Source organism: Amphiura filiformis, chromosome 5, assembly GCF_039555335.1.
Source record: "Amphiura filiformis chromosome 5, Afil_fr2py, whole genome shotgun sequence".
NCBI classification, from domain to species: Eukaryota; Metazoa; Echinodermata; class Ophiuroidea; order Amphilepidida; family Amphiuridae; genus Amphiura; species Amphiura filiformis.
Window position 1 is genome coordinate 77076504 of NC_092632.1, and position 103915 is coordinate 77180418.

Below are 103915 nucleotides of genomic sequence, written 5' to 3' on the forward strand. Positions count from 1 at the left end.
CCCCAAAATTACCTCACCCCTACCCTCCAACCACACCCTTACATTATTACCCCATCCCAACCTACTACTTCTGCCACACCCTACCCCACCCCTATCCATACCCCAACTCCTTGCCTGTTCCTACCTGACTCACCCATACCCTTACCCCACCAATCCCCAACCTCACCTTATCCCTACCCTCCCACCACACCCCTACATTACCCTAGCCCTACCTACTACATGTACCTCTACCACACCCTAGCAGCCTACCCATACCACAACCTTCCCCATGACACCCTACCCAACCCCACCCCCTAACCTCACCCTACCCCACCCCATTGTGATTGTTTTATGCAATGCAATTCATGAGACTTGGTGTGCCTCAATCATCAATGTTGGTACACATTTGATCGATGATTTACTTCAAGAACCACAAAATCTTCTGATATGTATACTCATGGTTGAGCTGTATTTATTACCATTCTGTTATTTTCACAAAATATGTATATGACATGTTTGCATAAGACCAAGAAGAAATGTATTTTTGAAATCCAAGAACTATCATGATCGAATTGGCTTCTATAGGAATGAACTCCAAGCCAACACTTGATGACAGCTTATAATCTGAGACCGAATTAAAAAGGCTAGTTTGCGTATGACGTCTTGTCAACCAAACAGAAAATGTTGTACTGTGCAGGTCAGCAACCAATTACGTGTGCACATTGTGCCTTTGCTCTGATGTCAGATACAAACTAGTCTTGAACCCAATGCCTACCTTGGATATTAGCTGACATCATAATAGTTACATGTATCAAACTTGAATTAAAGTTGCAAAAAAAATATAGATCTGATTATAAAGCTACATTTTGAAAAAAAATATAGGGTAGACCTCTCCTCTAACTACTATACATTGGAAGAACTTTAAGAAAATGGCATGTATTAATTCAGAACTTCTTTATTCAAAAAAAAGAAAAGATTGTTTGCTTATCTGGCTGGCAATCCCAAACGTCCGAGGGCTACATAAGGACGTTTTCCCTTCAGCAAGAGCCCAAGAAGGTGCATTCAAGAAGGTGTGTCACAAATGTCTGACAGATTTGGACTTTTTACACATTTTTTACATTTTTCATCAAAATTCTTGAATTCTGTTTAAAAAATAGCACTCAATAGCTCAAAACAATAATTTTCTGTGTTTCAAAATTCATAAAGTTCATGTTCGCCACTGTCCGATATACCAACATAATGCGACTGCAGCATCACACATCTATTATCTAACATTGTTATTTTGGTTTTTTGCTTCTCGATTTATTTTTATTCTGATCTCTGTATGTCTTGTCCACCTACTTCTGCTGTAAATATATTGAATTATATTTGCTTATATATTTGCTGTAAATATATTGAATTATATTTGCTTGCAGACAACCTCCGGGAGACAGCCCTAGTCAAGTTGGTTGTCATGCTTTAAAAAAGTAACAGAGAAATTTGCTGATCCCAATTTTTATCACATAAAACTGCTCTCAACAACTGCAAGTTTATTATAGGCTCCGTTAGTGATCTTTCTAGGTAAAGATTAAGAAATTGTCATTTTTGAGAGCAGTTATGTGATCAAAATTGGGATCAGCAATTTTCTGTTACTTCTCTAAACCATGACAAATATTAACTTCAGCAGGGCCAATTGCAAGACCACTAGTACTGATAGACACTGATGACTGTTTAGTGATGGGTGCACACCAGTAAATAGTCCCCACTGACTTTCTGTACAGACAGTTCCCGGAAAACATAATTTTCTTGACTCCAGAGCAACTCAAAACTTACACTTTCTGCAAGGAAGGTCAGATAAAGACACCCAGTGTATAAAACAAAATACGGAGTGCAGCATTTTTTCACACAATATTGCAGACTAGATCACCCTATAGCCCATACAGCTTACGCCACCTCATAAATAGCTTGGTGTTTCTGAAATGTAACACATTTTGAACGCTTAGCCAAATCCTGCTCATTTTTCATGGCCTAAATGAGGATTAAATATGAATCAGGGCCTAATAGCTGGGGTTTAAGCCTTTTCTAATGTTACATTAAGTTACATGGCACTTTTCCTCGTTTGAAACACTGAGATCTTTCCTTCCCGGTATAGGAGATTCCTATTTACTGGTGTGCACTCTGATGGGTGGCAATACAGTGGTGCAAGTGAGCAGGGTGGCAATGACCCACCACTGTCCCTTCTATAAATTGCAAATGGCTTTGGGTATAATGCAAAATAAAGAAGGATTTTTATTTGGAGAGTTTAAACCTGAATAATCCATCAGGTGAACACAATTTAGGAAAAACAACCAGAGATCTGATTTGTAAGTTGCACACCAGTAAATAGTCCCCACTGACTTTCTGTACAGACAGTTCCCGGAAAACATAATTTTCTTGACTCCAGAGCAACTCAAAACTTACACTTTCTGCAAGGAAGGTCAGATAAAGACACCCAGTGTATGAAACAAAATACGGAGTGCAGCATTTTTTCACACAATATTGCAGACTAGATCACCCTATAGCCCATACAGCTTACGTCACCTCGCAAATAGCTTGGTGTTTCTGAAATGTAACACATTTTGAACGCTTAGCCAAATCCTGCTCATTTTTCATGGCCTAAATGAGGATTAAATATGAATCAGGGCCTAATAGCTTGGGTTTAAGCCTTTTCTAATGTTACATTAAGTAATTTAAGTTACATGGCACTTTTCCTCGTTTGAAACACTGAGATCTTTCCTTCCCGGTATAGGAGATTCCTATTTACTGGTGTGCACTCTGATGGGTGGCAATACAGTGGTGCAAGTGAGCAGGGTGGCAATGACCCACCACTGTCCCTTCTATAAATTGCAAATGGCTTTGGGTATAATGCAAAATAAAGAAGGATTTTTATTTGGAGAGTTTAAACCTGAATAATCCATCAGGTGAACACAATTTAGGAAAAACAACCAGAGATCTGATTTGTAAGTTGCACACCAGTAAATAGTCCCCACTGACTTTCTGTACAGACAGTTCCCGGAAAACATAATTTTCTTGACTCCAGAGCAACTCAAAACTTACACTTTCTGCAAGGAAGGTCAGATAAAGACACCCAGTGTATGAAACAAAATACGGAGTGCAGCATTTTTTCACACAATATTGCAGACTAGATCACCCTATAGCCCATACAGCTTACGTCACCTCGCAAATAGCTTGGTGTTTCTGAAATGTAACACATTTTGAACGCTTAGCCAAATCCTGCTCATTTTTCATGGCCTAAATGAGGATTAAATATGAATCAGGGCCTAATAGCTTGGGTTTAAGCCTTTTCTAATGTTACATTAAGTAATTTAAGTTACATGGCACTTTTCCTCGTTTGAAACACTGAGATCTTTCCTTCCCGGTATAGGAGATTCCTATTTACTGGTGTGCACTCTGATGGGTGGCAATACAGTGGTGCAAGTGAGCAGGGTGGCAATGACCCACCACTGTCCCTTCTATAAATTGCAAATGGCTTTGGGTATAATGCAAAATAAAGAAGGATTTTTATTTGGAGAGTTTAAACCTGAATAATCCATCAGGTGAACACAATTTAGGAAAAACAACCAGAGATCTGATTTGTAAGTCTACGGTTTGACCCCTATCCTCAGGAAAAGAGATGACATTAATTTAATACTGTGGTGCTAACAACATGAGAAAGCCATAGCATGGGCAAGATAGATGAAGATCAATAAATCTTACTTACATCTTAATTAATCAAAAAACTTAAATAGCAACATGCAAAAGTACATTATTAACTAAACCTATTATTCTGAAGTATCACCTACGATAATTCTGAACCGGTTTCTCAGTACTTATAGATTTCAAGCTATTCTGTAGCTTAGCTATTTCAGTATCCAGATTTGCAAGACCTAACTGAAATTGAGCTTCGTACTGAGATGTCACAGATGACTGTGTCGAGGTACAGTCAATACCACTCATGGAGCCATCCAAAACTGAGCCCTGGAATATTGCATCTTGAGGAGATGTTTTTGATAGGAATACATTATTATCAAATCTATCATTAAAGTTGTGTTGCCTAATTTGAGGAACATGATTATGGAATTGAGTTCTTCCTTCATCAAACTGTACTGGTGCATTGTGCGCATGTTGAAGGGTATACACATTTGCTTCTTTTGGCTTGTTAAAATCACCATTGGAATGATCTGACTCTGGTACATCCTCATCCGAGCTCAATGGTCTTGAACGTTCCAAGAACTTTCTCATCGAGAAATCTTTATCAGCAGCTTCTGAATGCAGAAAGTGCAGTGGATAAGATCTTTTGTGGCTTTCTGTAACATCATCCATATCAAATGATTGTTTTCCATTCGTAACCCATTGTTCAGAATGATGCGACATTGTTTGTCCACCACCATCACCATGACGAACATTTCTAGGATAACCACCTGTCATTTCTGTACTAAACCTTGTACGGTTTGGTGAAACGTGCTCTGCAAATGTTACTCTTTTGGAAAAACTTTGAGGTGGGTAATCCTTATCAGAGGTTTCGGGTATTGTTTCAAATTTTGTGGTTCTGGCTAGTGTTTGTGTGTGTTGATTTGGTAAGTCAACAAAATGTCTGGTTGGCGGGAAGAAAACATTCTGAATCTTTGCTGGAGAGTGTTGAGGTGATGCTTTGGGTGTTTCATCATCATCTTCATCAGATTCCGAAATGCGGTCATTCTCATTCATGAAAACGTTCGATTTAGAATATAGATACCTGTATAAAAGAGAAAAAAGAATGGACTTAAATAAGATGATTGTTCAAGAATTTTGATAACTACTTGATATATACTGTAGAGATTCATCAGGTTTGTTATTGTTCAAATATTACAGATTGTTTTTACAAAACCAAAATATTTGTGGTGGAATGATGGTAAAAACTCACCAACTGACGTTTCATCCGTCTTGTTCAGTCGGATTTCTTCAGAGTTGTGACGCTCTCAAGATCTGGCAACACTAGTTCGCACAGTAGCAGAGCGTCACAACTCTGAAGAAATCCGACTGAACAAGACGGATGAAACGTCGGTTGGTGAGTTTTTACCATCATTCAACCACAAATATTTTGGTTTTGTAAAAACAATCTGTAATACTTGATATATAAATATAATTATTAACTTAACAAAAGCAAGATATGTGTCACATAATGTTGTGTTATTTTTCAAATTTGGACACATATCACAAGAGTAAACCCCAAATTCAGGGGAGGGGGGTCAAATCAACCAATTTTGTGCTGCAAAAAGTTACAATTTCTTAATTTTGGGCTTTTAAGGCTGAAAAGGCATCAAAAGTAAAAGGGTGGGGGAAAACTGGGGAGGCCATGAAAATATTTGCCCCCCCCCTTGGAGCTCTCCTGCTAACAGTGGTATGTGAAAATAAGATCAGGGAAAGAAAATTTATGACCCCTTTACTGGCTATTCAAGGGTAAAATTTTTGAGAATTTTAAAGGACATGTCCACAATATGATCTGATAGACCCTTTTGCATCACATAGCAATTTTTATATGATCTGATATAAACTCCCAACTTACTTGGAGTCGGCATCTTGATTAAGTCGTGTCATCTCAGCATCTCTCTGCTGTAAATTCAGACGCAATATTCTGTTCTCATTTTCAGTTGCATCCACCCTGAGCTGGAAGTCTGTCAGTCGTGACTTCATCTCATCAAGTCGGTTGTTGAGGGCGCTCTTCTCTTCCATCCACTCTTGACGACTCTCAAGCTGATGGGCATCCTTCAGTGTACAAAAGAAGTAAACAGAAAATTAAATTAAATAAGAAAACAATTGGATCCTGCAAAACAGACCTCAAAATACTTTTCTTACTTGCCACCAATTTGCACACCACTTTAATTTGGATTGTAAATGGCAATGTGATATGACTGAGGTCTGATGCAAACACTTTATCATTTCCTACTATAAATGCATTTTTCTATTTTAAAATGTTTTTCCAATTCCTTCTTGTTATTTTCTTTCATTTTATATGAAATCTGGATAAAACTAGAATCAAATCCAATATAATATAATTTCGACCTACACCATTTGCGTTAACCATGTCCCCGATCCACTTTTTCACATCATTCCAAAATTTGATATTATCTATTCCAATTCTAGTAACACCATGTTAATTTCCCTGGACCTTTGGATGCATTGAAATAGGTATTCGCATTATACTTCGAAATATCAATATGAAAGGGCTGTGGACCTTGGTTCAAGTTTTCATACCACTCCAGTGACCATTGGCCTAATCATACCAAGGACAATATCCATGAGCTGTCACTGAAGTTGGAACATATAATAACCACAAAGACAAATACAGAATATTGTTGCGTTCTTCGGAATGGCAATGTTAACTTGAAATAATTCAGCTGGACAGGTATTTTTACTTGTATCAATCAGTCAGTTATTTTATTAGCAAGGTATAGAAGTTACTCTCTTTAAGCACAAATCAAGAATCAATCTTACTTTACAAATCTCAGTCTTATTATAGTAATATGTAAATGACCTGTTCAGTCCTAACATGAGCAACTACAATTTATAGCTCAGGGTACTTAAGGGTATGTAAATAACTTGCTCAGGAGAGATTAGAGGGGCAGCGCCAGGGTATTTTGATAGGGGGGGCGATGCAATTGCAAAATGTTGAAGAATATTCATACGGCGCGACAGCGCCGCCCCTCGCCCTTGCGCGAGCAGGGGGTGTCTCAGGGGGGATGTGCCCTGCTCAGAATTTGGAAAAATTTTCAAAATGGAAGTACAAATGAAGCCATTTGATGCACCATTTTCACCCTTATTTATTTATTTGCCAACCGCATATTTTTATGGGTTTCATTAACGGGCCCGACTTGCGGACCGCAGGTTTTAGGCATGGACCTACTCAATTAGGCCTATACGTTCAATTTTGGAGTCTTACTTTTTTCCCATGCTTTCCCAGTCCAATTTCACCTTTGTTGAGTTACTAAGTCGGGGCTCTGAGTTACTAAGTCGGACCCCGAGATAGTTTTTTTTATTTTCTTTCATGTCACTTCGGGGGCTCCGTAGATATCAGACTGAAAGTAAACTTTATAATGATTAAATTGCTGGCATGACACAGACTTGCCTATGTTGCAGCGCCAGGACAGTGACAGCCAGGATTTTTCCAAAGAAGTTGGGAGAAAAGGCAGGAGAGGCCAGGTGACTTTCATGGGGAAAATGTGCGGAAAATCGCCCAAAATACAAAAACCAACAACTTTAAAACCGAGTCGGTCAGCATTCCACAGGGGCAAGATGTCCGAAGGGGTGGGGCTTCCCTTCGCCTAACCATGGCAATGGCTCCTTTTCTTCTTCTTTCCCTCCTCTCTTTCTCTCCCTTCCCTTTTCTCTCTCCTCCCTCTTCTCTTTTTCCTCCCTTTTACCTCCTTTTTTGCAAATAATAGGGGGGGGGGGCGCCCCCCTTGTGGCGCCGCCGCTGTGTGGTCATAATATAAGTCTTTAAGTAAAACAATGGTAGGGGTCATACGCAAGATCACAACAATATTATGAACCTGAATAACATACATATTATAATATAAACCTGAAAACTGATTAACGGAACAGAACACTTAAAATCATAAACTTCCTTTTCAAGGAAGTTGAATAGAAGATTCACAAATATGCCATGTTTATTAAAAAAGAATACAGATGTGGTAACTTTGAGGTTATCTGATTCTGGGAATTTGTTCAAACCCACCTTTTTTGAGGAGAGCAGATTCTGTGAAAAATATACAACTACCTCAAATATTCACTGACAGGCTTTGCTAGGTTAACCAATAAAAGAATCTGGGTAAAATGACATTTTGAATACATGTTGAACTTGACGATTGCAGATTATATGAACCAGGGAGTGAATTGTTGGACTCGTGAAACAGTTTACCATTGGTATGTTATCTAACAGTCCTGGTGAACTTATTCAAGGGACTTATCGTTTTTAAATATCTAATTGTTTTTGATGTAGTGATTATAAATGTGCAATATATGTATTTTATAATGTTTTTCTGGCGAATAAAATGAAATGAAATGAAATGAAATGAAACCAAAGTTTTGCTTTCATTAAAAAAAAAAAGAATACAAATTCTCCTCTATTACTCTCTCTTCTTTCAGAGTATTATTATCATTATAAAAATATTTCTTTGTCAGTTGTCAGTTTAGAACATTTGATATGGCAGTGTATAGGAAGGTCCTGGGGAATGATTTTTCACACAGCAGCCTCAACAGGAAGTGGAAAACTGAGAAACAAAACCCAAATGTGAGAAGCCTTTATAACCATAAACTTCCTTTTCAAGGAAGTTGAACAGAAGATTCGCAAATATGCCATGTTTATTTCAAAAGAAAATGGATGTGGTTACTTTGAGGTCATCAGATTCTGGGAAAAATTTACAGCATCATCATGGGAATATCTGAAAAATATACATCTTCCTAAAATTCTGAAAAATATACATCTTCCTTGCCCCTAACCCTAAAATACCGGGTGCAGGGTAAACCAGAATTGTACCTGTAACACAGGGTGCGCAGGGTAAACAAGAATTGTACCCATTGCAAACATACAATACTCTTATTATAAATTGATAGTAACCATATGGCTATATCATATGGATTCAACCTCATGCTGTTAAATGATGAAATGGGCTATTACAGTTGAAATCTATAAACCTCAGGTAATGGCAGGCCTTGTCTTTTGAGGCGAGTGAGAGTGATCACTCGCCTAAAATGAAGTTGAGGAGAGCTTTTTATCACTCGCCTACATTTGGTGTAATAATAATACAAGTGATTAAAATCACTCGCCTACAGCTCACCTGACAAGTTTTGAGGAGAGTGATTTGTCACTCGCCAGCAATTTTCAAAAGACAAGGCCTGTAATGGTAACCCCTGTGTAGGAGATTAAGGTCACATCTTCCATAAAGGGTGTATAGATAGCAACTGGAACAGCCAAATTCATTGGCCAAGTAGAATACATATTACACACATTAATGAATAAGTGGTAACAGCTGTTATAACCCAACTCTATTTATTATGCGTTTCAGTTATTAAACACTATAATTGTAATTATGTCAGTATCAACATGTGCTGTCATAGTTAAATATGCTGGTAATGACGGATATAATTAAGGGCTGGGGTATGAACGTTTGGACAGTATTTATTGTGGGACATTAGAGCACATCAGAAATATCGAATTGCATTCTGAATACGAAGAATGTCATTCTGATATCAAATAATTTTGATTTTTGAAATTAGCAATTTAATACACATTTTATGGCAAATCATTAAAATTGATATTTTTGATATTTAACAGTACTTGAAGTAAACTTTATAAATCTGATGATTTATACTTAAAGTGTATGTAGGTGGGATGAAAAGCCGACGATCAATTGAAAATTTTGACCTTTCAGTATTGAAGATATGGATTTTTTTTCCCAAAACACCAACAAAATTAGGTCTTTTGGGAAAAAATCCATATCTTCAATATGAAAGGTCAAAATTTTCAATTGACCGCCGCTTTTCCTCCCTGCTACATACACTTTAAGAATATATCATTAGATTTATATAATTTACCGAGGACTGTTATATATCAAAAATTTGAAAAATATCAAATTTTTATAATTTGTCATAAAATTTGTATTATATTGTGATTTTCAAAAATGTAAATTATTTGATATCAGAAAGACATGCTTCGTATTCAGAATGCAATTCGATAGGTCTGAGGTGCTCTCATGTCCCACAAAAAATACTGTCGAAACGCAATAAACGCTCATTTTAGATCCCTTAATAGAGACATATTAATAGTAACCCATTTGTAATGACAATATTGACTTTAATTGAGCTGATCACGTAAGGCCACCATGAATTATAAATAGTTTGTCTCAAAGCTGCCACATGTGTATCTAAAAACGCTGCTGGATTGTGCATTAGTCTTTTTTTTTCATTCTTTTATTATTTTTAATATCATCAAAATAAAAGCATCCTGGCACCCATCATCTTAAAATTTGAAATAAATCAAAGAAAAAGCAAAAGCTGCATTATTTGTGTATTAAAATCATACCTGCCACTAATAAGACAGATTTTAATGTAAATTGAATGACTTGTTTGGAAAAAACATAATGAAGTGAAAAAATAAAGTGAAAAAAAATTCCACATAAGGTTTTCAAACTGGTGAGCTTTGAGACAAACTTTTAAATCATGATGGCCTAACAGTCAGTGACATAATGGCACAATTTGCCAATATTACATTATTAAGACTATTTTATTGAAGTGCTTATTTTGATAGAAATTTATTTCAGGTAGGTTGTTGAGGGTGGTGAGGCCCAGGTGGTGAGGTAAATGTGGTGGCAGTAGTCAGGTGGGGAGTGGTGGTGGTGGGGGTGGGGGAGTAATTTATTGTTAATTTTCTAATCATCCATCATAGCAAAACTCACCTGCAACCGGTTTTGGTTTTACTGCAAAAAGAACAAAAAAAAAACCCTAAATTCCAGCAAAAGTGGAATCTCTGATAAAATAAAAAGCACCTTATCCAGTCTCACCTTTTGCTGTAAGAGATTCATCATATCCTTATGTTTCTGTTTCATGTTATCTATGGTAGTTTTATACTCAGCACTGCTTTCAGCCAATCTGTTCACTTTGCTTTCTTCACCTCTCAGGTCTCTCTGCAGCTTGGCATTTAAAGACTGCAAAGTCAGAACTGTTGAACAAAAAATGATACAAGATTAAAAAATGACACAGAAAACATGGAAATACCTGTGTCAGATTTCAAGGGGAACAAAATACACACAGCTTTAGGTTCTCCTTTATATGAAAATGGTTTGTTTTGCACCTTTTTGGAATTAAAGGAGATACTCACATAATTATATCAATAGTATATTGCATAATCATGTTATTTTTAAGCTGTGGCAATATTTTTTTATGTCAAAGGTAAGAACTAGACACTAACTAATGCTGACGGGTTAGTGCCAAGATAGCTACTAACCTCCCACTTAAAGCTCTGCAAAGTTTAGAAGGATATGATTTGTTCCGGTTTTGACAACTCTGGATAACCCAAGAAATCCTCTATTGAAGCTTATTTCCATTCGGGTCCATTTGAACACCGGGATAGGTTGGGAACTGAACAGTCAGGGGTTAACACCCTACTCTTTTTCAAAACTGGCTGCGAGATACATGTATAAGTATGGCTCTCTGTACACAGGACCAACGGATTAACGTCCAATCCAAAGGACAGAGTACTTTCATGATTCACTTACCCAATTCTAAATGAACCATGGAGAGAGCGGAAGTCTGAATTTAATCTACAGAGGTTGCCAATTAATTTCAGACATATTTTTTTCCCTCCAAGTCAATATCCCAGCAAATCTCCACTGCCGGGAATTGAACCCCGGACCTCATGCACTAAAAGCAAGTACAGTAACCATTATTCCAAATTCCATCCGAATTATTAATTTGTGCAGATATTTATACTTGACTTGGGAGGCGAGTTAGCGCAGCGGTAATTCCTCGCTTTGCACCACTGAGGTCCCGGGTTCAAGCCCGGCGCGCCCAAGGACTCATGTGCACTTGGTTTATCCCGATTCCATGCTCGTTCTCGCAGGTTTTCTCCGGGATCTCCGGTTTCCTCCTGCTTTCAAAAAATCGGTGATTAGTTGTTTGGCTATCAAAAACTTCCTTCACCCAATGGAATTTGGGGAGCTGCATAGATAATTGGTGGATGTTACAATCTAAGTGTGGATAGGTTTGCGCCAAATTCGGCTGCAACTAGCCTAGTTGATGCGATCTGATTGTGATTGATCCACCATGGCAGCGAAATTACAGCGCTTTGATCCCTCTAAGATCCGGAAAAGGCGCTATATAAAACAACGAAATTTATTTATTTATTTATTTATTGACATCTCTTATCAAATTTAGCCAAAAAAGACATTGGTGAATAAGTCATTTGTTGACAAAAAACCTACTGTATATAGAAAGTATGATTTCCTGGTACTTCATGTGGATAATACATCCCCCTTACCCCAAAGCAAAGCAGAATAATTATTTTCTCTGTTCCTACCTTCTACATCCACTGGTGGTTCCATATTTTCCTTATCTTCTCCCTTTTCCCATCTTCTTATTTGCTGATTGGCAATGCGTAATCTCCGTCTCAGCTGACTGTTTTCACTTCGCAGTGGTTGTAATGCAAGCCCTATTTCTGTTTGTAAGTCTGGTGGTAGATACTGCAATGTATGTAAACATTCTTCTATTTCTGTGAGCAACCGTTGAACATCTTTGTCTTCTCCTGAAAAAATATATACATGGTACAAAAATCATTTTTACTGAACAATCAATTCAAGTGATCAAATAGGCCTATGTGATGGCTACATGCTACGACTGCAAGTATGATTGATGGCCTTTACCTTTGGTATACAATACATATTATCTTTAAGGAGGCACACAGGATCACTAATTATCCATTATTATTCACCTCATAACTCGAAAACTATTTATGTAAAGTATATAAAAGTATACATTTTTTGAACGGAAATGAGCTCATCAATCCATTTAAAATGTCAGTTTTGGGTCAAAAAGTACAATTTTCGAGAAAATCCCAAAAACAGCTTTTTTGACCAACAATTTTGGTCCGCCATAAAAAAATTATTTGAAAATCAAAAACTGTAAAACATGAACTTTATTAATTTAGACAAATAAATCTAGAAAGTGTTTTTTTATTTTTACGAAATTTTGCTTAGTTTTTAAAATATAGGCAAAAAATCAGTAAAAACGTATGACCCGTGTTCAAAATTTTGAATCGTGGGTGATAAAAAAAGTTCTAGGCCCTAATTTAAAAAAATGAAAAAACACTATCTAGATATTGGCCATATCTAAACGTTTGACTTAAAAACTTACCTCAGTGATGCTTCATTTAGACGCTATGGCGGACCAAAAATGGTTAAAAGTGGTCAAAAGTGAACTTGCCGAAAATCGCGATTTAGAAAAATACAGCGGATTTTAGGTCCATTTTGAAGATTATTCCATAAATATATAATCCGTGACTTGTGACGTTTGGTCAAGTTAGAAAATGAGAAGGGCGTCCAACTGCAGCAGATTGGCATTTTTTGGTGATTTAGAAGGTAAAATATACAATTTTACTAAATTATCCGTGCACATTCGGCAGATATTTATCCACATGGTGTAATCATTTTATTTACTGCAGTCTTGTTTCCATGGTGCAGCAGAGCTTTCGGCAAGGCGCACAAGGCGTCAGCGTCAGCGTTTGAGGAGCGACAGGGGCGCGGACAGACAGACAGGTTCTGCGAATAAGTTGCACAGTGCATGGTAGTGTTGCATGAACGAAACCATGATTATTTAAGCACAATTTTGTCCTGTTCCGTACAAAAAAGATCATGCTCTGTATTAAAATTTGCGGACATCAGAACATTAAAAGTAGCATAGAATAACTGACAAGCAATTATTTTAGCAGATAATCAGGAAGTTTTATGAAATGAAGAATAAATTGAGACATATTATAATATTGTGATTTCTGTTTTGTCCTAATTTTCTTAATTTATGTTTAAAAATGCAATGTTTTTAATTTATCGTTTTTGGTTATTATTATTATTTTTTTTTTGGTGTTGACAAAATTGCATTTTATGTTCATTGTCCTTTTCTGAACCGCAAACATGATGTTGTTTACTACTCGGTGCTTTTTCTTTTAGTTAGTGCTTGAGAGGCACCACAACGGCCCGTCCGCGCCATTTTAACGAGATTTTAACGCCCGTTATAGCTAGGCCTACACCACAGGAATCCCAAGTAAAATTTGAAAAGATTCTGATGTGTCGCATTACTCAATATTCCGTTTTTGTTATTGTAATTGTTTGTAGTTATCATATTTAATTTTTAACTTTTACGGAATATCAAACACGTACAAAGGTCATAGGCCTATTATAGGCCTAAAGCTACAATAAAGTTGTAAAATATTTTGTACCGCATAAAAAGTGAATAAAATACAACAACAAAAATATTTAAAAAAGTGTGTCTGTTGTTGTTTTCAATCAAATAAACGTGTAAAAATTGGGGTAAAAGTTGTAATATGTCTTGAATAAACTTCTTGTAAAACAGACAAAAAGTAGGCCTATATAATATGTTAAACGGGCAAAACATGGAGAGGTCAAAAAAAAAAAAAAAACACGGAAATTGACATAGCCTAACAAAACCGAATTTCAAAAGTAGAAAACGGAACACTTGTGGCTTTGAATTAGATTGTGGTTCATGCAGTAGGCCTACCGTATAGGCATCATGCTGTAAAGAGCGTTTTAAAACACTGCATGAAAACATTCACGAAAAAATTTATGCTTTAAAGCAGTTTACCTTTTAAAGTATGCAGAAAACATTATAAACATGAAAGTTGAAAACCAGGCAAACATTGCAAATAAAAAGGCATTCGGCCAAAACAAAAAAAAAAAGTGTTGTAAAACCAAAAGCTTTTATCGCAATCATAATCAATCAGGAGAGAGAACGTTTGAAAATGAATCTTAAATCCGTGTTTTAATAACACTTTGAAACATTATTCAGGGCCTTAGGTATCTAATAGGCCTACCGGTAGTAACTGCTTGCCTATTTTTATGGTCTTCAAAATTAAGACGAGACTGAACGACCGAGAGGCCCCAACCAAGGCTGGGACTGCATAATTATAAGCTAATATAATAGGCCTATATTCTTGTCCAACTACACCAACTTGGTAAATCAAATAATAACAATGAAATGAATGAATGAATGAATGAATGAAATAAAACAAATTTTTAAACATAAAACAATAAGTACGGGCTAAGTCTAGCCTACTAGCAAAATATTTAGGGCCTCGTTTTCTATCGTATCTACCAGATTGCGTCATCATTACAGGGCTTCTTACGGGTAACTACTTCTTACAGATAAATTTCATCTTTTCAAGTTCAGAATGAAACTTTAAAAACAAAATAAAAACAAACAAAAAATTCACTAAATTATGTTCATATAAAAAACCTATAATTTATACCACTATATCAGCACTTTTGTTGGCGAAATTTATCGAGTAGGCCTACTGATTCTAGGATGGGGACGGTGGTGGTCTGTCGGCCCGCAGTTTCGCAATGCAATGGTGCAAGCTTTACCTACCTTGGAAGAGATCAATACAGACATGCCAACTTTGAAATCCAGATTTCCGTACTCAGAAGAACAAAAATCCGTATTTTGCACCCTAAAACCGTATTTTTTAAATATGTACCTTTTGCATACCTGCCAACTCCAGAAACTCCAAAAGTAGAACACATAATTGAGAGGGAGCACTTGTGCGACCGAGCACATAACGTCCCGGGTCCAGGGGCCCACTTTACAAATTTGCAATCAAATTTGGCAATACCAAAGAACCATTCCATCAAAGTAATAAATCAATACAGAAAGATGCTTCCTTTACGAGTTATCACTCATTGAAAGGGCTACTTTGCTATACATTACATGGAAAGCGGTCATCTTAAAGTCGTCATATTTCCTTTTAATTACATAACTGATCAAGCTGAATTCCGGATATATGATGCACAGTTAAAAATTAATTTTTAAAAGATTTGGTGACCTCAGTCGACCTTTGACCTTGTATGTGACCTTTGACCTTACAAAATTGGATAAAGTATGTAGACCAAACAAATTGGGTTTTGTTACTTCTAATGTTGTTAGAAGGGTAACTGGACATTTCATCCCCTCGCATTTTCATCCCCTGGACATTTCATCCCTGGACATTTCATCCCCTCATGTTAAAACGCTATTGTAGCGTTATTTGAGCGTGACAGTAAAAAGATTGCATATGAATATAATAATTGTTTAGGATCTTTAGAAGGAAATAATATAAGGAAATTAATCTTTATTTATAATTAGTCTTATTTATCCAATGTATGCACCATGTTGTGTATGAGCTAGCACCAGCTGATCACACGTATAAAAATCGATCGATGTTGAATGGCAATAGTGCAATGAATTTACCTATTGAACAGTGCGTGTAGGCCCCCTACACGGATGATTCTAATTCAGTATTACGCCTAGTAATATTAAAAGTATTATTATTTTGTTATTTTACCGGGTAGGCCTATCGTCATCATTATATTATTATTAATATTTTTATTATTATTATTTATATTATTATACTTTGTTTTTTGTTGTTGTTGATATTAGCCTGGACTATTTAACTTAGCTAAAGTGTATTTCTTCTCTTTCTTCCTGTTATTTATGTATTTATTGTGTATTGTTTATGTATCTATAGGCTGTTTATTTATTTATAATTATTATAATTTGTATTTATTATTTATTTTGTTTGTTTATTTATTTATTATTATTTACTTAGTTGTTCATCTAACAAAATTAGTAGGCCTACATTTTTATGGGAACCATGTATCTGTTAATGTTATGTCATGTGGATAGTATGTTATATTATTAATAAGATAGTGATAAAAGATAATAGCATCAAATATGTCTGCATATATAGCCCAAGAAGGTTCATGGCAATATTTTTGTATTGTCCACTTGATGAGGTGATTAGATTTAGTCCAATGTCATGTTATACAATAGGAACAATAGCCGTCAGCCGAATGGTTACAGGAAGTTGAACTCTTTCATTCAGTGGAATCTATACATATATATTGCCAGTTTTAATTGCCCAACTTGGGCGACTTTTGACTTTCGTCTCGCGACAAACAAAGTGCTCCCGCGATTTCGCGACATTTTGGCTACTTTGAAAATCTCACCCGCGATTTTTGAAAAGCCGACTTCATAATTGTTAAATTGGATATTCTGTCATAGTCAATGGTCCTTCAAAACAAAACCTCCAAACAACTAATTCAAATAAAAAGAACACATTCTGTGGTCAGTGTGCATCCAAGTATGACAATGGGAAACAAATTAAAGTCGATACAGCGCAGGGGAGATAACTGATATAAGGGCTTAATCCCCATGATTATCCTTAGAATATTCCCATATCAATTCTCACAAATGGCTTAAGGCGACAAAAGTGCTATAGCGGGGGCCAAGTTTCTCTTTTCATGTAGGTTCACTTGGGTTTATTAAAAATAACATAACAACATGTCGTTCCATGGCTCTGGGGAGTGGGGCAGTGGCTGAAAATAGGTTAGTCTACATTACCAGTTGTTATTTATTTTTTTTTTTTTTTGAAAATCAACTAAGTTACAAAAATGCATGATGTAGGCCTACGAAAGACATTGTTTTGGGGTTAATTAAAAATATCACTAACTACATGACATTATACATTGGCACGGAGGGGTGGGCACGGAGGCGATGAAAATAGCTTTTAAAGACTACATTACCAGTCGTTATTCACGGACCCGGGAGGGTGTTCTGGGTTGATTGATTGAAAGTTGACTGAACTTAAAACTCATGGTTATAAAAAAATTGTATAGAAAGGAATGGTAGGCCTATGCTATTTTTGATTTTGATCAGCAAGAAAGTATACAAAGTGCTCCCGCGATTTCACGACATTTTGGCTGCTTTAAAAATCTCACCCGCGAAATCCATTAAATATTGGACAATTTTTGAAAAGCCGACTTCAAAATTGTTAAATTGGATATTCTGTCATAGTCAATGGTCCTTCAAAACAAAACAACTAATTCAAATAAAAAGAACACATTCTGTGGTCAGTGTGCATCCAAGTATGACAATGGGGAACAAATTAAAGTCGATACACGCGCATGGAGATAACTGATATAAGGGCTTAATCCCCATGATTATCCTTAGAATATTCCCATCAATTCTCTCAAGTGGCTTAAGACGACAAAAGTGCCAAGCGGGGGCATCTACTATTTCCATGGCTCTGGGGAGTGGAACAGTGGCTGAAAATGCAGAGGAGAGCGTGGCCTAGCGGTTAAGGCATAGGACTGTGAACCCAAGGGTCAAGGGTTGAATCCCAGGTCCGGCTCTTTGTGTCCTTGAGCAAGACACTTCACTCTACTTGCTTAGTGCTTCGGAGGGCACTTTAAGCTGTCGGTCCCGTGTACATGCATATTTTCTCACATTGATGTAGTGTGCACGTTAAAGAACGTCACAGGCTATTCGAAAAGAGCAGGGGATCATCCCGGTCATGTTGACTGTACTTCAAAATACACTCATCTACTCCAGGTTCCAGAGTAAAAATAAGTACAGCTTGTCTGTACGCAGTGCGACAATACTCATACATATGAGGGAGGCACTTATAAGGAAGAAGAAGAAATAGGTTAGTCTACATTACCAGTCGTTATAAATTTAAATTTAAATTTAAATTTTTAATTTTACAAAAATGTAGAAACAAGAAAACAAGAAAAAATTTGGATCTTTGGAGGTGGTGAAGGGGATCTTTGGAGGAAAGCAAGAAAAATAAATGGGCAAAAACAGGAGAAAAAGAAAAAATATAATGCAGATATTTATTATCAGTTGAACTGATGGAATTCCAGTATTTTGCGTATAGTGCTCCTTAATTAGTCTTTACCGTTTATTATTAATTTAATTCTCCTACAAACAACTGTATAAGTTCTAACTATCCTTGTACTTTACTACTTTTAGAACCTTTTAATCGCACCTTATCAGTGGTTATATTACAGATTCCCGAATGATTATATAGTTATGTAGATTCCATTGATTTTATAATACACCAGTCAATGATTGAAAGAATTCAACTTCTGTAACCATTCGGCTATTGTTCCTATTGTATAACATGACATTGCGCTAATCACCTCATCAAGTGGACAATACAAAAATATTGCCATGATCCTTCCATATGCAAACATATTTATCAATATACAATAAACAGATAAATAGTATTAAAAATGTACTAATTTTGTTAGATGAACAACTTTAAGTAAATAATAATAAAATAACTAACTAACTAACTAACTAACTAAATAAATAAATAAATAAATAAATAAATTAATTAATTAATAAACAAACAATACATAATAAATACATAAATAACAGGAAAAAAGAGAATACACTTAACATAACAATAATAACTGAGCTATCAACAAAAAAACCCACAGTAAATAATAATAATATGCCTAATAATATTAACAATAATAGTAATAATATAATGATAACAATAGGCCTACTCACAGTAATAACAAAAGATATGCGCGTATGCACTGTTCAATTTAGGTAAATTCATTGAATGTATAAATTATTATTAACTATTAGTCTATTATAGGCCCTGCTGCCATTCAACATTGATCGATTATTATACGTGTGATCAGCTGGTGATAGCTCATACAGAACACGGTGCATACATTGGATAAATAAGATTATTAATTTCCTTATATTAGTTCCTTCTAAGTTCAAGATTCTAAACAATTATTATATTCATATGCATTCTTGAGTCACTGTCATGACTGTCATGCTCAAAGAATCGTTTTAACACGAGGGGATGAAATGTCTAGGGGATGAAATGTCCAGGGGATGAAGTGTCCAGGGGATGAAGTGGGGATGAAGTGTCCAGTATTCGTTAGAAGCATGCTTTGTTAAAACTTTCAAGTTCAGAAAATCATTGATCATCATCATCTGAATCTGAATAAACAAAGTGGGAAAGCATCTTGTAGGCCTATACATGTACATATTTCTTTAATGTGCATGCATGGTGCGTAAAGTCGGAAGTAAAAGGAGGTCCGAAACCTTCTTGTAGGTTTATTCTTTTGCACCAATAGAGCTAAATAGTTAACTAAATACCTTCAAAAAATCTGCAAGTGGGAAGAAAATTATTTCAGAAAGCATCTTGTAGGCCTATTAAATATTTCTTTAATGTGCATGCATGGTGCGAAAGTCGGAAGTAAAAGGAGGTCGGAAACCTTCTTTTATGCTTATTCTTTTGCACCAAAAGAGCTAAATAGTTAACTAAATACCTTTAGAAGACCTAGCATTAGGTGGATAATAAAAAACATTAATGTGCATGAAAAATCTGCAAGTCGGAAGAAAATTATTTCGGAAAGCATCTTGTTGGCCTATTAAATAATAATTTTTTAATGTGCATGCATCACGAAAGTCGAGAGAAAAAGCGATGTAGGCAACCACTTTAACAGACCAAGAAAGTGGTCAAATGATACCAGTAATTCAGTCGGTAGTCTAATCTTGCAGCTGTTTATCTTTTTAAGACACAACATTTTATTATTTTGGTCAAAATTCTGGAATACCGTATTTTTTTTGGGGTGACCGTACTACCGTATTTATCACGTTTTACCGTACAAAATACGGTGAAACCGTACTAGTTGGCATGTCTGAAAATACGGTAGTTATCGCGATTGGCGACTCCAGCGCCTCAATCAGCAATCACCTCGCCCATCCAGTTTATCATGTGTGCGTGTCTTTGCTAGCTGTATGCGCCGCATGATACAGCGTTTCGAGAACGCGATATATTGCGGGAAAACAATGATTTATTTGCTTTTTGCATTTTGGCGAATTTTTAATGAAAACGGTCTTTAAAATAGCTTTTCTTATGGTTCAAATTTTAAGATTTCTTTAAAATCTATTAATGACAAGATAAAATACGGTTTGAAGATGACATTAATGATGAAAACTCAATTTTGGCCATGTAACACTTCAGTGATCCTGTGTGCATCCTTAAAGGGTGAAAGTAACAGCTTTTCCACTCAGTTATTGGAAAAAAAAGTGAGTCCTGGTTCACCTGAATTTAGCTGGAACTATGACTCACTACAGGCTTATCAGGACTCACATTTTTGTATGTTTTTAGGAATATTTGAAATATTGATAAACACTATCCAGAAACACCAGCGCTGGAATTCAAGATGGCGGTCGTACTGGAGATTGGACAATTACAAGTAAACAAGGCAAAATACTGGCAAATTATGACCCCTGAAGGTAAATAACAAGCAAAAATATTAGGTACAGGAAATGAGTTGGCACTGCATTTTGTTGAAAAAACATTGGAAATAGGCAAAAATTTCAAGTGAAAATGAATTTGATTTTTTGAGTAACCATTTAGTATTTTCTGTGTATCTTTTGTGCAGCATAATGGGTATAAAAAGTGTGTTGCCTGGTCCTATTTTTTTGTCACTCACAAGGGACGTTAGACGAGTCACATCCTCTAACTTTCACCTTTGTTTATCTTTGTCATAACCAAAATAAAAGGACCGAATTAATGTCTTGGAAAGAGCTAAGCATGTAAATTGCACTCTGGCAAACTCACCAATATCACAGATAGCTGCTCTCAACTCTCCTATCAAGAACTTGAGTATACGCATCTGCTCCCAAGATGCAGTCTTCTTCCCTGTAACTGTAATCCTAGGCTGTGGATGAGGGGTATCCTGCAATGCATTCTCTATGGTATCTCTGATGGCGATTGCATTGCTGTTAGCATCAGCATCAACGGATGATCTGACTTCGGAACTTGATGGAGAAGACATGACACTTGTTTGCACACCTTTGTCTGCAGGAGGGGAGTAAGTTTGTGTACCTATGCACATGGTCTCAATCGGATCTGCTTTAATCCTATTTGAACTCATTTTAGTTTGTCTCTCATGATGTTCTGCAACAGGTGTGGTCCTTTTGCGTTGAAGGGATTGTAATGTCTGAGAGGGTATCACCTTTTTAACTCCAACTGATTGATTAGTCACTTGTTTGAACTTAGAATCATCAAAAGGTATTTGTAAGTTGGTAGCATGGTCACTTTGCATATTCTGTGAAGTTGTTTCATGTGACACAGGCAAAGTCACAGCAGTTTGCATTTCATTTAGCTGTTTTAAGATCATCTCTCCACTTTGACTGGTTCCTATATTTTGAGCTGGTAACGGATGGTATTCTGCAATGAATGACGTGTTTCTTGATTCTGGTGGCTCCAACTGACCATGATAACTGTGTTGATTCACTGTACACCTAGGAGGAGGAAGCATTGTTTGACCAGTATCTCCTGGAATTAATTTGTTTTGTGATTCAGGGGTGACACCCAAGTGAGTCTGATGTTGATTAGGTAGCACATGATGTTGCCATGCTTGAGACTGAACTGTGCCATGATTACCTTCAGGTATGAATGTTTCAGTTGTAAGCACCTGATTCTTTATATTCCTATCCTTCAAGTGATCTGTTAAATTCTGTAAAAGTTGCCTAGGTTCACCGTGTCCCATCTTTTCATACTCAAATGCTGATGGCTGCATTCTATCTCCTGACTGAAAATCCACTGACGTAACTCTCACAGGAACGTGTTCAGAGTGATCGGACAGGTTTTCGTTCGCTTCGGCTTGTGAACGCAGCATCTGGATCTGAGCTGCGAGAGCTTCCAATGATGGGTCGCGGTATATGGATGAATTTGGTAATCGATTTGTTTGTTTGTTACCATCATTAGCAAGACATCTTGACTGATTGGGACTTCCCATATCTGGTGTTGATGACACAAGACGGTTGTTAAACTGAGTGGCTTGAGGTATTCTTACTTCAACAGTAGGTTTCACATCTTGTACTGAAGTTCTTGGTATACTTGAGCCTTTAGCTGCTGGTTTCTTGGTACAGTTGCCAACTGTAATATAAGATATTAGCAAGCCATTTTAGTACAGTACTAGTATAGAATGTGATGCTATATGTGACACGATCTGGTCCACCATTGGGGACAAAGGAGGCATTTTTTGAAAATTGAGTTACTGTAATTATGCATTATATCTAGCTATCAATAGGCTATCATTTACTGAAAACACCAAAGGTCTAGCATACTTGGTTCTAAAGTTTTTTGATGTTTATTTTCTGATGTATTTAGCTGTTTTTGTACTCCATATTTTTTCCTTTATCTCAGTTTCAAATTTGCCGCCTTTGGCTCCCATGGACCAGATCGTGTCATGTATAACAAATTGTTAACTGACTTTGATCTGCAAGGCTAAACCGAGTGACAATGCTGACCACTTTGGCATACTGTTGTGGTTTGAAACACTGTTTGAACTCAAATTCATTTAGATCTTGACAGTTTCCATTTCAAAATGGGAATGATAGGTTTGCCATGTATTCAGCATTTTCTACAATACTACAATAAATTTTCTTCACATGCTTCTACTTGTGCAAAATAATGGACAATTACCAAATTTCTATTCTATTTATAACACATCTGCTTACGAAACTGGCACTTGCAGTATATTAGTGGAAGAAGGGCCCAACTCCAGTTCAGTATTAAGACCTGTATCGTTGCCATGGAAACATCATATTTAATTTTGAATGTATGTAATATTGTATATTCATGTATTAAAGGTCTACTGAAGATGAAAACATTCTGCCTATAAAACTTTTCCAAATATTAAGTTTTTCCTTAATATCTCAAAAACAGTTTTGATGGAGTTGGGCCCTTCTTCCACTCAGGTATTCAATTCCATGGTGTTAAACCTAAATACAGACTCACCAGGTTTTTGTGCAACATTTTGACCTTGTTTCTTTTTCTTCATGGAAGTAGCTCTGGGGGTTGGCTTTCCCTTTAACGGTTGTCTGGATTGAACTGCTTGTTTCTTTGTTGCGTGTTTCTTGCTTGGAACATCTGAAAGGAATCCAAACAATGACACACACTTTGTTATATACTTTCATTATATAAGATTCTTTTCACAACTTCACAAGGTTCTCCTATTCATCTTTGCATAGCTGTCAATTTGTTCATAATTTTCCTCCTTTGTAATGTGACGCTAATGCCCAAATCGTCAGTAAGTGATTTCAAAGACTGTGAATTTACCACGTTTTTTGTGGTGACACTTCTACTGCATAATTGAACAATTTAATTGGTAATATATTGAGCAGAAGTTTCTACCATGTCCTAGTATCAAATCGCACCAAGTTTACTTCAAGGCAAATTTGACGCTACATCCCTAGCCATTACTAAAGGCTGTTACAGATTTTAAAATCACTACAGGCGTTTGATTTAAGGCTCTCACCTATGGGTAATTATGTAAATGGGTACCCGATTGAATATTCGGGCGGGTGCCCGAAAAAACACACACACAAAAAAACACATTTTTTTTTTACAAAAATTGAACAAGTTATAGACCCTAAAATTACTTGTTATTCAAGGTTGGAAACCTGAGAAATTCTGCTACTAAAGAAGAATTTCAAAGGTCGATAGTGTTGTACATTACTTTTGCTTCTATTGAAGAGGCATGGACACATTGAATTTGTATGCATTGCTAGCTGTTCAATAGAAGCAAAAGTAATTAAATGTACAACTTTATCCAGCTTTGAAAAAAAAATTAGCAATTTAGTGCTCAGCATTTCTCCAGTTTCCAACCTTGAATAACAAGTAATTTAGGGTCCACATGTATAACTTCTTCTTTTAAGGGGGTACTACACCCCTGCCCAATTTTGTACCTATTTTTTAATTTTTCTCAAAAATTAGAGCGCATTGGTGACAAGTAAGATATGTATATTATAGGGGCAAGGACTACAACTACTGCACTGGAAATTTAATTTCAGCACAGACAACAGTTGTGGAGTTACAGTCAAAAATGAGGGAAAACCAATATTTGATCAATAAATCAATTTAACTACTTGCCTTGAGTTGCTGAATTTTCAGTGCAGTAATTGTAGTCCTTGCCCCTATAATATACTTACCTTACTTGTCACCAATTCACTATCATTTTTGAGAAAAATGCAAAAATAGGCACAGAATTGGCCAGGGGTGTAGTACCCCTTTAATGTTGTACATTTTAATTACTTTTGCTTCTATTGAACAGCCTGGGACACATTGAATCAATGTACTCGGGAATTGATAAGAGCCTTAGTTTGATCAGCTCTCATATTCTCTTACCCAAAGCATCTTCATCCAGAATGTTTGCCAAAAGAGCAGCACACCTGTCCAAACCATGATTTAAACTACTCACACCAGCCGAGTCTGAATCACTTGAATACAAGGAGAATCCTGGACTTATAGATGGAGGACTGGTAGACTTCTTGCTGGATCTATTAGACAAGAATAAAACACCACTTTTGTGTGTAAGGTTTCACACCTGAATTGACAGCATTATATTATAGACAGGCCTGTAACCAGAATTTATTTGGGGGCTGTTTTTTCTTCAAAATTTTGACCTTTTTGACCAAAAAGCATAAAAACCCTATTTTTTCACTCGCTTGGCTGGCAAATGGGACTTTTTGGTCAAAAAGGGGACTTTTTTGGCATTTGGGGATTGGGGGCGGGTAGTTACGGCCCTTACGGGCCTGATTATGGAATGCTCAAGTTGATGCATTTACATGGCAAGTGGAAGTGGTTTAGGGTCCATTTTATTCCTGATCACAACTGGGTGATATAAAACACACATAATTATATGCCAACCTCAAATGGTAACACATGATCAGTCATGTACAAAGGAGTTGCAAAATTCATTTGACATTTGCATTTTTATTCAATTTGGTTACCTTGAAATGTAGGTACCTGTACCCTAAATAATTGCAAATTTCTTGAACTGAGATTTGAAAATATTAGTGCTTTAAATTTACAAAACAATTTATCTTGCTGTAATTTATCCGATTGTACATAAAATTATTGGCTGATTGACAACTGCAAGTGAGAAACCTATCCTATTTCTTCTTTCAAAACACAAATTATGACCAGTTATGATACCCATGCAAAGTCATGCATACCTTTCTGGTATGAATGGGTTTCTGAACATCAGAGGTGTAAGTGAGGTAACGATCCACTCCCTGAAAAACATGCAAGCCAATGGCGAGCACCTCGCCAAATTTCCGGAAGTGCAAGGGGGCTTGTCCAGGGATTACGCTGCAGGGTATCACGGAGTCACCCCCCTCAAAAAAAATTATCATCATCCAATCCCGGAAATGTAAAAAAAAAAAAATTTAAATAAAATTTAAAAAAAAATTTTTTTTTACATTTCGAATTTTTTGGCCACATTTCTGAAATTCAGGGATTTCGGAAGACTTACACCTCTGGAACATGTACAAATGCATTTTTTGGTGCATGTACTTCTGCATGTATATGTACCATCCATTAGGTTACTAAAATTTCTGCATTTAGTTACTTGAATTGGAGGGGGAGGCTAGGGGTACTGAATAGAAAGGAGGGTACAAGGATGTGCAGCCGATTTGTTGCCTGGGATTTGTTGGTATAACTTTGGGTCTCTTTTGACAGCAAACTGATTTAGAAATAGGGTGTTTAAAAAAAAATTCTCAAACAATTCTGGAAAAAGTGGGGAATCTTTTTTTTTTCCAAAATAGCAAAATTTGTGATTTGGGCAAATTTACCATAATTTGGAACATAACGGGAAATATGGGTATTTTGGGGTCTCTTAAGCCGTCAAGTTTGGTATATTTTGGGTATAAATCACGATATTCCAGCTGCACATCCCTATATCCAAACTTGGCTGCTTCAGATTTATTTTCATTTTTTAAATACAAAAAACAAAAAAAACAAAAAACGCTTATATCTTACCTTTTCTTGGCAACTGCTTTGCTGGATTTACTTGTTGACTTTGTCAAAGAATTTAAGGCACGTGGCTAAAAAAAAGATTGTTTTTAAATTAAAATTCAAAATTGTAATCTTCACTTCAACATATTACTAATTGCAAGAAATGCATGCATCCTTAAAAAAAAAAAAGATAATATATTATATACCGTATTCATTCCAATAAGCGCCCATGCCCCAATAAGCGCCCACCCAGGGTATTTTAAATTTGCTAAAGGGTACCATTCATGTTGAAGTTACAGATAGATGTCGATACAGTGAAATAGCTGCAGGACTACAAGTCCTGTGTAAACTTGCAAAACATTTTCTGCATCAGAAAAGCTGTTAGAACGTCTCAGTACCCTTTTATAACATACGTAAATTTGTCTCTAATAAACGCCTCTTGTGAAAAAATTAGGTAAACAAGGTAAAAAATAAGCGCCCACCCAAAATGACTTTGTTAAGCGCCCTGGGCGCTTATTGGAATGAATACGGTACATGTAGTAGTCTGGGCCTAGATGAATTGGTATGAAATCAGAAAATCGTTTAAAGAAAATTAAACATTATAATCTCTCATGATCTCATCCACAAGTTTGACTTGGCAAAAGTTGTATCCAATGCAATGTCCCATGATCAAGTCTTGTTTTACAAAAATGTGTCATAAAGTAACATGATTAACATATCTTCCTATAAAAACAGACTGTTTAGTTTTTATGTTATTAGGGGCAGGGGCAGCGCTAGAACTAAACACTCCAGTGTCCGCAGGGACCCCCGAACTTGCAGAAAATTAAAAAGTAGGGGGTCCGGAGTAGAGTTTGGTGAGTCCGAGTTGCACAAATGCAGCATAAATAGTATGTCTGCAATAGCGCTAGATTGAAAAACTGGGGTCTGCAGGGACCCCTGAACTTGCAGAAAATTTAAAAACAGGGGGTCCCAACTCTATTTTGGTGGGTCCGGGACCCCAAAAAGCAACCTAGCGCTACCCCTGATTAGGGGTCATGAAACTAATTCATGCGCTTGTGGAATAAGGTCCAATAATGTATTTGGCCAATTCCATGCCAAAAGTGCCTTTGTAACGTCCGTAACAAAATTTTGGAACATTATTGCTCAAAACAGGAGCATTTATTTCAAACTTGCTAATCATGCCTCCATAGATTGATGTCAGACCTACTTCAAGATAGTAAAGAAAAAAATCTAAGGAAGCACCTTGACAGGTTTTTTTCATCATGAAAAACGTTACGGACGTTACATTTGAGATAAAATGTAACGTCCGTAACACTAAATCAACAGTGTAGGACGATACAGGAGTATTAATATCAAACTTGCTTTTCATGTTTACATAGAATGGAGTCAGGGCTTGCTCAATATAGTTAACAGAAAAAAATAAAACACAGAACTGAATGGAGATTTAAGGATATGTACCATCTGTCAAAAAGGCAGGCACTTTCGCGTAACGTCCGTAACGCTCGTTTCTAATTTCTGTAGCTAATTAACTAAGAAAGCCAAAACAAAATTGCTTCATTATAATGAACATTAGAGTGTGCACTAGTAGCATACTAAGAAATAAATTGTTATCCTAACAGCAAACATGTGTGCTATTCACTTAAAAGTGGCAAGTTGCACGTATCTGTAACGTCCGTAACGGTGGAATTGGCCATTTGCCTTTCCCCCCCTTGATTTACATGCAGAGAATATGACATGTTCCACTGATGAAAGTTTAAGGCCATGCGTTTTGAACTGAACACCCAAAAAGGGTGGTGGTGTCACACTTTTCACCATGATCGTTTTGTTTTTTGAGGATATCTTTGAAAGTAAAGAAGCTATGGCAATAAATTTGGTACCAAATGAAAGCTAATATATTAATGATGAACTATGGAAAGTTACATGAAGGTATCTTGAACAGAAGCAGAATGGAATTCAATCCAATGACCAATGTCAGGGGTGGTGGAGGCAGCGGCTCATGAGGCAGCGGCTCACTATGTACAAACTCAATGGGAAATTTCATTTTTGGTGCCTCGCAGTGCAAAAATGTTAAAATTTTCTTTAAAACTAGTGTATATCAATAAATTTGGTATCAAAAGAAAGCTGACATTGTTATCTGAACTTTTATTCTGTAAAATAGTTGAAATAATAAACTGCCTTGAGCTAATGATAGGGGCATGTGCTTTGAACTCGACATCTAAAATGGGCGAGTGGCATCACATTTGTCACTGTGGTCATTAGTTTTTTTAATGTATCATTGGAATAAAAATAGATTTAATAGTAAATTGGGTATCAAATGACAGCTAAAACACCAATTATTAATTATGGAAAGGTGTCAATAAGATATCTTGAACATCTATAGAATGGGACTCAATCCAATTGGCCAAGGAAGGGGTGGTGGAGGTAGTGGGGCACTCTGCACAAAACTGTAAGCAAAGTTTTCATTTTGGGAGCCTCATAGTCGGTGCGCAAATATGTTGCTATTTTCCTTTAAAATGAGTGTTCATCAATAAATTTGGTATCAAACGAAAGCTGACATTAATATCTACACTTTTATTTTGTACAAAGTTAAAATAGTTGGCTGCTTTAGGGTATATGATAGGCCAATGTTCTCCAAGACAATAAGAAAAATTAATTATATTTCTGTCAATTTTTGAAGGGTTGTATTATTTTTTAAAGTGATAACCCCATACATTTATATATTGCAGGAAAGCCCTTACTCTGATCTATCAGAAAATGATATAAAATAAGATGCAGGGGTAACACAGAAATGTTAGTGACATTATACCGCTGGACCACTGTCAGTTGATGTTTTGTCTCATTCACATAAATGTAGCATTAAAACCTTACATCTGACAGTATTTCTGAGTGTCTTGTTGGATTCCTTGTTCAATTTCCTTTCAGAAAATGTATACTTTTATCATGCTGGGGGGTGTGGTTTGAAAAATATGGGCATTTGAAGGTGAAAGAGTGTCGCAAATTTCAAAAATCAGTGTGTGACGAAAAGTCGGCGAGGTTAAAACGCATGGCCTTAAACAAAATTGGAATAAAATAAAATGTATAATTTTTGGATTGTTCTTGACACATGTGTGTGATACATGTTTGTAAGTACACTGTATTGCATATTATGCATAATATATACATTTTGTACCGTACCTTGGAAGTAGTCTTGCTTCCCTGGTTGCTGCGGTTGACAGACATGGTGTTCTTCTCGAGCAACCGACTAGTTTACTAGACTTGGCATTAAAACAAATCTCTCACTCTTATTAAAGTCGGGAAGCTACTGGTATGAAAAATGAACAAGATTTTAATATATAAACAATGACATATTATGCCAAGATGTGTTTATGTGAAAACATCACTGAGCAACAGGTAAACAAATGTTAAACACTTTGGCTAAGGCCTAAAAAATTGTTTGATTGGCGTAACATCAAAAACAAATTGGGGCAGGTAGGTAGGGATTTTTTAGGGTCGATCGAGTTATGCCTATCAAACAATTATTGTTTTTTATGAACACATATTTGCTAGTCACTTAGTCAGCCAAATTGGCCCAAACCGGGGCCCAAACACAATACGGTACATATTTTACAAAGAAAATTAAAACAAGAGCTATATAGAAAGTCATGCGAGACATGACACACAAGCCGACCTGTTAATGGGTCAAGTTTGAGCAATTTAGAAATTTGACCTTTGACCCCTATACTTTGACCTTTGGGGTCATAAATATTTTAACATGTTTAGAATGTCGTAAGAATAATTCCTGTTGAATTTGAGCTCGATTGGACCAATTTCGAAATTTGACCTTTGACCCCTATAACTTGACCCTTGGGTCACGGATGGGGTCAACTGCTCTTGCATTGTGCTTAGGATGTCATAAGAAATATTCCTGGTGAATTTCAGCTTAATCGGAACTTATACATGGATTTTGATTTTTTTAAATTTTTGATTGACCTTTTGACCCCCGTAATGACCTTTGACTTCAATGGAAAAAAAAACTTACATACACCGACAAAATGCATTGTTCCAATTTTAATTAAAAAATTCTACTATGTTTAGTTGTTGAGATAAAAATTCTTAAAGTTATTTAGCTAAAAACAGGAAGTGACCCCTTAATGACCTATGACCCCCAAAATAAAAATACCATGCATACATCAGGTAGCACTGATTCATGTATGATGGTTATATTACTCTGGTCTGTTTACATTAAGAGATAAATTTTTTTGAACATTTTTGATAATTTTAGTTTTTGACCGGAAGTAACCCCTTAATGACCTCTGACCCCAAAACTGTAGGCATCCTAAAGACCCTGGCTAGTAGCAATGCATGTGTGCTAATGGCGACTCTCTGCTATGTAATTTGTAAAGACAGTGATTTTTTGAATATTTTTTAGACTTTGACCGGAAATGACCCCTTAATGACCTTTGACCCCTTATCTGAGCACACCCTATAGACACCGACTAAAGTTGAGTCACGTGATATAACCATGTTCTCATCGCATGAAATTTGTGGAAGGAGTAGCATTTTTGTGAAATCACATTTTGACCATTATAGCTAGGTCAAAGGTCACAGCAAGGTCAAAGTCAAATGGAAGGTTTGGCCTAGTCCAGTGGTCATTTGGCTCAAGTATGGTTGAAATCTGTCGAAGCATAAGAGAGCTAGGGTGAAACGTGGCAAGTCACGCAAAATGTCACGAGGTTGCCAGAAGATGAAGAAGAATTGGAAGAAGACAGTACAAGCCGACGTTTGTCGCCGGCTTGTAAGAACAGATTTTTCCAAGGAAACCTACATATATGTTGTCTACTACGCTTCACTTGACCCAAATGTGATTTATTTTTGTGATGACATAATCGCACCCCAGGAATCGCACATGGAATTTTAGAGGGATTTTGATAGCAGTTCCACATAGAAAAGCTGCTCTATCATGCGACTATGCTGTTTTGTTTTTGAATTGATGCATTAAAAGTTGGCTGACTATTTTGGATGAAAGTCAACCTTTGACAGGATCATGGATGTAACTTTGCTCCGGAAAGTGCTATGACAAAATGGTTTTCAGTTTTGGCTTTCTTTACTCAAGGGCTTTAATTTGATATATAAAATGATGTGGTTTGATGGCAAATTTGAATTCACCTTTCATACCCCGGTGTCGTCACTTAACATTCAAAGGCGTAACGCATGATCGTTCCCTAAGTCAAAAATACCCCCCTATTTTGCGGTTTCAAGAACATTTTCGTCATTTTTACCCCTATTGTACACACTAAAACGGGTACAAATTAGCCTTTAAAAATACCCCTATTTTTTGCATTTCAAGTACACTTTTACAAAAGTACCGGTACCCCTTTTTTAACATTTCAAGAACACACAAAAAAAACACTTGTTCTGATTCATTGTCTTTTCTGAGGAGAACTCTGTTGTCCTTTTAATATATAAATGAGGAAAATAACAGAAAAATATATACAAATACATCCAATAGGATGCATCATGTGATTTCAACATTATCATGATTCACAAAAATATACCCTATTTTTTAATTTCGAAAGTACACCGTGGTCAAAAACAACCCTATTTTTTAAACATCGCGAACATAAAATGTTCGCGAACATAGTTTAAAAATAACCCCTTTTTTCGCGAAATTGGGAACGATCATGCGTACACATAGTCAATGTTAAGTGACGACACCGGTTTCATACCTACTTGTTCTGCATTTGTAGGAAGTGCCATAGGGTGTCTCCAGTGTAAACTGTTTTCATCAATATATAGGTATCCCAGGCAAACCTTAGTTAACACATTTGCTAGTCAGCGAAATTCGCCGAGACCGGGGCCCAAACACAATGCATATTTACATAGAAATTTGAATTTTTTTCGAGAATAGGCTGGTGAAGGAAACCTACATAAATATGTTTTCTATACTTCACTTGACCCAAATATATGATTTTTATGGTGATAATCAAGTCGCACATGGAATTTTAGAGGATTTTGATAGCAGTTCCATTAAAAAAGCTGCTATCGCCATGAGACTAAGATCTAGAAACACCCCTAAAAGCCGTTTTGGGGAATTTTGCTAGCAGAATCTTTTTGATGAAAGTCAATCTTTGACAAGATGTAACTTTGTTACGGAAAGTGCTATTACAAAAATGTTTTCAGTTTTGGCTTTCTTTACTCAAGGGCTTTAATTTGATACGTAAAATGATGCAGTTTGATGGCAAATTTGAATTCACCTAGCATACCTACAATATATCATATCGCAAAATTTAATAAATAATTATTATAAAATATTGGAATTATTAGAAATGCTGAGGTACGGTAGTACTATAACTATGACTATTCTACAGTGGCGTGCGCAAAGGGGGGGCAGGGGGGTACAGGCCCCCACTTTTGTAAGTCATTTGGAGGAATTCAGGGGAAGGTGCAAAAACGTCAAAATTTGCCCCTTCAAAATAGGATTCCTTGCCTTGGCCTTTTAAAACGCTAAAACCCCTGGACCCCACCCGTGAGGGGCTTCGAGGCAAGCTGCTCGCAGTGCGGGCTACACCCGCACCTTACACTCCTAATCAGACTCCATTCGGGGGAAGTGAACAACCTAGCCCCGCCACTTTCAATGTGCTGTGCTGTGCACGCCACTGCCATGACTGCTATTGATATTCTAATGAATCATGATGCTTTTTGTATTTTTTAGTCTCGGCTTTTATGTAACTCTTTAAGGAATCTTGTATTTTAGAAATTGGTTCCTGAGCTGAGCAATTGTAAACAATTTTGTACATGTCATGCATGTAGACATAATCTCCCGCATAATCTCTGGAACCATGGCAATGTGAATCAGTGTGCATAAAATTTTAAGCTTACCTGATGATCAATATATTTCTACTCTGCGTGTTCCCTCCAGCCACCAGCACCACTACCAAAGACTATGCCACTAGGCATGAAGGAGGGCAAACCTTAGCAGTTTCAGTTTGCAACATCAAAGACCCACATTTAAAGTATTTTAAGCTTGCAAAAACATTCCGAAACGTAGCGTTCATGCATTTTCAGTATTTTGAAGTTGGTGCAAAGTAATATCTATAAGGCTGACATTTTATTATTTGTTGCACATCGTTCAGTGTAAATAAAATGTCAGCCTTGTGTTTTTTACTGCAATACCATGGCATAGAGCTGTCATTCATCGAGTTTGAAAGTAATTCTGCCTCCGCCAGGAGGTAGTTTGATTTGAAATTGACACCTAAAATGCCGCACATTGCGCGGCATGTAGGCCGATTGTACAAATTTATATTCTGACAAGTACTCTAATTTCCGCCCAATATCGAGAGCCCAATATATATCCCCCACCTCTCTGCGCCATACATAAATTCGCCTATCGCCATTTCCGAATGCCGGTTCAAAAAGGTAATCATGCTTCCTCGGCATGTGTAATAAATTAGCATTAAAATTAATCTTATTCTATAGGGATTCTAGAAACACCTAGCACGTGGCGCCAATGGTGCGGGTCTATCAAGTTCAGGCCGCAATCATCGTGCATGCGTGTCTACATCATAATAATAGTAGGGATAACCATCAAAATTTCATGTTGACCCTATTGCTACAAAAGATTGTTTTCTGAGTAGCACTAATCAACAGAAGTATTTTGGTGGTTAAATGGTCAAAATCGGTCAAAAACTTTTCGAATTATGAATTATCAAAGTTTCCCATTCTGACCGGTCATTGGAACGAAATAAAATGACAAGGTCCAAAAATAGCAGTTGGGAGCAAAATTGGCATAAGCATATATTTACCTTTATATATTTCTTTATTTTAACATATTTGCAAACATGAAACTAGCATATTGTGAAAGTATCAAAGGGGTTTCTTATGAAATGGCACTTAACTAGTCACTGGCATAACTTATTTTTTCAAACCAAGGCATTGAAATCATGCATTTAGAGGACATTTGCCAAAAATCATCCAAGATAGCCGATATGGCACAAAATCAAAATTGCACTAAGTAGGTGAACTTTTTTTTCACAACCAAGAATTTCAATGTTATTGGGTTTAATATGACCAATTAGTAGGTGTATGTAAACAAAATCTTAAGTTTTGAAGGTCATTGACTCATTCACAACAATAGAGATTATCCTCATCATGCTCATGTGTATTCCTGTAGTATTCCTCATTCAAACCAAAGTAGCACTCAATACATTCAGTATGAGTATCTTTGTTCAAACCAATTCAATGCTTGACCTCGGAGTTACCTGCATGACTATCGCGGGCTATTTTGAAACAGTTATGGTTGCACATTCAGGTACTTCTTTTGAAAGTCCTAAACAAGGTATAGCCAGCAGCAAGTTGTAGATGTTATAGGCCTAAATATAAGAAAACGTTTAGGGTTAAGATCAGGTGAACAATACATCGAATGAGCACGAAACTTCACATTTATGTTCAGAAAGGTGTCTTCTTAACATGATTTGAAAGGAATATAAAAATTCCAAAGGAAAGCTGGTGATTTAATTTGTAACTCGAGATCTACTTGTTCAATTTTTAAACCTTTTTACAGAGGGTATGATAGAGGTATTACTGGCAACTCTGCCAAATTACAGCTCAGTAGGCCACGTTTTTCACCTGATCTTACTGATTTGAATATTTTGTGCCATTCTTGAGCAGTGCTAAACTCAGCCACTGGCAATTAAGCGCACTGTGGCGATGGACCAATTTTGACTCGCACTTACAGAAAAACAAAATAAGTTATGTTGCTGTAATTTGCAAGATAGTTACAAAATATAATTGGCAGTAACTTCCCCAAATTTTACAGAAAAATATTGAAAAATAAAAGAATGAGATCAATTTAGAAATGTATGTGCAAGCAGTGCACAGTTGAGCTCCATGCATGTCTATGGGAGTGTTCTAATCAAGTTGATGGTTCATTGGTCATCCCTAATAATAGGTTGAAATGATGGGGTTGAAAAGACCGGCTAGCTATTTGATTTCTCTGCATACGAGATGTACAGGCTGAGTCAAAAAGAAGTAAACTCATGTTTGAGGGGCTGTAACTCGAGATCTGCAGAGAATCTGCTAAAAATAAAAATACCACTGAAAAGAACAAATTCTACACGTCTAAATAGATAAAAGAATTGTTGCAATTGCTTACAGCAACCTAAAGTTATACTCATTTGAATACAACCACCCATTTTTGTAGCTGCACACGGCTGATTGATTTATTGTTGAAAAGACAACTTTTGCTTTTAATTAATATTCAACAAAGTCCATGACGGTACTATAGTTTGTAGGGATACCAATTCAAGTCTTTACGAACGATCCGGCAGAAGCTTGATTGGGGAATGTTGGGTAAAGGATTGAGCTGATCTTTGGTCTTGCTGTAACGCATGTCTAACTCTAGCAATGTTCACTTGTGATCTAGCAGTTCGTGGTATGCCTGAAGCTTCCGGCTATCTGTTCCTTAGTGTCCCATGCACAATGAGCTTGTTCACATTCTTATATATACTGTTCCCTTACAATAAAACCCGATTAGCTGTAGGAAATTGGGGACGAAAAAGACGCTGAACTTCAGTGGGACTCTTAGTTTCATGATACATCGTCGACAGACACGTGCACTCCCGTGCGGTAAATTGTGATGCCATGTTGTCATTTGGTCCGTTTTATTATAATGTTGTGCAATGAGGTCAAATTCGTTATTGAGAAGAGCCCTTTAACATGTAGATATTATTGATCGAAACCACACCTGGGCCACAGAACTTTATTTGCATATGAATATCGCGCCTTACCAATCAATATAATAGGTAGGCCCCCTACTTGGGAAGTGAAACCATGTGCAGCTACAAAAATGGGTGGTTGTATTCAAATGAGTATAACTTGAGTTTGCTGTGAGCAATTGCAACAATTCTTTCTTTTATTTAGACGTGTAGACTTTGCTCTTTCCATTGGTATTTTCATTTTTAGCAAATTCTTTACAGATATTGAGTCACAGCCCCTCAAATATGAGTTTACTTCTTTTTGACTCAACCTGTATGTGCTGTAGTGCCGTGTTCAACGTACACACGGCATGTCATGATCATGATGATGTTTGCAATGTATGGTATGATACGCCTAGCCGCGCCTATGGCCGGCTTCATTGCTGTAATAAAGTATTGCAATTTTATTGCGTTGATATAATTCGGAATAATTCGTTTTAAAGTATTTGCTTCCCCAATTCCCATGCGTGGTTGGTCATGTTGGTGGTATGTAGGCCTATGTCAGTTTTTTACATTCTACTGAGTACTGTTGCAATATTTTTGCATGCATATACCCATGACCGTTTCAAGACTATGACTGAGAAATTTGCTTTTTGTTTATAAAATAAAATGCAAGAATTATTTTTCCCCACACAATACTTCTTACAAACAAGGTGTTGATATTGGCCCTTTCGATGCAAAACAAAGCACAAATGAAGGAAAGAAAACAAAACAATAATGTTTTTGATTTTTATTCAATTACACATATACAAAAAAAAGTAATGGCCTATGAAAAGACTCCCCCTAAATATAATAATATTAATATTATTTTAGTCCTGAATACAAAATATAATAAACAAGCATAAAAGAATCTGATACAAAAATGTGTTACTCTGAAACGTTACAATCGTAATTTTCAGTCAAAAAATCCACAAGAAATGACTCTTGATACAACTTAGGCCTATATTTAAAAAACAGAAACGGCTGTCTGCATCTGGAACTCTTCATATCTGAAAGTTTGAAGGTCTTATTTCATACATCAGAATTATCTGCAAGATTGCAAGATGGCTTTAGGTGACCGTGGCCCTATTGGCTAATGCACAAATTTTGATTTTCTTTCTATTTAAATAATACTATAGTATGTTAAAACTTATGCCCTGTAGATTACATTCGGTTCTTGAGATATGGCCTGTCAAAATGGCGCGAAACCAAAACAAAAAATTGGCAACAACTTTCTTTTTATTTTCTATATTTTTGACAAGTCCAGTTGCCAGATGATTTTCTAATTCATGCATTAATTATGCAAAGTAAAGATTTCAGATAATCAGATACAATTAAAAGAGCTATGGTACTGAGGCATGGTAGGACATGGGTAGAACACACACTATACTACAAAATTACGGTTGCGTTTTGGCAAATTTCAATTTGCATAATTAATTAGGGCCACTTATTAGAAAAAGTTGATTAGGGCCCTAATTAATTATGCAAATGGAAATTTGCCAAAGGCATCCATTTTATTTTGTAGCCGATCTGAACATTTTACTTTGTATAATTCTTGCATATATAATTAGAAAATAAGGCCTACCTGACAACATTGCATAACAAAAATAAAAGAAAGTTGTTGCCAACTTCTTGGTTACGTGCCATTTTGACAGGCCATATTTTGGTAACCGAATATCCGATTAAAATAAACATTTTCAGTTTTGTAATCAGGAGAGAATGGGCTCACATATTTCAATCAGACAAAAATCTATATCCAATAGCGTTACCTTAAAGCTAGCATTATAAGTGTCTCCTTAACTAATAACAAAAGCTGCCCACTGGTATCTTGGAGGCACTGTCTTTTTTAAAGACATTTCTTGTTTTTATTGATTTGGTGTTTGGCCAAGTAAAATAAATAACATGTATATCATCCCCACCCTCATCGATTTTTGGAGATTTCGCAATATTTTGGTTTTTCTGCCGAAAGCAGTATGTATTCGAATTGGAACATGAAACACGACTATTGGGCGAAATAATGGCCGGATTGCCATGACAAATCATTCTGTCAAGTACATTTGGGCTACGTTTTCCATGTTGCCACGAAGTTCTTACAGTACAAAATGCTCAATGAGTCTGCATTTCGGGCTAATGAATTATGCATTAGAAAAAAAAATGACAGGGACGGTCATAAATTCTTTATACGGGGTTGTAGTAAAATGTTTGCCTTGAAGAGTGATTATAAAAATGTTTGACTTGATTCTGGACTTTGAAAAGAATATAAAGCTTTGAATGTGTAAAGTTTTTAGTGTTTTAAAGAAGTTAATGTGAAATAAGGTATCTGTGAAGGATTTTAGGGATATTTAAAGGGCCTGCACCCCGCGTCTTACAAAAATGTCGAATTTTTTGTGAACGGTAGCTAAATAGTTCAGCCTGAGACGAATGTTTAGGGGAGATCGGGGCAAAGTGGAACACGGGGCAAAGCGGAATCATCAGTCGGCTGCGGAGCAGGTGACTACAAGCTCCTATCTTTGGCTGCATCCTTTTTGTACTTTGTGTACTTAACCCTCTATCTTTTTAACCAAATATCCCACAGAGTCGTGCGATATGTCAAACTTTTCCTCTGGTCATAAAGAACAAAAAAGTCAGTGGTCACATCTCTGTAGGATCATTGGTTGATGAGATATAGTCACTTTTTTCTACTTTGTGCATTTAACCCTCTATCTTGTTAACCAAATATACCACAGAGTCGTGCGATATGTCATACTTTTCCTCTGGTCATAAGGAACAAAAAAGTCAGTGGTCGCATATCTGTAGGATCATTGGTTAACGAGATATAGTCACTTTTTCTACTTTGTGCATTTAACCCTCTATCTTTTTAACCAAATATACCACAGAGTCGTGCCATATGTCAAACTTTTCCTCTGGTCATAAGGAACAAAAAAGTCAGTGGTCGCATTTCTGTAGGATCATTGGTTTATGAGATATAGTCACTTTTTCTACTTTGTGCATTTAGCCCTCTATCTTTTTAACCAAATATACCACAGAGTCGTGCGATATGTCATACTTTTCCTCTGGTCATAAGGAACAAAAAAGTCAGTGGTCGCATATCTGTAGGATCATTGGTTAACGAGATATAGTCACTTTTTCTACTTTGTGCATTTAACCTCTATCTTTTTAACCAAATATACCACAGAGTCGTGCGATATGTCAAACTTTTCCTCTGGTCATAAGGAACAAAAAAGTCAGTGGTCGCATTTCTGTAGGATCATTGGTTTATGAGATATAGTCACTTTTTCTACTTTGTGCATTTAGCCCTCTATCTTTTTAACCAAATATACCACAGAGTCGTGCGATATGTCATACTTTTCCGCTGGTCATAAGGAACAAAAAAGTCAGTGGTCGCATATCTGTAGGATCATTGGTTGATGAGATATAGTCACTTTTTTCTACTTTGTGCATTTAACCCTCTATCTTTTTAACCAAATATACCACAGAGTCGTGCGATATGTCAAACTTTTCCTCTGGTCATAAGGAACAAAAAAGTCATTGGTCGCATTTCTGTAGGATCATTGGTTTATGAGATATAGTCACTTTTTTCTACTTTGTGCATTTAGCCCTCTATCTTTTTAACCAAATATACCACAGAGTCGTGCGATATGTCATACTTTTCCGCTGGTCATAAGGAACAAAAAAGTCAGTGGTCGCATATCTGTAGGATTATTGGTTAATGAGATATAGTCACTTTTTTCTACTTTGTGCATTTAACCCTCTATCTTGTTAACCAAATATACCACAGAGTTGTGCGATATGTCAAACTTTTCCTCTGGTCATAAGGAACAAAAAAGTCAGTGGTCGCATATCTATAGGATCATTGTTAATGAGATATAGTTACTTTTTTGTACTTTGTGCACTTAACCCTCTATCCTTTTTAACCAAATATCCCAGAGTCGTGCGATATGTCAAACTTTACCTCTGGTACGTGAAGACGGCCCGATTGGCGCGAGGTTCATATTGGTGCGTATGCACCAAATATGTATCTTGTAAACCTTAAATTTTGCCTTGCCTTCCTTCGTAATCCTGATTGGGCCACAAAAAAAATGTGTTCCACTTTGCCCCGGTCTCCCTAAAAATCGTCTCAGGCTGTCTCCGGTTTTAAAGCATCGCTCGATGGGTTAAGCTTTACTGATTTTCTTTATTTTAATACTAGTATATTGTAAAAACCAAGTAGCTGTGGTGTTAGCTCAATATACTAGGAAAATATTATAACCGATGACTTCATGTTCACTTTGGCTAAATCAGCTGTATTTTTGCTGATAAGGGTGCATAAATTGGCATTCGACATGTTGGAGAAATTCGCGTCAACTGTTTCACTATTGAAGTAGTAGCACTCACAACGTTCTTCTTCTTCTTCTACCGGTGAGTACATTCCTCTCTTCGAGAGTATCGCGGTACACACGACGAAATGATTGCAAATTTACACATTTGTAATCATTTTGACCACAGAATATGATGTGAAAATACCGGGGAAAATACAGGTACCCCCGGGTAGGCCTAAGCAATGAGAACAAGTGTAACTTTACTATGGAAAGTGCTATGAAAAAAAGGTTTCCAGTTTTGGCTTTCTTTACTCAAGGGCTTTAATTTGATATATAAAATGATGCAGTTTGATGGCAAATTTGAATTCACCTGGCATACCTACTTACTACAACAGGAGGCTGAGACTTTTGAATGAACGCAGGTTTCAACAGCTGCACTTTCGATCCAACCGCGATCGTATATCGCGATTTCAAACTACTAACCTTAACGCACGACCTTGGATACAATGCTAACCAATCACGAGTGCATTCCCAGACAAACGAGCACCTAGACCAGTGACTTTGACTCGCGTGAGTGAAGCGGACACTGCTTAGCAACGACTTTGACACGGACGCATACCTGGGCGCAAGCAAGCAGATATGTTCGCTCTACGGAACATGTTGTATTTGATGCGAGCGATAATGGCGCTGGAATCACACAAACCAGCCGCCTTTCTCTCCAGTCGCGTGTACAGAACATGTTGCATTTGACACGAGTGATAATGGCGCAGCAATCACGCAAAGCGCGTCTTTCTCTCCAGATATGAACGCTTTTTTTCTCCGCGTCCGACCAACCGACCAAAATCACCTTGGATACGTGGCTTCACCTACTGCCCTGGTTAGGGATGGGCACTCATCTCAATTTGATGTCACTATTTTTGTCTGTAACTTCAAAAGTATATGCACTAGAAACATGATTGACCCCTTATTGTTTAGGTAATTTAATTCTCTTTCAAATGAAAGAACTTTCAGCTAAAAATATTGAACTTCAAAATTTTATGAACATCCCTATCATAGGTCTAGGTGGTATGTCTATGAGTGCGTTGGCATGGTTGGATTCACTTCCGCGATACTCACACACAATCGCATTACGCTGGCGATATCGCGCAGTGTACGCAAAAATTAAATCACGCTATTGAAAGTTCATTCAATTGGAATTCCCTCAGCCGAATTCCTACTGGAGACATAAATCATCTACACATGTCAGATGTATATATTGTATTAGCAAATATCCACAAAAGCATTCATTATAAATTTATTTTGATGATTTGTCATATTTTATGCCATATATTATATCCTTAAAACTAACCGGTGGATTTGCGAACAATTTGTCGACATAAATGACGTTATTTTTAGTAATATGCAGACGAATGGCCAAATTACCTGTTGTGATAAATTTATCTGTACAAATTGTCGCACTCTGAGTGACATATGGTACGGTATATTTGCAACCCTGCTGTGGATATGTGAACAATTTGTCGACATAAATGACGCTTATGGAGAAATTATTAGAAAAAAGGGTTTTTTGCCTAGGCCTGTCCTAGGCCTATGCTAGGTATGATCATCAAATTTCAAGTAGCCTTTTTAGTACTTTTTTGGTCCTGGTGACAACCCTGCAAGTAGGATATTTCACATTGAAATTGTTTTGTTTAGAAAGGTGATTATTTAACTTGGGCAAATGTATTTTCCCAATTCTGTGACCATCATTGATGGTACCTTACAATGAATACCTGTACAAAAAAGCAAGTACCCATTATGCAACATTTTTCAGCACAGCAATCAATTTTACAGAAAAGAGATTTTATTTGAAAAATCTTACTATCACTGTATGATAACTTCTGCTGTATAAAGGTGTACCAATTGACACTTTTTGACTTTCAACCTTAAGTTTCTGGTGTCCAAATTTCAATTTTTTTTTTTTTTTTATACAGTTATTAAGCTATTTCTGTGGTCACAAGTTGGGAGTTGAAGGAGGCCCTCTATTATATATAAGCATCCGGGGCTCATGATACGTGATTATAGCCTAGTTTCCTTGTGTGTAGCCTCAGTACTGAAGGCTACAGCATCAATGTATTGAAAATGCAGGGTCCATCGATCATGTCAGTAAATGAATAGGGCCTAGGCCTATTTTGTTTTGGGACTGATTATTCGGACTACCACCCGGCATGCAGGTATTCCTACATTAAATACAACAGAATTATTACCATTGCAAGATGGCTTAAAGCTAGCATTTCAAGTATCTCTTATAAGCTAATAACAAATGGTGCCCGCTGGAATCTCTTGAGGCATTGTCTTTTTTAAAGACATTTCTTGTTTTTTCTATTTTGCTTCCTTCTTTTGTTTCTAAAATTATTGTGATGGAAAGACATCTTGGTTTATAGATCGATCCCGAGATCGATTCATTCATTTGTTGTTTGTTTGTTTATCATATATTTGATTATTATTTTATTTGTTTTTTATCATTTTCTTCAGGAGGGAGGGGCTGGGGTCCAAAATTTACAAAAAGTTGGAGTCAATAAAATTGTGACCCCCTATTTCGGCAACAAAAATTTTATGACCCCCCCAACCGATACACCTTACCCCTAAACAGGCTAAAATTGTATTGAAATCGGTTTTTTTGAATAAAATAAACACAGTAGGCCTACTATCTGTGGTCATCTTACGGTGACTCCCTACATTTTGGTCATCAAAAATTTTATGACCCCCTATTTTTCTTTCCAAAAAATTATGACCCCCATATATTTGGGACCCCCTGCCGAAGAATATGATAGCCCCTTATTTATTATGTATAGGTTGATTGATTTGTTCATTATTATTAATTTTTGTCATGCATTTATGATTTATCTAAGTTTATTTACATAGGTCTACTGGTTTATTATGTATTTATTTGATTCATTATTTATTTATTATTTTATGTTTGTTTATTCACTGCTTTTTAGTTTATTATTTATTCATTTATTATTTTGTTTTGGTGTTTGTCTGTTGGGGTATATATTTATTCCTTTCTTTCTTGATTCATTGCATTCATTCATATTCATTTATTAATCATTAATTAATTAAAAATTAAAATAATTATTAATTCATTATTTTATTTTGTTTGTTTATTATTTGATTGAATGATTCAATTAGTTATCAAGTTATTTATTCATTATTCAGTTATAATTGTGTTTGTTTATTTATGTATGTGACATGTATTTGTTTCAGTGGCGTAGATTTCTTTTTGACATTGGGGGGATGGGGTTGGAAAAAATGTCTTGAAGTATCCCCTTCGTACATACTGTGTACATTATTGTACACATGGACTTCTATTGCTCCCTGTATACCAGGGGAAGCATATTACTGCAAACAAACACCATGTGCACAATTGTGTATTCATATGCTATCCTCCAGTGCAGAGCGCCCTCGCCTAACTGAATGTCACTTTTCATAATCTAAGAGGGCATCACCCACTGCAGCACGTTGCCAGAAGACGGGTACTTTCCCTTTTTAATTTTATATGAAATATCATTGTGGACAAGCTAAATTCTAGTCAGGGGGTTAGTGTAAGACCTGTAGAAACATGGAACACTATTTTTGATCAAATGCTTCAAACATATGTGGTGTAGAATTTTTTTTTAAATGGTGTGTACAATTGTACACAGTGTGTCTCACCTTGTAGTAAATATTTTGTGTTCAGTTGTACACAGTGTGACTAAGCTTATCAATATATGGGAGTGTCTGAAGGCCGGGTATAGTGAATCCAGCACCTTTTAGCGACAGAATAAATTTATAGTACAATACTACAATTGGGCGTTAAGTGCACGAAAAATTTGCCATTTTGTAGCTAAACTGTTGAAATATAGTGAAAAAGTGGAAAAATTCTCACGAAGCACGCAAAAAATTGCACTTTTGTGCCTAAAATGGCCAAATATGAGGTTAATTTGGTCAGAAACCCACATGAAGCTATCAACATTGGGGGAGGATTGTATAGACCATCCTTTCTTTATTTCTTCCTTTTTTTGTCTCTTTGTTATTTTACTTGTTCACACTTTTTATTTATTTGCTCTCTTACATATTAAAGCTGGCACACAAGAGGAATATGGTATGGGTTTTATAAAAAAGATTCTGAGGCTTGATGTAAGGTGTATCATTTCTTGGGAGGGGGAACGCCCAAAACTTCATAGCCTCAAGTGAGTACCGCAAGTCCTATGGAAATATAGATACGAGTTACGGACCGTTCATTAGCAGAGTAGTCTGGTGTAAGTGTAACTTTCAGTTTGCCAAACAGCACTTTTTTCAGGGGGTGGGCAAAGGGGGGGGGGGGCAAGACAATTTTATTAAAGGGGAAAAATGGGCTAAAAATACAAGAAAGGGCTAAAATCGTACATATCAGGGCAGCCAGCGCCCCACAGGGTGTGGGGGGGCAAAACTTCTGCAAAGTAGTATGGTAGCTTATTTTGGGCTCTCCTTTTCAACATCCCCGTCACTCAAAAACCACATCTTTATAAAAGGCTTTGCAAGCAGGCTTGTATGCAGGGGGAGGGGCAATTGGGGATGTAGTAGCACCTCCCTCCACATGTGGGAGAAAACACACTTGATGTCTACTTTTTTGGTGATAAGGTGTTCCATAAGTTCAAATAGGGCAATTTTAAGGGCTCGGATAGCGATGTTTGCACATCATACGCACCAAATTGTATTCTGAATAAGAGTAATGTCCTTCTGAAATCAAATAATTTTGATTTTTTGAAATTCATCATATAATACAAATTTTATGGCAAATTATTAAAAATCGATGTTTTTGACATTTTTAAAAGAGTCCTAAAGAAAACTGTACTTGAAGTGTATGTAGGTGGGAGGAAAGCTCAACATTTGTTTCCCAAAAGTCCTTTTTTTAGGTCTTTTGGAAAAAAAAGGTTTATCTTCAATACGAAAGGTCAAAATTTTCAAATGATGGTCGGCTTTTCCTCCCAGCCCCAGCTACATATCATAAGATTTATAAAATCAAAATCATTTGATATCAAAAGGCAGTGGCAGCACAAGGAATTTTTTCGGGGGCAAAGTGAATTTCAGGGGGGGAAAATCAACAAATTTTGTGCAAAAATGCTGTAAAAAGTGGACATTTTGGGTTTTTACTGGGGGCCAACAGGGGGGAAAGAGTTCTGACTGGGGAGCATTTGCCCCCCCATGGCGCTGCCACTGTCAAGATGACATTTCTTGTATCAGAATGCAATTTGATGTCTGATGTGGTCTTGGGTCCCACAAATGATGCTGTACAAACATCTCTATCCAATCCATTAAGTTCACTTATGCGCACTTCTCATTCTAAAATGGTCCCGCATCCACCCCCCCAAAAAAAAACATCCTGCATATATATGGGCCTGTTTGCGAGTATGGAGCCATTAAAATATACACATTTTTTTGAATGGGCATGTGTAATGTAACTTTCTCAATAATGCAAGTTTCTTAAAATGTCATTTTTTAGCACACTACCACTAGACTAATCATATTGTTTGGGGAACCCTGGCCACAAAAGAACCCAAGTTTCTAAATTTGTTTTCTGATTTGTTTTCTGTACTCGGTAATTAATGCCTCCAATATCCTGACATCAATTTTGATATTTGCCGCCACTGGACTGGACATCACTGAATCAATATCATTGAAAATATTTGGATTACATTTCCGATGCTGTGAATTGCAACTTAGACAACCCCAATATTCAGTGGCAGTGCTAGAATAATTTACTGGGGAAATTGGGAGAGGGGAAAGTAAATATCAGGGGGTTTGAAAAATTGAGCCATTTTTTGCTGTGCCCCTATATTGGATAATTCCCTGATGTCTTATTTTGACTACTAGGGGAAGCTCAAGATTGGGGAGAATGCCCCCTACCCCCTGTTTATACCTGTTCCATTTTAGAAAATGTGAGAATTCCATTATAAGGTACAAGGTGACTCAATTGCCTACAGTGTATTGGAAGATATTTTATTTACAAACTGTATATACAAGTCAAATATACAACATACAGGAATACAAATTCCATGGACTAAAGAGATGCAGACTAACCACAAACAGGTAAAGTCCCAGCATCACCTGATGAAGAGTGATTGTTCCATGAAATGCGACATTGAATGGTCTATATCGCATACACGTAGGCACACAACACTGGCGTGATTGTGAGACATGCATGATCAAACAATCGGCCCTCATGAATATGCGCGAATTCACAGCATACAAAGCATGGGAACTGTTTGTGAATAGTCTGTAGTCTATGCCAAATTCATTGACTAACAGCCACTACAGTAAAATACATTACTGGAGTTGTAATTGCTCCAACAAGGTATGACATGAATATTACTCTATGTTTTCTTATATATCTTTACAAAAATTTCAAAGAGTTGAAATTATATAATTCAATAATTGTCTTGACAATTAATTCATTTATTTTTTATATTCTCACCACAATGCTATATGAAGCCCTAAGTATGAAGCGAGATAATAAATGGCTCTATGTGAGACTTCTTTATTTCACAATTGCAAATACCAGCAATTACTATCTCCAGAAGTACTGCAGTTTATCAATGTTGGCTTCAAATACAGATGTGTTTTACTGCTTGTTATTTTTGGAAGGAAGCATATAGCTTGGACGGATTATATTATATAGCTAGGATGGAAAACAACCCCAAAATCACACACAATATGGACGGAAGATAATCATATTTCAATACTCAACACAACAAAATACTGCAGTTTAAGTTTAGCAATGTTGCCTGTAATGGAAGCATGTAGCTTGGATGGATTTTTGCTAGAAAGCAGCCCTAAAATAACAAACAAATGTGACACGATCTGCTCCATGGGGGCCAAAGAAGGCATTTTTGAAAACTGAGTTAATAATTATTACCTTATACAAACATTAGGCTATCATTATACTGAAACACCAAAGGTCTGATGTTTTGTGATGTGTATTTTCTTATGTATTTTATTGTTTTTTACTCCATATGTTTGCCTTTATCTCAATTTCAAATTTGGCCCCCATGGACTAGATCGTGTCACAAATATATGGACGGAAGATAAACATGTTTCACCTAATAACTTCATAAAATGAATTACTTTTCAAGTAGCCCCACCCATATCCTGATGTCCTTCAAATGAAAAAAATGTTTGGATTATATTTGCTAGGATGGAAAACAACCCAAAAATCACTAACAATATGGACGGAAGATAAACATATTTCACTTAACCACTCAACAAAAAGTATTACTTTTCAAGCAACCCCCACCCACATCCTGACATCTTTCAAATGAAAAAATGGTAGGATAGTCCTGTTACTTTTAAGTAACAGGACTATTTTACCATTTTTTTTTTTTAAAGAGACATTTAATTCTCAATGCAAAAGTTCTGAAATATATTATAACTTTGACACCTCTTTTAATGTTAGCAGAAAATTAAAATGCTATATATTAAATATGAATCTCCAACAAATACTAAATAAGATGCAAATTTATCAATGGACATTAACTCAAAAGATAATTTCCATTAACAAAAAAAATACATAAATAAATATAGTAACAAAATAAGTTTTCCTCCGTTTTAAAAGTTATATGGCATTGCAAAAATTGCTTTTGATGTGTGGTCAGAAACCATTGTGCAAAGTTATTGCTATAATTATTACCCAGTCCTCTCTGTACACACTCATCTCAACTGAATATACAATATGGTATGTCTGAAGTTGGGATTTGTGTGATTACTTGGATCTAGCCTTCTCATTGGCCAGTGCAAGACGTCTAATATTTCCTATGCACCCTGCTGCTGCTTCTTGTAATGCTGGATCATCTGCACCAACCATATCAACCAGGAGCTACAAATGGAAGAAAACAAAACAAGAAATACACCAAAATTATTTGTAAGTCATAGAATAAAGCAGCAATGTAACATTTCTGACAAATTTTGATTTTTTATCCCCTGCAATATTGGAAATTCTAAAAGATTTCTTTTTGCTTCTGGAGCAGAAAAAATTTGGTAAATGAAAGAAAATAGCTCTACAGTTTGTCCACTTTGAAGTACGAAGTAAAGTACGCAGTAAATTACGCACTTTCGGTGCGCCGTAATGTCAAAAGGAATTAACACGCTGCTAGTAGCACACAAATGCATGAGTGCCTTAATACACGACGTACGATGCGTGTATGCAAAGTGTGCGTACCTTACTTTGTACTTCAAAGAGAACAGACTGTATATTTTTTACATCAAGGCATTATAGAAAAATTATCAAATTCGTGGACATCGTGGAACATACTCTTTGCGTGGCTGTGCGTAGTAAGCAGTTGTACGCAGATAGCCTCGCTAATATGGACGCCAGAAGTAGCGTTGTAATGCGGCGTGTAGTTAGCATGATTAGTCGCGGAGTAACAAGCGTAGTTGAATGTTCCACGATGTCCACGAATTTGATAATTTTTCTATAGTAGCAGTTATCTATTGCTATATTAGGTACATGTGGTATCGCCAAGATAGCAGTCAGACTAACTCCTGCTTGAAGTTCTGCATATCATGGTTCAAAGCAACCATTCCATATGTTGGCAGATAATTGGGAGAAATGATCTCTTGTGGCTAATCAAGTAAGATCTGGGAGCTTTTACTCTCATCAATTTTTTTAAAAAGTAACAAGGCCCTTTCAAATAGCATGGTACTATAATTCTTAGTAAACCTTCCATCTATGCAATGTTTTAGGTAGGCATGTTCATAAAATTTTGAAATTTAATAAATTCATCTAAAATTGCTTTCATTAAAGGTCCGTGACCCGATCGACAGCATCATCCCCCCGATTTTTTTCATTGTTGATGAGGTTTTGGTATCACATAATAGATACTATTTTTCTCAATACTATCCTGAAATTTGACGCCCAAGTCGATGTATTTCGAGAAATCATGAATCACAGCGGTTTTACAGGTATACCAGTTTGTAAACAATAAAAATTACTTGGATCATGGGAAGAGAAAAAGCGAACCACGCTAAGTGCTGAGGAGACGGTCCGCCGTATATAATTAAAACAATTCCTTGATTATTTCAGTTGGTGAAATAGCTCAATTGGCTAGCACGCCGTTCTTTTACCCAAGAGGTACCCGGTTCAAAACCCAGTATCGGAAGGTTTTTTTCCTCTCCATTTTAACCCAAACTTTTTTATATTAATTTGAAATGTACATATTGCAAGGGGAAATATATTTTGTTTCCTTTTTTTCTTTTTTTTTACGAAAAAACAAAAAAAAAACAAATATTTTCCGTTCAATACGGGCCGGGCATTGCAGCATGTCAGCATTCGTCATACTAACTGGTATTGTTGTTGTTGCATGCCTACCCAGAATGCAATTCACGTATACAAGGTATTGGATTGCAAATTTGGCTATTTATTCACATTTACGCTGAAAATGCTCTCGCTTTTTTCACAAAGCAGCATAAAGGGGAGATATTTGATATTATTATGTAATTTTAAAGACAATCCATATCCAAAACCAATAGGGTTACCCCCTTTAAAAAGAGAATCATTTAACTTAAAAAATGAGGGTCAATCATGTATGTAGGCCTATAATTGGCAATGTTATGAGGAAAAGTATGCTCGCCTGAATGTCCCAAAATGGGCCAAATTGTGTGTCCCAGCATTATCAATGGCTTCCTATGTATAACATGTGTTTATGTATTTTATGGCTAAATTTTTGAGCACGAAGGGCCATTTTACAAAACTTTCGCAAATGTTTCATGAAATGTGGCTTTCATTACTTGATAGTATCAAATATTATTCAAATGCAGAAAAAAAAAAATCATGCAGGTTGGAGTTTTGAGGTCAAAATCCAATTTTTTTCATTTTCCTATTGGATTACACAGTTAAGACAGGATCTTGGATCACAAGTAAGCTTAATGAAGCCCGCCCACACATGTTCAAAATGTGATCATGTCTATTTTAGGTTACCTACCTTTACAACGCCACTCTCATGCATTGTAATGCAATTATTAGGATCCCTTGATAGCTGATAGAGAGCTTTGGCTGTAGCCCTATGTACATTAGAGTCTGGTGACTTAAGGTACTTGACCAGTGGTGCCACTGCTCCATTCTGTCCAAATGCAACTCTGTTATTGCCCCACATACAACACCTGGCTATAGCATCAGCTAAATGTCTTCTTAACTTGTCATCAGTCTGCACAGGGGAGGTTGAAAAATGAAAAATGCAATCAAAAAACTGTTGCAGAATGTCTATCAATCATAACAAATGAGCTTACAAAAGAAACATGCTACACTATTATGGTTTATGCATTCTTTTCTACAGGCTGTGTCAAAATGATTGGAACCTAAAAGTTTTCAGAGATTATGGATAAGACTGCCACATCAAAATGCATTCGTAAATTAATGTTATAAAAGGTCATAAAATTTCTGTTCTGGTCTTTTCAAGAGGAAACAATGTTGAAAGATGCAGGCTATTCAATAATATCAAAACTGATGAGTGCCAATTATGTTAATATGATACAATCTGTATAAATATGCTACAACAAAAATGTACAGGTCTGTTTTCAAAGAAAAGAGTTTATAATTGTGTGTTGAGAGGCAGCTTCCAACTGTGACAGCTCTGTAATATTCTGTGAGTTTTCTTAATGTTACTTCATATTAGCAAAAGTAATGTAAGATTATTAATTCAAAAAAAAGTTTTAAAAAGCCCACATCTGTGAACTGTTCTCCATGCTTTTACGTTTTGATCCCTTACTCAAACACTTACTGTAGATGCTAGTTTTGCCAACATTGGGACTACTCCATGATCAGTGATAACAGCCAGATTCTCCTCATCCTTGGCAATGTTAGCGATTGCTGCACATACACTAGCCAACACCTCTTTATCTTCAGACTTGAGAAGACTGACGATCAACTCTAGACCACCAACGAAAGAACGCACCATCTCTCCGGCATCCTGATAGGAATAAAAGATGAAATAGTACAAAGCATTGGTCATTATCAAAAACAAAATTTGATTTGAAGTGAGCAATAATCAAAATTACAAACAAAAGCAAACAACAAATTACTACCCCATCCACATGGACCATAGCCAGGTGTGAACAGATTTCAGCAAGATGTTAGCAAGTTTGAAATTGAAGACTTGATACAGTAAATAATTTACTGTAAACAAAAAAATCACATAGGTAAAATGTCCACTTACCTTGGCATTCTCAATGCAAGGACAGATGGCCCAAGCTGCACTGGACTGAACTTCTGGGTTATGGTTTTTGAGAAGAGACCACAAAAGTCTGACACCATCCAAACGATCTATGATACTGAAAAATCAAGAAAAATCAAACATAAATATATAAAGTCACAATGATCCTTAAAATTGCTAGTATGATTATTCCACAACAAATGTTGTTCTTTCTTTTTGAGATATAATTAAATCAATTTTGTCTAATGCTTTGCTAATGAAAGGAGCCACCTAAATTCTGGAAGGTAAACTGAACCTAGTTTATAATATAGAACTGTGCTGCCAACAGTCATGGATGACCCTTCACAAATGTTTACACCAGGGTCCAAGGAACCAACATCAAACTTTTACACTAAAGTCCAGGGAACCTATTACACCAAACTTTCAAACCAAGGTCCAGGGAACCTACTACACCAAATGTATACACCAAGGTCCAGGAGCAATAGTTCTCTTGCTACATATCCCAAAAAAACATTCATTGAAACATTGTTCAACTACACATTTTGCTTTTTTTATTTGCTTCTTTGTATGTTATTTTTAGGGAGTTTTTTTCATTCATCAAAAGTATTTGAAATAACCAAACCATTTGCCAAATGATTTACAAAGTGACTTACCCCATGTTATCAGGTTCAATAGCACATGCCCCTACAGCCTTGGTGACATTGACTAGCAGTGCTTGGTTTGTACCGGTCAGCAGGTTGACCAATGGAGGGATACCACCAGCTTTGCGGATGGCCATCCTGTTATCCGGTTCTTGAGCTGCACATTCACCTAAAGCACCTACCACATTCACCAACACCTGCAATGTGTCAAACATAAAACGGGTTTATTCATTTTGTCAAGTGAAAAGGAAAAACAACAGGTGCGAGCCATTTTACAATTACCATATAGATTGGTTGTGTTCAACTTGTAAGAACTTATGGCATTCTCAAAGTTGTGCTTTGTGCATCCAACCCAATTTCTCTCTAGGGATGGTTTAAAAATATAAAATACAGCGCCTTTCAAATGTGCACATGTACCAAAGCACTTACATTAATTCCACTGTCTTTAGAATATGTCAGCTGCCATACAATGCCAAAGGCATGCTCATACCTTTATGTGGCGCTCAATGGACAATATTCATAACACTACAGCTCCCCTTTCACTCCTGGGTAGTGAGAGGCAAGTAAGGTAAAGCGCCTTACCCAAGAGCACAACAGGATAGCACCGCCGGGGCTTGAACTGGCAACCCACCGATTACAAGGCAGAGCCCGTACAGCTGCCCCAACGTTTGCTGTTGTTTCAGATGGTCTCTTGTGTATTAAAAGGAATAATTCTTATTATGTTCCGTTTTTTTAAACAGAATGTTTGTAACTGTTGCCTTAATGACATGGCCAACTTAGAGCTTAAAGTCTCAACTTTGAAATTATTTAAAAACCACTCTGTCTGATTTTTTCATTGAAAATTCTTTGAGGCTATAAATCAGAACTACTAATCATTTTTTTTTACCTTCAATTTGTAATTTTACCTTCAATTTTTCTAAGCTTCAGTACTGAATAAATTTGATTAAAAAAATATAAAATATCACACTTACCTCTTCAGGCTGATCATTCAGGAGTGTCACTAATGCCTCGATAGTTTTCAAGTCTTGAAATCTTGTCACATTCTCGGCACTCATGGCACATTTCCAGATAGCCCCAGTAGCTGCTGCCAACAATTCTTTATTTTCTGAGCCTTTGGTTAACAGCGCTGCCAATGGGTCTAGACCACCATATTGTCTCACAAGATCCCTGGTGGCTTTCTCTTCTGCACATTTGAAGATGGCACTTGCGCAGTGCATCTGCAATTCTTCATTTTCCCCACTAAGGTTCTTAACGAGATCCTCAATCATACCTTCTGTTCTAATTGCTAGCCTGTAACTTTTCTGTTGGTGTGCAAAAACAAAACAATAAACAAATAAACAACTTTTACTCTCGATAATATTTTTTTTTAAAGATACATTTCCCGCTTTTTGTCTGTCAATAATGTAACATTAGCAAAACAAAACAAACAGCTGCTGAATGTGTTTCTTATTGAAGAGATTCATCAGGAATTCAAATTTTTTTTAAAGTTTTCATAGCAGATCAAAACTTAACATGAAGGAGAGCCTAAAGAACGGTGAAAAAGGGGCTTTCCATCTTTATTATAGATAAAATAACAAATTCTCGATCATGAGAGGATGTACCTTCTGCGTCAGCGTACTTTTCATAGAATAACACGATCGTGCGACCTGCATGACCGAACCTTGACCTTGCCTAGCAACTACCATGGGATTGGTCAATTCTCAAAAGCTGTGTTTGCGCCATAAGCGCCGGTCTTTGTGTAGTACGCTCGACGCAAAAATAACAGTGCGTACCTAAGTTGGCTCTCGTGATCGAGAATTTAATATTTTGACTATAGTCACATTTATGACCAGTTGATCCAGAGGGCATCATCATCATCTGATTTTACAACTGGCATTCACCATTGAGAAAGGAAACAGATAGGATTGCCAAAACTGTATGGAGTTTTTCTTGGACTTTTACTTTGAAAACTTTTAAATCTGCTGAATGTTATATTTGACAGACATTGAGCATCCATTAAAAATGTAACATTAGCAACAAAATTACCACATGTTTTTTATGAAATCAATCAATTTTCAATGTAAAATTTTATGAAAACTGAGAGTGGACTGAAACTGAACATGATATATCTCGTAGGATAACAACAGTCCACATTTTTGACTCAGGGGTATGTATAAATAGCATACAGTTGATGTAAGGAGTCTTTGGCTGACAACTGGATTTGTTTTTTCTTCAAAAAATTTTGATTGTTGGAGACAATTTATTAAAATCTTCTCCCAAATGGTGGTTTGAGTTCAACTTTATTTATCAAAATATTGATGATTTTTTACTTCTAAAAATTATATCTTACGGTGACAGTATTCCATAAAAGTATGGATCTTTGGGTGGCAGGGTGGTATTTGTTGAACAAAATGTGTATTTGGCTTATAGGCCTTGAGTTAATATCCCTTCCTGTACACCACTACCTCAAATGCATCCTCCTTCAATGCTTTATCATGACATTTCAAATACCAACCTCAGAAGCACATTCCTGCAAAGTTCCCACCACAGGAATAAGCATGTTTTCATGGTCTGATTTCAACAGTCTTGCCAGGAGTGGGATTCCTCCAGCCTTGCGAATAGCCTGTTTATTCTTTGTACTTTTGCTGCAGCTCCACAGTGCCAAGGCACCGCACTTGGCAACTGTTACATCTTTTTCTGAGTCATCAGTCATAGGAAGGGAACCAAATGGGGCACAGTCCAGCAAAGCAACCTGCAAAAAATGAAGGATTGAATAATGTTTTAAACAACAGTTTCAAATCAGTTTGAATTAAGAAAATTATACCAGCAATAAATTTGGAAAAATTCTGGCATAAATGGCAAGCTTTCTAACTTTCTAGTGAACTGTAGTAGACATTGAAACAAGACAAAGGGATCGTCCAACTTTTCATGCCCCATGATGCACACAAATCTATACTATTAAATCTATTATAAATTGGAATCACCTCAAATGTTTATGCATTTTCATGTGTCACAATGAATCCATGAAGTACCTTGGGCTAATTTTAGACATATTGGCCTACATGGCCATGAAGATAAGAAACCATTTACATCTCTTGTAATAATTATTTTCTGCATCTGGACCATAGGTAAAAAAATATCTATGAAGGTCATCACTTTCCAGTGGAACAAAATTTCTCATGCCACTTCTGCATTTTTAGCTTATATCTAATTCGCTGGCATAGTGCACGTTAGAATATTACCGTTGCTAGGTCAACTGGCTCACGCTTTCTTTGTTACGAACCACTCATCGAAATGATCACAACACAAAGACTATCATGGCATATCATAATTCGGAACAGGTGTATTAACCCAGGCTTGAACCAGTAACTCACCAGTTTCCTGATGCCACCATGCTGTCTCACTGTCCGCCTTGCCCGTCTGAACTTAGCCACATTAGCAATGGTTTCTGCTGCCAAGCATTTCAGGTCCTTGTTGGAAGCCTTCAGGATAGCTACCATTGTCTGTAGGCCACCAAGATCGGCGATTGCACGGCGGATCTGTGTATTCTTGGAGATCTCTTTTAGGATCTTGAGTGATCCAATCTGCCAATTAAAAAATGATTTAAAATGCTTGAATCTATTACATGACAGCCCAGTTTATCGAAGTTAGGTAACATAATATCATACTTGCTAAGTACAAGACAGACTGTGGGAAAAAATAGTTCAAATATCTGGGCAACATTAAATTTGGGGAATGCAAGGAGGTTGTAAGAGCTTTGTTATTATATTATTGTTCACTCTGCTGTGGCAGTGACGTCAACGTGGTGAGGCAGCTGTTTCATATGCGCATCTATCTTTAAGTGCGTGCGTACACCAGCGCTTTGCAATATGAAGCTGCGGACTGACGTCACTGCTACATCAGAGTGAAAATGGCTTAGTATTAATGCATTCAACCAACAATTTAGTTCTATATTGAGAAACAGACATCATTCTTGTTGCCCAGAATTTAAAGCAACTTGCTTTCAATGACCAAAACTTGTTTAACTTGCATCTTGTTAATAAAAGCTTGATGGAATGTAAACCCACAGAAAAATGTGTATGTTTAGGTGATAACACTGGGTATCCAAAAATGAAGCACTACATGGTTTGAGAAATAATTTCAGTCCATGCAAAAGACTAGTGATAGTAGAATGTCATCAAATGCACCTTCTGCTATGGATAATCAGACATGCAAAAATGGTGGCTCAGTTAGAGGCGCACTGCATTTTGTTGAAATTTTTATTTTGTACTACAATATTTTTCAGAGCTTTTTATGTTGTGGGGGATTTCCAGCAATCATGCCCAATTATAGTAGTGTGGAGGATATCACCAAAGTTGCCCCTTAACATTTCAGTCAAATCAGGTAGTTCTAATAACTTACCAGCTAAACTACAAAAACCAATATGCCAGATTTTATTCACCCAACAGACAAGTTGTAACAGAATCTGAAATGTATGATTAATCCATACCTTGCATTTAATTTCATCTGTTTCCAGGAGATTGATGAGCACCTCTAGACCTCCTACATCTCGTATAGCAAGCTGGCAGGTTTCTTGGCCTAGATTGAAATCCATCATGGCGCACAATGCAATCACTGTGGCCGTCTGATTACCACCCTGTAAATCAATAGACAACAACCTCTCAATGATTAGTGGATTTCACTTAAAGAATAATTCTACATCTGCTTTACAAAACTATGTGAGGACTTCCACATTAACCTGGCGGCACAATGGGTCATTCACAGGGTTGTAGCTACGCTGGACGGTGACGGGCGTACCCGCCCGGCACTCTTAATTTCCACCCGGCACTCAAGTTAATTTTGAGCCCAAATACCCGGGACTCCAGCCTCAAATGTTTCAAAATCAATGAACAAATAAGCAATTCTTATCAAAATTTCAATTTTTTTCACCATTTCATATAAAATATCACCCGGCACTAAAATTTGCCTGGCTATAACCCTGGTCATTCACGATGGACATACTGTACTAGCTTGTATATAAGACAATATTTCAGAAGTGTGACACTAATCTTAAGTTGTTGTTATCTTAGTAATATTCCATTGTAATCCACTTGATCAAAACAACATCTATAATATCTGTATGTAGCAACAGTTCGGCAGTTCAATATACAAATTACTTATCCCAAATAATCGAGACATTTTTATGATGTTATGCCTAACTCTACATACTTTGTATACTTTCATAGGTAAACATTTGCAGTTTACTTAGAAATGATAGCAGCAATTCAGTTGAGGGAGGTAGATTTGTTTTCGTACAGCTAATTCAATGACAAAATTATTGCAACTATGACAGACCCATCACTAGTGTCAAAGATCAAAGCCAGCAACTTGACCACCAAGGATAGATTGAAAAATGATGGACCAAACCACTTGTAACATGACCAAGAACAAACTTTTTTCATGAAATCAACTTTACCGTGACAAGTATTATGTTCTCTAAACTACAAAGCTTACAACACCAGCCCACTGCCATTGTTTACCTTAAGATATTTAACAAGTTTCTGTATCTGCCAATACTCTGATGGTAAGTCTGAGTTCTGTTCCTGCCGTCTATCTGACGTCTCCTCCTCTTCTTCACTCTCAGTGGAACTCTCGGAATAATCTTCTTCAAAAGCAGGTGTCTTGGATTTCTTTACACTGCAAGGAAAATAACATTAAAGTAAACAGGTATGCAGAGCACAGGTATATATGAACCCGATATGTTATATTCTCATATTGTTCTGCCTTTCTGTGAAGCAAATGAAGGTAAGGTTTCAATCCTTTTTATAGACAACGAGATGCAATTCTCTCGGTCATGGTTTTTCCATCTATTGCACTTACCCACTTCTCACATCTGTCAAAGGGGACACCCTTGCAAAATACCTATTGGTTTGCACAGGGCCTTCTTTTAGTTCAAGTTAATTTTCTCAGCACAGAAAATACCAATTTGCCTTGTCTTTGGTAGTATTTAAAGTTGATTTCTCTGATAAGCAATCAAACTTTTGGAATTGTTTCATCAAGAGGTATTTATTTTATGGCATGTTTTGTGATTTCCCCCCTTCTATCCGAGGGCCGATGGAACAGCCAATCTCAGCAAAAGCAACCAATGGACAGAATGTTAAGGGGTGTGGTATGAACATTTGGACAGTATTTATTTTGGGATATTAGAGCACATCAGACATATCGAATTGCATTCTGAATACGAAGAATGTCATTCTGATATCAAATAATTTTGATTTTTTGAAATTAGCAATGTAATACACATTTTATGGCAAATCATTAAAAATTGATATTTTTGATATTTAACAGTAAACTTTATAAATCTGATGATTTATACTTAAAGTGTATGCAGGTGGGATGAAAAGCCGACGATCAATTGAAAATTTTGACCTTTCGTATTGAAGATATGGATTTTTTTTTCCCAAAACACCAAAAAAACAATAGGTCTTTTTGGGAAAAAAATCCATATCTTCAATATGAGAGGTCAAAATTTTCAATTGACCGTCGGCTTTTCCTCCCTGCTACATACACTTTCAGAATATATCATTAGATTTATATAATTTACTTCGAGGACTGTTATATATCAAAAATTTGAAAAATATCAATTTTTTATAATTTGTCATAAAATTTGTATTATATTGTGATTTTCAAAAAATGAAAATGATTTGATATCGGAAAGACATGCTTCGTATTCAGAATGCAATTCGATAGGTCTGAGGTGCTCTTATGTCCCACAAAAATACTGTCGAAACGCAATAAACGCTCATTTTAGATCCCTTAAAGTCAAGGAATTCACTCTTCACAAACTGAAAGACTACCAGTCCTCCAACTAAGCCAGGGTTGGCCGGTTAAAACCGCCCCGGTTTAAACCCCGTGGTTAAAACCGGTTAAAACCAGGTTTAAACCGCCTAGTTTTGACCGCTAAAAGTGGTCAAAACTGGTCAAAACCATTTTGATGCTACAAAATAAAATAAATTAAGGAAAAAGACTGAAAATTTACCTTACTTGACAATACAAACATTCAAAAATGTTGCCAGTATCATACAAGTGTAACAAACATATAAATTGATATCACTGAAGGCTGTAATATTTGTTACTCCATAGTGGCTATGCTAGAGTTAGTTTAAATCCATTAGCCTATATAATTTTCAAGTGTCAAGTACAATGTTTTCCCCCATTGGTTTTGGTTTTACTTCTTAATATGTCCATGTTGAGACCAAGTTATTTGGCACATTTGCAATTTTTCCTCAACTCATTACTGTGACAGTAATTAACCTAACACTACATGTCTTATTTGACAGCAGATAACAATACTCAATTTAGTTTTACATAATTTGCATTGCATACCATGTAGATCTTCAAAGTCATTCCCTGCAACTCACCATGTACTTTTATGTTAAGAACTTGGCTATTGATGAAGGGACGTATTTTTATCTATATTTTCTTAATTAATGATTTATTTATTGATTAATTAATAAATAAATCATATTATGCTATTATTATCCAAGTAGTGATTATAGTTATATGTTGAAAATACATGATAGGCCTACATCAACTTCATTTAACTCTAGAATACAAATTAGGTTTTGACCAGATTTGACCGGTTTTGACCGGTTTAAACCTGGTTTTAACCGCTTTGTGGACAAAACATGTTTTGACCGGTCAAAAGTCCAACCCTGAACTAAGCTCTTCTGAATTTTATTAAGAATCATTAACATTCTGAATACCCCATTTCATTTTTGATATTTTAATCAAAATCCAGGATCAACATCATCCTTAAATCAAAAGTGTTTAATTTCTGTACAAACTTAATACTAACTTAGTCACTTAGTCACAATAATAAGTCACTGTTTTCCAATAAGCCTTCCAGTGAGGTATACTGTTTCCTTGAACCATTATAAGCATGACAAAAATGGCAAGGGTTACAAAAAGGTCACTCACTAGGAACTTTAAATTACTATATAGTAATATGTGACATGATCAAGGGGATGAGTCACATGTCGCATGTCTGCAATTTGCAGTTAGAAGTGGGGTTTTTTTTGCCATTTTCTGGCAGTAAATTTACAAATGCTACATTTTGATGCAAACCCCATCAAAATCTGACATCTGGTTGCAGAGTTATGAGCAATTTATCAATGGCTGAAAACAATATAAAACAAAAAGAATTTTACACTACTTTTGCCAATATCTCAAAAACAATATTAGCGACATCGGACCCATTCCCCTTGACCATGTCACATATGATTATTTTATTTTATTCATTCCTACCTTTGCTGCCTTGATATTTTCTTCTCAGGTTTATCTTTCTTTTCCCCAGACTGCTCGTTTTCATTCTCTTTTTCATTCTTCCAATTCAGCGTTGCTTGCAATTTCTTTGGTTTTTCAGCTGATTTCTTCTTAGACTTCTTGTTGGACTGTTACAAACAATAAGTAGAGTTAATGTATAGCTCATCATTATTATGCACTGGTTCGCCTCAAGTTGATAGCAATGTAGAGGTTTAGATGCCTATTTCGCTGGGTGAAATATCAAATCGCACACATTTAAGTTAATCTTGCAGAGCATCCACGCACACTTACAAGGGCGATTTGTCAGCATGCTTGCAGTGTAACTGCGAAAAAGCATTGATGTCACTTGTGAACTTGAGGTAAATAAAAAAATAGTTCAAGTAAACAGAGAGAAAGAGCGATTGAATATTAAGAATATACCCAGCAAGGGAAAGTTATTTTAACAAGTGTTATGGAAGTCAAAGAATGATATACCTTGCATTCATGAGGGATGTGTGTAAAATTGTAAATATAAGTTGTAAATATCATGTACAGACCTGAACTATACTCCAAAAGTCCACACAATTAACACATTTTCAATTTGGAAAAGGAAGCTCATTATTAAAACAGGACTACAGTTATAATAGTTTACATATTTATATTCTTGATCATACTATAACAGAACACTGCAGCCGTGATCAGCACCCATTTTCCCCACCGCAATCATTTTCCATCACTTTGCCAAAGCAGCACATATGAGTATGACCAATCAGATCACAAAAGCCTAGCAACAATTATAGATCTACTGGTTCAACTGAGTTGCACCAAATGTTCTTTTCATGTGTGTAACATCCTACACTACAAGTATTTGCAACATACATTGTGGAGCACCCGGTAACCGTGCAACTTCATGGGCAACACACACACATACAGGACAGCAGGAATCTTTCATCACACAGACACTCGGACAGTGCCTTAAAAAACTGTAGCAGAAAGACCAGCGTAAAAACAAAAATCTCTGGTCATTATATTCATTATCCTAATTTTTCACTTGTTTTAACCAGTTAATAGCACAATACCACCAAACCCTATTGTGCTAATGACTGGTTAAAACAGGTGAAAGAATTTATATGACCAGCGGTCATTTTCGCTGGTCTTTCTGCTACAGATTTTGAAGGCACTGTCCACGTAATATTGCAGAAATGACTAAATTGAGCTCCTGGATAACAGCATCATACAGACTGCATCATATGATGTGTATGCTATTATAGCAAGCTATTATAGTATGCTATTATGCTATCATAATATGTATGCGATGGTTTGTTCCAAAATAGTCATAAATGTTCTTTTGAAAGGCATGTAGCAACTGGTATGTTTGTCATAGTGATTTTAATTACTACCGATATTCAAACCTTGACTGCTGTTATGTGTGGTCTTGTTTTAAAAGAAATAGTACGCTGACTGTTCTCACCTGCTGCTTGGAAGATTTTTCTTCCTTTTCATCTTTGCCCTTTTCTCCCCTTTCTGTTGGTCTTTCTCCATAATCTGCTTCATCATCAGCATCTTCTATGTATGTGACCATCTGTTCAGCCTTCTTTTCCTCATGCAATGCAAACTCCTTGCTTGTGATCCGGTCCCTGAATTTAGGACTTACTGCTGACAGAAGGCTCACAAGATCTTTGAATGTTTCACCGTCTTTTTCATAATCACTGTTTTCTTTTTCTTTTTCTACACCCTGCAGAAAAAGCAAAAACAGTAAACTATGTTGTCAGATCATCTATCATCTTGAATGCTATTATAATAGGCCTTTATTTTGTTCACAAAGTAGCCTATACACCAGCAAGTAGCTTCATGTTGCAAAACACTGGATTAGATTGTGCAACAGTTAAGATGAGTTGTAGGTCACACTTGATACTACACTGAACAGATAATGCATCAGTACATGTGACATGTTTGACTATTTTGCTCAATACAATCTATGAAAACATATCCATCCACCCTCCCATTACACTTTATAAATCCTTGTCAATGTATCCACATTGGTCTGTATGCACAAAACGAGTTAGACTGTGTTTAACTTTAGACCTGGTCTAACTATGGAGATTAGAACTATGGAGAAGGAATCTTAAAGCATATACGTATACCTTATTCTATATTATTGTAGATCCTGTTATGGGCAAATACATGTAACTTTTATGGATGCACTTTAATTTTTGGACTTTGCTAGGAGTAACACCTAGGTTTCATTATCATTGAGGTATAGGACTTTTTATTTTTTTGGAGGAGAGCAGATAGGGCAACTACTTGATTATATTTCTACATGTTCATACTACATACTCTGAAAATTTTAGAAAATTCAGTACGAGTCCGTTTTTTTAAATCACATTTTTGTTCCTAAAATGGGGTTATAAGCGCCCTCAACGGGCACTCTCTCCATAGGGCTACATGTAAAGACCAGTTATAGACAAATGGCCCTAAAATAAAACGGACTCGCATGCGAATTTCCTCAAATTTTGCATATGCTGTAGATTTAACATCTGGAATGTAATGCAAGTGATGCCGTTGCTGCTCTCCTAAATTCATTTTTAAAATGTCCGCCCCAGACCAAGGTGTAACGTAAGGTGAAAAAGAAAAGATTAAAGGGATCCTTCCCTAAGTCTAACCTCCATAGTTAGATCAGGTCTAAAGTTAGACCTGGTCTAACTTGTTTTGGGCATACAGACCATTATGTCTGGAAGCAGTGGCGGCACCTTAATTACCTTCCTAAACATTGGTTTGCCTCAAGTTTGGTACTGACATATGTGCTTATTTTGCGAAAAAGCAATGACATGATCACTGTCAAACTTGAGGTGATACCAAAGAATCCACCGTCAATTTCTTTGTTCCCAAAATTTCCAGATAATACTGTCTGGAAGAATCCATTTTTACGAGCACAATCAACACCCACCTTGTTCTTGTAAACACCAGCAGTATTGGCAGTTACGGAGACCTCATTGGCGTCTAATGGTTTGATTTTCACATAGCAGATGTCACCGTGGACTTGCCTCCATGGTGGAGCCCTGCACCCATTATCAAATTCATAATCAGATACAAACTTGATAGACTCCAATGCACAGGTTTCGTCATCCCCGGCGAATGATTGAAGTAGACGCACTTCGTTGTTAATCTGCTGTGGTGTCAAACGCACTTCTCTGATGATGACAAATTTAATCAAAAACAATTTTTCTTTTATTTTTTAAAAATATGTGCGTAAAGGTCCGTTCATACTACCACCGCATTTGCGATGCGTTGCTTTGCGATGCCGATATATCGATTACTTTTTGCCGCAACTCGTCGCAATTCCAAGTTAAAATGTATTTAACTTTATTGCGATATCGCAATGCAGTAGTTTGCAGTACGATGCAGCAACACACTGCATCGCAAAACAATGCATCGCAAATGCGGTGATAGTATGAACGGCCCTTAATGCATGCACATGGCCATGGTCTCCATTACTCTAAATTGGAAGAAAATAATCTGCTTCAAATTTATACATAATGGAGGTAATATTGTTGTCTCCACAAATAAATTTTGAAGAGATTTGTTGCAAAACCCCTAACATCTACTTGAGCAATTTTGAGAAAACATCAAAAAATCATTAAAAAAAGTACTGATATATGGGGGTTTGCAACAAAAACAGTTTTTGGCAGGATACTTGGGCACCAAAAAAATCCTTATATCAGTGAGTTTTTTGATGATTTTTTGATGTGTTCTCAAAATTGCTCAATAAGGATACAAGGGGTTTTGCAACAAAGCTCTTCATTTGTTAGATCACAATGTATAATGTTGTATTAAACCTCTTTTTTAAAGTAATCTTTTTGGGTGGGTGCGGCGTGCCGCACCCACCCTGTATTCTCTGACTATTGACCTACTTTTTCACATACCGCAGTGTTGAGAAAATATTCGTGCGGTTATATCCCAAACACCCACAGAGGTGATAGTTTACGCGAGTTTTGTAATTATTACTTGATTTTGATATGTAAGTAATCACGATAAAGTCGTCATAGGCAGTAATATGTTTGTATTAAAAGAAATAACAAAAATAATTATTTAAGTAATAGAAATACTATTTGGAAATTGCAGCAAGATTTGCAGATGTTTTTATTTGAACAGTACCAGTTCACCAGTTTTCCTAGTTTTCCTAATCTTTGGGCTAAATTAATAGCATCGTGAAGGTCATATATATCATTTTATACTGACAGCTTCGGCATGTACTTGAATACAGCTTGTATGTTCAGTGTGTACATAGGCTATTTACTTTTCAAATCTTGTGACAAATAGTGTTTGCTGATGCTTGTATAAGGTATTATAGACAAATTATTAGAATGCATGTGCACCAGTAGAAATGGCCCAGGTTGAATAAAATAAATAAACATATGAATGAATATTTTATTCCCTGGATTATTTTTGTTGGGACAAAATAATGATAATAGTTTGACGCTTTAAAATACAGTTATGTTAATCATAATAAAGTTACAAAGTTAAAAAAATAATATCGAAATATTGTAAAATCAAACATTTCCCCTCATAAGTTGCAATACAACATATTGAGGAAATTGATATGACAGATTTTTAAACTTTGATATGGAAAGATACCCCAGCCCTGTTGTCTCACCAGAGAAGATGAGCAGAAGTCTTTCTATCTGATGATAAAAAAAACCTCTAGGTATGATTACGAAAATGTTTTAAATAACTATTATCTACAAAAGTTTTATAACCATATTTTATATAAAATGTTAACATAAAACGTCTTGTGTTATGATGTGAAGGGTTAATATAAAAACAGGGAAAATCTGTTCCAACTGACCAGCAGAGAACAAAGGATAAGCAATAGATCAGATTAAAATCAGGGAAAATATGACACAATTAACCTCCAATGGGGAATAATAAGCGTATAAACGTATATAAAGTTAAACACTCTTTTAACTTTGTTTATACGTTTTGTGTTATTCCCCTATTGGAAATCGATGTTGTGTCATATTTTCCCTGTTTTTAATTGTGAACTTGACTTACTCATTCTTTCATTTCTCTTGACAATTTTTCATTTGCCCACCCTATTCCTTTTAAAGGAATTTTTATTAATTATATGCAAACCTTTGAATGGAAATATGGGGCATCAGACTGGTGTAATAATTGATTTTTTATTGCAAGAAATTAGCAAGGTTTTCTTTTAACCTTGAAAGGCTCATCTTTCTTACTGACTAAATACTCAAACCCAAGTATGAGGATTTATGTAGTTTTTTTTGTTTCTTTCATTCAAGACAGAAATTCTCCATTTTGTAAATGTTAAATTCTCTGTTGTTTTCCTGTTTCTAAAAATAATGTTTCTCGCAAAATCAGTGATGTACCTAAAAAAAGTCATGAAACTGCAAATATATGACCCTAAAGGCAAGTAATGATAAATTTGAAGTAAATTTTAGTGAAATATTTAATTGGTTTGCGCATTGGAAATTAGGGTCCAGTCCTTGTTTATGAAGTTAAGGGTTAGGGTTGGGGTAGGGCAGTCTTGAAATAAAGACTAGTAGAATTGTACCCTATTCAGCAACCGCTCCGAAATTAGACCTGAACAAGCTTAAACTTTGCCTGCTGTTTGTAAAGTCCATTTTCTACTTGGAATTCCGAGAATTTTGGGCTTTATTTAAGGAGCAGAAAAAAAGAACTTGACCACTTACTGTGATTTATCTTTCAAATATTGGTTCATCAGCTGCATATCAAATTGCTGTGCCAATAAGAGCAATCTCAGTTTTGTCTGCATATCAGCTGCTGACTCGCTATCATCTTTGTTAGTCTGGTCAAGAAGCCGCAGAGTTGAATTATCATCTCCTTCAACTGTAGCAAAGCCATCACCTAGCATTTTGGCCACTGGATCTTTGTTGACTGTAACAGTAAATAAATACCACAACAGAAAAGGCTTTATTTTGCACCCAGAATCTCTCTTTTTATGGGGCTGAGTAATCTATCCAATTCCAGAGGCAGGACAAGGAAACAAATAAATGAGATGTGCTGGTCATTGGTAACCACCAGTGTCTTAGCCAGAAATCAGAAACCACCCGTCCAAGCAGATACCAAAATTTGACCCTCAAATATAAAACAACTTGTCTATACCCATGGAAGGGTCACTGGGATCAAATATGTCCTGATTTGGCCTTTACATGTCACTCTGAATTAGTCTCAAGTTCATATAACCTTAAAATCATCTGTTTTAGAGCTATCACATCTGTAAAATCCATTAAATCCACCCGTCTAAAATTAGATTAGACGGGTGGACGCATGGCTGGCTAAGACCTTGGTAACCACATTGTAACAGCGCACACCATATTCTCTCTAATCAACACCCAGGACATTGCATTTTCCAAAAGGGGGCTTTACCCTGGTTAAAAATAAGTACAAATAAAGTATACTTTATGTGTACTTTTTTTGTACTTTTATTGTATTTTTTTGAGTGAAAAGTACAATTAAAGTATACTTTGATTGTACTTTTTTCCCCCTTTGTTAAATTTTTTTGTACTTTTAATATACTTTTTCTATACTTTATTTGTACTTTTCTTTGACTCCAAAGATTTTGCCCATCATCAAGTACTTTATTTGTACTTTTCTGTACTTAATTTGTACTTTTCTTGGACTTGAACTTTTTTGGACCTCAAGAAATGTACTTAAAATGTACTTTTTCAGACTCAGACATTTTTTTCAACAGCACCATTGTACTTAATTTGTACTTTTCTGGGACTTAAACATTTAGAAGGTCACCAACTGTACTTTAAATATACTTTTAGTGTACTTAATTTGTACTTTTCTTGGATTAGCCATTTGACCTGTTATGCAAATTGGTCACATGGCAATATTGTTGTGGATTTGAAAAATAACTGTCATTCTGTTTGGAGCTGTTTTTGACATGACATATTAAGATGGGAGCTTTCATTTTGTGGATTTTGCATGGATATAATTATGCTATGACTTGGATTTCTGATGATTCAATTGGACACAAAAGAAGGTACTATTTATTTGTTATTGTTTAAAATATTTTGAACACCAAGCAATGCCATATAATGCTGATAATTGGGTAAGCTTACAATGTACACGCTCATTCAGCTTCATTCAGTGCCCATGCAGCCAACATACAACACTGCTGAATTCTGCCTATGGTACACATACCCAATATGGACAACGGTCTATGGTTTGGGTTATTAAACCTCAACGATAGACATTGGCAACTCTCTGTTTGTATATGGCATCTCAACTGTACATAATTCGAGTGCTACGAGACTTGCATGCATGATGAACATATCAGGTGGTGGCCGCATTGCATTCTCTAAATTCAGTAAATTTTCATCGTCAACCGTGTAATTGAATGGGATTATTTTGAAATTTTAAAACGCTTGAAATATCACAAACAGAGAGGCCTATGTTGTTAAATAATATAAATGCAAGCTAAAACCGTTGGGGTTCGATAATGAACCCCACAAAACTAATCGACTATATGGAAAATGCCATACAGCCGGGCGGTTTCACAAGTTGCCGGCTCGATCATGTCATCCGCCGCCTGGAACATATAGGCCTACATGAAACCACATATTACACCTGTTTTTACATGACCTGCATTGGCTACTTTTGAACAAAGAATTTTGTTGTCTACAAGACTTTGTAATGTAAGAACTAGTATTCACCAGCTCGTAATCTCTGTTCTGCTACACAAGGACTTCTTCAAGAAACAGCTTGTTGCAGAAACCAGTGGGGCAGCTAGCAGCAGATCATTTCATGTTTCTGCACAAATTTGGAACAACCTGCCATTTTCAGTTCGCTTTACCAAGAACATAATTGCATAATTTCAAAGCAAATTAACTTTAATACGTACATTTGTTGCAAAATACATATGCCCAGGCTTGATGCATGAACTATTCAACATTGATCTGATTTTGTATTAATTATTATAATATTGTTTGCATTATTGTACATTTTTTTTGTTTCTGCAAAGCACCATGAGTGTCTTGACGGATACCGGCGCTCTATTAAGTGTACATTATTATTAATTAAGGGGGGGGGGTGCAATAATGTGCCCCGGAGGGAGGGACAAGGAATTTGACATTGACATGTGTTGCGTTTAATACCTGGACAAGAAAGCAACCAGGATAGTTAAAAAATATTTTCTAAATTTTTCTAATTTCTTACAAGACAAATTTTGAAATTTAATCGCATGTTAAGTATATTTATTAAACCATATGTAGAGCATGGTATACTTTATTTGGTCATTTGAAAAGTATACTTTATTGGGCCATGTGAAAAGTATACTTTATTTGGCCATGTGAAAAGTATACTTAATTTGGCCATTTGAAAAGTATACTTTATTTGGCTATGTGAAAAGTATACTTTTCACAAGACCAAAAAGTATACTTTTCACATGGCCAAATAAAGTATACTTTTCCTATCGCTAAATAAAGTATACTGTACTTTTTATGTACTTTTAAAAAATGTACTTTTTTGGAACACAAAATAAGTACATTTAAAGTATTAAAAAAGTATACTTTTCACACAGCCAAATAAAGTATACTTTTCCTATGGCTAAATAAAGTACACTGTACTTTTTATGTACTTTTGGTCTGTTTATACTTTTACTGTACTTTTCTTTTCTTATACTTTTTTAATACTTTAAATGTACTTATTTCGCGTTCCAAAAAAGTACATTTTTTAAAAGTACATAAAAAGTACAGTACTTTTTTTGTACTTGTTTTTAACCAGGGTAATTAGAAGTCTTTTTACAATGGTCATTCTCACTAAAAACTTATCTGTAACTGTTTTAACCACAGAATTAGAGAAGGAGATCCAGGACTTCCTACATGTATACCGCCACATACAATTGCGCCGTCAGCTGTGGGGAGAAAATTGGGGGTATTCGGATCCATGCCAAGGGCGCTCGGAGAGGCGGAGACGAACGAAAACAATTCTGCATCTCATCTTTAACGTCTCGGGTATCGCGTGCAGGTCGCATTTTGCAGTCAAAATGCCGCTTAGATTTTGCAGTGTTTTCAACTTTTGTACTGAAACGTTCAAGCATGCTCTCTCAGTTTTTCAATGTAAAGTGCCTCTGGCCCACAGAATTAAAACCAGAGAACCAGGACTCGACCGCCATCTTGATACAGGCATGGAGCAAAAATTGGGGGTATTCGGTTTCCCTCGGAATGCGTTCAAGGCATTCGTTGTCATGCAAGTGCGACATGGATGATGGGCGCATTTGAGAGACGCACTTGATGCGTCCTGCACGCGAGTACCAAGACGCTTCAGATGAGACGCAGAATTGTTTTCGTTCGTCTCCGCAAGCACCGTCGGCAAGGACCCGAATACCCCAATTTTCTCCCCATAGCTGACGGGCGCGATTGTATGCGTGGCGGTATAGGGAGTCCCGGTTCTCCTTCTTTAATTCTGTGCTCTGGCCTTAGTAAAAGTAAAAACGGTTACTATGGCCAGAGTTCTACGGCTACATACCTTCTAAGATGGTCCTTGCTTCTACCACTTTCTTCTCTCCAGCAATTTTTAGAAAGTTACTGAGCTGTTCCAGCGATGACACCTGAATCTTGTAGTTGAGCTCTCCTAACTTGTCAACTTTAAGAAGAGGTTGGTCATTTTTGTCTCTTGCCTTGGACTTGACCGCATCATCACTGATTATCAACAAGGAAAACAAAGAACACTAGAAGGCTATATATTTGTACACAAATACGGCTATACCCGCATGTTATCGGTGTACCTAAACTTACAGTCCTTATTTGCTGAGGACTTAAAATAAAGAAATTGTAAACAGTCGCCCAATTGGGCAGAAAATGTGTAAAAAAGTGAAAGTCCAAGTCACAAGCTTTAATTGAATGTAGGTTGCACTGTCGTAGTACTTAAAATAAAGAAATTGTAAAAGTCCCTCCCAGGGGAGTCGCTCTCTTACTCTCCATAGGTTGCTGTTGTCAGTATCTCTTACTCACAGTGAGGCTATGCAATATGATTAGGGGGAAACTGTCCAGAGGGAGTATGTAAATTAAATGGAACAGCCATTTCAGAGGGAGTATGTAAATTATACGGAACAGCCTTTTGGGGCCATTTCAGAGGGAACATCCAATGGGTATGTAATTTAACTGGAACAGCCTTAACGCTTCACGCTGGTATTTCCAATTATGATATAATACGATCTGTCTGTTTAGTCCCACGTGTGTGGGGTGGATGGGTGTGTGGGTGTTAGTAACAATATAATTCTCAGGTGCTATCTGTGTACATATTCTGAGCCCGAAGCTGCTTTCTTTGATGAGAAACGCCCGCCCTTTATTTTAACATTTGGGGCCCTGGGGCCCATAATATTTGACTTATGAGGCCCATGTACATAATTATGTTGAAGTATAATTCTCTAGTGCTATCAGTAGACTCAAGCTGGCCACTGTAGCTACTTTATTTACTGAGTAACGGCCGGCCCTATGTTTTAGCGTTTGGGGCCCTGGGGCCAATATTATGTGATATATGGGGCTCATGTGTACATATAACAATGTAATTCTCAGGTGCAATCTGTGTACAAATTCTGAGCCATAAAGTTGCTTTATATGATGAGAAACGGCCGCCCTTCGTTTTAACATTTGGGGCCCTGGGGCCCAATATATATGACCTTTGGAGCTCATGTACATATTTTAAAGTATGATTCTCAAGTGCTATCAGTAGACTCAAGCTGGGCATTGTAGCTGCTTTATTTACTGAGTAACGGCCGGCCCTATGTTTGAGCGTTTGGGGCCCTGGGGCCCATATTATGTGACATATGGGGGTTATATATACATATGACAATATAATACTAAAAGACCTATCTGTGTACCAAATCTGAACCCTGTAGCTACTTTATTTGCTGAGAAACGGCCGGCCCATTTTGGCCCCCAGCCTTGTACATCTGGGGCCAAAATGGGCAAAAGGCACATCTACAACTTAGGGCCCATACATATGCCACATATGAGCCCTAGTGATCTTGTACTTTTAGAGCTAGGCTTGTCAATCTGTTGCACCATATTTTAACATTTGGGCCACTGGGGCCCATAATATATAACATATGGGGCTCTTGTATATTTGAAAATATAGAGTAGCCCTAGGGCTATCAGTGTACCAACTCAGGGCCCTGAGGCTGCTTCATATGATGAGAAATGGCGTGCTTTGTATTTTCACATTTGGGCCCCTGGGGCCCGTGACCTTTGACCTCTGGGGTCAAGATGGGCAAAAGGCACTTCTACGGGGTAGGGCCCATAAGTGTACAATATATGGGCTCCAGGGCCTTTGTAGTTTTAGCGCTAGCCTTGACAGAATGATGTGTTTGATGGACGGAGGAGAAGGAGGAGGAGGAGAAGAAACCACAGGATGGCAATATACCCGTCCATGCTTCGCATGCGGGTATAATTAGAGTGGAAAACACTTTAAGAAGAGGTTGCTCGTTTTTGTCTCTTGCCTTGGACTTGACCGTATCATCACTGATTATCAACAAGGAAAACAAAGAACATTAGAGTGGAAAATATATTGTAGTATAAAATGTTGGTGAATACCGTTTCTTTTTTACTTTAAAAGGCTTTGAGAAAAGTTTGTTCTTTCACCTAATCAATAAAATTTATAACCTTCCCAAAATGACACAGTACCGTAATCAAATACACGAACGCAGGCTTACAAACACAAACTGCTTTTGCTTTTAACATTAAATGCTGGGACTAATTATGATACATGTATGTAGCAGACTGTTGTTCACCATGACACACACTTTAATGGACAAAATACTTTCTCCCACCTTGAATGTTTTTCTTCCAAATTGGAAATGAAGCCCTATTTATGCAACATTTACATTCTTCAGTATACATTTCTTTCTTTCCTTGCTTCTTGCAAAATAACACATTTGTGAATTGCAAAAGAATTTTGTGACTCCTTTGCCAGTGAAAAAGTTTTCCAAGCATGCAAAATTCAAAAATGTTGTGGTTTAATTACACAAGATTTAAGATTTAATTGTGCCATATGTCTGTTTGCTTGTTTGAATGCTCCCCAGAATGCTCCTTGTTTTTGTTGGTTTGTGATGGGTAGGCCTAGTGATGGGTGTCATCCATCTTGCTCTGTCTTTGGAAATATGCATTCAAACCCCCTTTTCTGTCTTCATTACATACAGTACATGGGTAATGAAAATCATACCTGGTTTCATAGTCTCCACTGAATGCTGATGGCGTTACTGTGGTTTGCCATTCCAATGGGGTCTTGAAGACATATGCTGCTTCTTGAGGATGTCTCCCAGGAAAACCTTCAACAAATTTAATGAAACTGTTGACTAAGGCTTCATTGGCCTGGTTGAATTCCAGTTTTCCCTGGCCACCATCACTCACTGATGTCCATTGGGCTGCTCTTGTCAGTGATTGACCCATACTGTCACACTGATAATGCAACAAGTAATCCAAGTAATATTGTCCTGTTTATCTGTGGAAGAAAGTCACAAAAAGTGTTGTTCCTATAATTAAAGCATTATTGTTTAAGGCCAAAAATTTTAATTTAAAGTTTGCTTGATCATCACCAACAGAACATAAATTAACCAAAATCACGGTCAGCCTTTAAAAAAAACAATTTTTTTCAAAATTTGACACGATCTGTTCTGTGGCGCTGTTTTTTTCCTGGTCTACTGGTATTCAAAATATTTTCACTCTGTAGATTACGTATTAGTGCTCATTTATTAACCCTAACCCTACCTGTGGTTTTTGTGCTATCGGAAGGGAAAGAAGGAACCAAAAAGGAGAGAAGATGAAGAAGAAAGTCACTTGGCACCCCCGGGATTCGAACCTCAGACCCCTCGATGCCACGCAGAAGATCCCCAGCATGTAGCTACACAGGTGACGTTGGTCCGCCAACAATTCCCTGGGTATATATGACTTGGTCTGATTGCGTCATCAAGTCCCGTGGAATCCATGCACGCAGAGTGGTTTTAATAGTGAGCTTTAGTGAGTCCTAGTTGGGTTAGGGTTAAGGATTGAGAGAGGGCGTTATTCTTCACCAAAAATCCCACCAGAGGATAGACTTTGTGTGTATTGTGACCTTAAGGAAGTTGAAGATGAATTCCGTTTTATTATGCATTGCCCTTTTTATACCAATTTTCTTCTTCTTCTTCTTCCTTATAAGTGCCTCCCTCATATGTATGAGTATTATCGCACTGCGTACAGACAAGTTAAGCAAGCTGTACTTATTTTTTACTCTGGAACCTAGAGTAGGTGAGTGTATTTTGAAGTACAGTCAACATGACCGGGATGATCCCCTGCTCTTTTCGAATAGCCTGTGACGGTCTTTAACGTGCACACTACATTAATGTGAGAAAATATGCATGTACATCGGGACCGACAGCTTAAAGTGCCCTCCAAAGCACTAAGCAAGTAGAGTGAAGTGTCTTGCTCAAGGACACAAAGAGCCGGACCTGGGATTCGAACCCTTGACCCTTGGGTTCACAGTCCTATGCCTTAACCACTAGGCCACGCTCTGAACAAGTATGTGTGTTTTGTCAACTTTCTGTCTACAAACAGCATTTAATAAGCGTATACAGCACCGGTAACGAAGCGCTGGTGTCCCGCTAGTCTAGTATAACAATGACAAAGGTACCCAAATCTGAATTTTGACGATTTATACGATCGTCCGGATGAGCAAATCACTGAATGGGCCTTTAAATGTTTGTTATTAAGTACTAGTTTGTGAATATCATTCAACAGCTAAATCTAGCCAACTGTAATTGTTGAGAAAAACCTTCCTGGAGCCACATTTTCTATAGAAACATTGCTTCTAACGTTTCAGACTAAGTATTTAGTCCTCCTATTTGCAGCATAATACAGGTTAATTTATAGTATTTATTTGCTCCAAACAAATTGTGGAGGTAAATAAGTAAACATTTTGTAAATTTGATACATTTACCTAGTCCTAGATCATAGATGTAAAAGAATGAGCATTTAATTGTTTACTGCAAATCTCTATGGCATAATTTTAAAATGTTCTGGCCCTCAAGTCAAAAGAGTGCACCAATTTTCAAAATTCAAAAACATTTTCTGGGTAAACAGACCCTACCAGTGTCCGAAATAAGGAAAATATGGAGGTTGTCCTGAGGATAACTAAAGGGCATACATTCTGCTTTGGCAATTTTTACAGGACAGTCAAGTGTAGCAACTGCGCAGTGAGGCAAAATTGCAGTAAACCTTTACGAGAGCATATTTTAAACGCACATCGCGGATACATCTACTGCGTTGAAACACACTTGCCATGCTTGTCTCTGTACTCTTGAGTCTGATCATGCCGCATGCTGACTCAGTGATTGGCTGCTGAGCATGCAGCGTTGTTGGAAATAGCTGGTATCGCATAGCAAAATGCTACCGTACACAATTTTATCAATTTGCTACACAATTTTGGAGTTTGGTTGAGAGCCAGGCATAAACAGCGTTTATGTCCAGCTATGTCCGGTGTCCCGGATGTGAGATGACTGGGTAGGGAAAATGATGGAAAATGATGTTTTTTAATTATTTATGTTTAATAGTTGTTACTTGTAATTTTTTTATATTATTTTGATGAAATAAGAATCACAAAATGTTCTGGTATGTATGAATGGGGTCGGCCCCTCGGGCATAAACAACCGTTTGAACTTTATAGCCAAAAAAATAGTTTCTCAATCATGAGATCTGAACAGACACGCAATGACAATTGTGTCGGCGTACAACACCTACCAGTTACAGTACCACACACATGCCATGACATGCCATGCATGCACACGCTTTAGTTTTAGCGCTGCATTTCCAGGCTGTGCGTGCACAATCGATCGTGCTATTCATTTTTGTATTGTGTCATTCCCATGCCATGTTCCACTAAACTTGCGACATTACGCAGTGCACGCAGTACATTCATACTCTCATAGCTATAGTCATGAAAATATTATGAATGAACCCTAAATTCATTTGCAATGTGCATGTCATGTGTGTTGTTGTAATGTTATTGTCAAAAAACTTTTAAGCTTACTTAAAAAACCTTGTTTTGAAGGAACTTTAAATAACTATAACAAGAAAAGGTACATTTGGTTGCATGACAAAACGTCCTGCTTACCTTTAGAGGTATTATATTTACCTAATTCGCATTAAAACCGTAAGAAAAATGATGTAAACACAGGTTTACGTTCCACATTCAATCACGACATTTACAGCGTTGGTTGCTAAGTAATGGAGCATGCGCGAAAACTGGAAAACTTGTTGTCACAATGCTGCCCTCTTGAATTCTTGGATTCCTCCAGTCGGCGATCGATGTGTTTTGTTTTCCTAGTTGTAAATCATTTGATTTAAAATAATTCAAAAGAAAGAAAGAAAGAAAGAAAGAAAGAAAGAAAGAAAGAAAGAAAAAGAAAGAAAGAAAGAAAGAAAGAAAGAAGGAAGGAAGGAAGGAAGGAAGGAAAGAAAGAAAGAAAGAAAGAAAGAAAGAAAGAAAGAAAGAAAGAAAGAAAGAAAGAAAGAAAGAAAGAAAGAAAGAAAGAAAGAAAGAGAAAGAAAGAAAGAAAGAAAGAAAGAAAGAAAGAACGAAAGAAAGAAAGAACTGAGAAAGCCAAGGGTTGAACTCAAATTGGCGTTTCGTAATCCACATCCTTATTTTATCCCCAACTTTTCTCATTAGGCCTACATGTAGGCCTATTTATGATTATGTTTTGATGGATCCAAGTGTGTGCAAATATTGGATCCAACACATAAATAATGATAAAATTGGATGCCTTACGTCCAATATTTATTGGTCTCGCTATGAGTTGTAAAATATTGTACGTCTCGTCCAATATTTTACAACTCATAGCGAGTCTAATTGACAGTATATACTGTAACGAGGTGGCTATTTATATTTTATTAATCTGTGTCTTTACCTATCTGGGAGTGAGAGGAGCTAGAATAGGCCCTCTATTGATGCAATTCAGCAAGGATAATCAGAGGTTGGGAGGCGTGGTTTATTATTATATCTTTGACCCCGATTGGTCACGGCCAAGGTCACATGTAACTTCTGACCAATCAGGGCTTTATGCAAATGGTCCTAAACTGGACGCAAACTGGACGCATTTGGACGCTTTTGGACACTCGTCCTGAAGACTTTATCGAGACCAGTTGTGTTTCTCACTTTCGGATTTTTTGGTGTTTATAAAAAAGTACAGGTCTGATTTTCAGGGATTAGTAAATAATTGCAGGTAGGCCTATGTGATCAATTCGGGTGGCCGAATGGGTCGGCCCAAAAGACCCGGCGGGAGGGAGGGTGATTTCTTTTTACTATTTTACTAATTTCGTTGCTGAATTGCATTGGGAGTGCGCACGAGAACAGACTGCTAGCACCAGGCAGATGGGGAAAGGTGGAGTCGGGAACATGTCTACATCCAAAATTATATCTCTAATTTAGGCCTTGTTTAAGTTGTTTATTCGGAGTGATATTTTTCTTAGGATTCTTTTAGTATAAAAACCTTTGGGCGTTTATTGCACGGAAATGCTAGTCGGCATAGAAGTGACACTATAGCGCTACTTAGAAAAGGGTTTGGGCTAAATACGCTACTTGGCGTAAGGTCCTTCAATCAAATTCTCAAGCTGAGTAGACATGTCAACCCACGCACCTTCCCTCTATATTGTCAGTTGTCACTCCCCCATGAGTATTAACATTGTTTTGATATACATGATAGGAATTTCACTTAGTCCTGAACCTCAGTAATTAAGGTGTTATTAAAGACAAGACGAAGACTAGGACTAGGTAAGCTTAAGCCCCTAGGTAATGCTAGGCTTTTAAAAGCAGTATTGCTGAGATGGTCCCTAAAAGTCTGTAGGTGTACGGCACAGTACACGCTACCTAATCCTAATTGTGCGTTTGGACGTTGGTGCATAGACTGTTATAGTCTATGATGTGTCACATTCTGGTCCCTTTATTTTATTAATGTCAGGTTTTTGGCATTGGCCGAGGCATAAAAAGCCTATTGAATATTTTGGATACCCTTTTATATGTGTACAGCTTCGTCTGGTCTTTGTAACTAAATTTCAAGATGATCTTCAAATATTGATAGGAAATATCAAAGTGGTTCCATAACTAGAGAACCTTTTCAAATTACATGTATATTCTCTGGTACAGTAGTTAATTGTATGCTGAAAGTGAGAAAAGAACCTCATAGGGGAAGGTGGGGCATAACGGAACACTTAACTTTGAGGATGCTCTGTGACGTCACCATAAGTAATATGACTGTAAAAATTATATGTTCAGTTGAAGTTTGTATTTACCTTTAATATACCATTAACCAATATAACTTGAATCTTACCATTTTTTATAAAAATGAAGAAATATTTTCAAAAAAAAAATCCGTTTTGCCCCACTATCGGGGCAAAACGGAACCCCCCTATGGGGCAAAACGGCACCCTGGGTGCAAACTTATATCAGTTGTTCCATCGGTAGGCCCTACGCCTAGTTATATGTAGGCATATATTCAGTTACAATATTATGTGGGCCTACCATCTCTGTGGAGTGAGTGGTTAACTTCTTATAGGCCTAGTAGGCCTATAATATGTATGACCAATATTTGATTAGAAAGAAATATTCAGTAGGCCTACCATCTCTGTGGAGTAAGTGGTTAACTTTTAATCATTAATTCTATCTGTAGGTCTAGTTATATGTCTATGTTTCAGCGAAGTGTTTACCATGTTCGGGTAGGCCCCTAGATAACGCCTACATTTCCTTGAGTGAAGACAAGTTATGTCCAATTGGGGCAAAACGGAACCCATCTGTGGGACAAAACGTTTGGGGCAAAACGGAACCCTGTTCCGTTATGCCCCACACCTAGGGTTCCGTTTTGCCCCATACCCGATTTTTTAGAAATAGGTTGCATGCATAATACATCGTAGCACTATAGGCCATGCACTTAATACAGCTCATGGCTAGTACCTTCGTGTTTACAATATACACAATTATTTGGGAATCCGATATTAATGAAGTAAAATTTCAGCGCATTAAACATCTACATATCTTACACCAGACGGGTAGTAATTTTTTGACTCGATCTTGCTCGAATGTCAGTGGATTGTTTCAGATAAAATTTTGTTGTAAATCCTCCTAGCCATACTTGTGTTCCTCAATATAATTTGCATAGACGGCAGTATTGCCAAGGCCTATTTTTCCAGGTGGTTCCGTTTTGCCCCGGGGGTCCGTTATGCCCCACCTTCCCCTACTCATGGTAAATGTAAGGACACAAAAATCATGTCTCTCTTGTCATATTTCTTTATTAATAAACACAGATTTTCTTACAATCAATTACAGAAAGCTTAACATTGCATTCAATAAGCTTAAAATCATAAACTAGTGTTAAGGAAGGAAATTTCTTGGATTACAGGCCTATTGGTATTAGTTATTCATGCTCGGTGGATCACGACTACATTATAAATAATGAGCATGTTAATTTCTAGTCATATTTGCTGTGCAAATAATTGCTTGTGCAATGTCAGTAGTAGAGATTTCTCATTCATTTCTTTGATATTAAGGTTATACTCCAAACTTGGTATCTGGTCAGTTAGGCTTCCCCTCGTGTCGTTTTGTGTTTTTCAGCGACCCCAGCCCTTCGCTCTGTCACAATACTTGACAGTATACTTGACAGTATATGGGTAAGAGAAAAATTGCCACTAAAAGTGGAATTTTATGTGATTTTGGGGTGTTTTTTTTCTTGGGGAGGGGGGAGGGCAAGAAAAACACGGGGAGATGCCTCCTCTTGCCCCCATAGTGCCGCCACTGTGCACATCTTAGACTATGCCATAGTCGATTTTTGATAAATAAAAAGTATTAATCATGATGAACGCATTCAGTTGAACTCGAAATTATACTGATATTTATTACAACAAAATGCTAGTAAACGGTTATGAAAAAGTTTATATAATTATATTAGTGTGAGTAACAGTAAAGGCTTATAATATTATTGAATGCAATATATTATAAATTTATAATGACACTTCAATACTGAACAATACTGATTTTAGAATCAACCAGTTTATTAATCGCGAAAGCGCGAGTTAAAAATCGGGAAGCCAACAAACAGAGGGAGTACGGTGACTAAAAAGATCAGATCAGACGTGAAAATCTATTGTGCACACATTAATTAAATCGGAGTTTTAAGAGTATGCACAATGGGCATGTGGACTACGGAGAAGTCTATGCCCATCTATTCCTGGTATGGTACTCTCCGAGCGACCCCATCATTAATATGACAGTGCTATCTTCAAAAGCAAGTTCTGTATTCATGGTATTAGAAGCTACATCGGTGTAGAAGATGACATCATTGAAGTTCGCTGAGCAGTGTTGCAAGAAAGTAGTTAAACTAGTTTAAACTCTACCAATAAAGTAGAAATTATTGCAAGAAAGTAGAAAGTAGATTGAAAGGGTTCCCCAACGAGTTGGAGCCGGGGTTGGAGCAGAACCCCGAACTGAACATCAAGCATATTGTACATATACCAAGCAATTACGACTGCTTGGCAGAACTAATGAAGAAGACGACGAGAAGGCATATTCCACGGGCTTGTAGACTATACAATATAGCCTACACCTGAACTCTCCAATGAACGCTCAGAACTATAGGTATGCCACCACCATGTTTGTTTCTCTGAAGACGCAGGTGAAGTAGGCGAGAAAGCAAGTGATGGAAAGTATGAGCGTGCGTCGTGACCTGGCAAACCGATATGTCAAAGAACAGCAAGAAAGCATAGTCATCAATTCGAAAGTTCTGTGATGACCCCAAATCACCACCTAAATAGACCAAGGTCACCGCATCAAGTTGTTAACCAGCTGCTTCTCAGCGGAAAAAGTGGAAAGATGAAAAATAAGATCAAACCTACCCGTAAAAAATACAGCAAAGACCATGGTCACACTCAATCCATGACTATGGAAGAGCTGGAAAAGGGTATATCTCATCACTGATGCCAGGAAAAAAAAGCGCAGTGATTTATAGTGCGCTACGCACAGGCACAACGCCTAGACGTTGATCCACAAGCCTCAGCACACTTTACAGGTTGTCGCTGACCACTATGGCCCCACATCATTCCATAAACCATTAAACAACAATTCAGGGACTTTGCTGCTTCAAGAGCGCACACCCTAGACAAAAAGGAAAAAAACTGGACTAGATAACATCTCCATAGAGCAGATTAAGAACTTTGGACCTGCTGCTACTGATACAGTTGTATAACCACTGCCTGTCTAGTACCCACAAATTTCCTAAAATCTGGAAGAAAGCACACGTACTGGCGCTCCCGGGAAAGATCAATCAATTCCAAAGAGCTACATGCCTAGCTTACTTCTGAGTCACACGCACACCCCCCCCAACACACTCCCACCCACAAGCTCTACGATCGTTCGAACGCCTGATACTCAATCACAGAGCAAGCAGGTTTCGGCAAGGATGTCTAGGACGAGCCAAGTACTCAACCTCACCCAACACATCGAAGATGGTTTTGAGGAAGGGAAAGTAACAGTTGTATAGTGTTCGTCGATCTCTCAGGTCAGATGCTTTCTACATAAGACCCTGGAGCTTACCAAGGACATCCACCTGACAGAATTGATTGAGAGTATGCTCGAGAACGGGTATTTCTTTGTTGCATTAGTTGGTATTAGAGAAGCGCAGACGGCGAAAACCCAAGAATGATCTACCAAAGGGAAGCGCTAGTGTGCTTGCACCACTACTCTTTAACATCTAAACAAACGATCAACCAAAAAGTGAATATATATACCGCTCCATCTGTGCAGATGACCTTGGTGTAGCCGCCCAAGACAGTGACTTCACTGCTGTTGAAGAACGACTCACAAAATGCATTCAACGAACTGACGAAGAGAACCCCTCCGTGTAAATCCATCAAAGACACAGGTGTGTGGTTCTGCGCAATCGAGAAGCCAAGCGTCAACTGAATGTCACCTGATCTTGTAATCCCATTGAAAATTGCGATGACCCATTATCTACGTCACCGTAGATCGTTACCTCACCTTCAAGACCCATGTTGAGGAAACAAAAGCTAACGTCTGAACAACATTGTCAGCAAATTTACTGGAACAAGATGGGGTGCCAGCCCAGACACTCTACGATCAACTGCCTTATCCCTTTGGTACTCATCTGCAGAGTATATGCATCGGGGTTTGCATGCCCAGTTTGGGAAAGATCAGCCCATGCTTTAGAAGATAATTGATCTAGCCATCAACTCCACTTGCCGCCTTATCACAGGATGTCTTAGACCAACATCAACTGACAGTCTATACCAGGAGCTACCAGGGTCTGGTCTATTACATACTATGTGGTATAGCGCCACCAGAGATCCGTCGTAGTACAGCAAGTGGTAGAGAACAGCATCGCCAGACCACAGAATGCGCAACATCCCCTGTTCGGCCATGAACCAAGTGCACAAGCCGAAGGTACCAGAGCTACCTTATGGAAAGAGAGGCTTGCCAATCTTTCACCAACAACATCCATGTCCACAAGTGCCAAAGAAGAATGTCCCCCGTTGTCGACTCAAACTGGACGGAATGGAAATGTCTCAACAGACTGAGAGCTGGTACTAGTGACTCTCAAAAAGTGGGCTTATCTAAACACCGAAGATGTGACCTGCGTATGCGGAACTTCACTGAACCACAAAACCAGAGCACCTATTGCGATGTCGGAGTAAAAATGTAAAGCTGAGGACATTGCAGAGATGTGCCCAGTCTTGGCTGAAACAGAATATTTAACGTGTATGTAAGAAGAAGAAGACGAAAAAGAAGAAGAAGATCTTTAAACAATAGACTCTTCACAGCCTTGATCTTCATGATGTTCATCGCTTTTTATGATACAACTAAATTTAAGCATCTTAATCTCTATACAATATTCCCATTAGAGCCTTGATCTTCAAATTTGTATCCTATACCGATCACTTAAAAGCATCTTTATGTTTATACAATAGGTTCATCACAGCCTTGATCTTCATCTCTATATTATAGAAATAACATTGAGTATCTTCACCACTTTATGATATACGCGTTGAACAGCTTTATTTCAAAACAATAATATCCCATAATACAGCCCTGATCTTCATCTCTTTATGCTATATACAAGCCACTGTTAACATCTTGATCCCTATAAAAAATGAAACCATCAGAACCTGGATTTTCAAATGTTTATTCTATACCAATCACTTTTATATACTCATTCATTTCATTCATTCATTCATACTATCTTTCTCTCTATTCTCTCTATTCCAATGTTGCCACATCACAGCCTTGATCTTCATCACTCTATACTATTACAAGTCACTTTGCTCTGACCATCTCAAGTTTATCCAGAATCATTGTTGTATTATAATAAATTTCATTACCTTGTAATGTATACACTGGGACAAATGCGCGCGCGAAAACTTTGCCATTTTTTTTGACCCCTTACTTGGTGTTCAAAATGACTCCTATGTTTTCCAACAGCTTCACCTAAGGTACTTTCCTTAAACGAAACATATTCCTGGTCTAAAAGGGTTATGAGAAAAATATTAGCATATTAACAAAAATCAGCATTTTGATGGAGTAAAGTGGAAAATGAGTACCAATTATTCTAACCCACATTGTATTGGTACAGCGTAAACAACTCAGATGTTGTCAACTCTTTTCCAATTGAAAGGTTTGACTCAGTCCCTGGTACAATGAACCTATATAGTAACCTGTACGTTATTGATATTACTTCAAACTTTGAACTTGAGGACTTCTAAAACAAAACATTGATAAAAACAATGGCGTTGAACAAGTATCAAACTGTTAACGTTTTGTTTACATTCACTGTTATTTTGGTGTGCAATTTTGCCCAACCTGGTCTTTCGGCTCCAAATATTGTCATCGTTGGAGCTGGCATTGGAGGTTCGTCATGCGCTTACTATCTCCACCAATGGATACCACAGGCCAACATCACTATACTAGAAGCAGATGACAGGATAGGTGAGTCGATGCATACACACGTACCATAATTATACGGAGCCTTATTACACCGGCAATGTACCCTTTGTTGTTTTTCAATTTCTTGATGGCCTTTTCTACCTGTAATGAGAAAGGTAAGTCTGTTGAGCTTGGATTGTAGGTTCCAGGATGGAGTGCAGTTCTTCTCGGGGAAATTTGGTGTTCAGATGTTTCCGGAAGTGTTTCCCCAGCACATGACTACTTCGTCTGCAACAGGTTTGAGAGAATTATGTTTGTCATTGTCGGCTTTGTCTTTGTTCGTTCACCAGCTAGTTTTCGGACGCTCTTAAAGGGTTTGTAACTGTTGTTTCTAGCATGGGAAGGCTGTTCCACAGCCTTTGAGTAGCCACTGAAAAGGCCCTGTCCTTCTCATACAGAGTTTGGAATTTGGAGATGCGAAATGTTTGGAGATGCGAAGCCGGTGGAGGTCAAACAAAAGAGAGGCAGCGTGAGATAAACCTTGGTAGCCGGTAAAAACGTGCGCATATTTTGTTCTGAAATTCGGAAGGTGATCCTTGTTACGGTCGGTCTTTGAGGAGAAGATTGCGAGAATCGAAACCGGACAGAATTAATGTTTGTACAAGGGTCAATGAAGCTACAAATCCTGGTGATGTTATGGATTTGACAAATTACAGATTGGCAAAGGTTAGTGATATGTTGAGACATTTATGGTGCAGTCAAAGGTCACTCCAAAATTGGGAAGATTTTGTCCGGGGATTTTGCAGCCGGTATAATGATGAGCAGAAATTACAAAAAAAAACCCGTTTTGTCGGGATTTAGTTCGAGTTTATTCTTAACCATCCAGAGCAGTTTGATATCATTAACGCATTGTGTGTGAGCTTGTAAAGTGCACAAGCAGAATCTCCGGGAATAGTAGGATTGAAGTCTTTGTAAATCTGGATATCTACGTATAAGTCCATATTAGAGTCCTAAGTGATTCGGGTATAGCAACAAACACACGCCAATATCTATTTTAAACCAATTCTAACTGAGCTATTCACTTAAAGCCTTAATGTACGATCTTTTTAAATTTTTAGATTTTTCTTTTTTTCTTCTAAAATGATAATATGCAATCATTATGAAAGTTCCCAATACATTTGGACGCGAAAAACATTGGGAATTTGCAAAGAAACAACATCATAAACTTCACATTTATCACTCGAAACATCTCGCACTATTTGGATTAGGACAGCGAGTGCGGCCTCAGAGTTAGTCTCCTACGCGGCCAGTTTGGTTACGCTCCCTCCACATGTGGAGGGAGCGTAACCAAGCTAGTTTTGTAGGAGACTACGGTTTGCGATCGTGGCCGACATAAAGTCATAATCTAAAATTATGACTTTATGTCGGACCAACAGAAAATCGTCCCGCTTTACTACAAATAGGACGAATTTGACAGTTTGCTCATAGATTTAAGTTAGAACATGTGTAAGTATTACAAATATGCCAAAAAATCGGTGTTGAAAAAAATAAAGGTAAATTCTGAAAAAAGATCGTACATTTTGACTTTAATGCCAAACTCATGAACTAATCACTTCAGCAAAATAGGGGAATTAGCAGTATGCTACAAAGAAGTCTAATTCTAGTGAGAAAAACACCCTTTTGATTGCCGGGAGCTTGTTGAAAATCATTGTGGACACATGCCAATGCAGCTTCCGTATCTTGTAGGCAGATTGCGTGGGTTCGGCCCTGGGGTTCTGCATAACGTGATCATTGACATGCAACAATTATTTTCGACTATTTTGATACTGGCTGGTAGTTCGATCTTGGACTCAAAATCAATTGTGGTGTCACCTACTCTAGAGAGTTTTCTTATTATTGGTCCCTTCCAGCCGTTGATGGAGTTTTGGCTTGGCTAAGTCCGCCTGGTCCGCCAGCCCGGAATTTAGAGCGGAAAACTGAAAGCGAGGAAGATTGTGTAGTCTGAAAACTGAAAGCTAGGATGATTGGCAGCTCCTGGCCTCGCTACTCCCCGTCTAATTGGAGCCTAAGCCAACCACTGGAAGGGGTCATTCATAAGAAAACTCTAGAGGCCCAAAACACCACAAATATACAGCAGATTTTGGGTAGATTCATGTATACCTGTTTTATTTTATTGTTGTTTTTGTTTTTAAGGTGGACGGATTGAAGAGACTACTATTGAGGGCGTTACAATAGAATTAGGAGCTGACGAATGGACAACATCTTGCAGGTAAAACATCTTAGCTCACCGGCACTGAATCAAAGAGCCAATATCACTAAATAATATTATTAAATATCACGTTCCAAGAGTTAACCACTTCCTTAGATGATTCCCATAGATTTACGTGCTATCGTAAGAGCCTAAATGCCGGGCATGCTATAGACGAATCCAACGAACCAAGTCATGGTCAGGATTTGGTCGGTCATTATTGGGTCCCCGCAAGCACCAAACAGGTGTTGTGAGTGCCCAATTGGGTGGATTAAACCCGCTTAAAATTCGATGTTAGATTCTTTTGTGTTGTAAACTGTCATCATTCTTTTGTCTACGTGTAACTCGGGTGATAGAATGCAGTTTAAAATACCCTTCAAGGCCGCATCATTTCACATTTTAGGTGAGATAGCTGGGTCCCTGTCGCGGCTAAGGCTGCCATTGAGGTGTAGGAATGCGTGAAATTGGATTCGTCTATAGGCTGATGAACAGTACTCAAATTTCATCTTATAACATTCAAACATTGAAATGAAATTCTTCAACGTACAGATACATGTCTGAATTGGTGAAGAAGCTCAACCTACCGACCAAATCTGACGATATGCAAATGGTAAAGAAGAAAACGTCTGCCGCAGATTCTCTTGTGATTTGGGATGGTAGTACTTTAACCTCAGCTCTAGACGTGGCAAGCAATGCCATCCCCTCCGTTGCTGAAACTCTTGCCGCAGTAGGTGAATTTCTGACGAGATTAGAATTAAACTACATCGATAGAGATGTTCGAGGCACATCATTTCACGATCTGCACCAGTATTTAACCAGTGCTGGTAATCTCCAAGAATATGTCAACGTGACTAGCAGGAATTTCTTCAAGAAACACGCAGTGTCTGATTTTCTACAAACATTTGGAATCGAACCTATTACGCGAGTTATTTACGGGCAAGATTTGACTGCTCATGCCTTTGCCAGTTTAGTAAGCATGACAAGCGGCATTGAATCTTGTGAGTAGCTTGAAACATTACATAATAATAATAACCACCTCTTGATTTATACCCGGGGGGGGCATATCAAAATATTTTGGTGGGTATGTTCCCCCCGGAATTTTGAAGTGGTGTGTCTTTGGGAGAACCGGTAAAAGGAGCTGCGAACAAGTAAAATGAGAACTTTTTGGAGCTGCGAACAGTCAAAATCAAGGGTCTTTCTTGGGGTCTTTTAGAGCTGAAATGATAAAAATCAAGGTCTTTCGGAGCTCTATTTTGGTCAAATATAGGGTTTTATTTGGAGCTGCGAAATCCATAAGGGGGGTCTTCCCGGGGTAACATACCCGTATGGTCATTTATGTTGAGTGCCCCCCCAGGATTTGTATTCTCTTTGGAGTTAGACAGGGGCGTATACCGTAGAGCCACCAAGCAAAAAGAGACAACATTTTCAAATCGTCACGCTGCCCGCTACTAAAATGACTCTCCTGGTACAAATGCGCGCGAAGCTCGCGAAAGATTTCAAAACACAGATATGGTCAAAATTAGGGAAATAATTGTGCCCTAAAACCGGGCCAATGGAAGATAATATATTTCAATTTTATCCCTGTGTTTCCGTGTAACCACCCTAGCTACAACCAGCGCTAAATTAATTACTAACATTCCACGATTTTTGTATTTAATTACAGCATCATCAGTAGATGGAGGAAATTCTTTGCTTCCAAAGGCACTCATTAACGCGTCAAAAGCAGACGTTATGTTAAATTCGCTCGTGACTTCAGTGACTAAGGATCCAGGCGGATATGTTGTAACATATAACAAACCTTCACCTCAACAACTGCTTGCAGATGTGGTTATCTTGGCAGCACCATTAGAGTGGACAGGTTAGGCATAAGCCAAGGCCCAATGATTTTCGCGGCGCTAAATATAAACCCGGCCGCGCGACATGCTGCGGAATTTTTACCCGTCCGTAAAAATTAAATTTTTTGGGTGCACCCACCAAGGGGTTCGGTTTTCCTGTTCAGATTAAGTTATATTTAAGGTCTCTTCATAATATTCATGAACATCATTGATTTAAATAAGAATACGTACCATTTTCCTTGTATAAGCGAGGTATCAAGCGAAGTAAAAGGCTCCGCATTCCAAGCAGTCATGACACAATTTTGCGCACGATTTTCGTGATCGAGATTTTTATTTTTGCGTAGTTTATAATAAATGCCATTTACATTTTCTCCGCGCTAATCATTGGGCCATATAAAGGATTATTAAGATTCTTGATAGTTAGGCGCGGCTTCGCTTTAGATACGGAAGACTTTACACTCAGACGCAATGATTTAGATACGGAAGACTTTGCATTAGACGCAATGATTTAATCGCTTACGTTGCGGATGAGTTGTCAAAACCTTCAATCAGATTAACGAAAATGGCATTAGCATGAAAGTTCATCTGTATTTATAATCCATATGTAGAAAGATTTAAAGTCTTGATTTCAATACAAATATGTTTACCTCCGAAATTTTCAGCTGTTGCTACTACAGCCTTCGGGTTCGTCAGCGGAATGAACCGATCGTGCACTCTTGAAGTGTGACGTAATGACCAGGTCACAGACCTCTGGTAACTTGTAGCACCCTCCGTCTTTGTTCAGAGATGGTTGGTTGGCCCTGATGTGGCCTCCTTGACTCCTCTCTCAAACCAGCGGGGTTCCCTATTCAAGATTTGGACTTTTTTCAGGTCGACGTGATGGCCCGGAGACTCTATGTGGACTGAATATGTATGGAAACCTCTGACCTTTGTTCTAGGACGCATGTGTTCAAGAGAGAACGTTCAGTCTCTCCAATGTAATATTCTTTGGAGGTGCCTCTTGTAGTCTGCCCCTGGCATGGAATCATGACACTGGACCAGTTTCGTTACTTTTCTCGGTTTTGTCTTTTGGCGCCACTACAAAATTGGCGCAATGTCTGCGTAGGTTTAAATGTTACCCGTATACCGAATTTTGGGAAATTCCTCCGAAGTGCTTCCGAAATCCCTTTGATATAGGGTAACACGTTCTGCCCATTGTGTAGTCGCACTTGGAGAGAGCTTGTGTAATGCGCTCCTTTTCCTCAACAACCACTTGAGGGTTGGTGATCACTGTTTCTGCACGATGGAATAGAGTCTGTATTACACCAAATGTGTGTTCTAATGGGTGGTTGGAAGAAAAATGCAAATATTGGTCCGTGTGCGTTGGCTTACGGTATATTTTGATTTCTAAGCTGCCGTCAGCTTGGATCACGGTTGAAGTACCCAGAAACGCGAGGGATTTATCCTCCAGTCTCCTTCGGTGGTGAATTTGATGTCTGGATCCAGCGAATTGATATGATCTGTAAATTCCTGCGCGTGTTCTTTCTTGAGCTTTGTGTGTGTGTCGTCGACATAACGATGCCACCATGCCGGGGGTGGGGCGCTGTGGTAATGGCTATTTGTTCTTCCATGAACATTGCTATCCACCATTTTTATACGAGAAGCACTGAACCGGAATCGACCCTTATTGGTCCGTGAAATACTATTGTCCGTGGTAAGTGGTTTAATGACCGACAAAATATATTATAATTATTGTTTTGCCATCACACTTGGGTGATGGGCTACTAAGGAATGAAATCAAAATTAGGTTGACTGCGAAGTTACGCCCGCCCGAAGTAATTAGGGATGAAATCCCTTCGGTTTCCATTGTTTTATAAAATAGAAACCGGACGGATTTCATCCAAAATTACTTCGATATAATACTATAGGCCGATTTCATTCGATCCATGATTCAAGTGGGAATATCGCGACTACTCAAACTTAGGAAGCTTTAGGAATTCCTCGGCATTGCGTCCAGTGGTTACTTGGCATTGCGTCCGGTGATATTCAAGACAGAAGGTTTTTGCGTCAGACATAAGAAATCTTTTAGTGTGGGATACTGGGTCTAAGTGAAGCGTTCTGTTTGATGCAATTGCGTTCTCATATCTAAAATGGAACCTCAAGTAACAAATTATAATTATAATGCTTTTAATTTCATATTATTGCTACTTCTTTGTCTAATATCTTTACAGATATAGCATTTCGAAATTTTCCAGAAGACCCAGCCAGCAAGCAGCCACGCAGGACCTGGACCTATTGGTACGTCCATTACGTTTCAGCCAAATCACTCAATAACGCATATTTTAACCAGCCTCAGAATTGGAACCAGCCCCAAGATATCTTGACAACGAGCAATGCTTCAACTACATGGGCAACTATTCAATTTATAACCAACAACAACGGACTGAACATCTACAAACTTTTCTGTTTCCAAAATATAACGTCAACGATAAACAAGTACTTCCTGGGTGTCAAGACAGTTCATGTCAAATATTGGAAATATACTTTTCCTGAGCTGATGCCAATCCAAAAAGATTCACAATTTCAAGATATCGAACTTGATGACAATTTGTTTAATATTAATACAATGGAAAGTGTAGCATCGGCGATGGAAGGATCGGTTATAAGTGGTCGGAATGTGGCGATGATAGTCAAAGAAAAATGGCCGTAAATACAAAATGTCAAAATCAGTGGCGTAGCGTGAGTCAACCTATTGGGTGGGGGCACCGACCATGATGGGGAGGCCACTGGGCCTCATGGGGGGAGGGGCACAAATTTCTTATAGGATTTTCTAAATTTTCAAATCGATTGTGGGCACGTGCCCACCATCCCCCCCCCACCTGTGTCCCATGACGTTACGCAACTTACGCCACTGGTTCAAGTTATATACGTTAACAAAAATAACGAAATATTTAAACCATAAGAGCAAAAATGACCTTAGTTTCTAGTCTTCAAAAAGGCTAAGCCTTGGCCAGGTCAAAGGCCTGTTAATAATTTTCGTGGTCCAATAATTTACGCTTGTGAAAATGATGTGCTGATCAGGGGCGTAACTAGGGGGGGGGCAGAATTGACCAATTCAGCATCTATTCTGCACCCCTCCAAGCGATAAAAGTCAAAATTTTCGCGCGCTTCGCGCGCATTTCAGCACAAAATCAATTTAACAAAAACATTTTAAGACCGATATTCAACTTTTAGTAACCAAAATTATTAGTTGTAGGCCTTATATTTCCAAAGTTTCTCGCGCTCCGCGCGCAATTGTTTCTAGAATTGGGAGCGCCATTATGTGTGTGGGGGCGCCAATTTTGTTTCTTGCCCCGGGCGCTACCAACCCTAGTTACGCCACTGGTGCTGATTAAAAGCACACTCACGCTTCTTGTTTTGAACTTCTTGTTTATTCTATCAATAGTGCAGTTATATACTTAAAAATCAAAGAAAGTACGTGGAAAACCTGCCAGTGACATGGTGACTTCACAATTATATTAATTCATTTGGTTGAAACCTATTTTTTGTATCACAGAGAAATTAACTTCTGATTGATCAAAATTGCTCAATTGGCAAACTGATAGACAAGCTGGCATCAGTGACAGTCTTATAGGCTCCCGCCATGAGTAATGTTATGTTAAATACGAACCAGTGAAATTCATTTGATAGTTGGTCGAATCCAACGAAAAGTGTACACGGCATGTTCAGGGCCATAACTTAAAAGTATTAATCAATTGGCATTCATTTTTGTATTGTGTTTATTCGCCTTGATCATACGCTTCGCGCCATATATAATAAGACCCCCTTCTGTGAAAAACTTAGACACAGATACCCCAAAACATGCTATTTTTACCCATTTTTTCAAAATATTTCTTAAAGTATTTTTAAAAACATCTAAATCAGTTATGAAAAGAAGTCATTGGATTGAATCTAAATTGATTTCCTGAAAGGTGTGTATTCAAAGATTGCCTGTTCAATTTTTCACATATTTGTACATAATTATGAATTTTTTGTGATAATTTTTTTTGTGGTTTTTTATTTCATTACCTACGAATACAATTTTTCATAGCACTAGATATATCTTTAAAAAATGGAAATCACTAATAAATGCGCAATTGATACAAGCTTTGATATGTCTAATACTGAAATGCATTGCATTCGGACATCTTTATTATTGTGTTTAGCTGCCAGAAATTCTAAATGGCACAAAGGTAGGTTTGGTAAAAAATATGCATTACCTCCGAATACATGTTAAAAGCTGTGCCATTTCCACAAAGTGAGAGAATAGTAAACAATAGTTAAGCAATAGGTGCAGGGTAATACACTCTTTATTTCTACCAAGTTTCAATAACCTGCGTTTAAATATTTCTGAGATGTCAACAATAAAAGCAAGTATTCGTAGGTAAATTTCGGTAACCGAATGTTACCTACGAATACACTTTGACATCATGACAGTATTGTGAAACACCGCCATTCATGCCAATGCCCATATTGGTACATAACGAAGGCCTGTATGTTTGCTATCAAATCATATGTCAATGAAAGTTGCGAATTCACATACATGCCCACCATGCAAAACTGAATACGGCTTAATTGGTGAAAAATATGTACTGAAATAGACGACGGTCTGCTCATTTGAAAGAAAAATCAGATTCAAAGAAGATTAGAAGGGGATAAATACTTGGATTTGTCAACTGTCATGTGTGCTTCATTTTAAATGTTTACCGACCTTCTGGTTTCTGAGTAATTTGTGTCCAAATTGATTTATTCGAAGGTAACTTTTGACGTTTTCGCTAAGGTTACCTACGAATACCATGGAAAAAACGACTGTTCTCATTGTCTCATGATCTAGACAACACATTGATGGACCCTGGTATAAAGCTAATTGTAGTTGCCCTCAAACGAAAGGCCACAAGACGTAACTGACTCCAAGATGGACTTCACAAGTCTGCAATAACGGTTTTAATCGATTTGTGTGCAATTAAGCAAATTAAAGTCACTTTAGTGCCTTTGTTTCTTACTTCAATCCTCTTTCAACCGCTGTGAACCGACATTATTAATACATGATAGGGTCTAAAGTATCAATAAACGCACATAAAGAAAATAATACATTCAAAGTGCTTTATAAAATGAAGTTTTGATTGCGATATCCACCAAAAGTCTAATTCTTACCTACAAATACTGAAATGTTACTTACGAATACAGCATAATACATGACATGTGTAATGAAGTGTCCCTACCAATGGAAATTAATTGTCAAAAACTTTAAGCGGTACCCCAGGACACTATTATTACCCATATACGGATTCATTCAACAATTATTTATTATGTAAAATTGCTGATTAACTACTTGTATATCAAAATGAAGTGGTCAAAATCTTGCTAAAAGCATCAAAATTTTTTGATCTAAGGTAATAGCATTTATTCATTTGGACGTACCATCTGAAAGAGATCTAAAACTACCATTTTATTAATTCATTACCATAATAGCAAAATTTAAACCTATAAACTCTATATAGATATTGTTAAATCGCTCATGTTACCTACGAATACCCGGGTTTCTTCACCTTTTCATTGTATAAAGCGTTAGGTGTATGCGTATAATTCCTAATATTCTTGAAAACATATATCATACTCGTTCTTATACAATGTGTAAATTGATTCATACTCATTTGATAAATAAAATACAGAAACTGACCTAAACTTCATTTTCAAAAATAAACTAGCATAAATTGACTAAGATCATATTGATCGCGTTATTAAAATAAAAACAAATATTTTCTGGTTGAGCTAGCATTTTCCTGACACCCTGTGGTCTACATTACACGAAAAAAAGCGTTAATGGGAATATTCCATTTGTTTTAGGTTGATTAGTATTGCGATAGTGAAAGCATCCTAGTGGTATTCGTAGGTAACATTGGGTTTTGATATCACATTTACTATCACACGTCCTGGATTTATTTTTCAAGATTAGTAATGGCACTTTTGGTTCCTATAAGGCCAATATGTCATCAATCAATGGGCAAAAGGAAAAAATTGTGGAGACATTTTTATTTCGGACTTTTATTTTTGGCCCGTGGACACTTTTGGTTGGATTCGACCAGTTACACCCACAGAGCTATTAAATTATGGAGACACAATAGATTACGTAACGCATTGTTCCCTTGTGCCGATTTGATTTGCCGACAAGCTATTCATCGAGAGATAAGTTTTGTTCAGGACAAAAGGGTTCCGCCATTAAATCGGTAACTGGCCCGACAGCGTATTAACGCTATACCAAGCAGGCTGCTGTCAATAAGTGATCAAAACTTCATGTGAAAGCGCCCACTTCAGCGAAAGGTACCTTTTGTTCTCATACAACCCACGGGTGTGATTGAATCATCGCCAGCACACAAAAGCACACTTTACCGTCGATGTACAGTTATTTATACCGCCCACGTTAATTTAGGCGCCTCATTTAAATAATTTGAATAGAGTTGTTGATCGATTATCCTTAACAACGTAGCATGGCTCTCAGGTATAGTGGTACCGTGCGCCGGCGCTATGGGTTTGGGATTTTCTATTGCTACATTAGTGGAACCAATGTTTTTTGGCATCCTTAAACGTGAAAGGATAAAAATTTGATTGGTTCAATTTTTTTCTATGGCCCCTGTGGTTCCCACGACGGGTCAAAGGTTACAGTAGTGCCAAAACTCAAAAACAGTCCCATCATGTTGTTATGTATCTCACAGGGAATAGTCAATTGTCATATTTTTCTACAGTGCTTAGTTCAGGAGTTAATAAGGTCGAATAGGTCAAAACATTCATACACAGATGTCAAAATTTAAAAATGGTCCGATTTAACTGGTGTCAAATTACTCCTCTTAACACAAGAAATCTCAAACATATACTTAATTCACAATTTTGGTGCAATTTGTATTGTCCTGTCCCCTTCAGAGTTGATGCAGCCAAAGTCCAATAGAAATATGTACATGACCCATGATTTCATCCGATTCCGAGGTTAAACATTCCTCAATCAAATTATTTTCCTATTTGGTTTGTCAAGAGGAGTAATTTGAGACAATTTTTAATGGGTGCATTTTAAAAATTTGGCCTCTATGCATGAGATATTTGACATTTGACCTAATTTCTTTTAACCTTGGCCCGTAACCAAGATTTATTTGGGGGGGGGGGGCTGATTTTGAAAAAGTGGACTTTCTTTTCATAATTTTGACCTTTTTGACCAAAAGGCATGAACAAAACCCAATTTTTTCGCTCGATACGCTCGCAAATGGGATTTTATGGGTCAAGAAAGGGGACTTTTAAGGCGTTTTGGGATGGGGTCCACCCCAGCCCCCCTGGTTATGGGCCTGTTTTTACCCCTAACCACCTGGCATCTAGACGTTGTCCCCTAATACCGAATTGACCCCACTTGGGCCGATAGCACCCAGAGCGATGGTGACCATTTTTGGGCGAGGTGCGGCGTATTGGGCGAGCACCTTGGTCTGGGGCGGACATTTTAAAAATGAATATAGAAGAGCAGCAACGACATCACTTGCATTACATTCCAGATTTTAAATCTACATCATTTGCAAAATTTGAGGAAATTCGCATGAGTCCATTTTATTTTAGGGCCATTTGTCTATAACTGGTCTTTACATGTAGCCCTATGGAGAGAGTGCCTGTTGAGGGCGCTATAACCCCCATTTTAGGAACAAAAATGTGATTTAAAAAAAACGGACTAGTGCGAATTTTCTAAAATTTTCAGAGTATGTAGTATGAACATGTAGAAATATAATCAAGTAGTTGCCCTACCTGCTCTTCTCCGAAAAAATAAAAAGTCCTATACCTCAATGATAATGAAACCTAGGTGCGAGGTGCGGCGACAGCGGTGATAGCCTACGGCGAGTTTTGTAATTATTACTTGATTTTGATATTTAAGTAATACGATAAAGTCATCATAGGTAGTAATTTGTTTGTATCATACTGCAGTTACTGTCCGTTTTCCTATACACAATACACAGTGCTCTTTCCCATTGACGCGTGACCTCTACAAATAGCCCTACGTTAAAAGTATGGGGATATGACTAGTTAACGTCGTTGTGTGAAAAATAACCGGCCAATATTAGAAGTACTCTTCTAAAGTTCTAGAAAATATAGTTTTTTAACATGTCCTAAATTTTTAGCTAATTTAGATGTTTGGAAATATTCGTACTTTGGTGTTTTAGTTAATGTTATAGGTAATACTACATTGCCTAGTTAACGTCGCTGTGTGAAAAATAACCGGCCAATATTAAAAGTACTCTTCTAAAATTCTAGACAATATAGTTTTGTAACATGTCCTAAATTTTAGCTAATTTAGGTGTTTGGAGAGGGTCGTACTTTTGTGTTTTAGGAAGGATATGTAAACGACAGATAACACCAAAAATATGAAGAAATTATTTCCAAACCGTGTTAAGTCAACAATCATTATGTTGCTCATTTTCAAGAATGCTGGTTTACAAAAAGCACGCCATTGTCTCATTTCGTGAACAAAGGTACACATACCATTGTTTCCTTTCGTTTCCTTTATAATCGGTTCCCCAACTGAAGCTATAATACAAACTTTATTGTGATATCGCACATGAAAACAGTCACATGTGCACAGCCAGAGAAGATCCGATTTAATCAGTTGAGCTGTTTCAATGAGTGTTATCTTGGTTTAATAGCTTTTAATGGGGTTAAGTCCCGCAAAGGTCGAGATGAATTCTACTGTAGACATGACTGCATCATGTTAAAAGAAATAACAAAAATAATTATTTAAGGAATAGAAATACTATTTGGAAATTGCAGCAAGATTTGCAGATGTCTTTATTTGAACAGTACCAGTTCTCCAGTTTTGCTAGTTTTCCTAATCTTTGGGCTAGCATAAAGGTCATGCTTTTATACTGACAGCTTCGCTATGTGCATTGTGTTCAGTGTGTACATAGGCTATTTTCTTGTGACAAATTATGCTTGCTGATGCCTGTATAATGTATTACAGACAAATTATTAGAATGCATGTGCAGCCCTGTCCTGCATGTATGTAGCACCAGTAGAAATGGCCCAGGTTGAATAAAATAAATAAACCTTTGAATGAATAATTGAATATTTTAATCCCTGGATTATATTTGTTGGGACAAAATAATGATATAGTTTGACGCTTTGAAATACAGTTATGTTAATCATGATCAAACTTTTCCCCTCATAAGTTGTATCAAAACAATATATTGAGGAAATAGATATGACAGATTTTGAAACTTTGACATAGCCCAGACCTGTTGTCTCACCAGAGAAGATGAGCAGAAGTCTTCTCATCTGATGATAAAAAAACCTCTAGGTATGATAACGAAAATGTTTTAAATAACTATTATCTACAAAAATTATAACAATGGTTTATATAAAATGTTAATATAAAACGTTATGATGTGAAGGGTTAATATAAAATCAGGGAAAATATGTTCCAACTGACCAGCAGGGAACCAAAGGATGGATCCAAACGGATATAACAGTGTCACACTCACACTAGCAATGGATAAGATTAAAATCAGGGGAAATATGACACAACATGATCAATAATGGGGGAATAACATAAACGAAACTCTTTTAACTTTGTTTATACGTTTTGTGTTATTCCCCCATTGGAAATCGATGTTGTGTAATATTTTCCCTGTTTTTAATTGTGAAGGGTTACTCATTCTTTCATTTCTCTTGACAATTTTTTCATTTGCTCGCCCTATTCCTTTTAAAAGGAATTTTTATCTATTGTGTAGCGGGTTCAAAATATTAATCCCTGCCATTTATTTTTGGGGCGCCCTCTACGGAGGCGGCCCACAATATAGGCATGAGTTTGTGAGAAGCTTCTAATTTCACTCTTACTAGATTTACTCCGCAATTGTTTTGCTAAAATTATGCCCTTGCTCAGAAATAAAACCACAATATGCTTGGATTTTATTTTATTATTGTTTTCTGTTATGCACAGGATAAAATGGTGTGCGTATATTCTTTGTTTAAAAGACAAAATTAATGGATTTGTAAAACACCAAATAATTCGAGACCTTTGACATTTGTAACCAATTTACCGCCTCTTAGAACCCGATAGACGGTGACCAACACTATGGACTACAATAGCCTAATCTGAATGGCATAGGCCAATAACCTCAAATAAACAATCATAGTGCAAAATTTGACCTAACTTGCAGAGTATGAGTTTTTGTACCCAAAGTTTCAAAGTCAGGCATCTTATCAAGATCAAGATAGTGATAGTGAAATAACAATTAACATGCTTATCTTACCAAGGTCTTATCTATCTGCATGGGGTAATTGGAAATTATGGTGTAGCCTATTTGTTTTAAGGATGAAACAACTGGCTCCTTTTGCATGGAAATTAGAACAAATTACTGTACAAGCTGTATCAAAAAGTTTGGTACCCAGCAGTTTTGATAGTAATTGAAAAGCCTGGTTCTTCCAAATGCAATATCGGGTCCCCCTTAAAATGATAAAATGATCAGACCATAAATCTTTTGTGACTGTTTATGACATTAATCAACAAATTATGCGGATCCTAGATGTGTCGAGGATGTTATGTTTATGAACAAAACGTTACGTTTGTATTTTCAACATTGTTAATCATTGCTATATGTTAACAAATTAAAGTTCTGTAATTATTTTAATTCTTCAATGCTAAGTTAGTAAGTATTCTTTTGGATATCATCAAATTGTAAATCTCTAGTCAGATTTTCAGTGTGTTAACAACTATGTATCAAAGATGTTACGTTCATGTACAAAACATTAACGTTCTTATCTTGTAAACATTGTATACCCATATAGCTACTTTTATGAAGAATGAATGTTCTGTAATTGTCTTTTATCCTTCATCTCTATTAGATTTTCAGTGTATTAGCAAGTAGATGATGTATATGTATCACAGACGTTATGATGTATATGTATCACAGACGTTATACATTCATAAAATCTTTTCTTTTGGTCAACATAAGGGTAGATCCTCTTCTATACTATCCATCATATACCCCCTGCATAACGAAATTCAACAATATTCAATATCCAAAGCAATATCATCACTACAATATGCCCCAAAATTGAACTCCATCGCAAATTGACACGACAGCTTCATTCCAATTCAATTTATTTCATCCAAAACGGTCCTGTGATACACCTTCCCCAATCAAACACATTTCTCTTGCATTTGATCATCTTCTACTCTTCCCTAGAAAAAATCATTATGATACCAAATCCCCGGGACCAAATCTAAACACCATGCCATGGAATTCACCATATCACGTCCAAGCTCACATAATTTGGGCGCCCCATTCCTTTTTAAAGGAATTTTTATTCACATCTTACATATGGCAATTCTAATTTCATTTTCAAGTTCAAGAGTTTTAATTGATTTCCAGTGACCTCAATTTAAATAATTCCCAAGTTTCCCCAAGTTGTTTGCTGATAACCTAGCCTCGGGGTGCCATAACCATGATAACACCACTAGCCATGGACGTAGTCCGGCTGCAAACATCATATTTTGGGGGTTAGATGGTTTTGCCAGTTAAAGTTTGCTTTTTGCTGGTTATTGATCTTTGAGTGGTGTAGAAAAAGATTCCGTGGGATGTAAAATCGTCACCCTTGGGCAATCCGAGATATTCAAGATGGCCGCCACGTATCTCTGAAATAACATTCAAATGGTGTTTTAGTGACAAACGGTATCATACCAAATAACTATAGTGTTCTGGGCAGTTAAAGTTTGTTTTTTGCTGATAAATGATCTTTGAGTGGTGTAGAATAATATTCTAAGGGGTGTGAAATTATCACCCTTGGGCAATCCGAGATATTCAAGATGGCCGCCACGTATCTCTGAAATAGCATTCAAATGGTGTTTTATTGACAAAAGGTATCATACCAAATACTGTTTTGGGCAGTTAAAGTTTATTTTTTTGCTGATAAATGATCTTTGAGTGGTGTAGAATAAGATTCTAGGGGTGTAAAATTATCACCCTTGGGCAATCCGAGATATTCAAAATGGCCGATTCGTAACTCTGAAATAGCATTCAAATGGTGTTTTAGTGACAAATGGTATCATACCAAATAATTATAGTGTTTTGGGCAGGTAAAGTTAGTTTTTTTGCTGATGAATGATCTTTGAGTGGTGTAGGATAAGATGCTATGGGGTGTGAAATTGTCACCCTCGGGCAATCCAAGATATTCAAGATGGTCGCCACGTATCTCTGAAATAGCATTCAAATGGTGTTTTATTGACAAAAGGTATCATGCCAAATACTGTTTTGGGCAGTTAAAGTTTATTTTTTTGCTGATAAATGGTCTTTGAGTGGTGTAGAATAAGATTCTAGGGTGTTTAAAATTGTCACTCTTGGGCAATCCGAGATAATATTCAAAATGGCAGATTCGTAACTCTGAAATAGCATTCAAATGATGTTTTAGTGACAAATGGTATCATACCAAATACTGTTCTGGGCAGTTAATGTTTGTTTTTTTGCTGATAAATGATCTTTGAGTGGTGTAGAATAAGATTCTAGGGGTGTAAAATTGTCACCCTTGGGCAATCCGAGATATTCAAAATGGCCGACACGTAACTCTTAAATAGCATTCAACTGATTTGTTTTGGTAACAAAACACATAATTATAGCGTATTTAGTGCGCATTAATGGTAGTGTGGACTCAACATATAATATATGCACGTAGATTATGAATTGACACGCTTCAGTGATCCCAAATTGCCATGATGGCGTCCCGTGAAATGTGTAATGTATGCTCATAATAGGTAACTGTCTTTTCTTAACATGTTGAATGGTTTGCATAACATATCATACTCATACGTTTCTTGTTATTTAATTTAATCATATATTGTCATCATGAAATATGTTCTTTAACACAAATACCGAGAATTGTAGCTATAATTGTATGACACTCTTTCAAAATACACTTTCAAGGAGAGTGAAGATATAATTACTGTTCCAAGGGAGTAATTTGAGTAATAGCCCACATTTCCCCACATTTGTATGTGCTAAGATTGAGTTTTGAAAATGACAAACTGGCCTATATTATACTGCGAGAAAACATTCCAACGTGCGCAGAAAAAAGACAGCATATTTTCTTCAGTCATTTAAAAAAAAAAAAATTGTTTCAATTTATCTTCACATACCGATACGGGAACGAATGTAATAATGCTCATCGTTGCTCTCTGAACAATGGGCCAGCACGTATACAAACAACCATCAATGCAAGCAAGATTATGAGTATGATTTGTATATCAGCTTATGCCTGAAAAATGATAACTTTCTTAAGATTAACTATGATCATAAAAATTGTAAATACACACGCAAAACTAATATTGGCAATTATGTAGAAGATGGTTCTACCCAGTCCGTCAAACGACTACGTTGATCTTCCCTCCACTTTGACTTCCAGAGAATACTAATGTGGGGAAGTTTGTGAACTTCAAAAGATTCAAAGCATCCAGACAGATGGAAGCTTGCATATATGTACATATCTACACATGAACGTTATGACAACATTTGAGTATCTGATAGAAAAATGCGTGATCGTGGTGATAGCTAGGCAAATGAAATCAGAGAACGTTTAGAAATCTCTGTGAGTGATCTTCACGCGATGGGAATTAGGCATCACAGAGATCCTGTGCCTCAAGGAAGAACAGATGATTGTGTTTTCAATTCAGTGAGTGTTCCAGGTTAAAGAAGAAATAAAACAAGCAAACAAACTGTAATGTTTTACTGTTTTTAGTGACAAAAGCAATACACGCTGTGATGTTGCAGCATCTGAAGAAGATGCAACTGATGAATTCCTAAAACATGCTGTAGATGTCCTATCTGGTGATAAGAGTCGCATTTGGAAACCTGCTGATTGCTGAATTGTATCAGGAATGCTGCACACATTTGGAAATCGTGCTGATCGTAGGTGACTCAATGAAGAACTCCAAACAAACTTTGCCGAAGAGCTTCTAGTTCTTTCATCACAAAGTTATTCTAGTATTGTCGTATTCCGTTGCTACTTTAACGCACGTGAAATGTGAAGTTATAATGAAACTGTTATAGGCAGTAGCATCTAAAGAGTAGCCAAACAGGTAGTACGAGAGTGCAAAGACATTCGCATTTTAAAGTCACACTACAATATATCGACGAGGATTTGGCTGCATAATCAGTATCTGACATGCTACAATTTCCTCGCCGAAGTTGAAGAATTCCTTGTCAGCTTTACTGATATGCAACAAAGTCCTGTGCAAAAGCAAGCAATGGATCTTCAAGTGGCATTGGGTGTCTTACTCGGAGATTCAAAGATGATTATAAACCATCTGTTCGACTACCGGGTTACATGTTGCTATAATGATCGGTCCTACACTTCAAGAATTTCGGATGCAGTTGCAGGCGCTGTTGATATTAGTCGTGAAGGAATTGAAGGCGCTGAGCTCAGGAAGGATTGGTACAAGTTGGGCAGATAGTTTCGATACAGATATCAGTTCAGATATCACCAAATGGAAAGCTGTTTACCCCGAGCTGTCACTCAATACATACACTCCCTGCAAAAAGTCTTCCAAAATGTGTTATATTCCTACCTTTCATTTCGGTGGTGGCCATCTTGGAATTTTTATGCGATTGTAAAGAAGTAAAATGTCAAACTGGATCTGCTTAATTCTAGGGTGTACATTAATTATTGTAAGAAACAAAATCTGGCAAAAGAACTTTACATTCAAACAAATGGTTTTTGCTTATGACGTTTAACAGCGGCCATTTTGAATTGCGAGAGTGTCATGTTTAAAACTGTGTATAGTTTATATTTAAAGCATCCAAAAGGAAATAATTTACACAAAATACTTTAAGTTATCATTTATTTTGGTACCACTAGTGGATAACCCAGCTTAAGTTTAGTATCCATAGCGGCCATCTTGAATATTTCTAATTGCCCAAGGGTTACTATTTTACATCCCCCAAAATCTTATTTTGTACCACTGAAAGAGTAATAATCAGCAAAGAAAACTACTTTAACTGGCAAAACCATCTAACCTTGCTCTGCCACCGGACTAACGCCAGCTAAAACGCCCCATCCATTCTCTCTCCTTGGCACAGGTAAGATTTCTATTATTTCATTTTGATACAAGTTATGAGCAATCATGATTTATTATGTGTAAATTCTAATATTGCTCTTTGACTATGAGCATGAACATGATGAAGAGATATATAAATAATATGATATTTGATTTTTTGGTAGCAAATTCTTTGCTTCAATCTAATCCAATCCAAGTTGAAATTATGATAGTTTGCAATTTACATTAATGTGTTTAGTTTCCAAATGTACTTATGATCATAAGCAACATTAGACCTATACCAATTGCATTATGTACCCACCACTGATGTTTTGATTGGTAGAATTCAGTCTAAACTATTATTAACATCGATCTAATTGTTTCTATTTATTAATAAGATATTAAAGTAAGTATATATTTCAGCCAAAAAACAAAAACAAAATAACGAAGCGCTCATATGGGCCTGTAATGCGTAATAACCGAGCTCATGCAGCCTCACCTATTTTCAATTTTCTAAGAGAATTTGAAGATAATTCCCAACAAATAGGGTATCACAGAAAAGCTAAGACTCTAAAGGCCGGTTTACACGATGCAATTTTCCATGCAATTGCCTGTTGCACAGACCTTGGAAAAAGATTGCACCGTGTATTTTGGATTTGCAAGGAATTAATCCCCCAAGCATCAGGCAAATTAATCCCCCAAGCAACAGGCAAAAAGGTAGAGACATGCTCTACTTTTAAGGTTGTTGCATGCAATCTAACCTCCTTCAGCCAATCAGCTGAATGAACACCGGCTGGTCACTGCATTCATTTGGGAATGTGTAGGGACCAGCTTGATTCACCATCCACAACATGATAAATGTGTGCACATGCTACATTATAATACACTTATGTAGCCCTATGTTGTTGTTGGTGGTGGTGTTTAGCCCTTTTGATCTTAGTTTTCCTTAGCCTTTTATTTATGGAAAATTGTATAGATATACAGGAGAGGATGGCAATCTTTTGCTTTCAGGACAACACATGAGCCATTTTGATATTAATACGAAAATCATTAACCACTACTTTTTGAGTATATCCCAAACCTATGGCCACGCTCAAGGAATTGCAAGGCCGAACATTGCTTCGTCTATTTTGATCAATTGCACAGCTTCATGGTCAGTGAGCACATAATCTCACCCACTAAGTAATGGGCCTTGCAATGGAAATTTCATCGTGTAAAGCCACCTTAAGCAATGTTGCCGAGACAAAGATTTTAAAAGTTGTGTAAGGATCTATCTTTTGTGAATGAAGTTTTTGTTGTTGAGTAATGTTATGTAATGGTTTCCTATGAAAGTTTGTTAAACTCACACCTGGA

The 103915-nt window shown here is 37.1% G+C and overlaps 3 protein-coding genes across 4 annotated transcripts; 1 reads left to right on the forward strand and 2 right to left on the reverse strand.

The window, feature by feature from the left end:
* Positions 1 to 415: 415 nt before the first annotated feature.
* On the reverse strand, positions 416 to 33403 carry LOC140151709 (uncharacterized). Its single transcript, XM_072174046.1, has 10 exons — positions 33218 to 33403; positions 29534 to 29660; positions 26384 to 26448; positions 24749 to 24900; positions 23360 to 23491; positions 21173 to 22495; positions 12050 to 12274; positions 10536 to 10693; positions 5543 to 5742; positions 416 to 4732 (listed from the first exon to the last, which is right to left on the reverse strand). Exons 2-10 carry the CDS (start codon positions 29576 to 29578, stop codon positions 3793 to 3795), a joined length of 3240 nt encoding a protein of 1079 aa, XP_072030147.1. The 5' UTR covers positions 29579 to 29660; positions 33218 to 33403; the 3' UTR covers positions 416 to 3792.
* A 12940-nt stretch (positions 33404 to 46343) lies between these two features.
* LOC140153747 (outer dynein arm-docking complex subunit 2-like) lies at positions 46344 to 75716 on the reverse strand. Of its 2 annotated transcripts, none has more exons than XM_072176579.1 (17): positions 75625 to 75716; positions 72682 to 72960; positions 69988 to 70160; positions 66183 to 66387; positions 63419 to 63662; positions 61943 to 62206; positions 60475 to 60620; positions 57708 to 57864; positions 56678 to 56824; positions 55563 to 55772; positions 54704 to 54940; positions 53181 to 53510; positions 52222 to 52406; positions 51572 to 51686; positions 51137 to 51325; positions 50342 to 50563; positions 46344 to 48237 (listed from the first exon to the last, which is right to left on the reverse strand). In XM_072176579.1, the coding sequence occupies exons 2-17, from the start codon at positions 72906 to 72908 to the stop codon at positions 48124 to 48126; spliced, it is 3165 nt and encodes a 1054-aa protein (XP_072032680.1). In that variant the 5' UTR covers positions 72909 to 72960; positions 75625 to 75716; the 3' UTR covers positions 46344 to 48123. The 2 variants fall into 2 exon arrangements, with proteins under 2 accessions (XP_072032680.1, XP_072032681.1); XM_072176580.1 differs by having other exon boundaries at positions 75604 to 75701.
* Positions 75717 to 83273: 7557 nt separating this feature from the next.
* Positions 83274 to 90240, forward strand: LOC140151710 (prenylcysteine oxidase 1-like). The gene is made up of 3 exons (XM_072174047.1): positions 83274 to 83475; positions 87324 to 87518; positions 89706 to 90240. The coding sequence occupies exons 1-3, from the start codon at positions 83274 to 83276 to the stop codon at positions 90182 to 90184; spliced, it is 876 nt and encodes a 291-aa protein (XP_072030148.1). The 3' UTR covers positions 90185 to 90240.
* Positions 90241 to 103915: the final 13675 nt, after the last annotated feature.

What these genes read in the sequence shown, in the direction of transcription:
- LOC140153747 (XM_072176579.1), bottom strand. Translation starts at nt 72,908, where the DNA reads ATGGGTCAATCACTGACAAGAGCAGCCCAATGGACATCAGTGAGTGAT. An exon ending in AAAAATCTTCCAAGCAGCAG is followed by an intron (nt 60,621 to 61,942) that starts GTGAGAACAGTC and finishes TGTTTGTAACAG; the next exon opens with TCCAACAAGAAGTCTAAGAA. An exon ending in ATTGAACCTGATAACATGGG is followed by an intron (nt 51,687 to 52,221) that starts GTAAGTCACTTT and finishes TTGATTTTTCAG; the next exon opens with TATCATAGATCGTTTGGATG.
- LOC140151709 (XM_072174046.1), bottom strand. Translation starts at nt 29,578, where the DNA reads ATGTCTGTCAACCGCAGCAACCAGGGAAGCAAGACTACTTCCAAG. An exon ending in GAAGCAAGACTACTTCCAAG is followed by an intron (nt 26,449 to 29,533) that starts GTACGGTACAAA and finishes TCTTTTTTTTAG; the next exon opens with CCACGTGCCTTAAATTCTTT. An exon ending in ACCACCAGTGGATGTAGAAG is followed by an intron (nt 10,694 to 12,049) that starts GTAGGAACAGAG and finishes TTTGTTCAACAG; the next exon opens with TTCTGACTTTGCAGTCTTTA.
- LOC140151710 (XM_072174047.1), top strand. Translation starts at nt 83,274, where the DNA reads ATGGCGTTGAACAAGTATCAAACTGTTAACGTTTTGTTTACATTCACT. An exon ending in AGAAGCAGATGACAGGATAG is followed by an intron (nt 83,476 to 87,323) that starts GTGAGTCGATGC and finishes ATTTAATTACAG; the next exon opens with CATCATCAGTAGATGGAGGA. An exon ending in AGCACCATTAGAGTGGACAG is followed by an intron (nt 87,519 to 89,705) that starts GTTAGGCATAAG and finishes ATATCTTTACAG; the next exon opens with ATATAGCATTTCGAAATTTT.